Source organism: Globicephala melas, chromosome 17, assembly GCF_963455315.2.
Source record: "Globicephala melas chromosome 17, mGloMel1.2, whole genome shotgun sequence".
Lineage (NCBI taxonomy): Eukaryota > Metazoa > Chordata > Mammalia > Artiodactyla > Delphinidae > Globicephala > Globicephala melas.
Window position 1 is genome coordinate 22496599 of NC_083330.1, and position 144179 is coordinate 22640777.

Below are 144179 nucleotides of genomic sequence, written 5' to 3' on the forward strand. Positions count from 1 at the left end.
TTTTTACAGATTTTTTCCTGTAATTGATATCTAGTCTCATAGCCTTGTGGTTGGAAAAGATACTTGACATGATTTCAGTTTTCTTAAATTTACCAAGGCTTGATTTTTGACCCAAGATATGATCTATCCTGAAGAATGTTCCATGAGCACTTGAGAAGAAAGTGTATTCTGTTTTTTGGGGATGGAATATCTTATAAATATCAATTAAGTTCATCTTGTTTAATGTGTCATTTAAAGCTTGTGTTTCCTTATTTATTTCATTTTGGATAATCTATCCATTGGTGAAAGTGGGTGTTAAAGTCCCCTACTATGATTGTGTTACTGTCAATTTCCCCAAATATGGCATTTGCCTTATGTATTGAGGTGCTCCTATGATGGGTGCCTAAATGTTTACAATTGTTATATCTTCTTCTTGGATTGATCCCTTGATCATCAATCATGTAGTGTCCTTCTGTGTCTCTTGTAATAATCTTTATTTTAAAGTCTACTTTGTCTGATATGAGAATTGCTACTCCAGCTTGTTTTGATTTCCTTTTGCATGGAATATCTTTTGCCATCCCCTCACTTTCAGTCTGTATGTGTCCCTAGGTCTGAAGTGGGTATCTTTTAGATAGCATATATATGGGTCTTGTTTTTGTATCCATTCAGCCAGTCTATGTCTTTTAGTTGGAGCATTTAATCCATTTACATTTAAGGTACTTATAGATATGTATGTTCATGTTACCATTTTCTTAATTGTTTTGGTTTTGTTATTGTAGGTCTTTTCCTTCTCTTATGTTTCCTGCCTAGAGTAGTTCCTTTAGCATTTGTTGTAAAGCTGGTTTGGTGGTGCTGAATTCTCTCAGCTTTTGTTTGTCTGTAAAGGTTTTAATTTCTCCATTGAATCTGAATGAGATCCTTGCTGGGTAGAGTAATCTTGGTTGTAGGTTTTTACCTTTCATCACTTTAAATATGTCCTGCCACTCACATCTGGCTTGCACAGTTTCTGCTGAGAGATCAGCTGTTAACCTTATGGGGATTCCCTTGTAGGTCATTTGTTGTTTTTTCCCTTGCTGCTTTTAATATTTTTTCTTTATATTTAATTTTTGATAGCTTGATTAATATATGTCTTGCCATGTTTCTCTTTGGATTTATCCTGTATGGGACTCTCTGTGCTTCCTGGACTTCACTGCCTATTTCCTTTCCCATATTAGGGAAGTTTTCAACTATAATCTCTTAAAATATTTTCTCAGTCCCTTTCTTTTTCTTTTTTTTTTTCTGGCACCCCCTCCCCTATAATTCAAATGTTGGTGCATTTAACGTTGTCCCAGACATCTCTGAGACTGTCTTCAATTCTTTTTTTTTTGTTTGTTTGTTTCTTGTGGTACACGGGCCTCTCACTGTTGTGGCCTATTCCCGTTGCAGAGCACAGGCTCCAGATGCACAGGCTCAGTGGCCATGGCTCACAGGCCCAGCTGCTCCACGACATGTGGGATCTTCCTGGACCGGGACACAAACCCGTGTCCCCTGCGTCGGCAGGCAAACTCTCAACCGCTGCGCCACCAGGGAAGCCCTGTCTTCAATTCTTTTCATTCTTTTTTCTTTATTCTGATCTGCAGTAGTTATTTTCACTATTTTATGTTCCAGGTCACTTATGCTTTCTTCTGCCTCAGTTATTCTATTATTGATTCCTTCTAGAGAATTTTTCAGTCATTTCTTGTGTTGTTCATCTTTTTTTTTTTTTTTTTTGCTCTTTAGTTCTTCTAGTTCCTTGTTAAACGTTTCTTGTATTTTCTCTATTCTATTTCCAAGATTTTGGATCACCTTTACTCTCATTACTCTGAATTCTTTTTCAGGTAGACTGCCTATTTCCTCTTCATTTGTTTGTTCTGGTGGGTTTTTATCTTGCTCCTTCATCTGCTCTGTGTTTCTCTGTCTTCTAATTTTTCTTAACTAAATGTGTTTGAGGTCTGCTTTTTGCAGGCTGCAAGTTCGTAGGTCCCATTGTTTTTGGTGTCTGCCCGTAGTGCGTTAAGGTTGGTTCAGTCGGTTGTGTAGGCTTCCTGGTGGAGGGGCTGGTGCCTCTGTTCTGGTGGATGAGACTGGATCTTGCCTTTCTGGTGGGCAGGACTGCATCCGGTGGTGTGTTTTTGGGTGTCTGTGACCTTATTATGATTCTAGGCAGCCTCTCTGCTAATAGGTGAGGTTGTGTTCCTGTCTTGCTAGTTGTTTGGCATAGGGTGTCCTGCACTGTAGCTTGCTGGTCGTTGAGTGGAGCTGGGTCTTAGCATTGAGATGGAGTTCTCTGGGAGAGCTTTCGCCATTTGATATTACATGTTGCTGGTAAACCTTTGTTGGACAGATGTCCTGAACTTGGCTCTCCCACCTCAGAGGCCCCGGCCTGATGCGTGGCTGGAACACCAAGACCCTGTCAGACACACAGGTCAGAAGAAAAGGGAGAAAAAAGAAAGAAAGAAAGAATAAAATAAAATAAACTTATTAAAATAACAAAATTTGAAAAATGTAAAAGTAATTAAAAAAAGAAAGAAAGAAGAGAGCAACCAAACCAAAAAACAAATCCACAAATGATAGCATGTGCTAAAAACTATACTAAAAACAAACAAACAAACGAAACAGACAGAATCCTAGAACAAATGGTAAAAGCAAAGCTATACAGACAAAATCACACAAAGAGGCATACACACACACTCACACAAAGAGAAAAAGGAAAAAAGTATCTATCTATCTATCTATCTATATATATATAAAAAGGAAGAGAGCAACCAAATCACTAAACAAATCTACCAATATTGACAAACTAAATACTAAAGTAAGAGAAACATAAAACCAGAAACAAATTAGATGCAGAAAGCAAACCTCAAGGCTCCAGTTTCTTCCAAAGTCCTCTGTCTCAATTTTGGGATGATTTGTTGTGCATTGAGGTATTCCAGAGATACAGGGTGTTGATTGTGGAGATTTAATCCGCTGCTTCTGAGGCTGCTGGGAGAGATCTCCCTTTCTCTTCTTTGTTCGCACATCTCCCGAGGTTCAGCTTTGAATTTGGACCTGTTTCTGCGTGTAGGTCACCTGAGGGCGTCTGTTCTTCGCTCAGACAGGACGGGGTTAAAGGAGCAGCTGATTCGGGGCCTCTGGCTCACTCAGGCCGAGGGGAGGGAGGGGTACGGATGTGGGGCGAGCCTGCAGTGGCAGAGGCCGGCGTGACATTGCAACAGCCTGAGGCATGCCGTGTGTTCTCCAGGGGAAGTTGTCCCTGGATCCCGGGACCCTGACAGTGGCGGGCTACACAGGCTTCCGGGAGGGGAGGTGTAGATAGTGACCTGGGCTCGCACACAGGCTTCTTGGTGGCAGCAGCAGCAGCCTTAGCCTCTCATGCCCGTCTCTGGGGTCCGTGCTGATAGCCACGGCTTATGCCCATCTCTAGAGCTCGTTTAGGTGGCGCTCCTCTCTGGCTGGTGAGTGCTGGTTGGCACCTATCCTCTGTGCGGGAATCTCTCCACTTTGCCCTCTGCACCACTGTTGCTGCACTCTCCTCCGTGGCTCTGAAGCTTTGCCCCTGCCACCCCTGTCTCCGCCAGTGAAGGGGCTTCCTAGTGTGTGGAAACTTTTCCTCCTTCACAGCTCCCTCCCAGAGGTGCAGGTCCTGTCCCTATTCTTTTGTCTGTTTTTCTTTTTTCTTTGCCCTTCCCAAGTATGTGGTGAGTTTCTTGCCTTCTGAAAAGTCTGAGGTCTTCTGCCAGCGTTCAGTAAGTGTTCTGTAGGAGTTGTTCCACATGTAGATGTATTTCTGATGTATTTGTGGGCAGAAAGGTGATCTCGATGTCTTACTCCTCCGCCTACTTGAAGGTTTTACTTTTACAACATTTACTTTGTTGTAAAGAATTTTCTCCTTGACTTGGACTTCCTTAAAAAAGGAATTTACTTGTTTATGTAAAAGTTAAATTAGCATGGGACATGGAATCATATAAATGGAATCAAATTCAAGGAAAGTGTTTTGAGTTTTTCATAATTAATTTTTTCCATTTCATGACAACATTAAGATTATTATGAAAACTGATGTTCTATTTCCTGGAGTTTTGTCCACATTAAGCCTCATGCTAAGATTGTCCACTTATTTCTTGTATTTTATTTTATCAGCATTGTTATGGCACAGATGAGTGAATTAAATACTTGGTGAATATCTGCTTTGTCACTCTGGCAGCTATTTCTGCAATCTTTCAACCCTCCTCTTTCCTTCAACACTCACAGAAGATGCCATGCTTCCCAGAGGCAATAGAATCCATTTGGTAGAAACATTCTCAAGTCTTTGTAGCCCCACCTATTCATATACCTACTTTCCTGCCTATTCTTGCTTGCATCCTTCCCCCTCATAGTGGAAAATGTTATCCTTCTGTGTTCCAGATGCCATCTGCTCACAACTTTTTCAAGGACCTCAGTCTAGAGATTTCTCCTCTATCTGCTTTCTCCCCTCCATCTCTCTCATGTATTGTCAACTTCTTCTTCTCTACATATTTTGTTGTTTATTTTAAGAATAATTATTTTGCAGTATAACAACAAAACATCTTAGTTGTAAAAATTTCACATGAACATTTATAGTAAATTTTTGGATTGCCTGTTCCTTTTTTTGTGTAACAATTTTATTGTGATGTAATTCACTTACCAGCCATTTGAAGTACACAGTTCAATCCTTTTTAGTATATTCACAGAACTCTGCAACAATCTCCACAATTTTAGAAAATTCTTGTCACACCCAAAAGAAACCCTGTTCCCATTAAAAATCACTCTCTATGTTTCCTCAATATCTCACCCCCAGCCTTAGGCAACCATTAATCTTTCAGCCTCCACAGTTTTGCCTATTTTGAACATTTCATATAGTAAAGAGAATTATATTTTTAAAGTTCTTTAAAGAATTCTAATATGGCTTCTTTTATTTCTCATAATGTTTTCTAGATTCATCTATATTATAGTACATATCAGTACTTTTTATTGCTGAATATTCCATTGTATGCATTTTCCACATTTAATTTATTCCATTCGTCAGTTATGGACATTTGAGTTGTTTCTACTTTTTGGCTATTATGACTAATATTGCTAATATGCTATGTGTACATAAATATTTGTGTGGACATATGTTTTTGTTTCCCTTGGGTGAACAAGTAGGATGTCCATTAGGAGCTGGATCATACTGTAATTTCCTTGGCTCAAATTTTTGCCTCTTAAATACATAGTCTTCCTTCAAAATCCAACTGCATTTTCACTTTTCCTCTCTCCCACGAACAGTGAGTAAATCATTCCATCTTATCTGCTTTTATAACGTTTCATACATAAATATGTTGAGTGTTTTATTATTGTTGTTATAATTATGAGTTTATAAATCTATCTCCCCACTCCTTGTGAGAATTTCTGTGGAAGGAAAAAAATTTTATTCATCTTTTTTTCTCCAGCTACTAACTCATAGTTCTCAGTAGATGGTCAACTAAGAAATCAGGCATGAATGAACAATTTGTGGCTTATTCCAGTTTAATAATTCAATTCAACAGTATTACATACTGTGGGTCAGGCATTGTACTGTGCCTTGAAGATGAGTAAAAAGAGGCTCCTGGTCATGAGGGCAAAAATAGAGAAAAATGCACAGGAAGGTTTCCTGCAGACACCCTGCACACGTTGGCTCAAAAGCCCATGCCCTTTCTCCTGATTGCTCAGCCTCACATTGCCTGTGCTCTGCTGGAAAGGAGATGGGGAGAAAGCCAGGGAACCAGGCAGGAATGTTGGAGCAGGAGCTTGCCTGCTGAGTGGAAACTGAAAGGTGATAACAGTCAGAGGCCCAAAGTAGACAGATGAGCAGGAACCTAGGTTTTAGAATAGATACTATTTCAAATGTGATGAGAGTTGTATTTATTTCAAAGGCAAAGGCAGCCCAGTATTATATCTAAAAGCAAACCACTAGCCAAAAGTGTTTTTAGCTAGACTGAAATATGGGGGAGAGGGCAGTGGGAAAAGGGGAGGCCAGTTTAAATCTGGAGATGTTGTTAAGTTATTTATTTATAGTGTAACACATGTTGATTGAGCAAATATCAATACAAAGGCCCACAGTGTGCTGGCCCTTGGGAAACAGAGGTGAGTAAGGAAATGTTCTGACTGATATACGCATACATATATATATGACATACATATGTGTATTATTTCCTCATTTGTAAGATACCATCACAAATTTAATATTAGTTTTTTGGGGGAAAAGCACTATGTTAAACATAAAAGTCAATTGTAAGATACATTCCAATATTTGAAATGTAATAATATGAAAAAAAAGTTGTGTTCTAAAATTGAGGAAATGTTATACAATATACTAAATGTTATACCTATCTATAACATATTTATGTTATATAATATTCAAATAAATGAATCTGAATGATACTGAGTGCTAAGTGTTTTTCACATGTGATCTCATCCATTCCTCCCCACAACCAAACTACAGTAGGGAACACAGATGGAGCACACACAATGTGCTCTTATATTTTCTATGCAATCTTACCAACAACTCTACCAGGTAGGTACTATACTGTTAGAAAACAAAGGCAAAGTTATTCCCCAAGGTCACTGAATAACTAGCCCACAGACATGGAGTGAATGGGTGAGCCAAAATTTCAACCCACGCAATATGTGTGTTGTGCTTTAATTATAAGACAATACCACTTCCTACATAAGGCGGATTTTATCCTTATTTTACAAATGAAGAAATTGGAGGTCAGAGAGAGTGATATGATATTCATAAGTAGTTCATAAGAATTTTAAAAGAAATTAAACCTTTTTTTTTACTATTTTATTGAGATATAATTGACTTACAATATAACTTACCATATAAGTTTAAGGTATACAGCATAATGATTTGACTTATCATGAAATAATTGTCACAATGTTTAGTGAACATCCATCATATATAGATGCAACATTAGAGAAATAAATTTTTTTTCCTTGTGATGAAAACTCAGGATTAACTCTCTTAACAACATTCATATATAATGTACAACAGTGTTAATTATATTTATCATGTTGTATATTACTTTCCTGGAAACAATTTATCTTATAACTGGAAGACTGTACCCTTTGGCTACCTTCATCCTATTCCGCTTTTCCCTACCCTACCCCCACCTCTGGTAGCCACAAATCTGATCTCTTTTTCTATGAGTTTCTTTGCTTGTTTTTGAAGTATAATTGATCTACAACACAATGTTAGTTCCTTGTACACAACATAGTGATTCAATATTTCTGCACATTTCAAAATGATCACCATGATAAATCTAGTTACCGTAAGCTAAACTTGATTTTAACCCAAACTCGTGGGTTCTAATATCTGTAATTTTTTACTATATTTTTGCCATACCATCAAGCTTTTCTAAATGAGTAGATTAGTAAATATGCTCATATAAAAATTAGTTTTGTTTTAAATGTCTCTTGGCAACATATATTCTTAAGTAAATATCTGTTGTGTATCTTCAAGGTTAGGCTCTGTTGCTCTGGGGATATATTTAGGAATAAGAATTTTGCATGACACCCCTCACATCACACTTGCAGGAATTTGGGGACAACCTCTGTCCTGAAACACATTGCCCTTTAATGCTAAGCTATGTGTCATTAGTACAGACTAGCATGTTAGGCTTATATAAATGAATAGGTAACATTTTAGTCCTTAGCCCATACTGCATTTTAAAGTGCTTCATATATTTATTATTTATCACAACACTTATTTTTAAAAATTACAAAATATTTATTATTATCACAAAAGCACACGATTTGTTGATTTGAATGGGTTGCAAGAAGAGTTTGAGAATATTTACTAGTGACCATCCTTTTGTGTATAGAAATTCATGTGAAACACCCTCACTCTTGAGCTTCCAAACACTCCCAAGCTATAAAAATAAAAACAGAGAAAAAGTTCTTTTTAAATGTGACATGAAGTCATTATTTAGAAAATGTTCTGACCTTGGACATTTAAACTCTTTGCTTCCTTTATTCTCTTTTGCTCACTATTGGAATAACATGCTTTGTCTTGAGAGTGTTAGTTTCTAGCTTTCACAGAAACTTTTCTTGAAGTCATGAAGAAAAATGTACATTTTACAGACAATCAAAGGGAAAATGTCTCAATACCATAACAGCATACTGAAGGGAAATAGAAAAAATAATCCAGGATATTTTTAAGAGATTCATTTTTGGGTTCAGGTAAAGGATTACATAGAATTAATGCCTTCTTGTTTTCTTTTCTCTGGAATGTATAAAAAAGATGTATTAGTTTCCCATTGTTGCTGTTAACTACACCTTACAGTTCTTTCCTTCCATTCCATTATGAAACCCTCTGCTATGTTTAAAACCCTCCACCTCTGGCTTTAATTTATGTTCAATTTACTAAAAAATATATATTTTTTTATGAAATATCTTTTTTTTTCAAATCTGATATGTTTTCCTTGTATCAAAAGACATGGGGAGGGAACTAAGAAAAACATTGTTATCCTTTGGTACATTAGTTATCTGTTGCTGAGGAATATACTACCATAAATTTAGCATCTTACAACAACACACATTTAAGTATCTCACAGTTTCCATGGATCAGGAGTCTGACACAGTTTTCTGCTTCAGGGCCTCACAGGTAGCAATCAAGTTGTCAGGAGGGTTGGAATCTCATCTGAGGCTCAGGGTTCTCTTTCAAGCTCATATGATTGTGGCTGTTGGCAGAATTCAGTTCCTTGGAGCTGAAGACCTGAAACGCTAGGTTCCTATAGATTGCCCACAGTTCCCTGCCATGTGACCCTCTCTATAGGTGGTTTACAACACAGCAGTGTGCTTCCTCAAGGTCAGCAGGAGAGCAGACTGAGTCTGCTTGGAGTCATAATGTGTATAGATAATGTGCTATAATCATGGGAGTACTATCCTTACCTTTACAGTATAATATAATCACAAGAGTGACAGCCCATCCCAGTTTCTATATTCTATTGGTTCAAAACAAGTCACATGTCCCACTCACACCCAAGGGGAATGGATTACACAAAAGAACGGTAATAAATAGCCTGACTCCATTTTTGATGTTTTATTGCATACAACTTTTATGCTTCACCCTTCCTTCTTCCCCTTCTGCTCACATCTGAGCAAGTGATAGCAAAGTCCTTCCTCTTTGGGGCCTGTGGGAAAGTCACATCACACAAGCCCTGTCTACATGTAAGTACACTGACCTCAGTACCCACTCTAACTACCATAACAACCCCAAATCAAATTCCTTTCCCTGCTCTGTGAGGCCATTGTCAGACCAGGCCAAGACACCTGTCTTGCTCTCCTACAAAGCCTCGTTATGTGAGTGATACACCTTTTCATACCCTCTGGTGTAAGTATGACATCATCATTCTTGACTTCTGAACCAGATTTCAGGTGCAGGGTCCAACCGTTTCTGCAGAGTGTTTACAACAAGCATAAACACCAGGGAGTGGGGATCACTGACAGTCACCCTGGGGTCTATGTACCGCACCAACTTTTGATGTCGCAGGAGGAAAAATGCATAGTCCCTCTAATTTGAAGCTTTTTTAGAGCTTCTGTTATGGGAGATATAGAAACCATGTTACAGGAGATTCTGCCTTGCCATTATAAAAATAGGTTGGATAACTATAGATATAAGAAAAACAACACTTCTGATATTCCATATTTTCAGATGTCAGTAGGCATAATCACAAACTTGATTATATGTGCAATTGACAAAGAATATTTTGAAAATTAAAAGGTGAGAAATGTTTAAATATTGAATGAGCATGAAATATGTGTGTATGTATACATATATACATGTCCCCAGCTGTACCTGGTCATAGGGAAAGTCCAAATGGTCATAGGGAAAGTCCAAATGGATCCTGATTAGTTCTGCATTGGTCAGGAAGTGAAGTGTTTTTTAAACTCCCATCTCCTCACAGGTTTCGAAGACCTCCAATTTTCATTCAGTTAAACTTCCAGTATGTTTTCCATTTGTCTATAGACAATGGGTCAGTAAGGAGGAGGGGGAACACATATTGGAGAATAACGAGTAATGAACTCTTTCAGTTTTGCTCCCCAGTACTTGTAATAGAAAAGTCCAACCTTGTCCTCTCCTTGGTGGAATCAGACCCCTCTACTCTTCCTCTCTAGATATAGTCCTCCTTTCCCACTGTCCTTGCTTTACTAATCTTTGACTACCAAAAATATACCTCCATTAGTACATAGGTGTGTCATTCTGACTTGTACTTGTACACGTATCTTTTTGAGTCTTTTTTTATTTCAGTGTAGGGTTAGGGAAGTAAAAATAGCTCCCAGCTTAATAATAGAGAGTAGAAGAGAGGGGCAAAAACTCAGAAGAAGCAGAAATTAATATTTTGAGCTATAACTCTGCCTCCAGAAATAGATTTGTTTGTTTTAAGTTAGATGCTCTTCCTCAACCAATAATAAGGTGCATTAGTTAAATATACATAAACACAGTATTTTTAATATATCAACTTTGTGGGGAGCTTATTGTGACAGGGAATATGTTTCTTTCTTCTGTATAATTACAGTGTTCATAATGATGCCTGGCAATGAAGGCACTCAATAAATACAGATTTAATTGAGTTTTATATGCTATACTTAATAACAAATAGTTTAATTAGAACAGAGGTTCTCACTTATGCTAACATACTATTATTCTTTATCCTTTGACTTGTGAAATAAATTTATTGTACAAATCTTAAAACTGCTTTTAGTTTCCCCTTAAAATAAAAAATATGTGCTTTTGGTAGGGTATAGGAGCTGCAATAGGTTAATTTTTATCCTTTCGTTACTAATTGATTAACATGGCATACTGACTTGTGACTCTGCCACTCAATATTCAGCTTTTCTTTCTTTGTTGCAAAGTTGTATCATTTAGCTATTGCTGCATAACAAACCATCTCAAGACTTGGTTACTTAAAATAATAATTATTAAATCTCTTATGTCACAAGGCTGTGTGTTGGTTGATCTTGACTAGGCTTGCTCATATTTCTACAAGTTAATTCTACTTCCTGTGTCTCTCATCTTCCTCTTAAGCCCTGAGGATCAGTCCAAGCACGTTCTTCTTGCATTATGACAGAGTCTATAAAGAGCAAGATTTCTCAAATTCAACTGTATTTCTATTTTAGATTGAATAATTCCTTCTTTTGGGAAGTTGTCATGTCCATTACAGGATGTTTACCAGCATCACTGGCCTCTACTCACTAGATGCCAGTAGAATCCCCCAAATCGTGACAACTAATAATGTTTCCAGAAATTGCCAAATTCCCCTGGGAGAAAAATTTCCCCAGGTGAGAACTACTTCTCTAGCAGCAGAAATGTGCAAGGCTTCGTGAGTCCTGTGCTTGGAGCTGCACACCATCACTTCTACTTCATTCTATTGGCCAAAACAAGTTAGATGGAGAATGAAGCAAGAGGAAGCGCAGACCAACTTGCTCATGGCAAAGTTACATGGGAAGGGGTATGAATACAGGTAGATTGGAAGAACTGGGCTGTTAAAACAGTAAATGTACCTTAGCAGTTATAAGTTCAGGAATTTTGCTCTAGTATAGACTCTCTTCCAAGCCCATAATGTTTTCCATAATTTTCAATCTTATTAGAACAAATTTCCAGGACTTGGATCCTGTGCTATGACTAATTCTCTTTTGGTCTGATTGTTTGCAATATCTACAAGACATAATAAGTAGAACATAAATAAAATAACATTACCTCTTTTATACTTTACATATTAGGTTTTTCCAATATAACACACAAAGCAGTCCAATCTAAAAATTATTTTTTTTTAATTGAGGTATAGTTGATCTACAATGTTGTGTTAGTTTCTGGTATACAGCAAAGTGATTCATTATGTATATATTCATATATATTCTTTTTCATATTATATTCCATTGTGGTTTATTAGAGGATATTGAATATAGTTCCCTGTGCTATACAGGAGGACCTTGTTGTTTATCTATTTTATATATAGTCGCTTGTATCTGCTAATCCCAAACTCCTAGTTTATCCCTCCCCCACCCCCTTTCCCCTTTGGTAACCATAAGTTTGTTTTCTATGTCTGTGAATCTATTTCTATTTTATAAATAAGTTCATTTGTTTCTTTTTAAAAAGATTCCACATACAAGCAATATCATATGATATTTGTCTTTGCCTGACTTACTTCACTTAGTATGATAATCTCTAGGTCCATCCATGTTGCTGCAAATGGCATTATTTCATTCTTTTTTATGGCTGAGCAGTATTCCATTGTTTATATATACCACAACTTTATCCATTCATCTGTCACTGGACATTTAAATTGCTTCCATGTCTTGGGTATTGTAAATAGTGCTGCTATGAACATTGGGGCACATGTATCTTTTCGAATTAGCATTTTCTCCACATATATGCCCAGGAGTAGGATTGCTGGTAACTCTATTTTTAGTTTTTTAAGGAACCTCCATACTGTTTTCCATAGTGGCTGCAGCAATTTACATTCCCACCAACAGTGTAAGAGGGCTCCCTTTTCTCCACACCCTCTCCAGCATTTTTATCTGTAGAATTTTTAATGATGGCCATTCTGACTGGTGTGGATTTTTTGTTTTGTTTTGTTTTGTTTTGTTTTGTTTATTTTGTTTATTTTTGGCTGTGTTGGGTCTTCATTGCTTCACACAGGCTTTCTCTAGTTGCAGGGAGCAGGGGCTACTCTTCGTTGTGGTGCGCAGGCTTCTCATTGCAGAGCACAGGCTCTAGGTGAGGGTACAGGTGCTCAGTAGGTGTGGTTCACGGGCTCTAGAGCTCAGGCTCAGTAGTTGTGGTGCATGGGCTTAGTTGTTCCGCAGCATGTGGGATCTTCCCAGACCAGGGCTCAAACCCATGTGCCCTGCATTGGCAGGCAGATTCTTAACCACCACACCGCCAGGAAAGTACCTCAGTGTAGTTTTGATCAATCTAAAAATTATTTATACTGCAATATTAAGTTCTATAAATGATAATAGTTATTCCTCACTTTAAAAAGGTATATTCAGGGACTCCCTGAAATTCAGCTTATTCAGCCAACAAGTATATTAGACTGGATCATATGAAATTGCCAATACTGAATTGAGTTTTTTAACCTTCAAACATAGCAATTTTATATGAGTCAATATGACATATAATAATATCAGTCCCACAATGGTTTTTAGAGTATTAAAAGAGTCGATATTAGTTGATTGTGAATCAAACCAAGACATACAGTGGTAAATAAAAGAGAAATACAGAAATCCATGATATTCATACAGAACAATCTCTAAATCAAGGCACAACAGTATTTTTCAGGAAACATCTGCTCTTTTTTAATAGCTTTGATCAAATTCCAAATTTTAAAAAATAAGATCACAAAAGTTAGAGTTATGACAATGGTTGGAGGTGGTGAGGAGAGGGAAAAAGGATAAAAGAGAGAAAAGAAAATTTTCTTCAGAAAGAGAAAAAAGTAGAACAAAAGAGATTAAAAATGAATTCAAGGTCTGTTATTCTGAAATATTCCTGTGGAGGAAAAATGAATCTATTGTGTTTTGTTTTGTTTTATTTTAATTCTCTAAAGCAATCAAACCTTACCCTGGAAATTAACACAAAGACTAAAATGTTTTCTTTTGAAGCTGGATAAAAGGTGAGTCATCCTTCGAGACCAGTTTCCTAAAAAGAGAATTTGAAAAGAATGAAGTGATAAAAATACAGAGTGAGCACAAGTTTTTATTAAATTTTTGTTAATTATAAGAGAAGACTGTTTAGTAGTGAAACAGTTGGCCACTGTGTTGTTATACTCACTTTGTGATGAATATAAAATAAACGATATCTTTCTTTAAAAAGCAGTAAAAAGTAAACACTGTAATTCTTAGATTAGAGGTTCCAAAACCAAATTAATCATCAGAATTACTAGGGATGCTTTCTTAAAATAAAAAATAAAGCACAGAGACCCCACCCAACTGACAAACTTAGAATCTGGGCTTGAGGTTCAAGAATATGGTTGTTTAAGAAGCTCCACAATTCATTTTTATCACTTAAGTTTGAAAAATCTCAGTTAAAACTAGTGTTCTTTTTTATTTATTTAAATTGATTGTATTTCCACACATGAGAGTCCAAGTCTTTTTTCAGATTCTTATGCCTAGTTGCTCTTTAGTGTTCAACAAGTGACACTTTGTCTTCTCTGTGCTCCGAGGTTCTGTCTGACATTAGGTTAGTAACTATTAATCTTCTAGGTTGCCATAACAAAATACAACGGAGTGAGTGGCTTAAACAGAAATTTATTTTCTCACAGCTCCGGAGGCAGGAAGTCAGGTCAGTGTGGCAGCATGGTTGGTTTCTGGTGAGAGGTCTCTTCCTGCTGGTAGATAGCCAGTTTCTCACTATATCCTCACATGACTCTTTCTCTGTGCAGGTGGAGAGAGAGAGAGAGAGTCTGAGCTCTTTGGTGTCTTTTTTTCTATAAGAACACTAATCCTATGGGATCTCATCTCACCTGATCTCATATAAACTTAATTACTTCCCTAGAGGCCCCATCTACTAATACAACCACACTGGGAGTTAACACTTCAACATATGAACTTGTAGGGAGATACAAATATTCAGGCCATAATAATAACCAATTACTTTACTCAAAAGAATCAAACTTAGCTGGTTTCAAGATGTGTCTAATAGTATCACCTATGATGAAGGAAAAAACCTTAAATGAAATGGGCTGTGTTTACATCTTTTTTCTAAAATGCACAGATATCCAGAACATTGTATAATCCCTAAAACATTCAATAAGTTGTTGTGTGTTACATAATTTTATTCTCTTTAAAGGACCAAGGAGAATACTTGCAATGTCCTCCCTTAAACATTGGCTTTGTTCTCTGGCTTCATCTGCTGCAGAACCCTAAACATCTTTCAAAGGCAGGAGCTGGGAGGAGTTATTGTGTTCCTGATGGAAGAATCTGAAGAAAGGGTGTGTGGAGAGATATATGCTTCTGGAGCAGTCGCCAATTTACAAAGACAAGTTTTTTACAAGTAGTTTACAAAGACAAGTTATTGATTTTTTTCCCTTGGAGAAAGAAAAGCTATAGTAAAAAAAATCAGGAACATTCATGCTATGCTACTGATTAATTCCAAATCAGACTGAATAAGAAAGATTGGATCTTGGTTAGTTAGTTGAGGCAAAGAAAAAAAAATCCTAACTTTAGTCCTAGCAATTTCTAGGATTAATTTAAGGAAAATAATCAGACATGAGATCAAAGATATAGGTAAAGCATGTTCATCAAAGAGCTATCTCCTCCATCATTTCATTTTCCTTTCTCAGCTTCTTTCTGAGTTTTGTCAGTTCTCAGAGTTGGGTTTTTTGCCCTCTCCTCTTGACTTATGGGTTTTAAAAATAGAAAAATAAAAATTGAAATATCTAAAGTACCAATAAAGGGAGAATAATGAGATAAATAATAGTATATTCAGACCATGGGACACATTACAGTCAATAAAAGTGGGAATTACAAGAAATTTTAATGACATAAAAATATTCCCTATATAATAATAGTGAAAACAGCAAATACAGAACTGTACTTAGTATTGTGGTAATTTTACCTCAAAATAAATAGATAAATAAACAACATTCTATTAAGTAGATTAAATATATACTCATACAAAAAAGATCAGAATGAAATATAATTTTAAACTTTACCTGTTCTAATTTCTGGATGGTGAACTTAAGAGTCATTTTTATTTTTCTCCTTTTGTTTTTTTAAATTTTTATTCTAATTATTTGGTAATAAATTTTATTACATTTATGATCAGGACAAAAATGTTTTTAAGGAATAAAAATGAAACAGAACATAAATGAAAGAATCATAGTGTTGCTCCTTCCAAAACTTGGGTAGATGGGATGAATTTTTAAACCTACATGCATCTATTGACTTTTCTCTATGGTAAATTAACATCTAACACTCATAAATCTGAACTTCCTACATTCTAAATTCTTCATCATTCTTGAAGATTTCTTCATCTTGAGACAACAGAACTGGCTTAAAGTGTTAAGAATATAAGAACAGCAGCTTTCTTTCCCCCATTTCTTTAAGATCAGCTTTGAACATCTGCAGTCAGCAGAGCCTGCAGAAGAGATAAATGGCTCCATTAAAGAAATGACCTGCTTCAAGAGAAATGTTGGGAGTGGAGATGCAGCCGTGGGAGCCATTAGCTAGAGATAGTAGTTAAGAACAAGGGACAGGTACAATAAGCCAAAGAAAGCCCACAAGACAAGAGGAGAGGACAAAGAAACAAACCCTGAGAGCTGCCAATGCTCAGAAGGGCTGAGAAAGAAAAATAAAATGATGGAGGAGATTGCAAAATTAATCAAGTAGGGGGCAAAACAGGCAAGAAAGGTGAAGAGGAGAAGCCAGAAATAGTTTTCTTCAGGAGGGAATTGTGAGCAGATGAGAGTGAAGAGAGAAGGGCATTTCAGTTTGGGTAAGTGGTCTAAGCAGAAATAAAGCTATGAGTCCTTTTGGAGACAGAGACTTTAAAAACAGAAAGATATGTTGGCAATCGAATTGTGAAAGATATTGATTCCAGATTAAAAATATAAGACTTTATTCTGCATGCTGTAAGAGCTGAAATGTTTCATTTTAGTGAGTCTTGAAAGCCTGGATTTGAGGAGAGAACAAAAGGTTTCCTTAATTCCACAACTCCCTTGTACGTATTAAGAATAAAGCTGAGAGGTCTAAGAATACAATTACTATAAGTAATACTCTACAGAGATATTGAGAAATGCCTTTCTGGTTTTTATGCTGAATCCAGCCTCTCTACACCAACACCGAATTAAATATTGGAGACAGAGTTTTGAGTGAAGTAGAAAAGAATAGCTTTATTGCTTTGCCAGGCAAAGGGGGCCACAGCGGGCTAATGCACTCAAAACTGTGTGTCCCGACCTGGAGGGGGTAGTGAGAAGTTTTATAGTATTGGTTCAAAGAGGGTGTGATCAGCTCGTGGGCATTCTTCTGATTGGTTGGTGGTGAGGTAATTGGGAGTCAGCATCATCTACCTTCTGGCTCCAGTCTGTCTGGGGTCTACATGCTTGTGGGCAGCATACAGTTCACCTCTCCACCTAGTGGGGATTTCAGTATCTGCAAAACAGCTCAAAGATATTGTTTTATTTATCCCTTGAGGGGGAACCAGGACCCTGTCCCAAGGCTGCACTATTGCTTCTTGACTGCTCCTCCTTTGTCTCTGCTTCCTCTCCCTTCCCTGATTAGCAACTATTTGAACTTGCCTGTTGGAACTCAGGGAAGGTCATGGAGGCTGAATGAAGCCTATTTCCTGTAATCAAGAAACGGGGGCCACAGAAATATTTTTGTGTCCAGGAGCCCCACCAAGTCCTGCTGGGTTTCAGTTTGGCAGGAGCTTGAGAGAGATTTTGAAGCGATGCATTCATGTAAAGATATTGCCTGAATCCCTGCAAAAGGGAGGAGAAAGCATGACAGAAAACTAACAGAGACTCCAAATAAGTTTAGAGAGAATCTAAGAACATTTTGGCAGTTTCCTTGCATCCCCACCTCTTCCAATATGGCACAAGAAGATGGTCTCTAGGGGAAGCTACCTGCACCAGTGCATCCTGGCCCACTGACTGTGTGCAGGTGTCCAAATGGAGCTCCCATGACACCAAGTGGAGTGCAGGGGTGTGAGGGGACTGGTAAATGCCAGGATGCCAGGGAGTGGGGACATCAACTAGATGGTTGAGGCAGGGACCACAAATGTCAGCAACAAGTGCCAGTACACTGTCCAGAATGAAAGAAGATGGGACTACATCTCAGCAGACCATAGCAGAAGATGCAGGAACAGGAGGAATGGAGGCATTCTCTTCCCCTGTGGTTGATGCAGACCCAAAGGACAGCAGGAGGACAAGAGGCTCTTTCCCCACCATTGTAAGGATAGCTGACTTTCCACCCAAGCCTGGTTGCAATCATGGAGAAAGGGAGCGATGAAATCCTAGAGGAAAAAAACAGTCCTGAAAGGGAGTTTAAATTGACTAAATACTTATCACAAAGAGAACTTTTAAATGAGACCGATTTCTTTTTAAAGGGCAAAGTTGAAATTTTCCTGCTTTGGGAAGGAAAGAAGCCTTAAGAATAAGATGAGATGAGATCAGTTATAGAACATACAGAAAGTGGCAATTTCAATGGTCTTGATGTGAAATTATCATGACATGCACCAGACCAGGGTCAAAGGGAAGTATATTTTTTTTAAAAAAAGAATGGTTTTGAAGACCAAGGAAATGATACTTGGAATTAGGGAGTCCAATTTGAGAAGAACAATATTTTCTACTAAATATTATACTTAGTCTCAAACAGCCCAGTCTCTTTTAGCCATGTTACCTTTCCAAAGTTCATTGTAGATTTCTTGGAAGGATGAAATTACATTATGTAAAGCATTTGGAATAATAACTATAATATAGTAAGCACTCAATAAAAATAAGCTTCCATTAATATTACAGTTATCTCTTAATCACATGTTGATGAAAGTACAATTTAGTCAAAACATTGGACTTGAATGAAGGAAAACTGAAGCTATCTACACAAGTGTATAGCCTGCTACCAGGCATTTAACTTCTCTGTTCCTCAGTTTCATAATGAGTAGAAAGTAGTGGAGTAAATGCCATCACCAAGGAGCTGAAATACCCGTATATATCCCTAGGGCAGTAGCCTGAGTGACAAGGCCATTAAATAAAACCAATCTTCATATTTAAGCATCATGTATATGAAACCTTCTAACTGCATCCATTTGCACATAACTGGGAGCAAATTAGAACTCTTCTGAGGAGCTTACTTTGCCAACAAAATCTCAGGCTTGGCTGCAACAGCTTTTTTGAACCCCTAAATCTATGCAACAGCTTTTTTGAGCCCCTAAATCTATCTCTAGGTCCCCAAAATTATACCCATGGGAGAGGTTTTAGAAAGGTGATTCACCAAGACATCCTCCCTCCTTTAAGCCCTCCTCAGAAGAATCAGTGGAAGGAAGGAGTAAACAGGAATCCTCCCCACAACTTCCTCCCAAAACATATAGAGTAGAAGAAGCCAAAGAAAACAAACTACAGACATTTCCTAGAGAGAACCAGGAGTTGCCAGATTACCTTTCTGATGTTGTTTGGTACCTGCCCAGATGTCCTTTACCAGGCCCAGTTGTTGTGCTGTTGGCTGCTAATGGCTGACAGCTGCATCCTCCTCCAGAGATTTGCTCCTTGCCAATCAGAGCCGCCTGACTCAGAGATGTCTGGGTAGTTACCCAAAACCCTGTAGCTGAGTGGTGGCCAGCAGCTAAGAACTCACTGATACAAGTGTAAAAGCCCAACACCATTGCTTCAAGGAGGGACAACTCCCTGGTGCCATTCCTACTTGCAAACTCCCCATGGGATGAACTTGAGTCTCAAGTTAAACGCATCCCTTTGCCTAGCTTCTTCCGCCTTCCCCTCACACTTCCCTCATTTCCTTACAAGATTCTCTTGAGGATACTGTCTCAATAAATGACGTGCATAAGAATCAACATCTCAGGCTCTGCTTCTAGTGAAACATACCTGATGTATTGCCAAGGAGCTTACATCACAACTGCAGCCAGTGAGACTTTACTATAGCTGCCCTGAAGGGTTTGGCATTTGCTGAGAAAAGTAGTCAATGTGTAGTTCCCATTGTTCCTTTTCTGAATTGGAATTTTAACTGTAATTATGAAAGAACCATAAAATTATTACTTTATGGTGTGTATTGAATATATCAGAGGCAGATGACTAGTCTTTTAGCTTATAAGTCACCAGACCATGAGATGCCTTTCTTGGAATACTTCCTTGGGATGATGGTAAATAGATCCTACGTATGAGAAGATATCTATTGGTGTTGGGGAGCCAGACCGGTATAGAGTGAAAGATTTTCTGTTGCCTACCCAATCCATTCTTCCATACTTTCTGACAAACAGCCCCTGATTCTTTTTGAAGTGACAATTCCTCTGTCCATAGAGAGGTATGTTCCCTGCTTCAGAGTAGCTAGGGGTCACAACATGACTTAGTTCTGGATAATAAGATAGAAGCAGAAGTTACAGGACAAAGCTTCTGGGAAAACTTTAGAATTTGGAGAAACATAAATGATATAAGCCTTTACCCCATCTCCTTCTTGCTCCTGGAGAAACAGTGAGAATATCCATCTTATACCAGAAGGTGACAATTATGAGATGAAAACCACATGTTAAGAGTGTGAAAAAAAAATTGTGGAGTCTACAATATCCACCTTTACTATTTAAGACACTCTATGGTAGATTTCTTCTACATCAAATACAACTTAATTCACAAGGTGTGTCAGAAGAAATATGTTCAAAAGATATAATAAGGCAATTTACAAAAAAAATTTCAGTGCAGATTTTCAATAATCGATACAAATTTTAAAGTCTTATTTTGGGATAAGAGATTGGCAAAAGTTAATACAGAAAAGTACACAGTATCAGAAAACCTATGACAAAGCAGCTATTCGTACATTCAGGAAGACACACTGATACATTTCTGAAGGAAGTTTTAGTAAATTGTCTATATGTAAAATGTGTACATGTCTGGTCAAGAAGTCAGTCTAAGTAAGTGCATCTATATTTTCTCCCACCCAACAGCTTCATAAAGGCATTGTAAAGTCAGTATTCACAAATGAATTGTGTAGGTAGAAAATTCAAAAGAATGATAAGCTACTAGAATTACTAAATTGTAGGGTCACTATTGATAAAAGCCAAAAAATGCAAAAAGTAAATTAACAATAAAAACGCCAAATTAAATTATGACATTTCATACAATGTAATAATATAACAAGGTGAATGAAACAACATATATTACAGTGTGATTGGCTCCCACAAACATAGCATCTAGTAGAAAGAGCTACATTCAGAGTACATACTCTGTGATTCCATTAAAATTAACCCAAAAGCAAGCAAAATTAATCAATGGATTTGAAATTAGGATAGAGGAGAGGGGTTCTAGAAGAGACACTGGGATTGGGGACTTTTGTGATGCTGGTAATGTTCTACATATTGATCTAGGTACAATTCCATGGATATGTTCACTTTATGAAAATTCATTGAGTTAAAAAAATCTGTGCACATTTTTGTAACTATGTCATGCGTCCTTAAAATATTGATGTTAAAAAACATAGTAACAAAGGGATATCCAAAAGACATAACACAAAACCACCACATGATGAAGTGAGGGTCATCAGAAGCTTAGGGAATTCAACAAATTTCTGCAGAAAGAAATCAAGTGGTGTCCAAGCCACATGAAGAAGTCACGTGCATCCGCTCCAGTTGACAGCTGCCCCTGAGCTTTCAGCTGACAGCCTGCATCAATTACCACCTTATGAATGATTTATTTTGAATTTCCAGCCCAACAGAGTCTTCAGATAACTACAATCCCAGCTGAGTCTGCTGCAACTCCATTAGAATCCCCAAGTGGGACCCACCTAACAAAAAGTGTTTCCAAAAATCTCAATTTACAAAGTCATGAGTAAAATTAAAAGGTTCTTTTGAAGAACTAAGTTCCGGAGTAATTTGTTACATAATTATAGTAACTTAAAAAAGAAGAGCACCCTCAGTCCTAGTAATAGGAATCTCATATAGAGAGAAGAAAGAAAACTAGAGATGAAATTATTTTTAAAATAAAAACAATGATATGATAACTTTCCCCAGTTTTCAAAGGAAACAACAGTTGTTAAATTGAAAGGACATGATTGATAAGCAAATTAAATGAAAACAGATGTGAAATTTATGTATATACTTGTGAAATTTCAGGCATCAGTGTTTCCACCCCTGGAGCAATCAATTAAGCCAAGGGCCAGAGGGCAGAGCAAAGTCAGGTAGTTACCCCAATTCCCCTCTACTGAAAAGTAACTGGTTAATTTTTTTAAATATTTTATGGTGTAGACACACACATTCACATATCAGGTTACTATGTATTCATTTAAAATTATGATTTAGCCCTATATTTCTTGACCTAGAAAAATGGTCAAAATTTTTACTGAGAGAAAAAAGCAGATTACAGAAGAGGCTATGAAAATAATTGTCAGGGAGTTTGCAAAAGAAAAGTCAACATTTGCTAGATAAGGTGATAAAACAAGGAGCAAATAGGCTTAGTGGTGAAAGAAAACAGTAGTGGTTAGGTGTGTGATAATTTTCTAGACTTGAATTGACAAGAAAGCATAGTGATAAGAAAAATGGACCAGATGGGTAAGTCAAGCCACTCCCCTATAACTACTTGTTGGAAACAAACATTAATTGGCTTAATTCTTCACACTCCTCAGGTATACATTAAGAATTCTAAATTTATTTTTAAAACATGCAAATTATTTTATAACTATATACTATCTTGAGTCAGAGATTAAACTGTTAATAATACAAAAAGTTTCCTATTTTCTCATTTGTGCTGTTGAGTCTTTCTCTTGATAATAAGTTTCTGGGACACTCCATAATTTAAGTGAAACAAAGGAAAACAGAACAGAAATTAAAGGTTAAAAAAGCAAACAGATCAGGTGTTGTAATTTAAAATACTGTCTGATGTTTATAGTTTGTGAACTATATCAAAGTATGAGTATTGACCTCCCAACCTTATCTTTTTAATTGATTACTGCAGAAGCTCTCCTAACTGACCACCATTTAATTTGTCTTATAAACTAACATTTTCCATTTCTTATGTAAAACCTAAATACAGATGCTCACAGAACACAAAATACTCTCCAACCCTAAACTACCCTTTTGTATGCCTGAATACTTCCTCTTGCAGTTTAATTGTATGCCTAATAAGAGTTTATCATATGCAGTTCCAAACCAGTTTGTCTGTTGTATTTGTATTATGATTACATTACTCAAGGAAATATTACACATACACATGAAATACAAGTACAAAAATAAGGGAGGAAATCTAGAAGGATCCTGCTCTGAGATTGATTGTGCTCAACTTTCAGAGAAATAATAATTGGATACTAGATAGTGAGTTATGGGATTGATTTATTCAAGAAAGATGCCACAGACCTATCACCACTGAGTCCATACTCATAGAAAATGCCTTTCAAAATATAGGCAAATAAATTTGCCCTTCTGTGTTTCAAATTTAAGCCAAAGGATTTTTTTGTATGTTCATCAGCTAGATGTCTAGGTTACACTGGAATTACAATGTACAAATTTCAGTCATTTCAAACAACAGTTTATCACACATTCTATATATATATTACAATATGCCTAGAAGAAATAGACTTTAAATATTTATGGATATCTCTGATGAACACCTGTGTTGAGTTTAGCCAACTGCAAAATTACAGTGCACACAAGACTACGCTCACTTCTAAAACTGATTGAAATTCAGTAAGATGGAGAGTCCCCCAACCACCTTCAGGTTAAATAACTCACTAGAAGGACTCAAGTAATTTACTAAATGCTGTTATATTCAGTTATCGTTTACAGCAGGGAAAGGGTACAAGTTAATATAAGCCAAGGAAGAAGCACAGTGAAGAGTCCAAGAAAGGTAGCAAATGTGGAGTTTCTTCTATCCTCTCCCCAAGGAATCTTGAATGTAGTACTTTCCCAGCATTGATGCATGACAGTATGTACAGAGTATTGCCAACCAGGAAGTATTTCCAACTCTGGACACCCAAGCCTTTAGTGTCCAGAGTTTTTATTGGGGCTCTATCACATACCACCCATGTGGCTGTCCTTTGGTCTCCAGTCTCTCCTAGAGGCTCAGGCTGATACCTTTAGTCTTCAGTCCCTTCCTCCAGGAAAAAAGACACTTCTATTAGGTAGGACGTCCCAGGAGACTAAAGATCACCTCCCAGCAGCCAAAGGGAAAGGCCAGACCTGTGTTTAAGTTAACTTAATTCTTCACTGCACAAAACCATATTATACTTTCACATTTGACTGGGTTAATTGACCAAATATATGACCCAATTTCTTTGGATAAGATAAGAGGATTCCTGCTAAAATTAATTCATCCTAACTGACCTTTTAATATCAGCTGCTTATTAATTATCTCAACCATTTATGATCCACACAAAGTACACACAAAACATGCTTCTCTATCCTAGATGGGGAGGGTTGTTTGATAAAGGTAACTTCTGCACAGAAAGGAAAACTTTTCCAGGTAGCATCCTATCTGGTTGATGTCTCTTAACCCTAAAAGCTGTGATTATCTTTGTTACAATTCTTACTTCTTGACTACAATTCAGAGAGCACATTACAGGGAAAGTAAAGTGATTCCTGAGTAAAAGTTATTTTAAAGATAATGCATTGAAAGAAGGAAGCTTTTAAATTGAGCATTGCATGAATCTGTGAAGAAGTAAATTAGGAGCCATAAAGAATTATGGTGGCTGGAAGCTCAGCATTCAAAATGTGAGCAATTACAGAGAGAAAAACTGAGACCTCTTTGCAATTCAAATAAAATCCTTGATAAAAGCATAGCCAGATTGTCCACATGCCAATGAGTATATAGCTGTCATTTCTGTAGCAGTTCATAGGAATTAGGATTGGGGCATTTGGAGAAAACTTCATAAACCATGTGTGACATGAGTATAGATTTTGAAAGAGATTTATAATTAAACGTACAGAAAGGAGGGAAAAAGACATTCCAGACGAGGAGAGTGTTACGATCCAAGACAAAGAGGTAAGTCGTGTCCAGGTATCTGTAAGAAATCTAATAGGCTTGGGTAAAAGGGAGAATCTTGCCTGGGTTTGGAGGGAGAAATAGCAGTTAGAGTTGGAAACAGTTACACAGGAACCCAATTGTGTAAGGTTAGCATAAAGTCTAGATTTTATCTATAAACTAAGGGAAACCCTGAAATTTGGGAAGCTTAGGTGATGTGTGCAAAGAAGTATTTTTTAAATATTCTTTAAGCAGTAGTATAAGGGATAGATTGAAGTAGAGAAAGATTGCAAACCAGAAGGTCACACGTTTTTTTCTTGGAAATGTTATTAGCTTCCACTTCTTATTTGCATGTTGCATAGATACATGTAGGAGAATTGAATTTCAAAGACATGATACTCTGGAATTCAAAAATGTAAATTTATTTTCTTCACCAAACTATTTTTATCATGTCTCCATCACACTGTTGGAGGCATATTTAATCCCAATTAGTGTTATTCAGTCATTTCCATTGCAAAACTCAAAATCAGGATTCTCCTGTTCCCTTCATCTCCACAGAGCTAAGGCAGCCTGAAATATTAGCATAACATGCTGGGAGAAGAGAAGGTGTATGTTTCATATTTAACCAGTGTCAGCTTTGATCCTTATAGGATGTAATCTTTGCTCATTGACATCTATCTTTACTGCCATCTACTGCTGAAGTCCCAGCTTCTTCATGGAGCCTGGCTGCTAGGGTCCACACACCACATTTATAGATGGTATCACCTCACCATTACCATGATGTCTTCTAGTTTTTAGAGCTTTCTCAGTCTGAGCAATTGGCAACTTCTGCATCCTCTCCCATGCCATTTTGAGATGAAGGTGACACAGTTTGCGGGGTGGAGAAGTGGAGATAGCAGGTGTTGTCTCAACATTACCCCCTGATAAACATTCCCTGACTTGGGCATAATCTCAGCCTGGATTCTCCATCCTGACATACCAAGCTGGTGTGCAAATTTCTGTGTAAGGCTACTCCCTAGCAGGTGAAATACAGGCTCACTCTGTTCTCAAATACCTCCTAAACCCAACGAGGGTCTCTATCTCCTTTCCTCTAATTGGACTTAGGGAGTCCAATTGTCTTTTTCTAGCTGTTCACTTTATTGTTTTCCCTGAGCCATCAAAAATTATCTCCTTTATGATTATAAAATAGGCTCTTACAATATCATTCTATCTGTCCAACCATTTTTTTTGATAGTATAAACTTTATTTTCTGAGAACTTCAGGCCTTTTGCAAATTCCCTTCAAACACTTTTCTCTATTGGTGAGACTCTTGCAGCTGAAAGTCTTGGAAGCAGACCAGAATGGTCAGGTAAGTAAATTCTGTAATTGGATCTCCAAGGGTTGAAAACTGGCTCCACAACTTACTAGCAGTATGAAGTGATGCAAATTACTTTAACTTGTCATTATAAAATGTAAGTTATAATTACCTACATTTGCTGGAATTTTCTGAAGATTAACTCATTTAAGCATGTAAAAATCTTAAACCAGCATGTGGCACATACTATGTATTCAATAAAATTGGGTCATCTTTTTTCTTTTTTCAGAGTATTGTATCAACTGTGGGTTTTTCAAAACTCTCTACATCAGAGCTTCTCAACCTCAGCACTACTGTCATTTAGGGTCAGATAGTTATTTGTTGTAGGAAGCTGCACTGTGCATTGTAGGGTGTTTAAAATCCTCCCTGGTCTTGACCCAGTAGGTTTCCTAGTGTGACAACCAAATAAATCTTTAGACCTTCCCAAACATCCCCATAGGTGGGCAAAATCACCCTAGACTGAGAACCACTGCATTAAATGGAAGTCAAAAGCCAGAACTATGAATCACGCAAATGTGAAGGCTAGCATAGGTGCCACAAGAGATACAATGCACATTTATAAACCTGTGTTTTAGAATTCAAGAAGAAGTCAGAGGATCTGAAGACTAAAAGATGAAGCTTATATATTTCTTATGAATTATCCCCTTCAGATTACAGTTACCTGAAAACTGAGATTTGAAAATTGGAAACTTGATGTTCTTTATTACAATTTTATACTATTTATTTGTCAAGAATATTATAATCATGTAGGCAAACAAAATAACTAGGCTATACAACATTTTAATTCTGAGGTGGAGTTAAAAAGATGGCCCAACCATAATTGGAGAAGTGAAATGGTCACATGATGAATTATCCACTACAAACAAATCCCATATAGAAACAAAAACTATAAATTAGATAGTAACCAAAACCCAACCCTGGAGTGTCACTGCACAATGTTAAGTTTCCAATCTTACTTGGTGCTGATTATCGTTAAACCAGGTGATATATGTACATTTTGAGTAGAGATCCTGTGAGGAAGCCAGTTGCAGGTGCCAGAAAATATGTCCGCATATTTCAATGAATAGGAATGTTTTTAAAAATTAGATGCAAAGCTATGTTGTGCCCTTTTTTCACCAAAAGGATGGACAAAAAGCAAATGAGGAGGAATAAGAACATGCCCATATTTACTAAGGAGGTAGAGAGAGAAGTCACAAAGAAATTCTCCTCCTCAATCTTCCAAAAAAGGAGATTAATTAGGAAAAGATAAAGAATTTCTGTTTGTTTTACTTCACTGAATTTCAGAGGCTTTTTACAATTCATTGTACAATAAATCTAGAAAGACAGTAGAGAGAAGCTGGATCCAGAGATAATCCGTATATTGGAGAAAGTTCAAACAAGTCTCTTCAGTCATCAGACATATGATGTATGAGTGAGTGTCTCGTATAAGAGACTACAAGCTGTGGTATAGACTGTGGTAAGCTAAAGGATGCATGTACATCTAAAGGAGGCAGCCACTACTCAGCTCCAACACTTTGCTGCTTTGTTGCAATACTTTATGAGTAGCTCTAGATACTCAAAGTGTCTTAAGGGAAGCTGGAAATCTAGATTTCCATTTAAATTCTCCAACATTTTTTAATGATAGCAACATGTATATATTTTAGCAATATCTTAAGGATCAGGACTTCCCTGGTGGTTCAGTGGTTAAGAATCTGCCTTCCAATGAAGGGGACATGGTTCAAGCCCTGGCTGGGGAATTAAGATCCCACATGCCACAGGACAACTAAGCCCATGCACTCTAGAACCCAGGCACCACAGCTAGAGAGAAGCCCGCACACTGCAGCAAAATATCCCGCATGCCACAACAAAGACCTGACGCAGCCAAATAAATAAATAAGATATTTAAAAAAAAAAGATATCATAAGAACCAAGATAGCGAGAGCCAAATAAAACATGCCTGCAGACCACAGAGGCCTTTGGGTCATGAGTTCACAACCTCTGCTGCATGTGCTAAATAACCTCAAAGTCAACTAGCATTTTCTTATAAAGAATCAGTTATAAAATTCTACTTCTTTTCCTCCTTTCAAATGTAACATAAAAACTTCTAGATATGTTTAAATATAACAATTTTTACTAATAAACTGGGATGTGCCCCTACCCTTCAATTATGAGTAAGGAATAGACATGTAAGAAAGTTATATAAATAAATAAACAAGTAGATTTTCTTGCCAAATAAATAATTTTCAAAAGTTTCATCTATTTCTTCAAGTCAGAATATATAAGATTGTTTTTAGCTGCAAATAAAAATAACTAAGCAAAACAAAATTAGTTTATATGAGACTTTCTCCTGGCCAAGATGGGGTAACAGGAACGGCATTTTCCACCTTGCCTGAAAAAATTTTAAAAATAGACAAATTATATGAAAGAGTGCCTTTTCAAGACACTGGACCACAGGCAATGTCAAAGACAGGTACACAGGAAACTTCTGGGGTAGTAGATATGTCCATTATATTGATTGTGTGATTTCATAAGTATGTAGAGATGTCAAAACTTGTCAAACTGCACACCTTAAAGTACAATTTATTGTATGTCAATTATACCTTAGTAAAACTGGTGTAACATTTTTATACATAATAAGGCAAATTTATTATCTCATGTAATAAGATGTCCCAAAATAGATCATCAGTTAAATCAGTATTCTAATATAAAGATTGCTCTTGACAACGGTAGGCTTCACTTCTCATTGTATTAGAATGACCACAGTATCTCCAAGCATTGTGTCCCTATACCACAAAGTCCAATGCAAAGAAAAAAGGGGACATATGCTGTCCTAAGTATCTTTTTAAAAGTAAAGATTACTTTCCTAAGAAACTTACCCTCACCTGTGATGGGTCAGGATTTTATGACATGAAATTCTAACAAAGACAATGGAAATATATATTGGTTTAGCATATATACTTCACTCCCTAAAATATATGGATCCCCCCATATCTGAATAAAATCGGAGTTCTTATAACAAGGAAGATGAATGTAAATGTCTTTGAGGAGACCCGTCCCATCAGTGACTGCCTTAGTCATTAAGTGGCTCTTCAGTTAGGATTATTTCATCAGCTCCTTGGTGGGACTAAAAGAATTCCTTGTTGCTAATGAAAGATATATTTATTTTGAAACTCTGGGGGGAAATCTTGGGGTGGAACAGCCTTTGAAAACTCTTATTTATTCAAAATTATTTTAGTGGGATATAATGAATTTTAAGTAGCTTTTTTTCACACTTAAAGATGAATCAGTGCTTATACTATTTGCATATCCCCTGATGTCTAAAATTAATTAGAATTGTGTGATGCTTTAAAATATAAACAGACAATTACCTGAGGTACGTGAAAAAGGAGCCAATGAAAATTCACTTTTGGAATATTCTTTTAGGCATTGGATGCATCTGTCAGGCCAAAGTTCATAGTCAGGACAGATACAAAGAGGGTTAAGGTATGTTTTGGAGGGGATACATAAAACTACAAAAATTCCCCATTGAGAAAACTTGAAGAAAAAAAACAAGAAGGTTTGTCAGACAAATTTTTAGAAAGCAAATAAATTCCAAAAATGGAAGATCTGAGAATTATTAACAATAATGATGGATGCCCTATCAAATCTGGGAACATTTCCCAGTTTTGGCACAAATCCTAGATTAGAAGCTGAGCAAATCTTTAATCCAGCTCATATGTCTGACATCAACAGAGCAGAAGACTAATACTACAAAGTCTCTGTGCTAAACCAAGTGGGCAGAGCCAGGAAGTTGGTATGTCACCAACTTCTGAAGACTAGGGTCATATCCATCACGTTAACTCATTCATTCCCTGTATGGAACAAATAACATGGAAGATCCAGAAACCATCAGGTGACAAAAGGATCTAAAAAGACAGTACAAACTTCCAGTTATAAAATAAATAACAGAGATGAATTTTACAGCACAGGGAATATAGTCGATAATTTTATAATAACTTTATATGGTGTTGGTTGGTAACTAAATTTATCATGGTGATCATTTCCTAACGTATAAGAATATCAAATCACTATGTTGTACACCAGAAACTAATATAATATTGTAAGTCAATTAACTTCAATAAAAAGTAGCTTACCTAAAATAAATAAATAAATAAATAAAATCTAAAAATAGAATAAAAAGAACAATGTCAACACCTCTTCCCATGTTAACAGATATGAAAACTTGACCAGGCCCCCCTGACTCCCTCTTCCTAAAGTAATAAATACTGAGGTATGGGGCTGGAGAACAAGATGACATACTACATGTCATTTTGACCACAGTAACCCCAACAAATGGGTTTCTCTCTTTTGTACTCTTTTACTGTATAAAATATAAACTGCTCTTTTAATTCCCAAAACGAAGATGTTGAATTCGAAAAGATATATCTGGATGAATGCTTTGATTCTGTACCTCTTTTTGCACTGCATTCTTCTTCATGCTATGTGATTGAGTGTCTATCTTTTCAGGGCATGGTGATTGGCCTGACAGATGAGGCTGCAGGTGGAGGTGAGTGGGTAATACACAGTTTGGATGGAGATCCATTGATTTAATATGTCCTTCAAAAGTTTAAGTACTTTAATTTGCTTATTAGTCACTATACAGCACTCTGAAAACACCATGAGGACAGGAACCAGTAACTCTTGGCTGATTAGAGCATGAAATTATTTGCATTCCTAGATTCCCCATGTTCCTATCCTCAAGACACTTTCTAGTTTCCTGGTCAGAGGGTACAAATTCTTCTTTATATTCCAATATTTCTCCTGCACAATTCTCATGTCTTCAAAATGCCTTCTGTCAAATGCAGACGTTATTGAAATGACTTATCAAATGGGGCAGGAAAGGGGAGCTAGCATCTCAATGCTCATGCCTGGCTAACAAGAGTGTGCACATCAATTCCATCCACCTCTATAATAATAGAATTCACAATATCCCCTCTCCTCATGCTTTACCCCATGCTCTCCATCTTGAGTTCACTGTTTCCGAAGAGAAGTCTATGTATCTCTCATCCATTCATCCTTCATCCTCTTCAAACGTCTTCCCTCCCTTTCATATATGTGTTTGTGACAATATGCCCTCAAATCATTCCTTGAATCGCATTCTTTATTTAAATGTTTATTGGAGTATAGTTGCTTTACAAGGTTGTGTTAGTTTCTACTGTACAGCAAAGTGAATCAGCTATACGTATACATATATCCCCTCTCTTTTGGATTTCCTTCTCATTTAGGTCACCACAGAGCATTGAGTAGAGTTCCCTGTGCTATACAGTAGGTGCTCAATTTTTATCTATTTTATACATAGTATCAATAGTATATATACATCAATCCCAATCTCCCGATTCATCCCACTCCCACCCCTTGGTATCCATGTGTTTTTTCCCTATGTCTGTGTCTCTATTTCTGCTTTGTACATAAGATCGTTTATACCAATTTTTTCAGATTCCACATATATGCGTTAATATACGATATTTGTTTTTCTCTTTCTGACTTACTTCACTCTGTATGACAGTCTCTAGGTCCATCCATGTCTCTACAAAAGACCTAATTTTGTTTCTTTTTATGGCTGAGTAATATTCCACTGTATATATGTACCACATCTTCTTTATCTATTCATCTTTCAATGGACATTTAGGTTACTTCCATGTCCTGGCTATTGTAAATAGTACTGCAATGAATATTGTGATACATGACTCTTTTTGAATTATGGTTTTCTCAGGGTATAGGCCAGTAGTGGGATTGCTGGGTCATATGGTAGTTCTATTTTTAGTTTTTTAAGGAACCTCCATACTGTTCTCCATAGTGACTGTATCAATTTACATTCCCACCAACAGTGCAAGAGGGTTCCCTTTTCTCCACACTCTCTCCAGCATTTGTTGTTTGTAGATTTTCTGATGGTACCTCTTCTAACTGGTGTGAGGTGATACCTCATTGTAGTTATGAGTTGCATTTCTCTAACAATTAGTGATGTTGAACATCTTTTCATGTGCCTCTTGGCCATCTGTATGTCTTCTTATAAGAAATGTCTATTTAGGCCTTCCACCCGTTTTTTGATTGGTTTGTTTGTTTTTTGATATTGCGCTGCCTGAGCTGTTTGTATATTTTGGAGATTAATCCTTACCCATTGAGTTGTTTGCAAATATTTTCTCCCAATCTGAGGGTTGTCTTTTTGTCTTGTTTGTGGGTTCCTTTGCTGTTCAAAAGCTTTTAAGTTTCATTAGGTCCCATTTGTTTATTTTTGTTTTTATTTCCATTTCTCTAGGAGGTGGGTCAAAAAAGACCTTGCTGTGGTTTATGTCAAAGTGTGTTCTGCCTATGTTTTCCTCTAAGAGTTTTATAGTGTCTGGCCTTACATTTAGGTCTCTAATCCATTTTGAGTTTATTTTTGTGTATGGTGTTAGAGAGTGTTCTAATTTCATTCTTTTACATGTAGCTGTCCAGTTTTCCCAGCACCACTTATTGAAGTGGCTGCCTTTTCTCCATTGTATATTCTGGCCTCCTTTGTCATAGATTAGGTGATGATAGGAGTGTGGGTTTATCTCTGGGCTTTCTATGCTGTTCCACTGATCTATATTTCTGGTTTTGTGCCAGTAGCATACTGTCTTGATTACTGTAGCTTTGTAAGAAGATGCCATAGAGTATAATGCATGGATATTTATTATTAAAAAAGAAACATTTAAGAAATTCTAAGTATTCTACAAGACTACATGTAACTCTGTGTAATTAAAAATTTAACTAGTAACTTGTTTGGGAATTCACTGTTAAATCAGCTGGAACTGACATTTATTCTCCAGATATCCTCATCCCCATTGTTCATTGCTCATTATAAATGACCATCAATATAACTTTCAGTGGAATACTCATCAAGCCAGCTCTGCTCCAGTTGTGTAAAAATTGCAAATAATAAATTAAATTAAAAATAAATAATGAAGGCAAAAAACTGAAATATTTCAGTTGCACACATCTTCAGCATTAAATTCATCCTAAAGATAAGTGTGATGATATAAATCAATCCACAGTGCTAATCAAGCTCTAACTACTCCTAGAAACTACAACATTACAATTTTTTTTACACTTATTCTATCAAGAGAGCAGGAGTAGATGAGAGCTCACTCTTTATTTGTGCATAAGATAGTTTCTATAAAGTTATGTAAGATACTTTTTGTTACTATTCTTATGAAAGCATAGGAAAATGAAAAAGAAGAACCTTCTCCTGAAGACAATATACATTTGAGGTCCTACTGTGTATCATAAATAATGTTTTACATATATTTTATATATGTATATGTATATATATATATGTACATACATATATATGTATACGTGTATTACATTGCATATATTTTACTTATGGTAATCTTTTTTTTTTTTTGAAAGTAATCTACCTTTTTTTTTTTAATTAATTAATTTATTTATTTATTTTTGGCTGTGTTGGGTCTTCATCTCCGTGTGAGGGCCTTCTCTAGTTGTGGCAAGTGGGGGCCACTCTTCATGGCGGTGCGCGGGCCTCTCACTATCTCGGCCTCTCTCGTTGCAGAGCACAGTTTCCAGACGCGCAGGCTCAGCAGTTGTGGCTCACGGGCCTAGTTGCTCCGCAACATGTGGGATCTTCCCAGACCAGGGCTCGAACCCGCGTCCCCTGCATTAGCAGGCAGACTCTCAACCACTGCGCCACCAGGGAAGCCCTATGGTAATCTTTAATCTTCATAAGAAGACGGAAAGATAAGTAATATGCTCATTTTACAACTAGCAACCTGAAGCTCGGTAAGCTTAAGTAACCTACTCAAGTTCACATAAGCAGGAGTAGTAGAAGGATGCTTTCTGACTCCGGTCTGTCTCTTTCAAAGCCTACATGCTTTGTACTATATCATGGAAAAAGATATGATCTCTGGTGAAATTTATCAAGTGAAGATCATTTAAACATCTGCTCTACTAAAGTCATTTCACTGGAATTTGCCCAAATCCTGAGGTGACTCAGACCCTGGGGGTACTCAAAAGATTTTAGCTTTCTGCCAAATACATCTGAGTTAGAAACAACAAGCAAACAAAGGAAGAAACATCCTCAAGTATAGGGACTGAAATAATATCTAACAGCTTTAAGAATGGGTTAACCTGACTACACATCAGACTGTATGATACAAGTTATTTACAAAAAGAAGTAACCTAAACTTCAAATAAAAGGAGGAACATTGCCATTATTAGATGCAAGTAGATATGATCCAAAATGATGTTTTTCCTTGTGAAAGAGAAGCTTAGCAACCTCTGCAGCCTCCTGGGTGTTTACCCACAATATGTTGGGGGAGGTAGGAAATTAACTAAATGTAAAACTCTATAAATCATCTTTCCCCAAATGACAAGCAGGAAAGCTAATTTACTCTATTTTTCTGCCAACGTAGAATGACCATCAACAACAAAATATCAAGTAGTACAAAAATACTCTGAAAGAAAGATATCGTACAACATAGTTGCACTAAAGCCATAAGAAAAGCAACCACGATCAATGCAAAGAGATAATTAAAGCACTCTTTCAAATCATCATTAGTGACAGCTAAAACAACCTAGCCTCATTAGTAAACCACGAGGTGTAGTCCAACTAATGGAACCCACTGGCAGTCTCAATAAATATTCCATTTCTGGGATCTTCTGGAAAGAAAACAGCTTAAGGGCAGAGGAGGGGGAGAAATGCTTAATCAATGTCCTTTAAAGACCCTTGTTACTTATAAAATTATAGATCAGTCTCTCATGTGTTGCTTAGGAGTCTAAGACAATGGAAGTAAACGGGAGAAAATATTCTTTCAAAGACACATCACTATTGTTGATTTTAAGCAACAGATCATAAAAGCAATCTGAACCACTGCAATTTTTTCCAAATGCATAAAAAACATCAGAGCTAATCAACTATCATATTGTCAAGCTCAGTCATACACAGTCCTATATTCACTACTTTAGCACTTCTCTTGTTATTTCAAACATTTACTTTGAAGTTAAACAAGGGATAACATCCTTTTAAAGGGTGCTGAATGTATGGGTCTTTTAACAGAAGGACACTTGCAAAAGGAGAAAAAGCATGCGGCATGATGAAGGTGAAATAACTGACTCTTATCAAGTAGAGTTTTTAGTAGAATAAAAGTTTTAAATTAAAGTTACAGTGACATAGTTCAGATTAGAAGGGCCTCCCTTACATCTCAAGTTCATTTCTCTTCTGAATCATCCAAAAAGATTTAAATCTAGTGTATATTCATCTTATGTTATGGTCTTCCAGAAAAGACATAAAATAAAGCACTGCAATTAGTCTGAAAAATATGACAATCTCAATATCATTACATATAAATGAGAATGAAAACCAGGCAGCATATGGCAAAACAAAAAGCTTTTCTAAAGTCAAAAAGTCAACAAAAAGGTAGGAATTCATTTTCTCACATGGCCAGACATTAATTAATTTACTGATTTTAATACCTCTGGGAATATCCATTGTCTAGATTGAAATAGATCTGTGCTATTCACCCATCAAGAATAGACGTACATCTTATTCTTTTTAGGTTTCCATTGATTCTGATTTACACAGGTTTAGTGAATAAAAAGTGTTGCAAAAGAATTTTTTCTAATACATAAAATATTCTGAAATCCCTGATATCTAGCAAGCTAGATAGCTCAGAAATCTGCTCCTGTATTTAGCAAACATAAAACATATGATCTGTGATTTTTCTTCTACATACTTTGGAACAAAAGATTTTAAAGAACGTACCTTAAATAAATTCTCTAAAATCACATTTTAAGTGATTCAGAGATTTGTGAAAAATAACCCAAATCTAACTGGTTTCAGATTTAATTTTAAATTAAAGAGTTTCATTAGACATAGAATAATCTCACATTAAACTTTTCAATCCTGATTAAAGTTGGCCAAACCTACGGACATAAAACCAAGAATTTACATTCAGTTTTAGTTGGCTTCCAGTACTATTAGATTTAAAATTCATAGTAAGGTTGTGCAGTAGACGTATTCTTTTTCTGTTGCTGTGTGACAAATTACCACAAATTCAGTATCCTACAATAATCTGCTTATTTTCTCACAGTTTGAGAAGACTGGGAATGTTTATAATTAGATTCTTTGCTCAGGGTCTTGCCAGCCTGAAACCACGTGATGAGTGGAGCCGTGGGCTCATCCAGACCTCAGGATCCTCTTCCAAACTTATTTAAGTTTTGTCCAGCCTTTGGTTCCATACAGTTGTAGGACCAAGGTTCCTGCTACCTTGCTGGATGTCAACTTGGGACTGCTCTCAACTCCTGGAGACTACTCGCTATTACCTACCACATGGCCTTTTCCAAAACATAGAAATTTGCTCCTTCAAGGGTAGCATAAGAATCTCCCTCACTTTGAATCTCTTTACCTCTTTTAAGGGTTCACCTGATTAGCTCAGGTTCATCCCAATAATCTCTCTTTTCGTTAACTCAAAGTCAACTGATTAGGGAGCTTAATTATATCTGCAAATCTCCTTCAGCCTTATAACGTAACATAATCATGGGAGTGATATGCCATCATATCCACAAGTCTTACCAATAGCAAAGGAGAAAAATTTTACAGAATGTGTGCACAGGGGTGGGAACATTAGAATTCTGTTACCATAGATGCTTGTAAGAATAACACTACCATAAAATGCTACTTTATATTTTAAAAAGTTAGACATTTTGTTTTTTTGAAGTAATAGGGTTATTTCAATAGGATTTATTTATATACACAAGCAGTGTAAAATGTTACAATCCATTACCACAAGGCTCTAGATGTCTTATAATGTGATGAAGCTCTGAGGTATTCCTGCTATGGAAATACGGTCATTCTCTCCCAAATGTAAGCATACTACTCAACCAGGAAAAAAGAAATCAATTTTGATTAGGTTAGCCTCTCCACAGTGTAGCTCAACCACAGATTCTAAAGCTGTACACTCAAAATATCTCGATCTTGTGGTAGTCTGAAACAGATTATGGAAACTATCAACAGGCTTAGTGCATTATGAAGTGGAAACTGGAATTCATAACACTCCTATAGATATGGTATCTGGTATGTGGGCCATTGCATCCTGAGCACTGCAATGGCTACTCATTTCCATGACTCCTTTACACTTGCCTAGTCCATATAACTGGGTTTCTGGCACACTTCTTCAGTAGGACCTATGTCCTGCCTTTGAACAAGCTTGTTGGTGTGAACCTCTGACCACATGTCTCAGATTCTGCCAGGCCCTGCCATGGAGAACTGGGCATTCTCCTCCATGTCTTTGGTTGCTGGCCACAGACTGCTCCCTGGAGGTAGAATAAATAGGATCTAACTTCAAGTATCACCTCTTCTCTGGATTTCTGTTAACTTGTCCTCTTGGAATTGAACTTTCTTAGATGAAAATACCAATCAGAATAGCAAAAGTAGTTGTGACTGATTTAGTGTCTACCATATGCCAGGCCTCAGATGGATATTTTACATTTATATAAGTCTTTCAACAATTCTTGCAGAATTATTAACTCCATTTTACTTATAAAAAGACTGCAGCTCAAAGAGATTTTGTAACTTACACTATGCCACCTACTTGGTAGACATCAAAACTGGGATTAAAACCAAGGTCTAGCTACTACTAAACCCCATGTTTTTTCCTCTTTAATTAGAAGAAATATTTTTTGCTTCAGCTAAGCTACTTGTGAGACTAAAAGAAAGTCTTATTAATAACTACAATTAATAAAGATTAGTTCAATTAATAACTATTACAATAATAATCAAAATCAAAAACATAGTTGTAAGACAGGCCTGTGCCAGGCCCATCAAAAGTACAATTTCTTTAACTTTAACTAGAATACCCTATCCATTTTAGACCCTGATTCTACAGTTAGTTGCCACTTAGTAGCCAATCTAACAACTGGGGTGACTTCCCAAAGTGGGTTTCAGCTTCCTCTCCTTCCCCATTGATCAGTGATACGTGGGTCACTGATGAATATAGATGCAAAAATCCTCAACAAAACACTAGCAAACAGAATGCAATAGCACATTAAAAGGATCATATACCATGATCAAGTGGCATTTATCCCAGGAATGCAAAGATTCTTCAATATATGCAAATCAACCAATGTGATACACCATATTAACAAATTAAGGAACAAAAAACATATTATCATCTCAATAATGCAGAAGAAGCTTTTGACAAAATTCAACACCCATTTATGATAAAAATTCTCCAGAAAGTGGGTATAGAGTGAACCTACCTCAACATACTATAGACCATATACAACAAACACACAGCAAGCATCATTCTCAATGGTGAAAAACTGAAAGCATTTCCTCTAAGATAAGGAACAAAATAAGGATGTCCACTCTAACCACTATTATTCAACATAATTTTGGAAGTCCTGGCCATGGCAATCAGAGGAGAAAAAGAAATGAAAAGAATACAAATTGGAAAAGAAGTAAAACTGTCACTGTTCACAGATCACATGATACTATACATAGAAAATCCTAAAGATGCCACCAGAAAACTATTAGAGTTAATAAATGAATTTGGTAAAGTTGCAGGATACAAAATTAATGCAAGGAAATCTCTTGCATTCCTATACACTAACAACAAAATTTCAGAAAGAGAAATTAGGGAAACAATACCATTCACCACTGCAACAGAAAGAATAAAATATCTAGGAATAAACCTCAAGACCTATACTCAGAAAACTATGACACTGATGAAAGAAATCAAAGATGACACAAACAGATAGAGAGATATACCATGATCCTGGATTGGAAGAATCAATATTGTGAAAATGACTATACTACCCAAAGCAATCTACAGATTCAACGCAATCCCTACCAAATTACCAATGTCATTTTTCACAGAACTAGAACAAAAAATCTTAAAATTTGTATGGAGATACAAAAGACCCTGAATACTCAAAGCAATCTTGAGAAAAGAAAAGCAGAGCTGGAGGAATCAGGCTCCTTTGCTTTAGACTGTACTACAAAGCTACAGTAATCAAGACAATATGGTACTGGTACAAAAACAGAAATATAGATCAATGGAACAGCATAGAAAGCCCAGAGATTAAAAAAAAAACATGCATCTGTGGTCACCTAATCTTTGACAAAGGAGGCTAGAATATACAATGGAGAAAAGACAGCCTCTTCAATAAGTGGTGTTGGGAAAACTGGACAGCTATATGTAAAAGAACGAAATTAGAACAATCCCTAATACCATAAACAAAAATAAACTCAAAATGGACTAAAGACCTAAATGTAAGATTGGACACTATAAAACTCTTAGAGGAAAACATAGGAAGAACTTTGACATAAACCACAGCAAAGTCTTTTTTAACCCACCTCCTACAGTAATGAGAATAAAAACAAAAATAAACAAATGGGACCTAATGAAACTTAAAAGCTCTTGCACAGAAAAGGAAACCATAAACAAGATGAAAAAACAACCCTCAAAATGGGAGAAAACATTTGCAAACAAATTAACAGACAAGGGATTAATCTCCAAAGTATACAAACCGCTCATGCAGCTCAGTATCAAAAAAACAAACAAACCCAATCAAGAAACTGGTGAAAGACCTAAAGAGACATTTCTCCAAAGAAGACATACAGATGACCAAGAGCTCATGAAAAGATGTTCATCATTAATTATTAGAGAAATGCAAATCAAAACTACAATGAGGCATCACCTCGCACTGGTCAGAATGGCCATCATCAAAAAATCTACAAACAATAAATGCTGGAGAGGGTGTGGAGAAAAGGGAACCCTCTTGCACTGTTGGTGGGAATGTAAATTGATACAGCCACTATGGAGAACAGTATGGAGGTTCCTTAAAAAACTAAGAATAGAATTACCATATGACCCAACAATCCCACTACTGGGCATATAACCAGAGAAAACCATAATTCAGAAAGAGTCATGTACCACAATGTTCATTGCAGCCAGGACATGGAAGCAACCTAAGTGTACATCAACAGATGAATGGATAAAGAAGATGTGGCACATATATATAATGGAATATTATTCAGCCATAAAAAGAAACGAAATTGAGTTATTTGTAGTGAGGTGGATGGACCTAGAGACTGTCATACAGAGTGAAGTAAGTCAGAAAGAGAAAAACAAATACCATATGCTAACACATATATATGGAATCTTAAAAAAAAAATGGTCATGAACAACCTAGGGGCAAGACGGGAATAAAGACATAGACATACTAGAGAATGGACTTGAGGATATGGGGAGGGGGAAGGGTAAGCTGTGACTAAGTGAAAGAGTGGCATGGACATATATACACTACGTAACATAAAATAGATAGCTAGTGAGAAGCAGCCTCATAGCACAGGGAGATCAGCTCGGTGCTTTGTGACCACCTAGAGAGGTGGGATAGGGAGTGTGGGAGGGAGACGCAAGAGGGAAGAGATATGGGAACATATGTATATGTATAACTGATTCACTTTGTTATAAAGCAGAAACTAACACACCATTGTAAAGCAATTATACTCCAATAATGATGTTAAAAAAGAAAAAGAAGTTATAGGTGAATAAGTAGGACTATAGAACTTTATCAATATCTAGAACCTTATTCTGTCTCCATTTGGTTTCAAACAAAGATGTGATACATATATACAATGGAATATTATTCAGCCATAAAAAGGAATGAAATTGGGTCTTTGTAGAGATATGGATGGACCTAGAGACTGTCATACAGAGTGAAGTTAGTCATGAAGAAAAAAACAAATATCATATATTAACACATACATGTGGAATCTAGAAAAGTGGTACAGATGAACCTGTTTGCAAGGCAGAAATAGAAACACAGACCTAGAGAACAAATGTATGGACACCAAGGAGGGAAGGGAGTGGGGGTGGGATGAATTGTGAGATTGGGCTTGACATATATACACTAATATGTATAAAATAGATAACTAATGAGAACCTGCTATATAGCACAGGGAACTCTACTCAATGCTCTGTGGTTACCTAAAAGGGAAGGAAACCCAAAAAAGAGGGGATATATGTATTAAAAAAAATGATAAATGAGTCAGAGCATACCTCAAGGGTATGCTTACCAAGCTATTTCATGTGAGTCCAACAAAAAGACACAAGTTTGAACTTCCTTGTTGAAAAGCCTGGCAAATCAGTTTCACATTTGTTAATATGTTTACATGTAGCTCCTCTTCTCTAATCATTAGCAATATTTCTCAACTGCATCTTAGAGACCAAGGAAGCTACAGAGTAACTGATATTTTCTCAGTGAAATCTAATGACTAGTTTCTAGCACAGTGATTAACACAAAAGTGGTCTCTAAAATGTCTATGGAATGACAAGCATAGACATATACACAAATGTAATATTTTTGAATATACAGATGAAGGCACACACATGTAGATGTGTTTTATTTCTCACGCATTTTTAAATAATTTTTATATTTTTTATTGAAGTATAGTTAATTTACAATGTTGTGTTATTTTCTGGTATACAGCAAAGTGATTCAGTTATACTTACATATATTCTTTTTCATATTCTTTTCCATTATAGTTTATTAGAAGATATTGAGTAGAGTTCCCTGTGCTATACAGTAGGACCTTGTTGTTTATCTATTTTATATATAGTAGTTTGTATCTGCTAATTCCAGACTCCTAATTATCCCTCCATTCACCCTTTCCCCTTTGGTAACTGTAAGTTTGTTTTCTATGTCTGTGAGTCTGCTTCTGTTTTGTAAGTAAGCTCATTTGTATCATTTTTAGATTCCACATATAAGTGATATAATTTGTTTTCCTTTGTCTGACTTACTTTACTTAGTATGATAATCTCTAGGTCCATCCATGTTGCTGCAAATGGCACTATTTCATTCTTTTTTATGGCTGAGTAATATTCCATTGTATATATGTACCACATCTTCTTTCTCCATTCATCTGTCGATGGACATTTAGGTTGCATCCATGTCTTGACTACTGTGATTAGTGCTGCTGTGAACATTGGGGTGCATGTATTTTTCTGAATTAGAGTTTTCTTTGGATATAGGCCAGGGAGTAGGAATTGCTGGATCATATGGTAACTCTATTTTTAGTTTTTTAAGGAACCTTCATACTGTTCTCCATAATGGCTGCACCAATTTACATTCCAACCAACAGTGTAAGAGGGTTCCCTTTTCTCCACACCCTCTCCAGCATTTATTATTTATTTTAATGATGGCCATTCTGACCAGTGTGAAGTGATACCTCATTGTGGTTTTGATTTTCATTTCTCTAATAATTAGAGATGTTGAGCATCTTTACCTGTGCCTGTTAGCTGTCTGTGTGTCTTCTTTGGAGAAATGTCTATTTAGTCTTCTACCCATTTTTTAATTGGATTGTTTACATGTAGATGGTTTTTACACAGGACCTCTTATATCTGAATACATATGTAACATATATCTCTCTATATTTCATTTTAAGAATTCTGTTCTAAATTTATTTTTTTATTGAAGTATAGTTGATTTACAGTGTTGTGTTAGGAGAATCCTGCATTATTTAATAAAAGCCTCATGAGTTGAGGCTATGATATAATAGTACACAATGTTCAGTGTGTAGTAAGAACACAATAAAGAATACAAATAAACTGATTTCAACTAACATGACATCCCAGAGTCTACAGGTTTCTTCAAAGCCCATAATAATATCCACAATTAATTTTCACTTTCTTTTCTATTAAATAATTTTCCAAAGGTATTCTATGGATACCTAATCCTTTGAGATTCCTTCAAAAGAAGTGTTATGTTTAATTTAGGGAATTCTCATTCAATTCTTTAAACTTTTCAAACTTATGTTGAGGATAAATACAAATGACCCTGGAATACTGCTTATTGATCTGGCCTTACCTTCCACAGAAAGCAAGAATAAGGCAATCAAGTTGTCTTTATAAACTCTGCCCTGAAAATATAAATTTCCATATAATTTCCCACCATATTATTACAGTAAAGGCTTGGTTAATATTCTCCTATGAAAAGATAATCTATATTCAAATAAATTTGGGATACACTTATACTTTATACTTTCCATTTCCTTTGCAATTTTTTTTAAAACGATGATGACAGCTTTTTTTTAATTTATTTTATTTATTTATTTGGTTGCGCTGGGTCTTAGTTGTAGCATGTGTGCTCCTTAGTTGTAGCATGCATGTGGGATCTAGTTTCCTGACCACGGATCAATCCCAGCCCCCCTGCATTGGGAGCGCTGAGTCTTAACCACTGCACCACCAGGGAAGTCCCTTATACTTTCCATTTCCTATCTCAATACACGTTATCATCTTAAAGGTTAGAGTGTGTAGCCATGTCTTTCACTGTGAACAAGGAAAGCTACAGACAAAGAAATGCACAGATACGTACAAAAATAAAAGAGCTCCTCCTAGCTAACCCCCTAATGAGGGAGGGTGGGCCATAGACTCATAGATTGAGTGAGGAGCAAGGTACTATACCAAAGACTCCCTTATGGTGAAGTGTGGGTAATACCATAAATTAGAGATATTTCCCAGCTCCCCTGGGGACTGACATCCTCAAGTAGACCACTTTAATATGGATCCTCACTTTCTGGAAGTAAAGATAGAACCAGAAACCCTGCATGGATCTTTCCAGTTCTCTAAAAGGATAACGGGAACAATCTAGCAGAGTGGCCAGGGTAAGATAAATAGTCAACATCAGAGCTGGGACAATGTGGAGAAGTGTACTTTTTAGCATAACGCTGAAGGAGAAATTTTGTGTCAACCAGTAGTGACAGTGATGAAGCAAACATACGTTGGTAAAGGACAAATTGACTGGGCCAGAGCTTCTAGGTGTTCATTGGCATGCACGTTGCAGAAGCTCAAGAAGAACTTCGGCCAGCAAACCCAGCAGCCAGGAGGTAAAAATTTCCAAGGCAAAGTGGTAATGAGAAGTCATCAGAAAGATAAATAAGAAGCTCACACTGGAAACTTTTGGGCTTAACCACAATTTGTCATTTGAGAAAAACATATACCCATGGTACTGAAACTATTTAGAACAGAAAGAGATCAATATTCTTCTCTCTTTATTTTTCTCCAGCATCCACCTAAAGGAAGGACTTATTAAAAGCATAAGATATGCTTTCCATGCCTGACACTGGGACTCACTTACATAAGACATGAATTGGCTTTCCAAAAGTGGAACCACTTATTTAAAATGGAAAGGCATCAGAGCAGGATTTCTGATCCTCAGCAGCACATTGGTCATTTGGGGCCAGATAATTCTTTGCTTTAGATGGATATTCTGTACATGACAGGATGTTTAGCAATATTCCTGGTTCTACCAACTAGATACTAGTAGCACCTCATAATGACAAATTAAAGACATATACATATATATTTCCAGACATTGCAAATGTCCCTAAAATTTCTGGTCACCAATTCCACCAATTCCAATGTGTGTGTATGGGAGGCGCGGTCTCCACTTCAACAAGCAATTCTCGAACACCAGTAGGATGTCTGAAAATTCAACTCAATTCTGACACCACCTACCCAGGAAAAGCATCAAATTCCTACAAGACAACCCCTTACCCCATTTTAGACAACAGTCACAAGCCTAGGTTGTTAATTGTACTTCTGGCCCAACTGGCTATAAAATCAGAGATTCAAACAACCCCCTCCTTGGAATCATTTAATTTGCTAGAGTGACTCACAAAACTCAGAGAAACATTTTACTTATTAGATCACCAGTTTATTATAAGTGAATGACACTCAGGCACAGCCAGATGGAAGAGATGAAGAGAGCAAGGCATGAAGAAAGGGCAGGAAGCTTCCATGCCCTCTCCAGGAAAGCCACTCTCCCAGCACCTCCACGTGTTCACCAACCCAGAAGCTCTTCAAGTCCAGTCCTTTTGGGTTTTTATGGTGGCTTCATTACATAGGCATAATTGATTAAATAATTAGCCATTGGCAATTGATTCAACTTCTCCCCTTCTCTGGAGATCAGGGGTGTGGGACTGAAAATTCCAACTCTCATCCCATGATCTGTTCCACTGGCAACCAACCCCCATCCTTAGGTGCTTCCCAAAAGTCACCTCATTAACATAAAAAAGACACCTTTCCCACTCTCAGTTCCAAGGGGTTTGAAAGCTGTGAGCCAAGAACCCTGAACGAAGACCAAATATATATGAGAAATATATTTTGGCCATCTGAATAACCAAATATATATTTTTCTCATAAATCACAATATCACAGTCCCCTAAGGTGCAAATTTCCCCTGACTGAGACTAAATAAAGGAGCTGAAGGAAAACTCAGTTACTACATGAAAGTAAAGAATGGACTGTATTTATATCAGTAAGCATTAGCAGGAGGCTGAGGTTGAGGTTAATGGAGTAGTGATGGGATTTTGAAATCCTCTTCCATATTCACCAGCTGTATCCCAAAAGTCGGCTACATTTGGGAAAGTTTAGCCAAAAGCTTATTATAGTTGATATTGGTCCTTGTGTGTTCCTTTCCACATCTCATTTATCTATTTGCCTAGGGTTTTTTTTGTTCTTTTGTTTTGTTTTGTTTTGTATTGTTTTTCCTTGTTGAGGTTGCCAAATTCTGTGTGACTGGTGCTAGGTGAGTAATTTGGCCTGTCACAGACTGAGTTAGTGACAAATCATTTCAGTTCAATAGGAAAAAAGACTTTTTCTTTTCCTAATATTCTAGAGCCCATTAATGCCTATAGTTGAGGTAGGAATGGGGAGACATACACATTGTTCACAGTCATCTGTTCTGGAGAATAAACCTATGGAGATAGGTGTGAACTAACCATATTGCAGAGTGTAATAAGGTTTTTTGCTTTTGGGGTGTTTTTGTTTTTGTTTTTAGTAAATGTGTAGGGAGGGAGAATTCTGAAAGTTATTCTTTGAAATGGACTCAGTAGACCCAAATTTGTTGAAGTTGGAGGAAAGGTTTTATATCTGCCACTGCAGAGAGCACAGATTTAGGGCAGGATCAAAAGAGAGACCAGAAACTACCACTCCATGACAGGAATTCAAGGAGGATTGATGGCTATCCCAAGATGTAAGCTGCACATATAGGAACCAGACTTTAAGTCACCTTTTCTGGTTATTTGTTCTCTATACCATATATATATATTATATATATATATATATATATCATATATAATATATATTATATATATTATATATGATATATATCATATATATACAAAATCTGCAAGTATGCCTGATTCACAGCAATAAAAAAATGATCTGAGATTTATAGTGTTTTACTCTTGAAATTTCTGACCTCCTGAATGTCTGGAATCATTGGAGCTTGATGATTATATATATATATATATATATTTGGGCTTCTATAAACTTTTCTGTTACCTTGAAATTTTCCATAATAACAAAATATTTTCCAAGAAAATTAATTAATACTTTTCTACAATACTAGGTATTTTATTTTGGTAACATCTAGTGTTTATACTGTTTAAGCAGAAAAGGAATGTACCATTTGTAAAGTCACATTCCTAATTGGACCTTTTAAAAGCAATGAGGAGTTTCTATAACGTTGTAACTACCTAGTTATTCAAATTGTATTTTGATCATAGTTATGAACTTTCTGAAGAAATTTTATTTCCCTTGCATGCAATGTATTAGAGATTTGAACCCTTCATTTTACTAAAATGCAAAGTAACTATGCCATCTTGTTCTTTTGGAAAATTTAATTACAATGAAAATCACCTAGAGAATATTGTCCCTGAGTTAAGGTGATTCAGTGAGCTATGAATGTAGTCAGATTATCATGGAAGAAAATAGACAAAATAATAATGGCAGCTGCAATTTGCTCATCACTTAGGATTTACAAATCGCTTTCATGAACGTAATATTTTTTTCCACACATTGTTCTATATCCCCCCTCACTCCTGACCTCTCAACCTCCCAAATAAGATGAATTCACCAATCTATTACCAGAATCAGGAAAAACTATTTAAAAGTTGTTTATTGGTATATTTACCAGTTTATATATTTTTGTCCCTATACTATATGATTTATATGAAGAATGTGTGTGTGACATAGATTTCCTGCCCCATGAACTCTTCTATCACACCATTCAAACAATTAAGTCAAAGTTCACAGTTCAAAAGACTGGTGTTTGGGTTCCATATAATAGCAGAGGCAGTGCTATCTTAACCTCTGTCATATGGGACTCTTGCATTACTTCACTAACACACAGTTAGACCACAGAAGGCAGGTCTGTAGGCTCCTTGTCTAGCTTCTCACATTGAAAGGCATTTGGAGGAGCTGCAGGAAGCCAAATTATAATGAGCAAACATATGTCTGCAGGATGTGAATTCCATTATCACATTCTCTCTTCACGTTCGTAAGAAGACCCTTCGAGTTCCCTAATGCTGCTTCTTGGCCTGTGAGTTGTAGTCAATTACCAGGCATTTTAATATTGCAAAAAAAAAAAAACTTAAATGAAAAACATTATGCATTTCACTGACTGACTAAATGACTAAATCTGCTAAATGATACTTTATCAGATTAAATTTGTTTTTATTGAGGTAACATTGGTTTACAACATTATATAAGTTTCATGTGTACAACATTATATTTCTATTTTGTATACGCTACAGCATGCTCATCACCAAAAGTGTAGTTTCCATCCATCACTATACAGTTGACACCTTTTATGCATTTCACCCTCCCTCCATCCCCTTTCCCCTCTGGTAACCACTACTCTGTTCTCCATATTGATCAGTGTGTTTGTTTCTATTTGATTTCATTTGTTCATTTATTTTGTTTTGTTTTATATTCCACAAATGAGTGAAATCATACTGGATTTGTCTTTCTCCATCTGACTTATTTCCCATGGCATAATACCCTCAAGGTCCATCCATCCATGTCACAAATGGCAAAATTTTACCTTCTTTTTATTGACTAAGTAGTATTCTATTATATATATATATATATTACATATATATGTAATATATATATATTACATTTTTTAACTTTTCTTTTTAATTTTTTTAATTTAATTTTATTTATTTTTTTGTACAACACGGTCTCATTAGTAATCCATTTTATACATATTAGTGTATATATGTCAATCCCAATTGTCCAATTCATCACACCACCACCACCCTGCCCCGCCTCTTTCCCCACTTGGTGTCCATACATTTGTTCTCTACAACTGTGTCTCAAATTCTGCCCTGCAAACCGGTTCATTTGTACCATTTTTCTAGGTTCCACATATATGCGTTAAAATACGATATTTGTTTTGCTCTTTCTAACTTACTTCATTCTGTATGACAGTCTCTATATCCAACCATGTCTCTACAAATGACCCAATTTCGTTCCTTTTTATGGCTGAATAATATTCCATTGTATATATGTACCACACCTCCTTTATCCATTCATCTGTCGATGGACATTTAGGTTGCTTCCATGTCCTGGCCATTGTAAATAGTTCTGCAATGAACATTGGGGTGCATGTGTCTTTTTGAATTATGGTTTTCTCAGGGTATATGCCCAGTGGTGGGATTGCTGGGTCATATAGTAATTCTATTTTTAGTTTTTTAAGGAACCTCCATACTGTTCTCCAGAGTGGCTGTATCAATTTACTTTCTCACCAACACTGCAAGAGGGTTCTCTTTTCTCCATACCCTCTCCAGTATTTGTTGTTTGTAGATTTTCTGATGATGCCCATTCTAACTGGTGTGAGGTGATACCTCATTGTAGTTTTGATTTGCATTTCTCTAATAATTAGTGATGTTGAGCAGCTTTTCATGTGCTACTTGGCCATCTGTATGTCTTCTTTGGATAAATGTCTATTTAGGTCTTCAGCTCATTTTTTGATTGGGTTGTTTGTTTTTTAAATATTGAGCTGCTTGTGCTGTTTATATATTTTGGAGATTAATCCTTTGTCCATTGATTCATTTGCAAATATTTTCCCCCATTCTGAGGGTTGTCTTTTCATCTTGTTTGTAGTTACCTTTGCTGTCTTTTAAGTTTAATTAGGTCCCATTTGTTTATTTTTGTTTTTATTTCCATTAGTCTAGGAGGTGGATCAAAAAAGATTTTGCTGTGATTTATGTCAAAGAGTGTTCTTCCTGTGTTTTCTTCTAAGAGTTTTATAGTGTCCAGTCTTATGTTTAGGTCTCTAAACCATTTTGAGTTTATTTTTGTGTATGGTGTTAGGGAATGTTCTAATTTCATTCTTTTACATGAAGCTGTCCAGTTTTCCCAACACCACTTATTGAACAGACTGTCTTTTCTCCATTGTATATGCTTGTCTCCTTTGTCATACATTAGTTGACCATATGTGCATGGGTTTATCTCTGGGCTTTCTATCCTGTTCCATTGATCTATATTTCTGTTTTTGTGCCAGTACCATATTGTCTTGATTACTGTAGCTTTGTAGTGTAGTCTGAAGTCAGGGAGTCTGATTCCTCCAGCTCCGTTTTTTTCCCTCAAGACCGCTTTGTCTATTCGGGGTCTTTTGTGTCTCCATACATATTTTAAGATTTTTTGTTCTAGTTCTGTAAAACATGCCATTGGTAATTTGATAGGGATTGCATTGAATCAGTGGATTGCTTTGGGTATATAGTCATTTTCACAATATTGATTCTTCCAATACAAGAACATGGTATATCTCTCCAACTGTTTGTATCATCTTTAATTTCTTTCATCAGTGTCTTATAGTTTTCTGCATACAGGTCTTTTGTCTCCCTAGGTAGGTTTATCCTAGGTATTTTATTCTTTTTGTTGCAATGGTAAATGGGAGTGTTTCCTTAATTTCTCTTTCAGATTTTTCATCATTAGTTTATAGGAATGCAAGAGATTCCTGTGCATTAATTTTGAATCCTTCAATTTTAGCAAATTCATTGATTAGCTCTAGGAGTTTTCTGGTAGCATCTTTAGGGTTCTCTATGCATAGTATCATGTCATCTGCAAACAGTGACAGTTTTACTTCTTCTTTTCCAATTTGTATTCCCTTTATTTCTTTTTCTTCTCTGATTGCTGTGGCTAGGACTTCCAAAACTGTGTTGAATAGTAGTGGCAAGAGTGGAGATCTTTGTCTTGTTCTTGATCTTAGAGGAAATGCGTTCATTTTTTCACCATTAAGAATGATGTTTGCTGTGAGTTTGTGGTACATGGCCTTTATTATGTTGAGGTAGGTTCCCTGTATGCCCACTTTCTGGAGAGTTTACATCAGAAATGGGTGTTGAATTTTGTCAAAAGCTTTTTCTGCATCTATTGAGATGATCATATGTTTTTTCTTCTTCAGTTTGTTAATATGGTGTATCACATTGATTGACTTGTGTATATTGAAGAATCCTTGCATCTCTGGGATAAATCCCACTTGATCATGGTGTATGATCCTTTTAATGTGTTGTTGGATTCTGTTTGCTAGTATTTTGTTGAGGATTTTTGCATCTATATTCATCAGTGATATTGGTCTGTAATTTTCATTTTTTGTATTATCTTTGTCTGGTTTTGGTATCAGGGTGATGGTGGACTTATAGAATGAGTTTGGGAGTGTTCCTTCCTCTGCAATTTTTTGCAAGAGTTTGAGAAGGATGGGTGTTGCCTCTTCTCTAAACGTTTGATAGAATTCACCTGTGAAGCCATCTGGTCCTGGACTTGTGTTTGTTGGAAGGTTTTTAATCACAGTTTCAATTTCATTACTTGTGATTTTCTGTTCATATTTTCTATTTCTTCCTGGTTCAGTCTTGGAAGGTTATACCTTTCTAAGAATTTGTCCATTTCTTCCAGGTTGTCCATTTTATTGGCATAGAGTTGCTTGTAGTAGTCTCTTAGGATGCTTTGTATTTCTGTGGTATTTGTTGTAACTTCTCCTTTTTCATTTCTAATATTATTGATTTGAGTCCTCTCCCTCTTTTTCTTCATGAGTCTGGCTAATGGTTTATCAATTTTGTTTATCTTCTCAAAGAACCTGCTTTTAGATGTATTGATATTTGCCATTGTTTTCTTTGTTTCTATTTCATTTATTTCTGCTCTGATCTTTATGATTTCTTTCCTTCTTCTAATTCTGGGTTTTGTTTATTATTCTTTCTGTATTTCCTTTAGGTGTAAGATTAGGTTGTTTATTTGAGATTGTTCTTGTTTCTTGAGATACGATTGTATTGCTATAAATTTCCCTCTTCGAACTGCCTTTGCTGCATCCCATAGGTTTTGCATTGTCATGTTTTCATTGTCATTTGTCTCTAGGTATTTTTTGATTTCCTCTTTGATTTCTTCAGTGATCTCTTGGTTATTTAGTAACATATTGTTTAGCCTCCATGTGTTTGTGTTTTTTACATTTCTTTCCTGTAATTGATTTCTAATCTCATAGCATTGTGGTCAGAAAAGATGCTTGATATGATTTCAATTTTTCTAAATTTACTGAGGCTTGATTTGTGACTCAAGATGTTATGTAACTGGGAGAATGTTCTGTGTGCACTTGAGAAGAAAGTGTAATCTGCTGTTTTTGGATGGAATGTCCTATAAATATCAATTAAATCTCTCTGGTCTATTGTGTCATTTAAAGCTTCTGTTTACTTATTAATTTTCTGTTTGGATGATTTGTCCATTGGTGTAAGTGAGGTGTTAAAGTCCCCCACTATTATTGTCTTATTGTCAATTTCCCCTTTTATAGCTGTTAGCAGTTGCCTTATGTATTGAGGTGTTCTTACGTTGTGTGCATATATATTTATAATTGTTATATCTTCTTCTTGGATTGATCTCTTGATCATTATGTAGTGTCCTTTCCTGTCTCTTGTGACATTTATTTTAAAGTCTATTTTATCTGATATATGTATTGGTACTCTAGCTTTCTTTTGATTTCCATTTGCATGGAATATCTTTTTCGATCCCCTCATTTTCAGTCTGTATGTGTCCCTGGGTCTGAAGTTGGTCTCTTGTGAACAGCATATATATATGGGTCTTGTTTTTGTATCTATTCAGTGAGTCTTTGTCTTTTGGTTGGAGCATTTAATCCATTCAAATGTAAGGTAATATCGATATGTATGTTCCTATTACCATTTTCTTAATTGTTTTGGGTTTGTTTTTGTAGGTCCTTTTCTTCTCTTGTGTTTCCCACTTAGAGCGGTTCCTTTAGCATTTGTTGTAGAGCTGGTTTGGTGGTGCTGAATTATCTTAGGTTTTGCTTGTCTGTAAAGCTTTTGATACCTCCATCTAATCTGAATGTGATCCTTGCTGGGTAGAGTAAGCTTGGTTGTAGGTTCTTCCCTTTCATCACTTTAAATATGTCATGGCACTCGCTTCTGGATTGTAGAGTTTCAGCTGAGAAATCAGCTGTTAACCTTGTGGGAGTTCCCTTGTATGTTATTTGTCATTTTTTCCTTGCTGCTTTCAGTAATTTTTCTTTGTCTTTAATTTTTGCCAATTTGATTACTATGTGTCTTGGCATGTTTCTCCTTGGGTTTATCCTGTATGGGACTCTCTGCGCTTCCTGGACTTGGGTGGCTATTTCCTTTCCCATGTTAGGGAAGTTTTTGACTATAACCTCTTCAAATATTTTCTCAGGTCCCTTCTCTCTCTCTTATCCTTCTTGGACCCCTATAATGCGAATGTTGTTGCATTTAATGTTGTCCCAGAGGTCTCTTAGGCTGTCTTCATTTCTTTTCATTCTTTTTTCTTTATTCTGTTCCACAGCAGTGAATTCCACCATTCTGTCTTCCAGGTCACTTATCCATTCTTCTGCCTCAGTTATTCTGCTATTGATTCCTTCTAGTGTATTTTTCATTTCAGTCATTGTATAGTTCATTTCTGTTTGTTTGTTCTTTAATTCTTCTAGGTCTTTGTTAAACATTTCTTACATCTTCTCGATCTTTGCCTCCATTCTTTTTCCGAGGTCCTGGATCATCTTCACTATCATTATTCTGAATTCTTTTTCTGGAAGGTTGCCTATCTCCATTTCATTTAGTTGCTTTTCTGTGGTTTCATCTTGTTCCTTCATCTGGTACATAGCCCTCTGCCTTTTCATCTTGTCTATCTTTCTGTGAATGTGGTTTTATTTCCACAGGCTGCAGGGTTTTAGTACTTCTTGCTTCTGCTGTCTGCCCTCTCTACATGTTCTGTATAATTCATTCATCGATGGGCACTTAGGTTGCTGCCATATCTTTGTTAATTGTACATAATGCTGCTCTGAACAGAGGGTTATATGTAAATTTTTGAGTTAGTGTTTTTGTTTTCTTTGGATAAATATCCAGAAGTGGAATAGCTGGATCATATTGTAGTTCTATTTTTAATTTTTTGAGGAATCTCCATAGTGTTTTTTCCATAGTGGCTGCACCAATTTACATTCCCGCCAACAATGTATGAGTTCTCTTTTCTCCACATCTTCTTCAACACTTTCTATTTCTTGGCTTATTGATATAGCCATTCTAACAGGTATGAAGTGATATCTCATTGTGGTTTTGATTTTTATTTCCTTAATAGTGATGTTGAACATCTTTGCATGTGCCTGTTGGTCATCTCTATGTCTTCTTTGGAAAAATATCTATTCAGGTCCTCTGCCCATTTTTTGATTGGGTTGTTTGTTGTTGTTCTGTTGTATGAGTTCTGTATTTATTTTGGATATTAACCCTTTTTAGGATATATAATTTGCATATATTTTCTCCCACTCAGTATATTGTCTTTTAATTTTGTTGATGGCTTTTCAGGGGAATTTTTGTTTTTCTCTCTTTTTTTTTTTTCTGTGCAGACACTTTTTAGTTTGATGTAGTTCCATTTGTTTATTTTTGTTTTGTTTCCTTTGAGTGAGAAGACATTTACAGAATGTTATTGCTAAGACTGATGTCAAAGAGCATACTGCCTATGTTTTCTTCTAGGAGTTTTATGGTTTCAGGTCTTATGTTCAAGTCTTTAATTCATTATGAGTTTATTTTTCTCTATGGCAAGATAGTGGTCTAAATTCATTCATTTGCATGTAGCTATTTAGTTTTCCCAACACTATTTATTGAAAAGATTATCCTTTCTCCTATCAGATTAATTTTAAGAAACAACAATTTATTAATATACAAAAAAAAATTTGTCCCCAGTATTCTACTTAAGTACTTCCCAAGCTAAATTCAAGATGGTTGGTATTAATAATTCGATTTTCAAATATTGGGGTCTTTTCCATATAATTAAAAGGCATACTTAATAGTACCATGAAAAGTGTCCCCTCCATGAGCCAGCTGACCACATGACATGCACTAGGTGAAATTCCAGAGGTTTAACAATTGATTTCCCTGCAAATTGTGAAGGTGAGCGCAACACTATAAACAACTAGTACTTTAAGGTAAGAACCATAATTAACAAAGCAAGCTTATGAAAATAATTTTAAAAAGATGAAAATGAATACAGTCCTAGAAGAAAGATCCTGAGTAACTATTTAACTTAATATTGTTGCTAAGGTAACATCAATTGCTTACAAAAGAGGATAATGGTAAGAAGGACCTAGATTCAAATAACAGACGGATCTCATGTTTTCATTCTACAGGCAGGATAACAAATTGATGAGGGCTTGTCAATTGAATCTGCAATATCCAAGTGCCACATGTAATTATAAAATACATATAATAGATGTGGCTTCCCACTAAAAGCACCAAGTACATGTAAAGATACATACTGACTTAAATGTACACAAAATGCAAGCTAAAATGATCTGGAAAATAAGGTCACATATCCAATATATATGAAATGAAGAACAAGTCTAAAGTAAACAGAAGTTTGCCTAATGAAATTTTAACAGCTTGCAAAAATAGTTTTTTTAATAATTTTTCTAATTTTATCCTCTTATATTTTAGGATAATTGAAATTCTCATTTAAGAATGTCATTTAAGTGTGTAATTTAGATGGGAAAAGAAAGAGTAATGCTCTCTTCAAATTTCAGCTTCCTTAAAACCACAAGCAACAAAAATTCTGATTTGCAGGATCATATTGGCCCATAAGATACCTCAGTCTTTGGCAGAGAGTGGGAGATGGGTTTCTATGTACTAGAATGCAGAGAACCCTCTTTTTACCTTGAAGGATGGATCAATGTGCATCATCAGTGTGTCTCAAGAGGAGAAGGTTATAGAATGGGTTTTACCAGCTCTCTGGGGTTATTTGCTGGTCAGCATCCTCTGCCTGGTAACACACGATGTGAGAGGGCCAAGAAGCCCCTGTCCCTGAGATCCAACAGAAGTCTGAATAATCTTTTACAGAAATATCAAGTAAGTATCTGAAAGGATTACAACATAGGACCAGTTGTAACCTAATTTAATTAACACATTTCCTTGAAAATAGAGCTTCTCCATCCAGGCCCTTAGAGAAACCCCCCTACATGGGAATGCCCTTGTTCCCTAAGCCCTTCTCCCTAGCAATCCCATTCCATTCCCACAGTGACCCTTTGATTCCCTCTTCCCTTGGAAAAATCCCCTTTCACCAGAACCCACTCCACTTCCAGGAAAATTCTACGTCTCCCACAGAACAAAAGTCTATTGATGTCTTTACTTCATTTTGCATTTTGCAAACTCAGACTTTAGCAAAGTGTTATTAGGAGTTTTCTCTTTCCCAGGCTCCTGCTGATTCTAAGGGGGCAACCATGTGCTGTGCACCCATGAGTAGAAGCTCTTTCCCAGTGATGGCTGCAGTCATGCTCCTCTAGAATCACCAAAGAAAAGAGAGTATAATCTCCTAAGAGGAAAGTACATTCTTCCCATTTGCAGGGTTTTTCTTCTACTCTTTGAGAATAAGACCTCGACATTAGTGCATCCAAGGATTGCTGCTTCCTTCCTGCCCTACTTTCATTGCAAAGCCCTCTCCTCTCACATAAAGGAATATTGGCTGCGTCTGAGCCATCAGATCATAAATACTGCAGTCACCGAATGAATTCTCTCAAACTCCAAATGCTTCCCTTTGGAGGAGAGGGAGTGTCAGTTAATGTCACCATGTATGCAGATTCCCTTTTCTGGGGCCTAAGACCATGTTTTCAGAAATACAAAAACATCCACAGAGTTATTGGACCCATAGTTATTTTTATCAATGATGTTTCTGTCTGACCATCACGGCTGAGTTATTAGTAAGATTGTTAGAAAATTTGGTCATAAAAATAACAGAACTGCAGATAACAAAAAAAAATAGACAAAATATTTATAGACTCATTATTAATAATCACTTAATTATTAAAGTAACTATAGTGGAATCAACCATTTCACCCCAAAATATTTATTTATTCTTTCAACAAATATGTAGTGGACACGAATTACATGCTAAGGGTGGGGTGGCAGAAAGAAAAGCAAACAGACAAAGATAGAGCAGCATCTCCCAGGTCGATGGAGCCTCTCCTCTTCTCTCCCACCTCCACCCAAGCTCTCTGCTCAGCTGTGTAGATTTATTGCTCCCTAAAGTGAGAAACTCGACACTGGAGCTTGAGATAACACTGAGCTGGCTTCTCCACACAGGTTAGAGCCACAACCAGAGATCCCCGGAACACACACCTCTCCTCCTTCCTCACAGTCTCCCCAGGGCTTGCCACTGACCACTCTAAATTGTTCTAAGTGATGCTGTGGTTTTGGTTCCTAGACAAGCATTGGTCTTAGACACAAACAAATCAAGGATGATTTCCCCTGTGAATGTGACTGGTGTGGACAGCTGTCCACAGGTCTCCATGACCCATGGCCCCACCACACCAAGCACCTCATTAAATTCAGTGGGGGAATGGCAGCCAGTTCCCATGGGGAACACACATGGCAAACTTCACTGGAGGGGAAACAAGGGGGTTCCCACTGTCATCACAATAATGGCTTCTGTTGCTCACAGTATAGAAATGGTGCCCTTGTTCTGCTCTCTGGTTACCGTCTGACAAAGAGTGGCCAAGCAGCCAGCCATGCAGAAACAGAGCAGCAAGAGCAAGTGTCCTTGTGACAGCATCTATCTCAACAAAGGAAAAAGGTTCTAAAAAGGCAAATACAATCCCCAGCTCCCCAGAGAATTAGACATTGCTCCCAAGTGCTCCCATGTTCACACCAAAGTCTCTGCATATGGCATATACTTTACTCAGCATGATCACACCAAAAATATATTCCTCCTAGCAGGGAAAATGACTCATCAGCAAACTGGTTTACATTCTCAACAAGAAAATGAGTGCTCATATTTCCACTGTCTCCTTTTTCGCCAGGTCAATTCTTCCATCTTTTTTCATGTTTGCCTATATTTTGTCCATCCTTTTCCTACATATACATGTTTGGTATTTGTTCACTAAGCTAAAAAGGCTTTGTGTCTTTGCCTCCAGAATAACTTGGGCCTCAGAAAGGAAGGTAAGTGGGTTTGGGAGCTGATAGAACCTCTGATACCTGCATGATTCTGTAAGAAATGGCGTTATATGAGGGTGAGGGTGTCCTTGGACATATTTCTGGACAGTGACCAGCAATGGAGAAATGAGGTATTGATGGACAAATTTGGAAAAGATGGCAGTGTACTGGAGGAACAGAAATGCTTTCATTGTAGATAACCCAATGCCCTAAGTTAAGAAGGAAAGAAAAGAGAGATGACAACCCCCTTCTCCCCTAAATATATCTCATCCCCAACCTCAATCGTACACAAATGTTGAGAAAGCTACTGCAATAAGCGCAAATTTTAGGCAAAATTTTGATCATGGAGAAATGTACCATTTTTCTTCAACTCGATTTATACTTTGGGTCTTCATTCTACTGAGTGAAGAAAACTACATTTTAAGCAATTTAGTCTCCTCCCTATATTGAGGTTACAGGTAAATTCTAGAGGGTTTACATAGTACCAAGGGTGAATGTACGGCCTGGGAACACATACATCTGGCATCAGATGAAAGAGTCTATTCCTATCAGATCACTGGCCATCAGTCCACCAGGTGGGTCAGTGTCTTCCATGCTTCCTGCCTGCAGGTGCCCTTAGGTCCAGCTCGGCCGTAGCTATCTAGGAGTGCTTGTGGTTTCATACACTCATCCTATAGCTTCCATATTAGTTGGACCATGGAAACTGAACTACGTACAGCACCATCTAACTTCTCTGCCACTTTGGACTATCAGAATTATTCTTTTGTACTAATCACACAGGGGAAGTGAAAGTCCCCCGGGGTTAATTCAGGCCCCTCTGCCTAAACTCATCATGAAGTCATTCCCTATCTGGGGTTCTGCCACCTCCCCAACTCTGCCCAAGAATCAAGGTCCAGGCTGTCTTTGCTCTTGGTCCCCCAAACATATCTGGGATTTTTATTATCCCCCTAAAGCATGGCCTTGTAGGAAGCATGGGAAATAGCCTCTCACCCTCCACATTGTCCAGGGCCCAGTACACTTTTCATTTTCCTTCTGACTCTTCCTCACACCAAGGACCTTCATTGAATTTGATCATCAGGGAAGATGGGTGTGTTTCCTTTATTGAGGTCTCTTAATGTTCATGCCTTTTCTCTCTGAAGGCTGGGCTAGACTTTTGAAATTCAAAACCCAGAGGAAAACCCTGAGTTTTTGTTTTTGTTTTCTCTTTCTGTTGTCTGCTCTTTCTCCCAGGAGGTGATAAAGTTGGAATGGCAGAAGGACCACTGAGTAAAAGGAAATATCAGAAGAACACACACACACACACACACACACAATTTATACACATATGTGTTATTATATATAATATATTATTTATAATATATACATTATATATTATATAGCAATATATTATATGGCATATTGTATATAGTCATATATAATATATGTATATATTATAATATTTTCCTGAAACCATTGCGCTATTAATCAAAACCTAAATTACTGGACAGGGCAGCCTGTATTCTCCCCTTGTCTCTTCTTGCCTCTCTGTCACAGTGGCAGTCTGCAAAAATAGCATTAGTAGGTAGAAGATAATACATTTAAGGAAAAGAAACTAGCTTAGTGTCCTCATTTTTTCAAATTAAAGAAATTTGGGAATCCCCTGTGAGACCCTTGAGAAAGAAAGAGAGAGTGAGCTTCCAGCTCCATGCGCCTGGGAAGAAGTCTAGGGTTCAATTTGCAATTAAACTATAAGTGCTTCTGAAAGCCTCAGAAACTAAGTAAGTGCTTCTGAAAGACTCAAAAACTAAGTCTTGAGAAATCTGAATAATATTTGAATCAAGGTTTCCAAATGCCATTTCACAAATAACCTACTGCCCTACTAGATAGTTATATCTAATCATAGTAAATAACATTTTTTAAAAAATCTGATATGTCTGGTTATATTTAAAGCAAATGCCCCAAAGTTCTGTTGTCCTGTTTCTCTTTGAATCTGTATGTTCTAAGAATTCCACATATTCTGTTTAAATCAGACATTTCTCTTCTCTCTAATTTTTCAAATGCTTCTAATCTCTGGATCTGACACACAGACTCCAATAGGTACCTCTGCTATATGTTCTCATTCTCTCTGTCTCTGTGTATCATCTTTCTATTTATCTATCAACTATCTATCATCTCTCTATCATCTATCTGTTATCTACCATCTATCATCTAGCTAGCTAGCTAGTTAGGTTCATAAGATTCAGGCTCCTCTTCCCCTAAGATTCACTGACCAATCTCTTGTTAAATATCTGCCTCCCCTGAGAAACTGTCAGGCAGGCACTGTGTCTTTGGTGTTCACCACTGTTCCCTGTCTAGCAGAGGAGGTAGCTTGTATAAGGGATGAGTAAATATTTGTTCACTGAGTGAATGATCATCTCTGAGAGCAGATACTCACTGGGTTATATATTCTGTGTGATGATAACTCTACTACAGTCACCAACTTACCCTCCAATAGCCACAGCATCTCAACACAATCACTCAGATATGTGCAATGTATGTAGTGGTTCATATATTTATCTCTAAAGACCGATCTCAATACTTAGTCTCCCACTCAGGAAATGCACATGAGTTTGAGTGAGGGTACTGTTTGAAGTACTTCAAATTTGTTCTATTTTAAAGTCTTTCCCAAAAAGTGTGTCTTTATTTATTCTCAGTAACAGTATATTTGTATTCACCTCACAACTCATCATGACCCATCAGCCTGCTGAGACACAGAAATTCAGAGTAGCTGCTCTAGACCTGTGCTTCCATATTTTAGTACATATATAAATCACCTGGCATTTTTGTTAAAATGCAGATTCTAATCCAGTAAACCTGGAGTGGAACCTGAGACTCAGCATTTCTAACACACACTCTCCCAGGAGAGGCCCTTGCTCTGGTCCATGGACCACACTTTGAATAAGAAGGGTGTGATTACTGCTCACTAAACCAATGGGAATAAAGCCTTAAAAATGCATAGTCTAACAAAATGTTTATATCTATCTTAAAGATATTATTTTTCTTTTCTTGCTCTACTCAAAGGTTTATCAATTTATAAACCTGATGACAGCATGAATAGGATTCTCTTTGCTCATAAAGTTCCTTCATGGGAGCCTTAAACATTAAATTCAGGAGAATTGGCTTTATCATTGGGGAGACAGGAGATGGGATCACAGAAGTGTATCCAGGAGTGTTAAACTTCTCTGAAATATGTGATTTCATTAAAAGAAAAGAGAAAATATGACAAAATGTTAATATTTGAAAGTACTGGGTGATAGTTAAATGTGAGTTTGTACTTATATTAATCTCTGTACTTTTCTGTAAGTTTCAAACATTTCATAACTTTAACAGCTTTATTGAGCTATTAATATACAAAAAAACTGCACATATTTAATGTGCACAATTGATGCCCCTGGACATATGCAAACATCCATGATACCCTCATCACAATCAAGGTAACAGACATATCCATCACCTCTTAAAGTTTCTTGTGTCCCTTTGCTTTGGTGGGGTTTATTTGTTTTTGTTTTTATGATAAGAACATTTAATGTGAGATCTATCCACATAACAAAGTTTGAAGTGTGCAAATACCATATTGTTCCCTTTAGGTACTATGTTGTAAAGCAGATCTCTAGAATGTATTCATCTTGCATAACTGAAACTTTATAACCATCAAGCAACTCCCTGTTTCTCCCACCCTCTAAACTCTGGCAACCATTATTGTGTTCTCTGCTTCTATGAGTTTGACTATTTTAAATACTTCATATAAGTAGAATAGTGTATGTGTCCTTCTATTACTGGCTTATTTCACTTAGCATAATGTCTCCAGGTTCAGCTATGTTGTCACAAATAGCAAGATGTCCTTCTTTCTTAAGGCTGAATAATATTCCATTGTACCCATATACCACATTTTCTTTATCCATTCATCTGTCAGTGGACACTTGAGTAGTTTCCATATCTTGCCTGTTATGAATAATGCTGCAGTGAATGAGAATGCAGATATTTCTCTAAGATTCTGATTTCAATTATTTTGGATGTATACCCAGAAGTGAGATTGCTGGATCATATGGTAGTTCTAGTTTTAATTTTTTGAGGAAACTCCATCTTGTTTTCCAAAGCTGCTGAACCATTCTTCTTGGATATGTTACCCAAAGCACAGGCAACAAAAACAAAAATAAACAAGTGAGACTGCATCATACTAAAAAGCTTCTGCACAGAAAAGAAAAGTCAACAGAATGAAAAGGCAACCTACAGAATGGAAGAAAATGTTTGCCAATCATATATCTAATAAGTGATTAATTTCCAAAATATATAAGGAACTCTGACAACTCACTAGCAAAATAAATAAATAAATAACCCAATCAAATATTTCATAATTTTTAAAGCCTAAGACCACTACTATACTGTAAATGAGAACTTTTTGTTTTTTTTATTTTCCATTTCTCTTATTGAATGCCCTCAGTGAGGTGAGAAACAAAGGAAGGAAGAAATCACAGAAAAACAAGAAATTTATAAGCAAAAGAAAATCTATTATCTTTCATATTTTTACATGTGTATTCAGAATTTGCAGGGGAGGAATTACCTCACATATTTTAGATTTTCTTTTCCTCCAGAATTCAGAAGTTCTCTTCTCCAGAATGAAAAAAAACAAAAACCAAAAACCAAACAAACAAACAAAAAAACTGAGAGGGTGGATCCTTTCACAAAATGCCTTAATCTGGATATTTTTTCAGAAGGAAATTAGATTGAGCCCAAGGGAGAAAAGTCTTCTGGCAAACACTAAATTTAAAGCCCATTCTTATTGCTAAACTCTAATTATGTTGTCACTGTCTTGCTTTTGGTACTATGGGGAAAACAGATTTAATTTTAAGAGTCCTTGAAGCTCAGTACCAACTGACTCATCATTCTTAATTCCTCCTCCATATCTCCCTGTTTTTACTTCCTATCTCTATATTTAGAAAACTCTGGTTATTTTATCTATTTTCAGGAAACTAGAACAAAATCTGCTCTAGAATATGTTGAACATCTAGAAGTCACACTATATTTTCTTGCACTGAACTAAAAGATATATAAATAAAAGGGAACTGAAATAGCTCCTATTTAGAGGCAATGAGTCACTTTTCAAGTTTTCACTGCTTCATCCAGCATAGGAATATCCTTTCTTTTGCGTTGTCTGACATTTTCCAATAATCTATGAGCAGAGATTATTTAGCAAGGGAACACATGGAGAATCTTTCTGCTAAACCCATGTTATGTCACTTTATCTTTTCCACATTTCTATTTAATTTAAAAATTTGAATGCAAGTTTCCAAGTATTAGGAATCCAATTATGTCTCAGTTTAATCTTTGGGAAATTGTTGTCTTGAAATTTTGTAATTTGAAGTCATCTGAAGACTCAAGGAGGTCATCAGTGAGTATAATCAGAATCTATTAAACCATAAATAAATATTTTAATGCAAAAATAATTTTAATAATTGCCTATGATAATCAAATTAGATGTTTACTTTCCAGCTAATCTCATATTTCCAATGATATTTCCTTCTTGATCCAATTTCACACCCTTTCCTTTGCCCTTTCCAGAGGCACTAGTTTGGTTTGCTTTTCATGTAGTTTATTATGCATATCCATCCTTCTTTTCCTATCTACTCATTTATCCATGTGAAAAGTGTGTTGACATAAAGTATTTTATTATAGAAGAAAAATCTTTGAATGATTCATTATCCTCGAGGAGCTATGAAAGGTAAGTGTTCTATTGTTATATTGCATTCCTCTTATTTTTACTCATTGCCTAGGAAACTCCCAAATTATGTATCTTAAGTCTAAAGCATCAGAGCCTCTGTTTTCATGAAAAATTTACAAATACAGACTGAGTTATAGCATTAATATAGTAGACTTGAGAAAATTAATAAATTAATCATGAAGTCATAAATTGGTCTAAAAAAATGCTGAAACTTGCCACTCCCTTTTCTTTTCCACTTGTTTTGGCAGCTATATAAGTCCCTCTCTTCTGCACAGACTTCTTCCAACAGTTGCCGGCATTCTGGCCAGACCTCTGGAGCCTGAATTGCTCCTTTCCTAATACGAGAAACACTCCTTGGCTGTCAAGGTCTGTCATTGTCTTCCACATTACCTCAAATCACTATACCTCACACCCTGTTCATTGCTAAATAAAATCTGCATTCTTCCCCCATATTCTCGACTGACCCCTGATCACTACATCTAAAAATAAGCCATGCATCAGGCATCCAGAATAAGAAAACATTACTAATTCTGCAGCCCTCCAAGTATGTTTATTTTATTTTTTTAACTTCTTTATTGGAGTATAATTGCTTTACAGTGGTGTGTTAGTTTCTGCTTTATAACAAAGTGAATCAGCTATACATATATCCCCATATCCCCTCCCTCTTGCATCTCCCTCCTGCCCTCCCTATCCCACCCCTCTAGGTGGTCACAAAGCACCGACATGATCTCCCTGTGCTATGAGGCTGCTTCTCACTAGCTATCTATTTTACATCTGGTAGTGTACATATGTCAGTGCTACTCTCTCACTTCGTCCCAGCTTATCATTCTGCCTCTCATGTCCACGAGTCCATTCTCTACGTCTGCGTCTTTATTCCTGTCCTTCCCCTAGGTTCTTTGGAACACTTTTTGTTTTCTTTTGATACCATATATATGTGTTAGCATATGGTATTTGTTTTTCCCTTTCCGACTTGCTTCACTCTGTATGACAGACTCTAGGTCTATCCACCTCACTACAAATAACTCAATTTCGTTTCTTTTTATGGCTGAGTAATATTCCATTGTATATATGTGCCACATCTTCTTTATCCATTCATCTGTCAATGGACACTTAGGTTGCTTCCATGTCCTGGCTATTGTAAAGAGTGCTGCAATGAACATTGTGGTACATGACTCTTTTTGAATTATGGTTTTCTCAGGGTATATGCCCAGTAGTGGGATTGCTGGGTTGTATGGTAGTTCTATTTTTAGTTTTTTAAGGAACCTCCATACTGTTCTCCATAGTGGCTGTATCAATTCACATTTCCACCAACAGTGCAAGAGCATTCCCTTTTCTCCACACCCTCTCCAGCATTTATTGTTTGTAGATTTTCTGATGATGTCCCTTCTGACTGGTGTGAGGTGATACCTCATTGTAGTTTTAATTTGCATTTCTCTAACGATTAGTGGTGTTGAGCATCCTTTCATGTGTTTGTTGGCAATCTGTATATCTTCTTTGGAGAAATGTCTATTTAGGTCTTCTGCCCATTTTTGGATTGGGTTATTTGTTTTTTTGATATTGAGCTACATGAGCTGCTTGTATATTTTGGAGATTAATCCTTTGTCAGTTGTTTCATTTGCAAATATTTTCTCCCATTCTGAGGGTTTTCTTTTTGTCCTGTTTATGTTTTCCTTTGCTATGCAAAAGCTTTTAAGTTTCCTTAGGTCCCATTTGTTTATTTTTGTTTTTATTTCCATTTCTCTAGGAGGTGGGTCCAAAAGGATCTTGCTGTGATTTAGGTCATGGTGTTCTGCCTATGTTTTCCTCTAAGAATTTGATAGTGTTTAGATCCATTCTTTTATTCAGAACTTGAGATCTTTTAGAAAAGGAGAATTCATGTAGTGGTGAGAACATGGGTGATGGAATAAGAAGGACCTGATTCAAATCCAGCCTACACCTAGTTGTGTGACCTTAAGCAAGTTATCTTTTTGTATCTCACCTGTATACTGAGGATGATTGAATGAGATAGCATAGAAAAAATCACCCAGCATGTACTAGATACATAATCCACATTCTGGTGTTTTAAGTCTTCTTTATAATTTCATAATATTCTTTATAAGAATGTTTAACTAGTGTTTTGCTCCCTTTTTTCTCATTACCCACAAACCACACCACCCTACCCACACAATGAGGATGAGGGGACTTCCCTTCACTGTGCAAGTACAATTTAAAAATCCTTCAATGTACCTTTCAGCATGGGTCCTAAATTTACCTTCTGGCAAGGATACATGTTCAGCATAATTGAAATGTAAAATAACTGACACAAAGAAGCAGACAGGTGTCTCATTTTTACTCATGGGATTTTAATTTATGGAGGTGACTGAGTGACAACACAGAGATGTCATTGCTATTGAAAGAAGAATTTATTATTTAAATCTCTTGAGACAAGGGAACACACCATGCTATGCAGGGCCACATGGGAAGCATCAAGTTTGGTCAGGACACAGAAGAAGGAGTGAGGGTAAAGCCTAGGCCAGAGCACTTATTGGGGTTTCCATGGAAAAGGCAAGACAGAGCAGGGGAAACAATTTAGGATTGGCTAGTTTGAATATTTTGGCAGATTTTGATCTCTAGGAGTCTGTAGCTGCCTGGTACCTAACCCTGGGATGATTTAGGGCAGAAGAGTTGGTATGTAAGGTAATAAAGCGGGTTGTTGGGGGTATAAACTCAAGATTGGTTGATTTTGATAAGAAAGGCATACTCCCTGACAAGCCCTTTTTTCTCTAAGAATTGGCTGGCCCTGGGAGGGGCAGTCCCTCCCCAGCCAGCAAGATTTTTAAGATGTCAAAACATCGTAAGATAATGAAAATTAATAACATGATTAATACAATAAGGAAAAGAGAAAGAAAATCAGTTGTATGGTGTTAAAAAGAAGCATTTTTAAAATGGGGAACAATTGATGCCATTTTTAATAGAAAAAAATGCATTTCAGCCATGATGCTTTTTTTTAGCACTAAATATTTTTAATGAATCTCTCATCAGTGCCTCCAAACAACTTTATCATACCAACTCCTTGTCTGTGAGTACTTCTTATAAATATGGGAATGAAAGAAATACCCCTCACTTTTCTCAGCCACATTTGCTTCGGTGGGGGAAGGGGAAAGGTACAGTTTCCTAAGTCAGGGCTGAGTTAGGCTAAGAAGTATAAACCTTCCCTTTTATCCCCACACCTACATCCATATCTCTACCTCCAAATATAATATCAGGCCCAAAATCAGCATTCTCTGCTCCACCTATATAGCAATCATTCTGGGAGGACTTAACTTCTGTTAGAAACCCTGTCATGCCTTAGAGCTTTAAACATCAGTAAAAACAGGCCACACTTCTAGAAGCTCAATGTCACTGAAACAAATTAATATGACACAATGGGATAAGTAGATTAGTAGAGTTTATCCAAGTAACAGTAGATTAGCAAAAGTAGATTAGTAGTAAGTAGATAAGTAAAAGTTTATCCACTAGCTAGCAAATATCTTTAGGGAGCACTTGAAATACGGTTCATCCAAACTGAGATGTGCTCTTAAGTACTAAGCACATACTGGATCCCATAGATTTGCTAAGAAAAAAATGAATGAAAATATCTCATTAATAATTGTTATATCGATTACATGTTGAAATGGTAATATTTTTTATATTTGAGTTAACAATTATTAAAATTAAAGTTACATGTTTCTTTTTTCCTTTTTTTTAATGCAGCTCTTAAATATTTTTATTACATATATTTTACATTTATGACTTTGATTATATTCCTATTGAATAGTGGTGATCCAACATTCTACAAAGGTACTTTTATACACCAACATCCAAAAAAAAAAGAAAAGAAAAGAAACACCTGAGGGTTCCAGTCATCCCCAAAAGTCACCAAGATTGATCTCATCTTTCCATTTTCATGATTATTGCCCTAGAGAAAGCTTCTGTTATGTCCAACATGAATGAAGAAGCAGATCCCGAATGAACTCTCTGTCCACAAAATCCATGCACTCTACTGCTTCCTGAGTTGGTTTCCTTAAACAACAAACTTATGACTGCATCCTCTGTATATGAATACTGTATTGGCCACACAATAATGTCAACAATGTCCAATTCCCTTATTTCTAGACACTAACACTAATATAAATGTCCCGTGTCCTGCTACAGCCTCAAAAATCCAAATCCAGCCAGTTCAGATTACTCATCATTTTCCATAAACTTCTCCCCTACTATCATCCTTTTACTCTCCATCTTATTTGCTTGGAAAGCCCTCTCCACAAATTTACCTGTGACCCTCCTACTCAGACTAAAATAAATCACTCCAATTCTACCACCTTCCCCATGATCTCTGGGTCAGAAACTTTCTCAGCTCTAGGTCCCTATCAGTCTTTGTTAGCAACTTTTTGATGGTATTTACCACAGGATGCCTTGTGCTACAGCTGATAGTGTGTATTTTCTGTCCCTTCCCAAACTATACGAACCTTGCAAGAAGAATAATTTATACAGCCTTCAAGACAAAACCTTACACTCAGTAAATATTTGAAAGTAGAATGCAATTTGAAGTTTGAAAGGCTATCAGAACAGAGAAATTCAGTTCTGTGATACTCACAGTTTGACCCAGAGTTCATAGCAATCTCAAATGACCTTCTACACAACCAACTTTTCTGTAGCTAACCCACTTGCACGTGATGTGTGGTAAAGCATTAGGGAACTCCACAGAGCAGTCAATTTTCATCTCAGTTTTTTAGGTAAAATGATTCACAGGCTGGTCATGAGCAACACAGAAGCCAATAAAAAGATCCTGACTGGCAGTGCAATCCCAACATCTCTCAAGGCCTGCTTGCTTATAGAGACTAGAATATGTCAAGTTGAAGAAGTGACCTATTTGGTACATACAACAGAGCAAATTGGAGCAAAGAAGTTATGGATTAGAAAACTAACCACCCCCCCAAAAAAAAAATTCTGGAAAAGCTAACTATAAAGAAGCTATCTTGAGGTCATGAATCACAGCTAATTTTATCACAGAGCCAGGATGAATTGTGTGTTTGTTTGTGCCTGTTGTGTCCTCAGTCAGATTATATACCCCAAGAGGACTGTAACTGTATAAGAGATGTCTTATACATCTCTTTGCTTACACATCACATTGATGGGTACATAGTAGGGTATATAATTATATTTCCATCCAGCTAGTGAGCATCTGAAATTACTTGAGACTTCACATCCGGGATGGGGGTGGGGGCTAAGTAAATTTAGTTTAAATAAATTTTGGTTAGTTTAAATACATTTTTGCCTTAATGAAGTGTGGAGAATGAACCACCATAACCCTAGAAATCTAAAAAAAAAAAAAAAGGCAAAGATATTCTTTTCCTTGTTGCTCCTTTATGAGATAGGATGAGATGTCAAAGGCCAACTATGAGGAGGTAGAAAATATGCAAATATCAAGACAGATTAATTTCTAAAAAGAGAGTCAACTCATCCAAATTACTGTCTCTATTGAGGAAATATGGTTTAGTTTACCTTTCCAAGGTCTCAATCTTACAGTGGAGGCAATGCTTCAAGAATCTGGTAGGCATGATAGGTAGATGAGAAAAATGGTCTTGGTTTCAGGGGAGTTATTTTCACCTGTTTTTTATGATATAAGCCAGTGGTTTCATCGATAAGGGAAAGGGAATAAAAAGGGCTTAACAAGGTATATGGGCTCAGTCAAGGAAAGTGAGATTTAAGGCAAGCTCCTGTCTCAGCAGGAGTTTGAAAACAAACAAGTAATGACACATAACCCTTTCTTATGACCTCAGTGAAAAGAGTGAGGGTTAGAACAGAATTATCCACCTCAATAGGCAAAGATAGAGAGAGGAAGGACATAATAAAATGCTCTCAAAAGGGCATCTTTTTGTGGGAACTCACAAAAGATGGAATAATTCTGAATGTGAGGATCAGAGAAATTTTCATAAAAGAAGCTCAGCAAGTATCCAGTACAGCAAAGCAGTCTTAATCTCAGCTCTAGACATTCATCTGAGGGTAGCCTGGCACTCATTAGTGAAGGACAAATTCAGAGATTGGGTGAAGTCTTCAGAGCCTGCAGCCAGGGTAGGCCAGTACTCATGGTGGAGCTCCTCTTTGAAGGAGTAAGAAATCTGCATTCACAAATATGTGAGAAGAAGCAAATGACATGTGTCTTTCAATTCAAGTTGTTCATAGAAATTGCTTTTTCTCTTAAAGCAGTAAAAAAAAAAAAAAAAAAAAAAAGGTTGAATTTCTTTCCAATCAACCAAGCTATATGAATAATGTCTAGATAGACATTGTCTTCCAGGAGTAGCCATTATGAAAAGGGTCTCGAATAGATTGTTTTGCCTTATGGAGCAAAATTACTCTTTCCCAAATAAAAGGCCTAAAGATTGGAAAAGAAGAAATACAATGGTCGCAGTCTCTGCCCTCCCACTCTGGAGCCCACAGCCTTCCACAGCCCATGCCAGTGACTCGGACCCCGCACACTGAGAGTCTTTGTTAGTGGATGTGGTGGCCCAAGGCACTACAGGGGCAGGTTGAAAAGATCCGACGGTAGCACCACTTCGACCAGTTTCATCCTCAGACAGGAAGAAGATAAAATGTAAAAAGCTGGCATCTCTCCAGGTCAGCTGAGGGCTGGACACTGGGAAGGAGGTGCACCAGCCCCGAGTGACAGGCGGAACCCTGACAACATTGAAACAGCCCCGGGCTGAGTGGAGGTGAGAAACAGGCTCAGGGAGATTTGGGCTGTGCCTGGGTTCCCCAACCAGCAAGAGACTGAGGCATCACTTCATCCAGTTCTTCTGACTTTAAACCCTTCTGCTCTCTCAAGTGTTAGGTGCATGCCACACCCATGTGGCTGACAGGATCTTGGTGTTCTGGCTGGGTGTCAGGCCTAAGTCTCTGAGGTAGGAGAGCTGAGTTCAGGACATTGGACCACCAGAGACCTCCAGGCCCCACGTAACATCAATTAGCAAGAGCTCTCCCAGAGATCTCCATCTCAACACTAAGACCCAGCTCCACTCAATGACCAGCAAGCTCCAGTGCTGGAAACCCCATGTCAAACAACTAGCAAGACAGGAACATAACCCCACCCATTAGCAGAGAGGCTGCCTAAAATCATAATAAGTTCACATACACACCAAAACACGCTACTGGATATGGTCCTGCCAACCAGAAAGACCAGATTCAGTCTCATCCACCAGAACACAGACACCAGTCCCCTCCAAAAGGAAGCCTACACAACCTACTGAACAAACCTTACCCACTGGGAGCAGACACCAAAAACAATGGGAACTATGAACCTGCAGCCTGTGAAAAGGAGACCCCAAACACAGTAAGTTAAGCAAAATGAGAAGACAGGGAAATACACAGCAGATGAAGGTAAAAACCCACCAGACCAAATAAATGAAGAGGAACTAGCAGTCTACCTGAAAAAGAATTCAGAGTAATGATAGTAAAGATGATCCAGAATCTTGGAAATAGAATGGAGAAAACAGAAGAAACATTTAAAAAGGACCTAGAAGAACTAAAGAGAAAACAAATAAAGATGAACAACAAAATAAATTAAATTAAAAATTCTCTACAAGAAATCAATAGCAGAATAACTGAGGCAGAAGAACGGGTAAGTGACCTGGAAGATAAATACTAGAAATAGCTACTGTGAGCAGAATAAAGAAAAAAGAATGAAAAGAATTGAGGACAGTCTCAGAGACCTGTGGGACAACATTAAACACACCAACATTTGAATTATAGGGGATTTTAGATCAATATTTTAGATCAAGTATAGATCAATGGAACAGTATTTACACAATCATAGTAGGGGACTTTAACACCCCACTTTCACCAATGGACAGATCATCTAAAATGAAAATAAAAAAGGAAACACAAGCTTTAAATGACACATTAAACAAGATGGACTTAATTGATATTTATAGGACATTCCATCCAAAAACAACAGAATACACTTTCTTCTCAAGTGCTTATGGAACTTTCTCCAGGACAGATCATATCTTGGGTCACAAATCAAGCCTTGGTAAATTTAAGAAAACTGAAATTGTATCAAGTATCTTTTCCGACCACAACGCTATGAGACTAGATATCAATTACAGGAAAAATTCTGTAAAAAATACAAACACATAGGTTAATAATACACTACTAATAACCAAGAGATCACTGAAGAAATCAAAGAGGAAATCAAAACAAAAACCTAGAAACAAATGAAAATGAAAACACGATGACCCAAAACCTATGGAATGCAGCAAAAGCAGTTCTAAGAGGGAAGTTTATAGCAGTACAATCCTACATCAAGAAACAAGAAAAATCTAAAATAAACAACCTAACCTTACACTTAAAGCAATTAGAGAAAGAAGAACAAAAAAACCCCAAAATTATCAGAAGTAAAGAAATCATAAAGATCAGAGCAGAAAGAAATGAAAAACAAGTGAAGGAAATGATAGCAAAGATCAATAAAACTAAAAGCTGGTTCTTTGAGAAGATAAACAAAATTGATAAACCATTAGCCAGACTCATCAAGAAAAAAAGGGAGAAGATTCAAATCAACAGAATTAGAAATGAAAAAGAAGTAACAACTGACACTGCAGAAATAAAAAGGATCATGAGAGATTACTACAAGCAACTATATGCCAATAAAATGGAAAACTTGGAAGAAATGGACAATTTCTGAGAGAAGCACAACTTTCTGAGACTGAACCAGAAAGAAATAGAAAATATAAGCAGACCAATCACAAGCACTGAAATTGAGACTGTGATCAAAATCTTCCAACAAACAAAAGCCCAGGACCAGATGGCTTCACGGGTAAATTCCATTAAATATTTAGAGAAAAGCTAAGGCCTATCCTTCTCAAACTCTTCCAAAATATAGCAGAGGGAGGAACATCCCAAACTCATTCTACAAGGCCACCATCACCCTGATACGAAAACCAGACAAAGATGTCACAAAAAAGAAAACCACAGACCAACATCACTGATGAACATACAGGCAAAAATTCTCAACAAAATACTAGCAAACAGAATCCAGCAGCACATTAAAAGGATCATACACCATAATCAAGTGGGGTTTATCCCAGGAATGCAAGGATTCATCAATATATGAAAATCAATCAATGTTATACACCATATTAACAAACTGAAGGATAAAAACCATATGATCAACTCAGCAGATGCAAAAAAAGCTTTTGACAAAATTCAACACACATTTCTGGTAAAAACTCTCCAGAAAGTAGGCATAGAGGGAACTTACCTCAAGATAATAAAGGACATATATGACAAACCCACAGCCAACATCTTTTCAATGGTGCAAAACTGAAACCATTTCCTCTAATATCAGGAACAAGACAAGTGTGTGCACTCTCATCACTATTATTCAACATAGTTTTGGAAGTTTTAGCCACAGCAATCAGAGAAGAAAAAGAAATAAAAGGAATCCAAATTGGAAAAGAAGAAGTAAAGCCGTCACTGTTTGCAGATGACAAAGTTTGATGATATTATACATAGAGAATAGTAAAGATGCTACCAGAAAATTACTAGAGCTAATCAATGAATCTGGTAAAGTAGCAGGGGTACAAATTTAACACACAGAAATCTCTTGAATTACTATACACTAATGAAAAATCTGAAAGAGAAATTAAGGAAACACTCCCATTTACCATTGCAACAAAAAGAATAAAATACCTAGGAATAAACCTACCTAAGGAGACAAAAGACCTGTATGCAGAAAACTATAAGATACTGATGAAAGAAATTAAAGAGGATACAAACAGATGGAGAGATATACCATGTTCTTGGATTTGAAGAATCAACATGTGAAAATGACTCTACAACCCAAAGCAATGTGCAGGTTCAATGCAATACCTATCAAACTACCCATGGCATTTTTTACAGAACTAGAACAAAATATCTTAAAATTTATATGGAGACACGAAAGACCCTGAATAGCCAAAGAAGTCTTGAGGGAAAAAAACGGAGCTGGAGAAATCAGACTCCCTGACTTCTGTACAAAGCTTACAGTAATCTGTAAGCTTACTGTACAAAGCTGTACAAAGCTTACTGTACAAAGCTGTACTGTACAAAACTTACTGTACAAAGTTTCAGTAATCAAGACAATAAAGTACAGGCACAAAAACAGAATTATAGATCAATGGAACAGAATAGAAAGCCCAGAGATAAACCCATGCACCTATGGTCAACTATTCTATGACAAAGGAGGCAAGGATATACAATGGAGAAAAGACAGTCTCTTCAACAAGTGGTGCTGGGAAAACTGGACAGCTACATTTAAAAGAATGAAATTAGAACACTCCCTAACACCATACACAAAAATAAACTCAAAATGGATTAAAGACATAAATGTAAGGCCAGACACTATAAAACTCTTATATGAAAACATAGACAAAACACTCTATGACATAAATCACAGCAAGATCCTTTTTGACCCACCTCCTAGAGAAATGGAAATAAAAACAAATGGGGCCTAATTAAACTTAAGAGCTTTTGCACAGAAAAGGAAAGCATAAACAGGACAAAAAGACAACCCTCAGAATGAGAAAATATATTTGCAAATGAAGCAACTGACAAAGGATTAATCTCCAAAATTTACAAACAGCCATGTAGCTCAATATCAAAATAACAAACAACCCAATCCAAAACTGGGCAGAAGACCTAAATAGACATTTCTCCAAAGAAGATATGCAGATTGCCAACAAACACATGATAGGATGTTCAACATCACTAATCATTAGAGAAATGCAAATCAAAACTACAGTGAGGTATCACCACAATCCAATCATAATGGCCATCATACAAAAATCTACAAACAATAAATGCTGGGGGGGGGGGAGAAAAGGGAACCCTCTTGCCCTATTGGTGGGAATGTAATTTGATACAGCCGCTATGGAGAACAGTATGGAGGTTCCTTAAAAAACTAAAAATAGAACTACCATATGACCCAGCAATCCCACTACTGGGCATATACCCTGAGAAAACCATAATTCAAAAAGGGTCATGTACCACAACGTTCAGTGCAGCTCTATTTACAATTGCCAGGACATGGAAGCAACCTAAGTGTCCATCGATGGATGAATGGATAAAGAAGATGTGGCCCATATATACAATGGAATATTACTCAGCCATAAAAAGAAACAAAATTGAGTTATTTGTAGTGAGGTGGATGGACCTAGAGTCTTTCATACAGAGTGAAGTAAGTCAGAAAGAGAAAAACAAATACCTATGCTAACACATATATATGGGACAGGACATAAAAAAAAAATTGTTCTGAAGAACCTAGGGGCAGGACAGAAATAAAGACACAGATGTAGAGAATGGACTTGAGGACACGGGGAGAGGGAAGGAAAGCTGGGACGAAGTGAGAGAGTGGCATGGACATATATACACTACCAGATGTAAAATAGGTAGTGGGAAGCAGCCACATAGCACAGGGAGATCAGCTCTGTGCTTTGTGTTCACCTAGAGGGGTGGGATAGGGAGGGTGGGAGGGATACGCAAGAGGAAGGGGATATGAGGATGTATGTATACCTCTAGCTGATTCATTTTGTTAAACAGCAGAAACTAACACAACAATGTAAAGCAATTATGCTCCAATAAAGATGTTTTAAAAAAAGAAAAGAAGAAAGAAAGAAAGAAAGAAAGAAAGAAAGAGAAAGAAAGAAAGAAAGAAAAAAAAGAAAGAAAGAAAGAAGGAAAGAAAGAAGGAAAGAAAGAAGGAAGGAAGGAAGGAAGGGGGAAATAAAAATGTCTTTGGCAGATGACATGATTGTCTATGTAGAAAATACTTATGTATCTACAAAAAAAGGGAAAATAGCTCCTAAAATTAAGTAAGTTCATCAGGGTCACAGAATGCAAAATCAACACGCACATATCAATCATATGTCTATATGCAAGCAACAAATTTGTGGAGACCAAAATTTAAAATATAATGCCATTTACAATAATTCCCCCAAATGAAATTCTTAAGTAAAGCCTAAAAACAAGAAAAATGTACCAGATCTGCAGGCTGAAAATTATAATATACTGATGCAAGAAATCAAAGATGATCTAAATAAATGGACATATTGTGTTCATAGGTTGGAAGATGTAAATTCTCCCCAAATTGATATATAGGTTTAATGCAAATTCTATAAAATCCCAAGATCTTTGCATGTATAAAAAAAATTACTATAAAATTTATATGGAAAGGCAAAGGGACTAGAATAACTAAAACACTTTTGAAAAAGAATGAAGTTGGTGAAATCATTCTACCAGATGACTGACTTACATAGCTACAGTAGCCAAGACAGTGTGAAGAGGTGTAGATCAATGGAACAGAGCAGAAAACCCAGAAATAGACCCACACAAATATACCTAATTGAATTTGGACACAACTTCAAGTAAATTCAGTGTAGGAAGGATACACCTTTTAGCAAATGGATGTGTAAAAAGAACTATGTTAGGAATGACTGAGACATGACCTGAGGACCTCCATGTTATGCTGCCCATACTGGACTTTTGCTGGACATTCTAAATTAAAACTGCAATTTAACAGTTGCTGAGTTGCTAAAAAGAAAGAACAAGGTTGACAACTGGAATTTTTCTGGACTAAAGAAAACATACCTTTCCCTAGCAGTAAATGAGATGTGTTCCATAAGCCAATCATATGGATAGAATAATTTTACCCTCCAATCCAATTCTTGGTAAACACTTGGTATAAGCCTGCATTAACTCCTCACTTTTTCCTATAAAAACCCCTGCCCATTTTCCTCCAGTGGAATACTATTCTGGGTTCCTCCAGAATCTGTGATCTTCGAATTGCAATTCAAAGATGAAATACACTGCCTATTTTCCTCTTTACAGTTAGTGGTCCTTTTGGTTGACAGATGTTAAGAGGATGAGAAGATAAGCTACAGACTAGAAGAAAACATTTGCAATCCACATATCTGACAAAAAAAAAAAAAAAAACCCCTTGTGTCTAGATTACATAAATGACTCTTAAAACTCAACATCAAAAAGATTTTTCAATTAGAAAAATGGGCAAAAGACATGAACAGACATTTCATCAAAAATGACAAGACGAATGGCAAATAAGCATGCAAAAAGATGTTCATCATCATTAGCCATTAGGAAAATGCAAAAATTAAAACCATAGTGAGAAATGACTATACACAAATTAGGATGACTGAAATAAATGGTGGGGGTGGAGTGACATCAACAAGATGGAATTATAGGGATTTCTAGTGTGCATCTCCTCGCAGAAACATCAGTTTGAACAACTATCCACTCACAAAAATAACTTTATAAGAGCTAAGAATTTCAGCTGAAGGATTAGAACACCAGGGTGAAGCATAGAAGTAAGAAAAGACGCATTGAAGACGGTAGGAAAGGCAATTGCACAGTACTCCCCTGTCACTCCTCTCCCAACACCAGGCAGCCCACAGAAACCCTCCCTGTGGAAGGAAGGAAAGTGAAGGGAGTACCAACCTTCATCAGGGACCCAGCACCAGGCCCACACCAGCCCTGACTGTCTCCCCCAGGGAGCCATTCCTGTGGTCCCAAGCTCAGGGCAGCTCCCACGAACCCAGGGTCCCCATCCCAGTATCACCAGGCTCCAGGCAGGCTCCCAAGGACCCAGGCTCCCGCCCCACCCCAGTGCCAGGTGGTCCCTGCAGCCTCAGCCTCCAGGCCCATCTCAGTAGTCCCTGGCGACTGGCTAACTCCTGCTGACCCAGGATTCAGGCTTGCCACGCCCACCATTCGGATTTCAGGTGAATGTCCCACCTAACGATTTATTGTTATGCTGACTTCCTTTGCCAAGTATTTCTCTCAGAGACCTGGTGAGGTGGCATCACTATATCCTGGGAAGAATTCATATACTTTGGGCTTCCCTGGTCATAACACCACCATAATAGCATTTTTATTTCAATGTTAACACAATCATGTGTCTTGTTTAAACCAATCTATTGTGAATTGTTCAAAACAGCAGTTTGGGGGTGGAACTTTCCCCTGAAATCCAAGAGAAGAGAACTCTGGCAAACTGGGCTGGGTACAGGCAGCAGCCAGTTTTCCTAAGTCATCTGGGTTCTATTTCAGGGATTCCATCTTCTATATGACTCTCAAACTAGTATCTCTCCTCCTTGGAAAGAGCAATGAAAATAACAGAAGGAGGAGCTTGATAGTATTTTTGCACTCAAGAAACTACAGAATTTTCTATTTGAGATTTTATTTTAAAAAGAGAGGAAAGTACTTACTTGAGTAGAATTAAGCTGCATTATGGATTGAACTGTCTTCATTTATTCTCTGTTCATCCATTGTAACTAGTCACCATCCACTACTGAATCTGAGCCTATTTGTATTCTGGTTCCTTCTCACCACTCTTGTTCTGAGTCATTGTTTTGATCTGCTTTCCAGTCCTGTGCTGATCTATGTCCCAAGCTGACCCATGCTGGGTCCATTTAAGTGAATCAGAGCTGCTGTGCTTACTGCAAACACTTCTTGTTTCTTCTTCCCCAGTTGCTCAGCATGCAATCCTTAAATTGTCATGTCTTGATCTTCATTATTCTGGCTATATTTGTTAGGATCTATGCAATGCTGAATTGATAGAGGTACATCTGCATCACTTCATGTCCCCCTCTGGTAATGTCTACTACAAAATGCTATATAAGGGCGGGGTGGGGAGATTAAAGATTGCTAAGAGTAAGCGTATTTTGTGTGGAATTAAGAGGTCAGTCTTGTTAAATATGAGAATTCTTCTTGATGAAAATGAAGGGGCTGGAAGATGGGTGGAGGTAGAACTCCATGAATAGAGAGGTTACCATGAATTTAGAAGAAGGAGAGCCAAAAGATGAGGCTCCTGATTTTCTCAGTAAGGGGCAGGCAGGGCTGTATTTAGAGGTTTCTGGGTGTTGAGAACACCTGGAACATACATACCAGAACAGTTCCCTCCAATGAACTTTCTGCAAGGATGGAAATTTTCTGTATCTGAAAAGTACAATTTGGTAGCCACTAGTCACGTGTGGCTGTTGAACACTTAAAGTGTTTTGTGTGACTGGGGTATTGAATTTTTAATTTAATTTTAATTAGTGGAAAGAGCCACATGTGACCAGTGGCAACCATATCCAATTGCACAGTTCTAGAGAATATAAACATTGTATGATTAATTGGGGCACTAGAAATTGCAGTTTATTTGATTTATATAGGCACCCAAGCCAGAGATTAAGACAGAATATTTACTTCTGTGGCTGGGAATTTTGTTTGGCAGGTAGTATGGTAAAAATATGTCTTCTAAAGCAGTTAATTTAAATACATTTCACTTCTTTTATCAGTACAATCCTGTCATCATTAAGAACACAAAAGACTACCTTCTCTGCATTATTTTATGAAAGTTGTTCTGTGGTATCAGTTCTATTGATATTTAAAATACCACCTACTCAGTAAAACACAAAGTTCTGTGTGGGCAGGAAAAAAAAGTGCTATATATACTGCTGGAGGGAAGAGTGGGGGATGGTTATGAGTTTCTAGATACGGGGAAAGTAAAATTACTTTGGATTCTACTTAGAAAACTTTCCATGGTCTTTGGAGGCAACTCCTTCCTTCCACTGACCCATTCTCCAGGTAGAAGCAAGGGAACAAAATTAACCAAAATAACTGGTACCCATTTTTTTTTATTTGAGACCGTCTTAGTTCTGTGTACTCCTTATGGTGTTAAGGACTGACTTCACCTTTTCTCATTTTCACCTTAGAAACTCTGGAGAAATATGAGCTGCTCTTAAGGCATCAGGTAACTGCACACATCCTCTGTTTACTCTGGCCCTGTGGTTGGCTAATGGTTGAAATTTACTAATAAGCTAAAGATATTATTAGTGATATTGAGAAAAAACTGAGATCCTGAATTTAACAAGGATAGAGGTCAAGTGAAAGGCAAAGACACTGCATACAAGACAGAGATGAATGACAACTATAGTCTTAATAAGAGTTTCAGAAAAGATTTTGTGTGACTTCTGACTCAGTCAACAGGAAATATGACAGTTTGCATTTCATATCTGAGACAGAACAATCTGTCACTTGGAAATATTTGGGTCAATAATATTAGCTGAGAATAAAATCATGATGTGAACGTGAGAGTGATTCTAAATAAACTAGATAAACAGAAAGATTCCAAGGGCAGAAATTTTCCTTCTTTTTCTTCAAATTTATGTATAAATATGCTGCCACAATGAGACTGCTAGATAATATGTGGTTTATGAATTTCATCTGGATTAGAAAATCATTAGATTCTCTGCATCGTTACAATGTGATGACTTTTACTTTCAAACATTTAGAGCTGTTAGCAGGAACAAAAAAATGATCTCTTAAGGAAGCATATTGTGAGATGGAAAAAAGATGATTTGGGCATATACTGGTATAAAGAAAAAGAGAATAAACTGAAATATTTAATTTTTCAACAAAATGACTAAGGACTTAGATTCAAGCAATTTTCTATTTAAACTTATCTTTTAAAAAATAACATACTTTATAGATCTTTGGGCTCAGAAACAAAGGTTGTGGCTATGTACAAATATTCTGCGATAAAATAATTAAAGTCACATACGTGTAAATATTTAAGGCAGAGTTGTCTCTGTTTACCATAAATCTTGGACCAAATTCATTTGTTCTAAAACGGATGTCACATTTCAATTTATTGTATACTCACAGTGTGGCTGACAGAGGTTTTTGCCCACGCCCAAAACTCTGCTGCACTGTCTAGGCAATGCTTTATTGTATCTTAAAGGGTTCCTTCTGCAGAAAAAAAACTGAGCTGCCTCGTTCTGGTTCCTCCTGCAACCGTTCAGCTATCCTGCAGTTTTCTATTTGCACTCTCCAGCCTGGGAGGTTGCAATGCAGCAAACAGTGCTACCCTGCTCAGAGATCTGCTATGTTTAAAGCTCCTTGCTCTGGATTTCCTGTTTAAAGATTAAGAGATTTGATAAAGATATATTAGTCAAGCTTTCATTTTAAATCTGTCCAAGGTCCTTGACAGAGTGGCCATTTTACTAACAGCACTCCATTTGTCTTAGGATAACATATGTTAGATTTCCAGTGTTATTCAATGATTATCCAGTCCAGCACCCGCAGTTTACAGATGAAGAAATTGACGCTCAGAGAGCTGAAATGAAATGTTTAATTTCTGGGAAAATAAATTTCTTATATTCCTGAGAACCCAAACTCCAAGTATAAATTCTGCTGTCAAAAAAATCATCAGGGAGAGTGAGTTGCTGAGAGCGTGTCGCCATTGGATAAAGGACTCTCTTGGGAATAAAAGTTCTTCTAAATAATCCTTCCTTTTTTTCTTGGTCTCAGATCAAGGAATGGATGAATGTTGGGGAAAAAATGCACATAACACATATGTATTTAAATTCAGAGTACCAAGTTTCTCTGAAGTTCACTGATAAATACTCTAGGTTAAGAATCCCTATTCTAAACTGTCTAGATGAATGTCAAGAACATTCATTATATTCTGAACTAATTATTGCTTTTTTCCTATTGATATTCATTGAGTTCTTACTATGTTCTAGGAGCTTTACATATATTTAGGTATTCAATCCTCTTAAAAATTCCACAGACCATTACTATTATAATACTCATTTTACAGATGATGACATTGAAACACAGAGACATTAAGTAACTTGACTAAGACCACAGAGCCAATAAGTGGTAGTATCAACATATCAATTTGCTAATTTACGTTGTCTGGCTCCATAATTGAAACATGCTTTTAACCACTAGGTAATATGATTTATGGAGTATAACATGTCAATCACTTTTGCTAACTATTTTAAGTTTTCCAAACCCTCTGAGGAGGTTGTCATTATTATTTCCATTTTTTAGATCAGGATATTGAGGTTTATAGATATGAAGTCCAATGTTGATAAATCTAGTAAGTTATAGAACAGAGAACTGGGCACAGATCTTCTACCATATAGTGCAGTGCTATTTTCTCTATAGCAATCCTGTCCAGTAGAACTTTCCACATTGATGGAAATGTCCAGTATGATAGACACTACTCACATGTGGCTATTGAGCACTTGCACTGTAACTAATGTCAACTGAAGAATTTATTTTAAATTGTATTTAATTTTAGTTTAAGTAGTCATACCTGGCTAAGGGCTGCCATACTGAACATCGGGGCTCCAGAGCCTTACTCCTCAGTGTGGTCCATGGGCCGGGACCACCAGCACCACCTGAGTGTTGTTAGAGATGCAGACTGCAAGCTTCATCCCAGACTTATGGAATCAGAGTCTGAATTTTAATAAGACTTCCAGGTATTTTATACACACTTTAACATTTAAAAATCGTGGTTCTAGATCACTCCACCACTCATATTATTTGTCAAGACCAAGAAAATAAACTATTTCATCTCAAGAGTCTTTTGCTCTCCAATTACTTTCCAAATTAAGGGTTTGTCACCTCTCTCCGCTGCAATATGAATAAAAGCTTTAAAAGGAAAAAGAACATAGCAGATTAGGAGACTTCAGGCAAATTCATACCACCAAAGAGAAATCATAACAAGGAAATTAGTAATATTTGTAGCTGGAGATGTAGGTAAAAGTCAGATCACAAGAAGTCAAAAGTCAGATCATGAAGAGATGTATCATGTAGGAAAGTTGGACATTATCCTATTGGTAATGATCCCCTTTAAGGAGCATTAAGCTGAAGAGCTACATGTTACATGTGGGTGATCCCAATGGCAGTGTGGAGAATAGATTGGTTTAAAGACCATCTCAAACCAGGTCAGAGGTGATGAGTGATAAGTGTTAAGAGTAATAAGAGATAAATAAGGTAGTGGTAGCTGGAATAGAGCATAGGGAACAAATTCAAGAAATATTTAGGAGAAAAAAATGGACAGGATTACATAATTGAATGTGAAAGATAAGAAAGAGAGAAGATAAAAACAAGGGTTTTAGCTTAGGTGACTACCTAGGTGATTGCCTCCAGGTGACATAGAGGATACAGAAGGTGGCCACAGATATAAGTTCAGTTCAGGAATACTGAAGTTTAAGTGACTTTTGGACAGGTAGGAGGATATATATACATGCAGCAATTAGATAGGCAAGTTTAAATTTCATTAGACATATTTGGGGTATAAGATATAAATTTGGCGATCAACAAAGTTTAGGAGGAAATTGCAATGGATTAGTCAGGAAGAATATGCAAAGTGGAAGGAGTCTCCACAACATTTCTGAGGGACTGTGGAGGAGGAAGAGAAGTCTGCAAAGAGTAGCTACATTATAAGGAGCACGTGGGATTTTACAAGCCAAGAGAGTAGTTTACAAGACAGTGTCAGTTGAAACAAAGATGCAGAGTAACAAAACACCAAAAATACCACTTTAGTTTGGTAATTACTTGGTCATTGGTGACCTTATGAGAACAGTTTCAATGGAGTGGCTGTGATGGAAACCAGATGCGAAAGAGTACAAAGTAAATGGGAGGTCAGGAAATCAGGGCAGTGAGTAGAGACTCTTCTTTGAAAACTTTTATGCAATTCTACACCAAGTATTACAGATCAAGGAGATTAAAGGAGACATGTAAAGAGTCTAATTAACCAACTTGTGTTATCTCCAAAGGGAAAACATTTTATTTGCCTGTGAATGGCCCTTGTACTGGCACTGCATAGAAAGGGAGATCAAAATGAAACCAAACCAAAAGCAGCATGTTTTGAACAATGAAAAACAAAACTCTGTTCTGAGCGATGGATATAAAGAGATGCAAGATGCACTTTGTGGTCCCCGAGGCTCATCATAATGTATAGGAATAACACCCCAAAAAATCAAGAATTAAGTGATCAGAGAGCAGCTGAGAGTCAGAGCTTAAACATGAATTAGGCACCAGTGAATGTTAACCACTTTGTTCATGCAACCTAACTATTCCCACTTATCTCTCTGTTGGAGGAGGTCATCAAGAGGGTGTGACACCGGTTGAACCTCGAACTGGACCTGAACGATCAAAGGCTCCTTACTCCTTCCCCTGTACTTAGAATGTACGACTGGCCCACTGTCCCCCTGTTAGGAGCCACTTAAGGACGCAGCCTTGAGAGAATGATATGTTGAGGCCACCTGAATTGGACAGTGACTGAACCCTGTTAATGGTCTCCATATAAACTATTACAGTTCTGGTGGGTAGGTGCAGAGATCTACTCACCTCATGATTGTCCCAGACAAGCCTCGAACTTCAGTTCCCTTGCTTATTAAAACTACCTCCTACCCATCTGGAGTGGCTTACCTCTTTCTTCAGTCTCTCTTGCCCTCCGTTAGGGAGCCAGTGTCGGATTTCACCCAGGGAGCTCAGGTAGTGAGCCAACACTCTCCCTGTGAAAACCTGCCCCTCAACAACTAAACCTCCAGACACATTCCCTTTCAGTCCCTAAACTACCAGGTAGAGTCTATACCATAACCCCTGGCTCCAGGGCTTTGAAGTCTCCCAGCTAAAGCCACTTAGCACTCCTCCAAGACCAGTTCATTCCCACTGCTGGGAACGTAAAGAACCTGAGGGCAATAGGATGGCACGTAGGTGATGAGGCTGCTCACCTGCTCTGACCTTATGCTCACATTTCACTATGTTGATTTCTATCTCCAGTAAATTATTTTTATTAAAAGTAAACTTCTGGTGGCCTATATGGGAAAAAAATCTTAAAAAGAGTGGATATATGTATATGTATGGCTGATTCACTTTGCTGTACACCTGAAACTAACACATTATAAATCAACTATACCCCAATAAAAATTAATTTAAAAAAATAAACTTTTATTATGTAGCAAGTATCTGTATGCAGAGTAGAAAGTTAAAGATAACAGATACCACAGTAAGAAGATCAGATGACTTTATTCCTACAGTCAGGGATAACCACTAATACCTTATTGTAAGTTCTTCCACATTTTTTTAATTCACAAATATAAATATATGCATGTTTACTGAGACAAGATCAAGCTGTAATGTTATTTTTCCCATAGATGATTAACTCTTTAAGAGACCAAATTTTACAATTCTATCGCGGGACTGTCTGGCTTGGTATCTGACTTAGAATAAGACCCACATGAAAGAAATTTAAAAGTGGGTTCTGTTTCTTGAAATTTACTGAAAAGATTTGCACCTCAAGAGCCATCTACGAGGTCCAAGACTCATGGGTCCCTCTTTACTAAAGAATTAATGCTCACTATGCAGACCTGTATCAAGATAATGTGATTGAGTTCAAACAAAACAGAGAGATGGGTGATGGTCGAAGTTGGGACCAGGAGTTGGAGTAGCCATGAGTGTGCTCTTGCATCCTTTCCTGTAGATAAAATGACCACACCAAGAATGTCCACAAGCATGGGGGCATGGGTGATATGGCCTAGCTGACCTTGAAGCCGATACCTAGCTTCAAGACCTTGCATATGTCAGAGATTCAAATTCTCTTCTGCTTCATGAAGAATATGGAATTATATCTCTTTCCATAAATCAAAACAATATGCATTGTAATCGTTCCATAAATCAAGAGATCAGTAGTGTGCATCCTTACTTTCCTAATGCTCAGTGATCCTTATCCTTTCTGCAGAGATATCTGTGCCTAAAAAGGTCTTCAGAAGAAGAATCTATACATTATGGAAAAGTAAAAGTACAAGAAAGTTTTAGATTCTATTACTGCTCAACATCACTAATTATTAAAGAAATGCAAATCAAAACTACAATGAGGGCTTCCCTGGTGGCGCAGTGGTTGAGAGTCTGCCTGCCGATGCAGGGGACACGGGTTTGTGCCCTGGTCTGGGAAGATCCCACATGCCGCGGAGCGGCTGGGCCCGTGAGCCATGGCCGCTGAGCCTGCACGTCCGGAGCCTGTGCTCTGCAATGGGAGAGGTCACAACAGTGAGAGGCCCACGTACCAAAAAAAAAAAAAAACTACAATGAGATATCATCTCACACCAGTCACAATGGCCATCATCAAAAAGTTTGCAAATAATAAATACTAGAGAGGGTGTGGAGAAAAGGGAACTCTCCTACACCATTGGTGGGAATGTAAATTGGTGCAGCCACTATGGAGAACAGTATGGAGGGTCCTTAAAAAGCTAAAAATAGATTTATCATATGATCCAGCAATCCCACTCCTGGGCATATATCCAGAAAAAATGGAAACTCTAACTTGAAAAGATACATGCACCCCAATGTTCACAGCAGCACAATTTACATAAATCCATTGTGGTCACAATGTTTCCATAATAAGGAAAACTCTCTTTAAATTAAGAAACTATCATAGCAACACTGTTTCCAATAGCCAAGACATGGAAGCAACCTAAATGTTTATTGACATATGAATGGATAAAGAAGATGTGGTATATATATACAATGGACTATTACTCAGCCATTAAAAATAATAATAATGCCATTTGCAGCAACATGGGTGGACCTAGAGATTATCACAGTAAGTGAAGTAAGTCAGACAGAGAAAGACAAATATCATATATCACTTATATGAGGTATCTTAAAAAATGATACAAATGAGTTTATTTACAAAACAGAAATAGACTTGCAGACATTGAAAACAAACTTATGGTTACCAAAGGGGAAAGGAGGGGAGAGGGATAAATTAGGAGTTTGGGATTAACAAATACACACTACTATATATAAAAGATAGATAATCAACAAGGACTTACTGTATAGCACAAGGAACTGTGTTCAATATCTTGTAATAACCTATAATGGAAAAGAATCTGAAAAAGAATATATAAATATATGTATAACTGAAAAAATGATAATATATTATTTAACTTCTCTGTGCCTCAGGTTTTTACCTAAAAAGCAGAAATAATAAAAGCATCTACCTCATAGAGTTGTGGTAAAAATTAGTTGAGCATATGAAATACTGAAATATGTTTCATGCACAAAGATATTTTTCTGAAGAAGATATACAAATGCCATCAAGCATATGAAAATATTCTCAACATCACTAATCATCAGAAAAATGCAAATCAAAATCACAATGAGATATCAGCTCATACCTGTCAGGATGACTATTATGAAAAAAGAAGGATTATAAATGGTGGCAATAATGTGGAGAAACTGGAACCCTTGTTCACTGTTGGTGGGAATGTCAAATGGTGCAGCCATTATGGAAAGTAATATGGAGGGTCCTAAAAAAATTAAAAATAGAATTACTGTATGATTCATCAATTTCACTTTGAGGTACATATCCAAAAGAATTGAAAACAGGATCTCAGAGATGTTTGCACACATACGGTTATTAAAGCATTATTCACAAAAAGCAAAATGTAGAAGAACCTAAATGTCCATCAATGGATGAATGAAGAAAACATAGTGTATGCCTGCAATGGGTTATTATTCAACCTTAAAAAAGAAGGAAATCCTGTCATACGCTATGTGGACAAACCTGGAGGACATTATGCTAAGTGAAATAAGCCAGTCACAGAAGGACAAATACTGCATGATTCCACTTACATGAGGTATTTAAAGTAATCAAACTTGTAGAAACAGAAAGCAGAAGGTGTACCAGGGACTGGGGGGAGGGGGCAGATAAGGAGTAGCTGTGTGGTGGGTGTAGAGTTTCAGTCATGCAGGATGGTGGGCAGGGTGGCGCCCAGGGCTCTGTTACACAACAATGTGCATATGGTTGACAGTATTGATCTGTACTCTTGGAAATTGTTGGAAAGGTGGATTTTATGCTTTTTTCAGCCACACTAAAAATAAATGGAAGAAACAAACTCTGTGGCAGATTGACACTTGATTATATCTAAATCCCCAGAGCCTAGCCTGAGATTTGGCAAAGAGTAAGGGTTTAAAAAATTGTTTCTCAGAGGAGGAAAGCCTGAATGAATGCAAGAGTGAACTTGAGATTAAATTTTTAAAGGCATTCAGCTACTGAATATTCACTGGGGACCCTTGCCTCTCTCACCCTTGGGCTTGGTGTCTGTAGTGGTGATTGGAAGATTAATGGTCACCAGGGAATATCCTTGAGATGGTCAAAAAGATTCAAAAGTGTCATTTTCACATAAGGAGCTCTTTGAGAAAAGTAGAAAATTCCAGGGTCACTGAATGCCCTTTTCTTCTAAGAAACTTTCTCTAAATTGTCCTACTTTCTGAGCCGTTATTGTCAGCAACTTTGCTTCTTCAATTCTTCATTTTTATTATCTTGGACTTCTGAAAAGTGATGTTTCCCTACACTAGGACAAGTTCCCCTCCTATTACATATTTAAGCTTAATTCTTAAGTTAAGAATTATAGGATTGGGAGATTGGGGTTGACATATATACACCAAATATGCATAAAATAGATAACTAATAAGAACCTGCTATATAAAAATAAAATAAAATTTTATAAAATATTTTTTTAAAAGAATTATAAAGTCTGCATATAGGTCACGCCTCTCATGTACTGCAGAAGCTAGAAGGATCTGAAGCAAAGGTGATCAGACGCTGAGTCATGCAAAGCTGGCCTCCTCGATGCAGGAAAACCTCCCCAGCAAGTTCACCCAGTGTTCCTGGACCAAGGGCTCAGGGGGCTGCCCTCTTTTAAACCCATTCTAAGGAGAGCAAAAGGCAAAATATATTCATTCATTCAAAGACCTCGGCATTAGGCACTCGAGTGCTAGGACAGGATTCTCGCCCTAAATCAATCTAAGGTCTGGTCAGAGAGACAGACAAGAAAATCAGTGATTAATCCCAGAGGGATAAGTACAGGAGGGTAGATACAGGCTCTGAGATAACAGGAGAATTACCACTGTCTTAGCTAAAGATGGCTGAGGATAGCTCAGTTAATGCTCTCAATAACAGAACTAATTTTTAAAAGATTAACAGGGTTAGCCACTGACAGGGCTGGAGGTTGATTGGGGACCAGGAAAGGAAGCAAGTATACTATAGAGGGAGGCAGCAGCTTGCTTATATCATTTATGCTCTAGGAGGATTGATACGGCTAGAGACAAGTGTCAAGATGGAGAGTGGCGGGAGATAGAAAGCAAGGGACTAATGCAAAACTCAGGTGCTCAAGTGCTTTCTGATATATTTGAACTTTATCTCGAAGATTAGTGGAAATGGAGTCGTGAAGAGATGGGCTCTTCAGAAAGACAACTTAGTAAGAGTGTGCAGCATGGATTAGAGAGAAGGAGATAGAAATGGGGAGCCTAGTTACATGGCTATTGTTACTCTTCAGGAGAGACGTTATTAAATTCTGAACTCTGGAGGAGGTGGTAGGAATGAAAAAGATAGAAAAGATTCAGAAGTCTTTCATCAAGGAGATTGTAAAAGGCATCATTTAAGATTATCCTGGTGAGATATTATCCTGTTAATATCTGGTGCAGAATTTTTATCATAATGGTTTATAGAAAAGTCAAGTCCCTGATATTATACATAAACTTGTGGATGTATTTAGGTAAATTTTTTGCTATGAAAAGTCTCTTTAATTTTCATCAGACTCTCAAACAGCCAATAGGTTAAAAGTTAAATTATTAAGCTAAGTATTGACAGTGGCCCACTGTACTACTAGGAAGAACCAAAGCTCTTAATTTCACAGCATATGTTGACAAGACATAGCCCACAAGGCCAGGCTAGAAAAGCAAGTTGGTTTTTTAATGACGTTTATCACCTTGGATTTTATGCAAGGCTACTCTTGCACTTCAGAATTCTTTATTGCTCTGAACTACACAGAATTTTGTCAGGTAACAGGGAAACAATCTCTTATATTCTCAAAAATCTTTTTTAAAAGTAAAATCCACGACTTTCCTGCAAAACTTGAGTGAAACTTAGTCCATCTAAGGAGCCCAGAAGGGGCAGCTCAGTTACATATGGCCGTACACCCACCTAGAGAATATTTGGGGCACCTTTTCTATAAGCATTCATACCTTTATCTATGTATCCTTGTAGTTTAAGAAATGGAAGCAAAGATGAATAAGATATAGTCTTTGTTACAAAATTATCAGTCACTTAATTTAATAAATGGACTCCATAATAGTCATCCAAAGCAGGCAGTAATAAACTTTGTTATGAGATCAAGGAGTGGGAATATGGCCAAAGAGAGATGCCAAAGCAGCATCTCAAATACAGTGTAGGAGTTTGCCAGGCTGCAGGAGCATACGAGGCCAACTGCAGGAGCGCTATCCCAAACTTAACGTGTTACCTTTGGCTTTATTTTGACCACGTCATATAAGTTTGTGTCTTTTTAACTGTAGGTCATGAAATCACTTTAGGGGGAAATATGTGGATATGCCACAGTATGTTTATCCCTTCACATATTGGCGGACATTAGGATGGTGTCCACTTTTTGTCTATTACAAATAAAGCTGCTATGAATAGTTAGGTACAAGTTTTGAATGGTTGTATGAATTTCTCTCAGGTAAATACATAGGTATAGAATGGCTGAGTGTATGTTTACTTTTAAAAAAACTGCCAACCTGTTTTCCAAAACAGTTGTATCATTTTGTATTCCCACCAACATTGTATGAGAGTTCAAGTTGTTCCATATCCACCTCAACACTTGGTATTGTCAATCTTTTTAATTTTTAGATATTTTAATCAAAGTGTACTTGTAATTCCTTATGGTTTTAATCTGCATTTCCCTAATGAGTAAAGTTGAGCATTTTTAAGTGTTTATTATTATTTTTTATATATATATATACATCTCAGAGAATTTATATATATTTATTTATTTATATATATATTTATATATAATATATATAAATATATATTTATAAATTTATATATATATAAATACATATATTTATAATTTATTTATATATATATACTACAGAATAGATGTATATATTTATCATATATATAACATGTACACATATTCTATAGCAAAATGTTCAAATCTTTTTCTTTTTGTTTATCAAATCCTTCTGTTTATCAGGATGTTGATACTCATTAATAAGCAGTTATGTGTTCTTTGTATATTCTAAATAAGAGTCTTTGTTCCATTCTGTGGTTTACCTTTTTATTTTCTTAACAGTGTCTTTTGAGAAGAAAACGTTTTAAATGTTGATGAAATCTAATTTGTGTGTGTGTGTGTGCGCACGCGCGTGTGTGTGTGAGCGTATGTGTATGTAAGTGTGTGGGTTCTTTAGAGGTGAGTGGGAATGAGGCAAGTTAGATAATCCCTTCCCCAACTCAGGAGAGAAAGTTGCGAAATAGAAGGTAATAATGTATGATTCCATATAAGTATAAGGAAGAGAACTAAAAATCATGAATTGTCCCTGTGCAATAGTGTAATAGGATATGAAATTGTGCTGCTATATAGGGGAGAGGGATGTGGGACAAAATTATAGCTATCTTAAGAATAGTGATAACTGGCATTTATGTACATTTATATGTATATATATACATATATATTCCCTTGAAACTACTCTTCTGAGAAAATCAATCATTTTCAACAAATTATGTCTTTATAAGTTGGCAAGTAAAAATACTACCAAAAGTGCAAATCAAGGAACCAGAAAAGTCTAGGTTAAAAATCTAGGCCTCCCTGTGACCTTGAGAATTTTATTTCATATCTGATTGATTACAAAATGGTGAACTGAGCAATTGAAATGGAGTCTATAACAAAAAGTATTTCTTAAAAGTTTTTTGTTTTATTGAGGTATAACTGACATATGACATTATATTAGTTTCAGGTGTACAATATAATGATCCGATGTTTGTATATATTGTGAAATAATCACCACAATAAGTCTAGTTAATATCTGTCACCATACATTAGGGCTTTTTTAAAAACATCTATGGATGCATACTTCCCCAGTCAAAATTCTGCAACGATTTTTTTTAGAAATTGAAAAGTTGATTCTAAAATTTACATAAAAATGCAAAAGACTCGAAAAGCCAAACAACCTTAAAAAAAATTTTGAGGGCTTCCCTGGTGGTGCAGTGGTTGAGAATCTGCCTATTAATGCAGGGGACACGGGTTCGAGCCCTGGTCTGGGAACATCCCACATGCCGCAGAGCAACTACTGAGCCTGCACGTCTGGAGCCTGTGCTCCGCAACAAGAGAGGCCACGACAGTGAGAGGCCCGCGCACCGCGACAAAGAGTGGCCCCCGCTTGCCACAACTAGAGAAAGCCCTTGCACAGAAACGAAGACCCAACACAGCCAAAAATAAAAATAAATAAATTAAAAGAAGGCTCAACATTAAAAAAAAAAATTTTGATGAACTTAATACTACTAGATTCTAAGACATAGATATAAACCTACAGTAATCAAGTCAACGTTATATTTGAGTATAAAGACAGACAAATAAATCAATGGAACAGAATAGAGGGTTTAGAAATAGATTGATATGTAGAGAGTCAATTGTTTTTGGTAATGCAATTCAATGATAGTAGAACATTGAGTAAACAAATGAAGAGAAAAATGATTTTCTGCCACTATCTCAAATAATGAAATTAACAATATAATAATTTGAGATGAATTGTAGATATAAATATAAAAGTTAAAACTTTAAAGCTTTAGGGACTTCCCTGGTGGTCCAGTGGTTAAGACTCTGCACTTCCAATGCAGGGGGGTACAGGTTCGGTCCCTGGTCAGGGAACTAAGATCCCACATGCCACATGGTGCTATTGTACAATACAATAGCCATTAACCACATGTGACCATATATAATTAAATTCAACTGCTTAAGATTAAGTGAAATTTAAAGTTTGATTTCTCAACCACAGCAGCCATATTTCAAATGCTTAACAACCAAGGTAGCTAAAGGTTATGATATTGAAAAAGGCAAATAGAAGTTCTAATGGAAAGTGTTATTCTAGAAGACAATATAGGAGAATGTCTTCACAAGCAGGAAAAGATTTCTTAAATAGGGCACAGAAGTTGCCAACAAAAAAACGTAAACGTCGATAAATTGGACTTTCTCAAAACTTAATCACACATTCATTAAAAGACACTGTCAAGAAAATGAGTAGACAAAACACAGACTGGAAGAAAGTATTCACAACATATATATATGAAAAAGTGTTCTGTGGCTTCCCTGGTGGCGCAGTGGTTGAGAGTCCTCCTGTCAATGCAGGGGACACGGGTTCGTGCCCCAGTCCGGGAAGATCCCACATGCCGCGGAGCGGCTGGGCCCGTGAGCCATGGCCGCTGAGCCTGCGCGTCCGGAGCCTGTGCTCCGCCACGGGAGAGGCCACAACAGTGACAGGCCCGTGTACCGCAAAAAAAAAAAAAAAAAAAAAAAAGTGTTCTGTATGCAGGATACGTAAAGAACCCCTACAATTTTATTTTTAAAAGAGCAAACAAAAAGCCAATTAAATGGAGCAAAAAATTGAACAAAAATTGTAAATCAACAGATGATTCACAAAGGAAAGCATGCAGATGACCAATAAGTACTCAAAAAAGTACTCAATATCATTGGTCATCAGAAAAATGCAAATGAAAACCACAAAGACATCACTAGACACCTGTAATTGCGGCTAAATTTAAAAGGAATGACACACTTGATATTGACGAGGATGTGAAGCATTCAGAAGCCTCAAATATTGCCATTGAGAATGTAACATAGTACAGTCATTTTGGAAAACTGTTTGGCAGTATCTTATGAAGTTAAACATGTAGTATAACATTTCTATGGCTTGGCAACTGCACTTGGGTGAAGGAGAAACCAAAGCACATTTCCACACAAATATCAGCACACAAATGCCACTTAGCAACCTTATTAATGTTAACCTCGAACTTGAAACAACCCAAATGTCCTTCATCAGAAGAGTAAGTCATCAAATTTTGGTAGATCCATACAATGAAATACTACTCAGCAATTAAATGGGGCAAACTGCTCACACACAGAACAGCATAGATGAAACTCAAAACTTTTTGCTAAGATTAAAAAAAGGACTTCTAAAAAATAAACACTATATGAGTTCACTTAGATGGAGTTCTAGAAGAGGTAAAACTAATCTATGCCTCTGGAAGGAGGTCATTTACTGGAAAGGAGCATGAGCGAATTTTCTGGAACAAGGGAAAAGTTCTATATCTTGTTTGAGGTGATGAGTTCATGGGTAGAGGCATTTGTCAAAAATCCCCGAACTACACTTATCACATGTGCCTATCACTGTATGTATATTATCCCTTGATTAAAAATAAAAAGCTCTGGAGGGATTAAAGGAATTCTTGTATCAATGTGTAAATGTGTGTAGATGTGTATAAAGGTATATTCTAAATGGGCCTTTCCTCTCAGTATCTGCAGTGACTCCAGCTCTAGGTACGAGTGCCCTCTGCTCACCCAAACCAAAGTGCCCTCCGAAGATCTTCCTTATGGAATACCCCATTATCAAGTACCAGTGCAGAAATAGAGACTTTACCTCTTGTGGTCTCCAAAGCCTCAGGTAACAGAGCTCAGCCTCGTTCTTCATCCCTCTGCCTTTTGGTTTATTGATCATAACTCATCACAAAGAGTCTGACAAACTCAATATGTCATGGACAACTAGAGCTTTTCTTATTCCATCAGCAGCTGACTCAACTATTAGTCATCTCCGAGATCAAAAATCTATTTTCTCATTCTAGGCTTGTAAACCTGAGCCCAGACCTCTGCAGACATCTTAAAGCCTGCTGTCAATTGATTATTTTTCTTTTATATTCTGTAAATCTAACAATAAATAAATAATAATGTTCAAACATCCACTTTGCATTTGCTTTATTTATCACATTTTTAGGCACATCTTTTGGTTTTCAAGTGACCTGAATATGCTCAAACATATATTGACATCAAGTAGGTTGCCATGGGAACTGAATGCAGCTGCACAAAGAGGTTTACGGGCAGGTAATTTAAAAAGCCCTGGAGCAAAGAATGAGTGCTTGATAGTGTCCTAGAACACCCCAGGGCATATCAAAATTAAATAAAGCACTAAGTCTTGAAGTAAGGGGTGGTTATTATACAGTAAACAGTAGCTGAAAGAAAAAAAGCATTTTCCCCTAAATATCTGGTTTTCAGAATATGCATTATGATATTAACTTATTTGATGGGAAAAATCAGGTCTGGGTTCTCTATATTTACTCACTAGATAAAAAAACATAATAGTTTGAAAATCTTTGAATATATGCTTTATTGATAATATTAGTGTCCTCAAAAATGGATCAATAGTGAACATAGAGAGAGAGAACCACAGACTCAGAATTAAAAGAATTCTTAAAAGCAACTCACAATTTAGGCTCCAGTGACCTCTTAATTCTGCGGAAGGGCCAAATCATGTATATTGTTAAGAGCCCCAGTTTGGAGACCACTGATATTGTCATTCACCCTAAACAGCACAAGGCATCCATACCAAATCATGAAAAAGTGGTTTTCTGACCTCTTTATAAACACATGCCATTGGCGGCATGAAGTTCACAGCCTCAAAAAGAATAGTTGTAAACTGTGACTTTTGTAAGAGACCTAAACATTGAGAGATTTGATCATCATTGTCATCTCTTCTGCAGATGAACAAAACTGAGGGAAAGTTGAATTTTATCCTCTCAACCTTCCTACCTACTTATCAGCATGGCCATTTTCATAGTATTAGCTTAAAACACCCTCATTGTCAAAGTCAAAATTCTTTATGACGGTGTAGCTTCTCATACTCTATGAAACGCTTCCTATAAGTTGTCCGATTTTCAAGCAAAATAGTGTTCAATTTTAAAATGTTCCATTAGAACCCTGGTTCTATGAAAAATTTAATACCTTCTACAAGTAAATCCATAATTGCATAGTATCTCAGAAAGAACACAGGATTTAGAGTAAAAAGAACTCACCTTTACTACTGAGTTCATTACATACCAACTGTGTGATATTAGACAAGACATTTAATTTCTCTAACTCTAAATTTCTTTCTTTGTAAAGTGATGATGATAATCATGCCGAGCTCCCAGAGTTGTTGGTTAGATTTTAAATGATAATGTGTGTAAAAACATTTTAAAATCATAAAATAATAGACAATTACAATGTTCAATAATTTAAAGCTGAAAATTTGTCACATGTTCCCCCTCTTTCTTCACTAACAATGGACAGTTATTTTGGATAACATAACAGTTAGGTGGGATTATAGAAATAAGGATGGCTATTCAGTGATGAGAGAACGTTGCACAGTTAACACAGCTCAAATGATAATAATGGCTATCATTTATTGAGTGCCAATCAAATGCCAAGAAATCAACATAGTATCATTTATCAACACTATGAGGTAGAATTTAGCTCCGTTTTGGAGATATTAAAACCAGGTGTCGTGAGCATATTGTTTTTATTCTAAAGCATCACGTCCTTACAGGAACAACCAGTCCCCATTTCATGATACCTTAGTGAAACCTTCCATCACAGTTTCCTGACTTCCTCTGGCCATAGGAGTGAAAATATGCAAAATTGGACCAATAAGACATCTTTTTATGGACTTCCACATGAACTTGGGGAAGAAATCCCTTTCTGAGTTGCTAAGAAAAGACTAGAGTCTGAAGCTGCTGGCGGTCACCTCGCCTACTCTGCGTGACCAACCTCCGCGCAGAATAAAGTGGAGCAGAAAGGACAGGTACTAGGTGAGATGAAACCCCAGTAACATCATTGGAACCTGATCCAATCAAACCCAAGCCTGGATGGACCATTCTCTCACACCCAAGTTATAAGAGCAACGAATTCCTTTTTGATTACACTTATTTGAATTACTGTGAAAGGGTCACAGAAGGAAGTAGAATTTCCTGTGACAGATTAACAGAGTTACTCATGCCTGAAGTTCTGCACAACTGATGAAGTAGCCACTGATCTCTGCTATCTAATACTTTACTGGCCTTTGCGATGTTCTATCATTCTGACGTCACCTTTGAAATGACACCAGGCAGCTAATTGCTGTAGTGAGTCAGTCTCCTGACAACACTTGATACAAGTGACAATTATATCATTCAATTTCACATTCCTTTGAGAGTGAAATGAAGGACCACTAAGTCCCCAAGTAGCTTGACATCTTTTGGGGACAAAAAGAGGAATGTATATGCAATGTGGGCTGAAGAAACCTTTAAAGAGCTCATTGAATATCAGAATAAGATGGGAAATACAATTATTAGAGGCTCAAACTGAATCATGTGGCTGTTAAAATACATTTGAGTTTAAGATTGCTGGTGTAGAGCTTTAAAGTAAAGGATGCCTATTTTTGAGCTGAAGCATTACAATGTCAACTTACAGGCAGGTGTAGGCTCTGTGGCTTCAGAGAAATAAAGTATGGTCATAGTCATTCGTTTAATTCATACAACAAATATTTATTGAGCAAACATTATGTGCTAGGCTCTGTTCCAGGCAAATCTCAGACTTCATGAAGTTTACATTCTAGTGGGGAAGGCAGAACATAAACAAGATAAAGGTGCAAACTATATAGTATGTTAGATGCTGATACATGCTAAGGAGAAAATTAAAGCAAGGAGAAAATAATTAAAGAAAATTAAAGCAAGGGAAGAGGTGGGAAAATCACCTCAATTTTAGAAACAATGACCAAGGAAGGTGTCACTAAAATGGTGACATTTAAACGAGATGTAGGTGAGAGAGTAAATTATGTGAATATTAGCAGGGAAAACACTTCAAACAAAGCAACAATTGCAAACATTCAGAGCCAAGAAAAGATCCTTTCAGGCAACTTTTAGAAAAATCTTATGACTAAGTATATCCACAAAGTAGCAAATAATCTCACACAATTTTATACCGATACACACAGAATTCTGTATGTAATTTATTTGGAGAGGCTAAACAGTATTAATACCACCACCACCACCACCACCACACACACACACACACACACACACACACACATAAATACTACTTGGAAATTGCACAAATGTATTTGGTTTTCATCCAGTAGGCAAGAAAAGCTCTATACGTATCAAATGGTAAAATTCATGGGTAAAAGGAGACCAAAGATTAATATATGACATGTGCTTCTGTCCTCATTATGGCACTTTGCAATTCAAAACAGTATAAACTAAGATACATCTTCTGAGGATTTGTGAGTCTTCATTCAAACCCTGTACAGACATCCACATGGGAATTCCATTTTCAGCAAGATGTCCTAGATGCACAGAGTGACAATAGTATAGAACACCAAAAAGTGCTGGATAACATGCTTTTTAAAAAAATCTTTAAATCACAGTTGAGCTAGTAGTTGAGAAAAAAATTTGGGTTTAGAATGAGAAAGCAATTCTATAAGTATAAGCTAGTCCTGGAAACTGCGTTTGCCCTGGGGACATTGGATAACTGGAGAAAGAAAAACAGAGCTGGAGGAATCAGGCTTCCAGACTTCAGACACTACAAAGTTACAGTAATCAAGACAGTATGGTACTGGCACAGAAACAGAAATATAGATCAGTGGAACAGGAGAGAAAGCCCAGAGATAAACCCACACACACATGGTCACCTTAACTTTGATAAAGGAGGCAAGAATATACAGTGGAGAAAAGACAGCCTCTTCAATAAGTGGTGCTGGGAAAACTGGACAGCTACATATAAAAGAATGAAATTAGAACATTTCCTAACACCATACACAAAAATAAACTCAAAATGGATTAAAGACCTAAATGTAAGGCCAGACACCATCAAACTCTTAGAGGAAAACATAGGCAGAACACCCTATGACATAAATCACAGCAAGATCCTTTTTGACCCACTTCCTAGAGAAATGGAAATAAAAACAAAAATAAACAAATGGGACCTAATGAAACTTAAAAGCTTTTGCACAGCAAAGGAAACCATAAACAAGACCAAAAGACAACCCTCAGAAGGGTAGAAAATATTTGCAAATGAAGCAACTGACAAAGGATTAATCTCCAAAATTTACAAGCAGCTCATGCAGCTCAATATCAAAAAAAGGCAAACAACCCAATCCAAAAATGGGCAGAAGACCTAAATAGACATTTCTCCAAAGAAGATATACAGATTGCCAACACACACATTAAAGAATGCTCAACATCATTAATCATTAGAGAAATGCAAATCAAAACTACAATGAGATATCATCTCACACGGGTCAGAATGGCCATCATCAAAAAATCTAGAAACAATAAATGCTGGAGAGGGTGTGGAGAAAAGGGAACACTCTTGCACTGTTGGTGGGAATGTAAATTGATATAGCCACTATGGAGAACAGTATGGAGGTTCCTTAAAAAACTAAAAATCGAACTGCCATATGACCAAACAATCCCACTACTGGGCATATACCCTGAGAAAACCATAATTCAAAAAGAGTCATGTACCACAATGTTCATTGCAGCTCTATTTACAATAGCCAGGACATGGAAGCAACCTAAGTGTCCATCGACAGATGAATGGATAATGATGTGGCACATATATACAATGGAATATTACTCAGCCATAAAAAGAAATGAAACTGAGTCATTTGTACTGAGGTGGATGGACCTAGAGTCTGTCATACAGAGTGAACTAAGTCAGAAAGAGAAAAACAAATACCGTATGCTAACACATATATATGGAATCTAAAAAACAAACAAAAATATGGTCTTGAAGAACCTAGGGGCAAGACGGGAAAAAGACATAGACCTACTAGAGAATGGACTTGAGGATACGGGGCGGGGGAAGGGTAAGCTGTTATAAAGTGAGAGAGTGGCATGGACATATATACACTACCAAATGTAAAATAGATAGCTAGTGGGAAGCAGCCGCATAGCACAGGGAGATCAGCTCGGTGCTTTGTGACCACCTAGAGGGGTGCGATAGGGAGGGTGGGAGGGAGGGAGACACAAGAGGGAAGAGATATGGGGATATATGTATATGTATAACTGATTCACTTTGTTATAAAGCAGAAACTAACACACCATTGTAAAGTAATTATCCTCCAATAAAGATGTTAAAAAGAAAAAAAGAAATGGAGTTTTAAAAATAGGAAATGTGGGACATAAAGTACAAAATATGATTTCTGACATTAATCCAAATATTTCAGTAATTCCATTAAATGAAAATAGATTAAATTTTCTCTTTCTAAAGATTATCAGGATTTTTAAACACAATCCAGTTATATGCCAATTAGAAGAGATATAGCTAAAACATAAGAATATAGAAAATTTGAAAGAAAAGGGATAGAAAAAAAATTGAAAATAAAGCTGGTTTAGCTATATAGCTAGTAGAAATGGACTCTTTCAAAGAAGATTAAGATGCCTAATTCACAGGGAATATATAAGAATATAAATCTGTAAGTTAACATCTAACCCTACAAAGCAAAAACTCAGAGAATGACAAGAAAGAAATAAATCCATCAAAATAGTGAAGATTTTAATCCAGCCCTGCCAGTATTTGATATACCATACAAACAAATAGCGGCAAAGATAATGAGGTTAAAAAACTGAAAAAAAGGGCTTCCCTGGTGGTGCAGTGGTTGAGAGTCCGCCTGCTGATGCAGGGGACACGGGTTCGTGCCCCGGTCTGGGAGGATCCCACATGCCGCGGAGCGGCTGGGCCTGTGAGCCATGGCCGCTGAGCCTGCGCGTCCGGAGCCTGTGCTCCGCAACGGGAGAGGCCGCAGCAGTGAGAGGCCCGCGTACCGCAAAAACTGAAAAAAAGTATGCTATATAAGCATACTTCATTTTATTGCACTTTACTTAATTGCACTTCGCAGGTAATGCAGTTTTTACAAGTTGAAGGTTTGTGGCAACCCTGTGTCAAAGAATTATATCAGTTTTTTTTCAATAGCATTCAATTTCAATTTTTTCAATTTTTTCAATAGCATTACTTTTAATTAAGAGGTGTACATTGTTTTTTTTTAAGTATAATGCTATTCTACACTTAATAGACTACAGTATAGTGTAAACATAACTTTAATATGCACTAGGAACCCAAAATGTTCATGTGACTAGCTTTATTGCAGTGGTCTGGAACCAAACCCACAATGTATCTGAGGTATGCCTATATAAAATAATAGATTGGGTCATAGATTGCATAATATTTATACAACAAAATAATATATAGCCATGAAAAATTAATCATAACAATAATCTAAAGAAGAAAAAAGTATAATACATAATTTAAAGAAAGCAAATTCCAGGAGAATAGACATATTATGATGCAATGTATATAAAGTGTAAAAATGGACAAACTTATTTAGAAACATAAATACATGTGGTAAAATAAAAGAGAAAATGAATAGCATGTTTAACACAACTTCAGGAGAATGGCTCATTCTGGATGGGACAGACATGTATTCAGAAGGGAAACTGAAGAGCCTCAAAGGAACTGGTAATTTCCTTTTTTAAAATAAATGTGTCCAAATATTCATTTTTTGTTATTATTGCTGTTGCTGTTTAAACTGTGGTTTCATGTTATATATGTTCTTATGTCTAATATACAGCACATTAAGATATTGAAAAATATGTACATATAGAGTCTAATGGAAAAACTTTACTGAAAAGCATTAAGTGACTTTCCAGAAGCTACAAGCAAGTCTGTAGGACAGTTCTCACATCCAAATCAATGATTTTCTTGACTGTGCACAAATCAGCCTTATCCTAGAGAAGATTACTCTTATCATGTCAGCCTTACATAAAATGAGGTCATTTTTGAAAGAGTTTGCTGATAAAATGAGAGAATCAAAAACTCTAACGACTTTAAATGACTTTAAATTATTTCTCAAGTTTGAGACAGGTCATATTTCATGAATTTTATAAGCAGTTCTTACAACAGGCCATGCTTTGTCCTTATGTGGCAACATGTACCTAGACAAAAAGACTAGAAATGGAAACCCCATTGGAAAACCAGATTATACAAATGTTGGCATCTTCAAGAATTCTAGAAAAGACTTTCTTAAAAAAGACAAATTGGGAGATGTTCAAAGAGCATTAGAACCATGGCTGATCTGAGTGACCAAGGGGAGAATCCATGAATAAACTTCAGAGCTTAAGCAGGAACTTGGTGGGGGAAGGGAGAGTAGGCAGTAATTATTAAAATACATAAGACTGTTCCAGTTTAAAAAACATTTTGATCCTCAAGTCTTCGCAAATCAGTATAAATTTAGCCTTATTTTACAGAAGAGAAAATTTGTATTGAAATATATTGAAAAATTCTTAAAGCTGCTTCAATGTTTATGTTCAATGTTTATGTTCAATGTTCCTTCAATGTTTATCAGCACTAACATGGATAAGAGTCACTGAACTACAAACAGCTAGGTTTCAAGCATTAAACATTTACTATCCTATTTTTATGCACACAATTTTTGCCCTAATTTCTAGGTATAGTTGAGAAATTCATTTTAATTATCTCTGTTCTCCTTTCTGTTGTTCTCAGCCCCATGCTCCTCTGCGGTGTGAAACTGATAATGAGCAGAAAGCTGATAAAACATGTGGGAGCAGAAGCTGAAGATGGTGAACTCAAGATGGTGAACTCTTTCTGCAGACAAAATAACAATATAAATTTTAGCAAATTTGGGTTTATTTTTAAGATTTTTTTAAAATAAATTTCTGTTCACGTTAGAACCAAAACACAGAACCATAATGAGATAACAGTCAAATCTGAACCAACAAGAGCTGCAGTTCAATGGGAGTCAATAAATACGGCATCTTGCTGGTCCTACCTGGTTACCATGGCAGGTTGTGCCTAAAATTGCCTGGAAAGATGTGCTGTCTTACACAAATTTGAAACAAAATCTTCTACACAACTTAACCCCCAAATATAAGCATCATCTTTACGTCAAGTTCACGATTTCTCTTGGGCACATTTTTTTTCAGTTTTTGTTTAAGCCCAGACCCTAGAAATTGACGAAACTAAGGGCTGGATTCCACCCCTGAGGCATATGATAAAAAGCTCTCCTGGAAGAGGAGAAAGGGTTAACATGAATTATTCTGGGGGTCCTCCAGAGTCTGCCACAGTTCAACAGTCCAGATATGTGTGTGGCAGGATCTTTTTTTTTTATATTAACATATCTTCCCAAGTATACTTCCCCTATTTGGCTTTCAAACTATCCCACACACTCCACACACTTCCGTATGACGGTCTTAGTCCGTCCAGGCTACTATAATAGAATACCGTAGACTGGGGGTGGCTTGTAAACAGCAGTCCAGTATTTCATAACTCTGGAGGCTGAGAAGTTCAAGATCAAGGCACCAGCAGATTTGGTGTCTTGGGAAGGCCTGCTTCCTGGCTTACAGGTGGTCATCTTCTCACTGTGTGCTCAAAGAGCAGAAGAGATGAGGGAACGCTTTGGGGTCCCTTTAATAAGGGCACTAATGCTATTCGTGACGCCTCCATCTTCATGAGCTAATCACCTCCTAACAGCCCCACCTCTTAATACCATCACACTGGGGATTAGGATTTCAACATATGAACTTTGGAGGGAGATAAACATTCAGTCCATTGTAATGATTGTCTCAGAAGCAAAGTATGTCAAGGCAGAAAGTCTGAGCAAGTCTTCCTGGTTTTGATTTCCAAAAGGAAAATGGAGAGAACTTGGGACTTAGGCCAAACTTTTGAGAAAAATTGAAGATTAGAGACAGTGAAACTTACCTTTAAGTCTCCACAATATTCACCCAGGCTGGGAAGGGAATTGGGAGAAAGCAACAGGAAGAGAGGTAATGGAACTAAATATATTAGAGAGACTGGAGGATGGAGAAATCACTAAAGCAAAGGAGTACTCAGAAAGGCATATTCAAGCAACCAGGAGTTGTGCAGGACAAGTAAGTCATCATATCCATACCTTCAGTTGCTACATGACTGAGTGTGAATGTAACAGATAACTGACCTTCTCATCGGCCTTCTGATGGGAAGTCCCTCTGGTAACAGCCAGTATTTCACCAGCAGGAGCAACACCATCCATGCCTTGAGAGTCGCCCAGTTTCTATCCAACTTATTCTACATGAACTAAACACTAAATATGTGCTTTGGTATAGACCAGAACAGAGTAACTCAGAGAGAGAGGAGGGTGGTGTCCTAGATACATAATGATCTGGTGAAGGGACTGTTATAGAAAATACCATTAGATACTTGTCTGGTAGGAACAGGGTCTAGAAAGAATAAGCTCCATTCTCCATAGACTAGGATCCCTGACAACACTACTTGTCCTCTCAAACCATTCCTATCCCCTCTCCCCTCCCTGCCTTTGCTTACCTGTTGTGCAAGAAAAAATGTTATAACAACCAACATTTATTATGCTTTACAGTATACAAAAGGCTGTCTCACATGTAACTTCATTCATCTTCAAACAATTCTGTGAGATTGGCAGGTCAATTCCCATTGTTATCCCCAATTTACTGATGAGTGAGATTGAGGCTCTGAGAGGTTATGTAAGTTACCCAAGAGCACACAGGAACTAGAAGGTGGCAATAGTCCCAGTCTGTTCATTATCTGTGGTTCTATTGTTCCTTCACTACCATTTTGGCCCTGCTCCGAGGTAGAGCAAGCTGCTCCCTACAGTTTAAGGGGCCCTGAAGCCCTTCCCTCATGAAATGTTTCTTCCCGGACCTTCTTAAGTTCCAGAATACCCTGCCTTAGAGACATTACTCTAAGTTTAGGCAAGGTCTCCAGGAGGCCGTTGGTAAAATGAGACATTCAACCTGGGCTCCCTTAACTGAGACGTCTATGGGCCAGAACTACTGTTTAAGAAACTTAAATGAAAGAACAGCCAAGTGACTATCATGGAGTAAAGGCTCAATAAATAGTGGGTTTCTTTTTTCTAGTTAAAAAAATTTTCGGGAACTTTTTAACACCCATGACATAATTCCTCTGCTTTCCAAGTAAACAAATAAATAACATAGCCATGAATAATATAACTTCATGTAATTCCAATGGTAAAATAAAATCTCAGAAAGTTTTTTTTTTAAATCTCAACGAATCTTTCTGAAAATAATGAGCCCCCAAAATCATCATCCCGAAGGAAAACAGTTTGCTTACCTTAACTCTACTCTGAGTCGTAAAATACTCAAAATTATTTTCACAAAAATTACTGAATTTATCAGTTCCCCTAGCTCTGTGGCATACGAGCATAAAGAATAATACACCCTGGGACTATGTAAAAGCCTAGATTAATATTGAATGAACAGCTAAGGATAAACAGGACTCTCTGCTCTGCTCTCACTGAAGACAAACACAAACAGTGAGCAGAGAATCAGGCACGGATCAAGCCCATGAACGCACGCATTGGTTACTGCAATACCAACAGGGCTTTTAAAATGTCAAAGGAAAAATATACTTTAATAAAAATACATGAAAACTGTGTTGAAAAATTAATGTAGCACACTGTGTGCGAATAAACCCCTACATGAATAGAAAGTTGAGATTATCTCCATGCATCAGTAAACCTCAGGTGAAAAATCACTGGTGACAATTTCTCCCCCCCTTTCAAATACGGTTAGGGGTCTTTGGGGGATTGTCGACGCATAACTGGGGTCAAAGATTTTAACTCAAACAACCTGGATATGCAGAGAAAATGTTTTGTTGTTGTTGTTTACGGTTTTCCACATGAGCCCCCATCCTCTGGTTAGAGCTAAAATTTTTAAATGAATATCTAACCCAGTTTAGACCTAGACTGATTTGACAGCTTAAATGGTCCTTTCAGGCAATATTCTCCCTAGGAGTGGGGAGGGAAGTCACTCAGATTTCTTCTGCCTCTCTCTACTCATCTCTGAAAGAAGGCAGTTGGGTGTATACGTGGGGAGAGAAGGAGAGGAGTGTGAAATGGGGAGATGAGTGACCTTGAGGGTGGTGTTCTGGTCTTCTAGTTGGTGTTGTCTTAATGCTGTCTTGGCATTCATGGCTGGAGTCTGTAACTGATCTCATTCTCCCAATTTGGTCATAACCCAGTTCATTCTCTGGCCAATTCGGTCTCACTTGGGCACCTCCTGGCTCCAAAACCCCGAGACTTCCTGCCAGCCTCCAAGGCCAACTCTGAGGTCAGCCCCCCATCTCCTTGGGAACTGATGGTGGTTCAGGAAAGCTAACCCTAGGAGGTTCTGGCTCCCCAACAACACCACACAACCAAAGGGATGGAGGTGTGTTCAGGGCTGGAAAAGTTAGAAAAGGTCTCTCTTCACAGAGCCCAAAAAGGGAGTCAGGGCCTATAGCCTTCTCCCTTCACCTCCTCGCAGCCCACACCCTGAATCTACCCTCACCGTCCGCCGAGGGGAAGCGGGGGCACACATCCAGTCAATGTGCTCCTTCCTTCTCTTCCTCTCTGGCCTCTCCCCATCCTCTTCCTCCAGAGTTGGGAATGAGGTGGGCTTTGCACTTTCTTCTACATTCTGTATCCATTAGGCACAGGGCTTTGCTATCATGGATGGAGGGGTACCTTCTCTGCGGGGGATCTTCCCGGTTTAGTACCTGATATGTTAGATATGTTAGACGGAAAAATAAAGAGATCTGGAAAAGGGTCTCTCAAGATCATAGTCTGGGTTATAATGCTTTTATTTCACTTTGTCCCTGTTTTTCATGTCAGAAGCTCTATATTATTCAATTTTCCTCTTCATCATTTTTACAGTAAATTCACTTCCCCTATCAGGCAGATGGTTGCTCAGATTGACTTGGGCAAAATCATGGACATTAGTAATTTCTAAAATCTTACCACTCACTCCCTTGTGCATATATATATGGTCCACTGTTCCTATACATTATATGTTTAAATCAGTGTAGATGAGTGTGCAAAGCTATCCCTTCACATAAACATTCTGTTACATGGCACTTATCAAAACACATTTATTTTTGTTATTTGTTTGTTTGTCTCTAACATAAAATATCTACTGGGGATTATTTCGATGACTATTATTTCTGTGGCATTACCACATAGAAAGATAAATTCCTAACTTTATGGCAAACGTGATAAATCCTGTGTTAACAAACATTTGTTTTACAGATAATTGGAGTAAATAGAATCATTTATCCTGATGTAGCAAACGTTGGGGCTGGAAGAATATGTATGAGGGAACAACATAGCTGCTGCCTTCAGATACATAGTGGTTTAGAAGTGGAAACCAAGTCTGATCCATGTGACTCCAAGGGGCAAAATTAAGATTATGGAAAGAGTTAATGGGAAAGGAAATTTGGTTTAGCTTTCTAATAATCAAAGCTGTCTAAATATGGAGTGGGTTGACACCTCGAGATTCAATGATTATTTCCTAACTGGGTTTATTCAAGCTGGGCCACGTGACCACTTAATAAGGATGTCATGTTGATTATTTAAAGGTGTTAAGCATGCTGAGTTTCTATATTTCTTAAAGTCTTTAAGCTGAAGGTTTCAGATATTCAAGTACCTGATAAAAGATAAAGAACCATAGTAACATAGTAGTGCTGGCAGGAAAATCGTCCATGGCCATTTTTTGATGTTAATCACTGAGCTATTAAATAGGAAAAATTCAAATTACCTATCTGTGGTATAATCAGAGTTGAAAGCACAGTTTATGACAAAACTGGTGAAAATAAGGCCATAGGAGGGAGACCAGAAAGTTCTGGCAAAGGATGCTTCAAAGAATTAGAGGGAAATAAAGACCACTCTGGTTTGGTTAAGTAAGAGAGAAAAGCATCATTACAGTGATTCTATAAATAGGGGAAAAAAAGATATAAGGTATAAATGCTGAACTGGTGGTGGTGGTGGTGTTAAACTTAAGATGATGACATTTTTGAAGATTTAAATTATTTAATGAGTCCCAAGCAACCTCAGATTACATCTTTATTGATTCTTTCCTTCCCTTCTTTAGCATTTTGCCAAGAGTGGTAACAGGAGACAGTATGGCTGGGTACTGATTAACTGTTAACAGGCAATTAATAACAGGTATAGGAAAGAAAGGAGGAAGCAGAGAACACTTAGAAGGATGCAGATAGGGGCTGCATCACTGGTCATCCTTGTCATAATGTCATGACCCACAAACCCATATTCATTAAGGAGATGGCAGGGAAAGTGATAGAGTCAAACTAGACAAAAGGGGGTCTGCAGTGCCTGGAAAGTCAGTGCAGGATGAAGCAGACATGTCTCTGGGAGTGGAAGTCAGAAGAAAGGAGGTATATAGGCATTAAATGTGTACTAGGTGCCAGCCACTGCCATACGCACTTCATATCCTGTTAACTCATTCATTCTTCACTTCTACCCTCATAGGAAAGTATTCATAATCTCTTTTCACATTTAATGAAAATGAAAATGAGACTCAAATAGATTGCATACCCCAGGTCACACAGCCAGTTACGGGTTGCTGGGATTTAAAATCCCAAAGCTTATGGTCTTTCCACTACATCACACTAGCAAAATGTGCTCAGGCATGAGCAGATAAAGATAAGTGACAAGTGATGCCAGAGACTGGAGCCAGGTGGCAAAAATAAATCAAGCAGGAATGGATACATCAAGCAGATGGGGGGAGGGGCTTGGGGAATGCATGGGGAAGGCTGGGGGTGTCTAAGATTCACAGCCAGACTGTCCATTTGAATAAGCCAGAAATCCAGGAGCTAGAAAGATATCAAACACAGAAGAGGACAAGGGCATTCTCAAGAAAACACCCCAGACAAAATACTCCAAAACTTTTGGGTACCCTTACTACAATCTTGTCTTTTATTCTTCTTTCTTCTTTATTAGGGTTTTCCATCCCCTGAACAGAGGGGAAGAGGGAACTTTTGCTTTCCTCATTTCATTCTTCATTCTTACTTCACCAATGCTGTAACCTGTGATTATGAGCCAGCCAAGGTAAAGCTGCGTCAAGAGGTAAAGACTGAACTGAAAAGACTCAAGAGAGATTTTAGAAAGAAGTCACCACTCTGTTTCTTGTTGTCAAATTTTGGGGGATTCATTTTTCCAAAGAATCCATGAATCTCCTTACCGTGTGTGATCCACGAGTCATCAGTATCATCAGAACAAGTATAAAGGGAGAAAGAAGACAAAGTGAGCAAGGGGAATAAGCCTGCCACTTTACAGACTGCAGCTTGCATGGTCAGATTTAGCAATTTTTAATCAACTGAAAGCCCATTTTGCATTTGGACAAAAGCCCTATTTTGTAATTTTCCAAGTGAAAGCATGAAAAAAAATGTCTTGCAACTAAACAAGTGAAAGGATATACTATGTAAGACACTCTCAAAGAATACAGTAATTACCACAAATATAATGTATAGAAATATAATTGTGTCTCAGAAATAGATCTATTCAAAGAAGGCTTTCATATGTGTGATTATGCATGAGAGCCTAATGAAGCAGACATTAGCAAGGTTTGTCAATATGCAAATACTATTTCTACCAGTCCATTCTGATATGGTTTATCAAATGGCATTAAATATCTCAAAAGAAATGGACTTCTCGGGGCTTCCCTAGTGGCGCAGTGGTTGAGAGTCCGCCTGCCGATGCAGGGAACATGGGTTCGTGCCCCGGTCTGGGAAGATCCCACATGCCACGGAGCGGCTGGGCCCATGAGCCATGGCTGCTGACCCTGCGCGTCCAGAGCCTGTGCTCCGCAACGGGAGAGGCCACAACAGTGAGAGGCCTGCATACCGAAAAAAAAAACCAGAAAGACACAGACATCTTTTATTTCCCTAACACATAGCAAACACCTCTTTTTCCATACATGTGAAGTAGTCTCTTCATCTATTGTAACACATTGCTCCCAATAATTAGACTTAATGTTCTTTGGATTCTGTTAAGGGTGAAATTTTTCACAGTTACTGTATGTTATTATAATCTAGGTAAAACTCATTTAAATGATTTGTGTTACTGAGAGAATAATAACACCCATTAGAAACTGTTTTGCTTGCCCAGGGAGTTAAAATACAATATAGTCTCAGACGTGCGATCAACATACTCCTTGCCTTTTTAAGGCCACATTAACTCCTGAAATGAAAACATCTAGGTAAATGTGTATGTGCAAATACACACATACATCCACACCCACACATTTTCTCTCTCAGGAAATCCAGAGCATCTTTTACTAGGTTTCATTATAACTGAATGGCATATGATTGAAATATAAAGTTACCATTGCAAAGACCTCTCACAGACATCCTTCTAAGCTCCAGGATAAGGGTCTTGTGGCATATTTGTGCAGATCTACTCTGCTGGCTTTTCACAAATGGCTCTGTCAAAGCATAACATGTGACTTCCATAATCGAATGTTATTTACATCAGAATGAAAACAGACTGAGTAACTATTAGTGTGAGGTTCATGATTTTGGCGCTACAGACTGGAGAAATATCTTCTGTTTCCAGGAAAATCGTTTCCTAATTTGTCCTACATTTGGTTAGTAATCTTACTCAGAGGCAGAGAGAGTCAGAGAGCCTTCGCTGCGCCCAGGCACGTTCAGCACTTAGCAAGCCCGGGAAGAAAAAAGACTGGGGCTTGGGCCTTGGCGACTTCAGCAACCCACTCTCAACACGGAGGGGCAGGGACCGCACTGAGAGAGCTCTCAAGGTGAGACCCCCTGCACAGGGCCAGGAATAGGAGAATAGGATCTTTGAAGTAGCATGGCGTCATATAGTGACTGCTTGTCAATGGGCACAAAAGAAAATTTCATCTGGAGCCTGTAGACTCCCACCTCCCAGATTTCCAGACTCAACTTGAGCACACAGGGCCAACACAAGAGGAAATCTCATTTAAAAAAAAAAAAAAAAGAAAGAAAACCAACCTGAAGAATCTTAAAGGAACAACTCCCTCAAGTTCACAGGGGACCTCAAGATCTTCTAGGGGGAGCTCAAGTTGCCCAGAATTTGGAATATTACTCAAAGACAGGAACTGCAGCTTCTTAGTAGTCGTTAGTATGCCGCAGCAAATTAGAAAGTGTGTGTTTGTTTCAGAACCTCCCTGGAGCATCCTCCTTTGCATTATCCACTATACCTCTCTCTGTCTGCCTCCCAGTTTAACTCAACAAGTGTTTGTGAAACACCTACTATGTTCATGTCTCTGTGCTTGTTATTACAAGAACATGCCAGATGAAAAAAAAAAAATCTAGTCTCTGGCTTCGAAGAGTAGGTGGCCTGGTAAGAGAGACAGTCCTGCAAAGAACCTGTCTATCCAGTCTAGTAAAGGAGAGAGAGATTGTACAACTACTTATAGTAGAATAAGAAGCAGCTTGATTGACAGGCAATAGACAATGGAAATAGACCTCAGATTCCTGGCTCCATCACTGATGTGTTATTAGGGAAAATCACTAATATTTCTGGATTGTTTCTTTTTCTCTGAAATAGGAATGATCACACCTACCTTCCCCTTCCCAGTGTTGCCTTTGGAATCAAATGAAATGTATGGACAGAGTCTTTAGAGACTGGATGGTGATTCGTAGGTCTAACAGCTAGTAAGAGCTAATATTAATTAAATAGTCTGTGCCAAGCACTGTGTTAAGTCATGTAAATATTTTCTTTTTTAATCCTCATAACAACCCTGGAAGGTTAGGGGACATGCCTGAGATCACAGACTGACTCCTCACTACACTGTCATACTGTTAATTCTCTGCCACTTACAAGCTCAGTGACTTTGGACAAGTCCTTTAATCCCTTTTGATCCTCCATGTTTTCATCAGTAAAATTAAGGTGGTCTCAATGAAATTTGTTTTAATTGTGGTAACATACAACACGAGATCTATTCCCTTGACACAATTTTAAGTGCAAGGTACAGAATTGTTCACTAAAGACACAATGTGGTACAGCAGGTCTCTAGAACTTTTTCATCTGCCCGTTGATCATCAGCTCCCCATTGTCCTCTCTCTGCAGCCCCTGGCCGCCATCATTCCACCCTGATTCTATGAATTTGACTATTTTAGAGACCTCATATAAGTGGAATCATGCAGTATTTGTCCTTCTGTGACTGGTTAACTTCACTTAGCATAAGGTTCACTCTTGTTATGCATAGGGCAGGATTTCCTTTCTTAAGCCTGAATAATATTCCATTGTGTATATATAGCACACTTTCAATGAAATGTCTTGGACCAAACAGTCCAAAATGCTATAACAGAAGTATGAACACTTTCGAGAGCACAGAGGAGAAGTCATTAATCCCCAGTAGTCAGGAATTTATTGATGTGGAATAAGCTCCAACACATTACCCAACTTCCGGTGTGCCTGCTTCATCAGGTCAACTTTTTGTATTTTTATTCATACAAACTCTTAGTCCTACTGGCAACTGAGGCTTATTCATTTTTATCATCTTTCTGAGACCCTTACAAATGTTTGTAGAAATGACTGGATGGATGAGTGGATGGACGGCTCTTATCTGATAAGCTGGGCCAATATTGGTCTTCATTATCTTCCATCTTCTGATCACTTTCTTAGGTCCCCAAACTTCTGGACCAGGTCAAATCTCAATCCTATGTATCCCCATAACTTCCTCTACATGATTGTGATTGTCTGTGGATGTCTGCCTTCCCCATCAGGTTTTCAGTTTACTGCAATGAACACTATTTGTCTTGTTCACCACTGTGCCTCCAATTCCTAGCTCATAGCAGGTGACCATTAAATATTTAAAGAAGGGTGAATGACTGAATGAGTTTACTAAAGCCTCTGTTTGTCAATGACCTAGTTTTGGACCATCCAAAGATAAATTCTGCTCCTGAGAAACCTTACTGACCTGGCATTGCTGCTCTATTTAAGTTAAAACACTCAGTGTATTTGATTCAATAGTTGTAAATAGCAAAACACTATGTATGTATTATCCTTTTAATATATATTCATAAGATAACAGACAAGCATACACATGCGCACACACACAGCCTGATAAAAGGATGGTTTTTAAAAACTGCCTCAAAGCTCCCTCCAGAATAGGAATCATATTTAGTTATTCCATCTATAAATTCCATTTTAATATCAAGGTCCTAGATACCCTGAGAAATACTACAAGAATCTAAAACATCAAAAAGAGTAAACAAATGTAGTCTTACTAATGTAGGAGAAGAGAAAGAGATATTTCAGAAAGATTTCTAAAGATTTGAGTGTTTTCTGGTTACCCTTGAGTTATGCAGAATGAATCTGAACTTACTTCAGTATTCATCAAGCTTTATGCTTTGACTAAAGAAACCCAAGTAGCATTAAATATTTGAATCATACAACCAACTTCCCTTTATCTCATTCCCTGCCTGCTCTAGCATTCAAGATTCATCCAGGAAAACAGAAGACAGTACAAAGTACTTCATGGAGAAAATTGGTTATACAGATGTTGATGAGGAAAATACAGGGATTAGCAACATCAGGAAGCTACAAACACCATTGGGCTAGAAGGACAAGGGGAAGAGGGAGTGTTACTGGAGCCTACGCGTCCAGCGCACTTGATGGAGAGCTAGGCAGGAGACTCAGCCACCACCAAAGAAGTCACCTAAGGCAGAGATGGATGAGAAAACATACACCACATTTCTTTCCTTCTGTCCTCAAATCTGAGGGGCACAGATGACAGGAATTAGCTCCCTGTGATACAGAGAAGATGAAGGGAAGGCAAGGAACCGATGTGAAGTGTGAGAGCACACAGGCCCAGCATCAGTATACCTACCTACCAGCCTACTGATCTGCCTACCCACGTAGCTTCGGGGTCACTGAAGCAAGTATCTGACTGTTTCGAAAGAGTCACAGATGTAGAAAACAAACTTATGGTAACGGGGGGGAGTAAGGGGAGGGGAGGGATAAATTGGGAGATTGGGATTGACATATGCACACTACTATATATAAAATAGATAACTGATAAGGACCTACTGTATATATAGCACAGGGAACTCTACTCAATACTCTGTAGTGACCTATATGGGAAAAGAATCTAGAAAAGAGTAGTTATATGTGTATGTATAACTGACTCACTTTGCTGTACACCTGAAACTAACACAATATTGTAAATCAACTCTACTCCAATAAAAATATTTTTTAAAGTATCTGACTGTTTTGAAAGCTTATTTCTTATTGGATGTTAATAAATTGATGTTCTGATTTAAAATATTTTATTGTTTTAAAAAACCTCTTCTAAAGTTGCTGTTCTTAGGTTCTACTATTTTATATTCATTTCACATTTAAAGTTTCTGTTTCAAAAGATAACACTAACCAGTATGTTATTATTATGTAAAAGACATGTTATAAAAAAATAAATACTCAGTGTTAAGGATTATTCAAAATAATAGTTAACAGCCAAGGAATTAGTGTTGCTTGTCATTTTGCTTCTTCAAAGTGAGAAGTGTGGGCAAAACTAAGATCTAAGGGAAGAATAAACAAAGGAGATGCATAATAAGACTCAAATGGTAGAATGCTAAAAAATTTTCAGATGAATCTCTGATGTCAAATAAGAATCCTTTTGGAAAACAATTTTTTTAAAAGCATGCCTAAAATCACTGTTGTCAGAAAAGTCTTACAGGAATTTAAATCCCTTGATTTTTCAGAAAATATATCTTGGAATCTACAACATGCACAGAACCTGCCCAGCTCTCATGAAATATTCATTTTCATTGACCAACTCAGTCACTCCACTACAAAGCCCTGACTTGCCCACGGCGTTATTTCTTTGGTCCGTGACCTCATCAGATGGTGCAGGCCAAATAACCTCCAGGTGTGACCATTATTGTTTGGATGGAGCCTTTTCTACCTGTGGTAAATAATGGTATAGGAATTTGATACTACAGTAAGTGTGAGACAAACAGATGTGGTTTTCATGCTTTGTCCTTCCCCACTACAGCTGATCCTTCCAATATCAGGGGTCATTTTCTTTTCAAAACATCAGACAGCCTATGTTGTCATTAAAATCACCAAGAAGCCCTCTTAGGCATGCCTGGTACTGACTCTCTGCTGAGACAAGCCCAGTCTTGTGAGACATGTGAAATTCAGAGTTCTAACCACTAGTGCCCATTAAGGATCCTCCAGCAATTTTCATATGATTAGAAACAGCCAAAGTGTAATGGGGAAAAGTACATTCCTACGGCCTCCACACCCCCTGCAGTTTTAAATACATTTGATCTCTCCTGCTTTTCCTGCTTTAAAAAGGTAAATTAAGTAGTGCAGTTGGGCACTACTAACCAGCTACCGTGTTCCTTCCCAGGAGGGCAGACTTGAGGGGGAAGAGTCTCATTAATACAGCACAATCTTTAGACATGAATTGTCCCTAAACTAACCCAACAAACCAAGGAACAATGTTTACCTCCTTAGGAATATTTAACTCATTCTCCAGAAATTTTGAATACATAGATGAGGTCAGGGACAAATCAATTTTTCTCTAAGGTGTCTTATAATGCCTCTCACAGTCTTGCTACTTAGTATATTTTTAAACAGAAGAAGTGAGAAATAGATACTGTGGGATGGAAAGTACTCAAGTATAATAAAATTTCAACCTTGAGACTAATTTTAAAATGCCAACCCGGGCAGATGAGGAAGAGAAAATAGAATTGGAAGGAAGAATGAAATACTTTACTCTAGAAGTAAATATAGATGTGCCTATCACATGTCTTTATCTCTACTAGTTTCTGAATAATCCCTAAAATTTTCCACAAAACTGCTCCCATTTTTCTACTTTGGAAAAAAAAAGACTTAAAATTTGTACTTACTTCATGGTTACAAATGATATCTCATTTGTGGTATCAAACAACATTAAATTGCTTGAAACTAAGGTAGTTTCAAAAGAGCCAAAACTCAGGGTATAAAATGGAGAAACCCTCAGATCTCATACATTTTTAGTTCTTATGCTACCTGAAATGTCATTGACCAACAATTCTTTGCCCTAATTTCTCGATTAGAAATGTCCCAAATTGCATCATCGTACATTTTTCTCTATTTTAAGTGTCAATTCTAACATTTCCTGACTTAGCTATATACATTTATAACTATGTCCTTAGACACATAAACATTTTTTAAATATTACATTGATGCCATCCTTTGTATAAACCAAGCCATAGCACAATACAGACTTATTTTTAATTGTTTAAAATCTAAATGTACATTTATTAAAGGTTCCATTTCTCCTTAGGATGTAGAAAACCACAAGACAGCATCACTCCTGACCTAAAACATAAAAAAGATCTACAAGATTATAACTTTTCCTAAACCCATCAGATGGTTGAGGTTGAAAGGCAAATATAGTAAATTTATTCGATGGACTACATTAATAATTACAAAGAGGGGGAAAACACTGATATACATAACATGGAAAAATCTAAAAATCATTATGCTGAGTGAAAAAAGTCAGACATAGAAGAATACATGCAGTATTTTTTTTTTTAACATTTACATAGCCTTCTAGAAAGTTGTGGACTAATCTAGAGAGACAAAAATAGATCAGTGTTTGCCTGGGGTCTGTGTGAAGGGAAAGACGGACTGCAAAGGGGCACAGAAATCTAGAGTGATGGAAATGTTCTGTGTCATAATTGCAACAATTACCTCACATGTGTGTACATCTGTAAAAGCTCATCAAATTATAAATTTTAAATGGATTTATTTTACATAAATTGTACCTCAATAAAAATGACTTTTATGAAACCTCATTTTCATGGGAGGCTTAAGTCAATGCAATTAACTCAAAGTCTCCCAAGAAGTTTCTAAGCTTTCATTCTAATCAGATTTATCTTTCCTCAGTAGGGAGGACATCACAGGATCAACACCCCAAAAGCTAATAATCCAACTGCTATTTACATAAAGGATTCACTAACAAAGAGCAATAGCTCTTAATGAAAGCAATAGTCACTTCTGCTGGAGCAGGAGAACAAAAGCAGCAGGAAAGTCTAGTAGCATATCTTCTGATGGTCCTGACAGGGCAGCAACCCTCAAGAACTCCCAGGAGCACCTGAAATTGTCCCTGAGTCCCTCAGCTCAACATTGCTACTATATATATATATATATATATATATATATATATATATATATATATATATATATATGTATGTGTGTATATATATATATACATATATATATATACACACGCATATATATATTCTTCTTCAGATTCTCTTCCCTTGTAAGGTTATTACAAAATATTGAGTATAGTTCCCTACTGTGCTATACAATACGTCCTTATTGGTTATCTATTTTATATATAGTCGTGTGTATATGTTAATCTCAAGCTCCTAATTTATCCCTCCCCTCACTCTTTTTTGATACAGGACTATCTCTCAAACATACAAACAGGCCAGCCTAGAATTGCAGTATACTGCCATCATTTCACTTTGGAATGGTTTAAATAGAAGAACTGGAAAAAGTCCAAAATTTATCTTCTAAAATACCCACCAAGTCAATTCCTAGATATTTTCTTGGGCCTCACAGATTCACCATACTTATATTCAAATTAACTAATCTCTTTTTAGATGAAAAATCACAAAAGAAAATTTAGTGCAGAGGTATCCTCAAAGTTTTCTTTTTCACTGAAATTAGGATGACATTTTTTTAAAAACAGCTTTTTTATTTTTATTTTTTTAAATCATTTCATGTTTTATTTTTTTAATGAAACTGTTGGATTATATTGAAGTCTGTGTGTGTGTTGGGGGGTGTGGATATATGTGGAGAGGGTGGTATTTAAGTACACTGTTGTTTTATGGCTACCCATTTGTGATATAATTTGCTGATAGACTATAAAAAAGACCAAAAGAAATTCAACCTCACCTTGAAGACAGTGCATGCTTCTTTTTTGCTAGAGAATTTATGTTAGTATTATTTTGCTGTATCTGTTTGTCATTTAAAACATGAGATTCATGTAAAGTTTTATTGCTAGTGGCCTACTGTCAGCTCTCACAAAACTGGATGTACTGTGCTATTGCAAGCCTTGTATAGGTGAGAACTTTACAAAAGTAATTAACAAAGCACATTGAGTATAATAATCAATGCTAACAACAGTCATGTAAATAAAATTGTTTGCATAAACAAAATATCTTAATTAGTATGAATTCTTTCTTGATGAAGCATGAGAACTATAGATGATAACCTTTTCAATATCTTTAATTCTCTGAAGCACTTCTAGTTCTGGTAATAGTTTCAGAAATGTCATAGCAACTACTTCGGGAGATTAACATCTCTAATGCCTTCTTTGTACTGGTAATGTTAAGTTTTCAATAACCATCTTTTGGATGGTTGCCACTTAACTCTATACTGCATGGAAATTTTTGTCAGTGTCTTTTAGATTGCTAATTCATTCAAAAAATATGAATGCATACTATATGTATCTACACATCAGAGATATAGCAGTGTTTTTTTTGTTTTGTTTTTCTTACTGTGCATAGTTTATTTTTATATATGCATTAGCAATATTTTAAAAACTGCTTTTAAAAGTGAACTGCCTACCTTTGGAGAAGAAACTATGAAATTTAGCTTTTTCATCTTCATGGTCTTTACAGAACCAAAACACCCTGATAGGGAATGAAGGAATTAGTTATTCAACTACTGACACAAAGCTTCTAGAATTTTTTCCAAATATCCCAAATTCTGTTATCCTAAAAGAGGAAGAATCTTTTAAATGATTTATTTTCACTTTAAGAAAAAAGTGATTTATTTTCCCTTTAAAAGCAGCTTTAGGATATTATGGATATCATCATGGAGCAGGATATGGCCTTAGTGAAATGCTCCATGTTTTAGAGCGTCTTCCTCCAGGATGTAACATACAGTGTGATTGGTTTTTCTAATTGCTCTGTCTGTCATAGTGATAACTCTCTCCTTCACTGCTTCCAAATGTGACCACCAGCATGGCTGAAATAACAATGGGTTTGAAACAGTCTATTGTATGCAGGAGCCCATGTTGAAAATTTCATAATTCATCTAAATTTTAGGTTAAATAAAAATGATTTCAGGGCTTCCCTGGTGGCGCAGTGGTTGAGAATCCGCCTGCCAACGCAGGGGACACGGGTTTGAGCCCTGGTCTAGGAAGTTCCCACATGTCGCCGAGCAACGAAGCCCGTGCACTACAACTACTGAGCCTGCGCTCTAGAGCCCGTGAGCCACAACTACTGAGCCCATGAACCACAACTACTGAAGCCTGAGCACCTAGAGCCCATGCTCCACAACAAGAGAAGCCACCGCAATGAGAGAAGCCCACACACAGCAAAGAAGAGTAGCCCCTGCTCACCACAACTAGGGAAAGCCCGCGCGCAGCAACAAAGACCCAACACAGCCAAAAATAAATAAATAAATAAAATTGATTCTTAAAAAAAAAAAAAAGAAATGACTTAAACCTTCAAATGGTTTTCTTCATAACTGTTTGAGGCTCAAACTCTAATAGACTATAAAATAAATAAGGGGAAAAATGCTAAAGGAAGCACACATTTTCTAAGAGGGAGAAAGGTGGAGAGATTGGATTGTACACACCAACAGGATCAAGGAAGGATGCTAAGTGATGGTAATGAATCTGCGTGCCTTATTCCTGCTTCCAAAGAAATTAAGTGTAAAAGGAAAGGGTTTCAATTAGAAATTCACATGATATCACCTAAGTAGACTTAAGACAAGGTATCCTTATCATACCAAAAAAATGGAAAAAAGAATATAAAAGTCTATTAAATGAAAATGTTTTGACAGACAGAGAGCAAGAAATGGTGCTTTTGCAATTCCAGAATGTTTGAATTATTCATCTTCTCCTTGAAAATGTGTCAATTGTAATAAAGTTTGCCAGAGCTTTCCACACGAAAATAATTTATGGGGCATTACACTGAGAACAAAAAGCAAAATAATATCCTTTATACAAAAGTATTTTTCCTTTAAATTGCTTTAAAAAACCAAAAATTATGCTTTTTAAATTAATAATTCTAACTTCTTTAACAACTTAGGCGCCAATATAGCTAAGAATTATCACTCTATCAGCAGTTTTTTTAATAAAACATGGAAGTGAACATGCTGTCTAATAACAAACTGATAAGAATCTAAGTGGAAACGCATCAACTAGACTGCAAATGAATAGCATAAATCTAAACATGTCCCCCTGAAAAATTCAGAAACTGGCAAAACATCTGTTGGGCTGGCTGGCAGTCATCCTAAGTGATGATGCATGCCTTTTACTTCCTGGAGAAATAATTAAGCAGTAAGTTTAACAGTTTCTTCCAGCTCCTTCAAGAATTGGAAGTGCCAAGGACTCAGAAGTTTATTACCAAAAAAATTTTAACCTGGGACCTTGGGTATCCATGCTGCTCACACCAAAACAAGGCAGAAATGTGGGTGTGGTATAGAGCCCTGCTCAGTGAGTTAGGGCTCCCATTTTGGTGTTTTGGTTGTCACAAAGCCCTGAGTCCTGCAAAGATGACCCAGCATGCCAGGCTTCTCTCCAGCCTCTCAACTTCTCTCCTCCAAAGGGACCTGGAGGAAGCAGAGACCTGGATGGACCAGTCCTGACTCTGTGAGGTCCAGTTCCCTCTATGAATACATGTATTAGGAATACATGTATTCCTCTATGAATACAAAACATGTATTCAAACTACATGAGCTGAAGAAGTAAGAAGAGAACATTTGTCTCTTTTGCTTAGATTGCCCTAATTGACAAGACAAAACACACCTAAATAGCTCTAGTTCATGAGGAAGGCAAAGGAAAGGAATGGCACTTTTCTATGGTACCAAATCAAGTTTTTTAGTGGATAAATAGATAAAGTATCCTATCTCTGCTAGGCGCTAATATATTGGGCAGGGGGACACTCCATTAATGCACAATGTAAAAACAGAATTAAACCTATTAGGTGAAGGATTTATTCTACATTATCATTTAATTACCAACATGTCTCTATATTAAATTATAGTGCTATGGTTTCATTAGGCACTTTCACTGAGATTTTCTAATTAAAACCCTCCCAGGTAACTGATGCTCAGTAGATTTGATTAGCATTTTTATCTTTCTTTTTCTCATTGAAAGTAAAATAATCTATCTTTGCACTTACGTCAAAAACAGCAGCTTCTTCCCTAGGTCTCCTTTGCACAGACACTAGTCACAATTTCCTGCCAGATGCCTCAGGGGAGAATTTCACCTTGCACAATTCTACTGGAAGATGCTATGGCTTCCTATTGAACAGAATATTGAGTCTCCCTGCACTGATACAGTTTAGGAATTAAAAGACTTTGGAGTCATTAACCTGGTTTCAAACTTCGGCTCCTCTACTAACTAGTTGCACCTCTGGCAAATTACTTGACCTCTGTGACTATTTCGCATTCGCAAAACGGGGACTGTTATGAGGCATAAATGACAAAATGAGTGAAGTGTTTAACACAGCATCTGGCACGTAGTAAGTGGTAATTGTTACTGTCACTATTGTCATCTTTGCTGTTGCTGTTACAGGGTGTGGATAAGGAAGATATTTAATTAAGGTATGTGTTCCCAGGCAAGTTAGTTACTGGAGGCTGTGTCATAAGCATAGTTCTCCAGAGACTGGTCGGCATCCATCATTTAATATTAAGGTTTGAGAACGTTTCTAATTCTGCTTATTCTCTGATTGTACTGCCCATTCTGTTCTCTGCCCTTCCAAGTTCAGTTTTGTGTCATGACGGACTGTCCCACGCAGACTATCATCTGTGCTCTCCTGTTCTCTGGCTTCTGGTTGGACTTAGCCAATGGGAGGCATCACCAGGAAATCTGAGCATGAGAGAAGACAGGTCAGGAATATCTCCCTCACTGCCACTTGCTTTGGGGCCATAATTCTGGCAGTGGTCAGATGTCTCTGCAGCTACCCTGGAAGTCCCTTCACACCTCCAGCTTTCACTGGACTCTGTTAAAAAGTCTATTTTCTCCCCTCATCCCTTCAGGCCTAGGAGTGGCATTAGCTTCTTTTGCTGGTAGCTAGAGCCTGAACAACCTTCATTGGTTTGCTTAACCATACTTTGTAAATAGTCCCTTCTCTAACTACTCATCAGAATTTCGTCTAAGTGCATCTCTGTTTCCCATTGGGACCATGAGTAATGTACCCCTTCAGATCAATATGTTTCCCTGTAGCCACCTGGGTTAATGTTTGTTTTACAATTTTTATTGAGTCCTTACTATGCACTAAACACTGGACTAAGTGCAAAGTGCAAGGGAAAAAAATTATATATGTATGTATTTAAATACGTATACATGCCCTTCTCTTCAAAGATGTCAGTCTTTCAGTGTGACCTCAAATAAGAGGAGAAATTTAAGAGGCAGAAATGTAAGGAAGTGGCATTTCAAGCATAGAAGAGAATGTTTAAAAGTCATGATGACCTGAAGATACCCAGTATATTTAGTGAACAGCAAAGTCATTCGGGGTAAGGAGACCATAACGCTAAGATTAGAATGGTGATGAGATGGGAGGATGCCATCATGAGGTATCGTTAAGTGGCTGGAGATTGGCCAGGTTTGGAAGGACATTACTGGAACTTGTGTAAAAGGGTTCATGCTGTGGAATGATTTTATACTAACTCAATTTTGACAGGTATTTATGGCAGCAACAATATTAGGGTGACCAGTTCAATGGATTGCAAGAATACAGAAGAAATACAAAAACAGTTGTTATTGGAGTTGAAAGCAGGGGACATACTCAACAAATATTTCACAGAGAATTATCAAGACTTCAAGACTTTTGAATATAGGAGTTGGAGGAGTATTAGCTATGGGTTCAATTTGAGGTGTCTGTTTAGACTACATCATAAGTGGTGACTCTGTTAACTGAAACACGAAATAGAGGGAAGGGAGCAGATCGGGTAGGGGTAGATGAATTCCTTTTTGAAAAAAAACATCTGACCTGTTGATGTTACAATAATTGGCTTAAAAAAGAGACCTGATCATCATTTTGAGAAAAGAGGAAATAATCTCATGATTAAAAAAAAATAAAATTCATGCTAGAACAGCACCAGATGATTAAAATTAGTGAGGCCCCTTAAATGTAAGAAATTTCAAAAGTAAATGCTTCAGAAGTTTCAAGTTGGACATTCGTATCTACTTTTGTGTCCTCCCTATATCACCAAGCACAGTTAGTGTCTGCCTATACTGCATTTCCACAGCATCACCTCTCTATTGTCTTGTTCATTACCTGTCTCTGTCTCCCTAACTTACTTTGACATATATCCATAATGACCTATACAGTGCTTGGCATGTGATAAGTGTACTTAATAATCAGTTTTTAGTATCATAAATTGGTGAAATGCCAAAATTATGAGACCACTTCTCTGCTTCAATATTCGATTCCAAAATAACAGGAGATGTGTTACTTTTTTTCTCATCAACTGTTTTAGTCATTGTTTTTTTTAACCTGCAAGGATGCTTCCTCTCACTCATCACAAAAATAATTCAGATATCAGACAGATACTGTACTCAAGTACAATCAAGCTTTTATTTTTTACATCATTATTGTAGTATAACTGCTTTACAATGGTGTGTTAGTTTCTGCTTTACAACAAAGTGAATCAGTTATACATATACATATATATATATATATGTATATGTATATGTATATGTATTCTCTTCCCTCTTGGGTCTCCCTCCCTCCCACCCTCCCTATCCCACCCCTCTAGGTGGTCACAAAGGACTGAGCTGAACTCCCTGTGCTATGCGGCTGCTTCCTACTAGCTATTTATTTTACGCTTGGTAGTGTATATATGTCCATGCCACTCTCTCACTTCGTCCCAGCTTACCCTTCCCCCTCCTCGTGTCCTCAAGCCCCTTAATTTTCTACATCTGCATCTTTATTCCTGTCCTGCCCCTAGGTTCTTCAGAACCTTTTTTTTTTTTTTTTTTAGATTCCATATATACGTGTTAGCGTACGGTATTTGTTTTTCTCTTTCTGACTTACTTCACTCTGTATGACAGACTCTAGGTCCATCCACCTTACTACAAATAATGCAATTTCGTTTCTTTTTATGACTGAGTAATATTCCATTGTATATATGTGCCACATCTTCTTTATCCATTCATCTGTCAATGGACACTTAGGTTGCTTCCATGTCCTGGTTATTGTAAATAGTGCTGCAATGAACATTGTGTTACATGACTCTTTTTGAATTATGGTTTTCTCAGGGTATATGCCCAGTAGGGGATTGCTGGGTTGTATGGTAGTTCTATTTTTAGTTTTCTGAGGAACCTTCATACTGTTCTCTTTAGTGGCTGTATCAATTTACATTCCCACCAACAGTGCAAGAGGGCTCCCTTTACTCTTCACTCTCTCCTCCATTTATTGTTTGTAGATTTTCTGGTGATGCTCCTTCTGACTGGTGTGAGGTGATACCTCATTGTAGTTTTGATTTGCATTTCTCTAATGATTAGTGATGTTGAGCATCCTTTCATGTGTTTGTTGGCAATCTGTATATCTTCCTTGGAGAAATGTCTATTTAGGTCTTCTGCCCATTTTTGGGTTGGGTTGTTTGTTTTTTTGATATGGAGGTGCAAGGGCTGCTTGTGTATTTTGGAGATTAATCCTTTGTCAGTTGCTTCATTTGCAAATATTTTCTCCCATTCTGAAGGTTGTCTTTTGGTCTTGTTTATGGTTTCCTTTGCTATGCAAAAGCATTTAAGTTTCCTTAGGTCCCGTTTGTTTATTTTTGTTTTTATTTCCAATTCTCTAGGAGATGGGTCAAAAAGGATCTTGCTGTGATTTATGTCATAGAATGTTCTGCCTATGTTTTCCTCTAAGAGTTTTATAGTGTCTGGTCTTACATTTAGGTCTTTAATCCATTTTGAGTTTATTTTTGTGTATGGTGTTAGGGAGTGTTCTCATTTCATGCTTTTACATTTCCCAGCACCACTTATTGAAGAGGCTGCCTTTTCTTGATTGTATATTCTTGCCTCCTTTATCAAAGTTAAGGTTACCATATGTGCGTGGGTTTATTTCTGGGCTTTCTATCCATTGATCTATATTTCTGTTTTTGTGCCAGTACCATACTGTCTTGATTACTGTAGCTTTGTAGTGTCTGAAGTCCGGAAGCCTGATTCTTCCAGCTCCGTTTTTCTTTCTCAAGATTGCTTTGGCTATTCAGGGTCTTTTGTGTTTCCATACAAATTGTGAAATTTTTTGTTCTAGTTCTGTGAAAAATGCCCGTGGTAGCTTGATAGGGATTGCATTGAATCTGTAGATTGCTTTGGGTAGTATAGTCATTTTCACGATGTTGATTCTTCCAAACCAAGAACATGGTATATCTCTCCATCTGTTTGTATCATCTTTAATTACTTTCAACAGTGTCTTATAGTTTTCTTCATATACATCTTTTGTCTCCTTAGGTAGGTTTATTCCTAGGTATTTTATTCTTTTTTTTGCAATGGTAAATGGGAGTGGTTCTTTAATTTCTATTCCAGATTTCTTATATTTAGTGTACAGGAATGCAAGAGATTTCTATGCATCAATTTTGTATCCTGCTACTTTACCAAATTCATTGATTAGCTCTAGTAGTTTTCTGGGAGCATCTTTAGGATTCTCTATGTATAGTATCATGTCATCTGCAAACAGTGACAGATTTACTTCTTCTTTTCTGAGTTGGATTCCTTTTATTTCTTTTTCTTCTCTGGTTGATGTGGCTAAAACTTCCAAAACTATGTTGAATAACAATGGTGAGAATGGACAACCTTGTCTTCTACCTGATCTTAGAGGAAATGGTTTCAGTCTTTCACCATTGAGAACAATGTTGGCTGTGGGTTTGTCATATATGGCCTTTATTATGTTGAGGTAAGTTCCCTCTATGCCTACTTTCTGGAGAGTTTTTATCGTAAATAGGTGTTGAATTTTATTGAAAGCTTTTTCTGCATCTATTGAGATGATCATATGGTTTTTATCCTTCAGTGTGTTAATATGGTTTATCACATTGATTGATTTGCATATATTAAAGAATCCTTGCATTCCTGGGATAAACCCCACTGATCATGGTGTATGAACCTTTTAATGTGCTGTTGGATTCTGTTTGTTAGTATCTTGTTGAGGATTTTGTTTTGTTTTGTTTTTGGTTTTTTTTTTTTGCAGTACGCGGGCCTCTCACTGTTGTGGCCTCTCCCGTTGCGGAACACAGGCTCCAGACGCGCAGGCTCAGCAGCCATGGCTCACGGGCCCAGCCACTCCGCTGCATGTGGGATCTTCCCGGACCGGGGCACGAACCCGTGTCCCCTGCTTCGGCAGGCGAACTCTCAACAACTGCGCCACCAGGGAAGCACTTTTGCATCTATGTTCATCAGTGATATTGGCCTGTAGTTTTCTTTCTTTGTGACATCTTTGTCTGGTTTTGGTATCAGGGTGATGGTGGCCTCGTAGAATGGGTTTTGGAGTGTTCCTCCCTCTGCTATATTTTGGAAGAGTTTGAGAAGGATAGGTGTTAACTCTTTCTAAATATTTGATAGAATTCACCTGTGACCCATCTGGTCCTGGGCTTTTGTTTGTTGGAAGATTTTTAATCACAGTTTCAATTTCAGTGCTTGTGATTGGTCTGTATATATTTTCTATTTTTACCTTGTTCAATCTCAGAAGGTTGTGCTTTTCTAAGAATTTGTCCATTTCTTCCAGGTTGTCCATTTTATTGGCATAGAGTTTCTTCTAGTAATCTCTCATGATCCTTTGTATTTCTGCAGTATCAGCTTTTACTTTTCCTTTTCAATTTCTAATTCTCTTGATTTGCATCTTCTCCCTTTTTTTCTTAATGAGTCTGGCTAGTGGTTTATCAATTTTGTTTATCTTCTCAAAGAACCAGCTATTGGTCTTATTGATCTTTGCTTTTGTTTCCTTCATCTCTTTTTCATTTATTTCTGATCTGATCTTTATGATTTCTTTCTTTCTGCTAACTTTGGGGTTTTTTTGTTCTTCTTTCTCTAATTGCTTTAGATGTAAGGTTAGGTTGTTTATTTGAGAGGTTTCTTGTTTCTTGAGGTAGGATCATATTGCTATAAACTTCCCTCTTAGAACTGCTTTTGCTGCATCCAATAGATTTTGGGTCATCGTGTTTTCATTGTCATTTGTTTCTAGGTATTTTTTGATTTTCTCTTTGATTTCTTCAGTGATCACTTCGTTATTAAGTAGTGTATTGTTTAGCCTCCATGTGTTTGTATTTTTTACAGATTTTTTCCTCCAATTGACATCTAGTCTCATAGCACTGTTGTCAGAAAAGATACTTGATACAGTTTCAATTTTCTTAAATTTCTTCAGGCTTGATTTGTGACCCAAGATATGATCTATCCTGGAGAATGTTCCATGCGCACTTGAGAAGAAAGTGTATTTTGTTGTTTTGGGATGGAATGTCCTGTAAATAACAATTAAGTCCATCTTGTTTAATGTAGCATTTAAAGCTTGTGTTTCCTTGTTTGTTTTCAATTTGGATGATCTATCTATTGGTGCAAATGGGGTTTAAAGTCCTCTACTATGATTGTGTTACTGTGAATTTCCCCTTTTATAAGTGTTAACATTTGTGTTATGTATTGAGGTGCTCCTATGTTGAGTGCATAAATATTTACAATTGTTATATCTTCTTCTTAGATTGATCCCTTGATCATTATGTAGTGTCCTTCTCTGTCTCTTATAATAGTCTTTATTTTAAAGTCTATTTTGTCTGATATGAGAATTGCTACTCCTGCTTTCTTCTGATATCCATTTGCATGGAATATATTTTTCTATCCCATCACTTTCAGTCTGTATATGTACATAGGTCTGAAGTGAGTCTCTTGTAGACAGTATATATACAGGTCTTGTTTTTGTATCCATTTAGCCAGTCTATATCTTTTGGTTGGAGCATTTAATCCATTTACATTTAAGGTAGTTATCGATATGTATGTTCCTTTTACCATTTTCTTAATTGTTTTGGGTTTGCTTTTGTAGGTCTTTTCCTTCTCTTGTGTTTTTCCTACTTAGAGAAGTTCCTTTAGCACTTGTTGTAAAGCTGGTTTGGTGGTGCTGAATTGTCTTAGCTTTTGCTTGTCTGTAAAGTTTTAATTTCTCCGTCAAATCTGAATGAGATCCTTGCTGGGTACAGTAATCTTGGTTTTAGGTTTTTCCCCTTCATCACTTTAAATATGTCCTGCCACTCCCTTCTGGCTTGCAGAGTTTCTGCTGAAAGATCAGCTGTTAACCTTATGGGGATTCCCTTGTATGTTATTTGTTGTTTTTCCCTTGCAGCTTTTAATATTTTTTCTTTGTATTTAATTTTTGATAGTTTGATTAATATGTGTCTTGGCATGTTTCTCCTTGGATTTATCTTGTATGGGACTCCCTGTGCTTCATGGAGTTGATTAACTATTTCCTTTCTCATATTAGGGAAGTTTTCAACTATAATCTCTTCAAATATTTTCTCCATCCCTTTCTTTTTCTCTTCTTCTTCTGGGACCCCTATAATTCGAATGTTGGTGCATTTAATGTTGTCCCAGAGGTCTCTGAGACTGCCCTCAACTATTTTCATTCTTTTTTCTTTATTTTGCTCTGTGGTAATTATTTCCACTATTTATCTTCCAGGTCACTTACTCGTTCTTCTGCCTCAGTTATTCTGCTATTTATTCCTTCTAGAGAATTTTTAATTTCATTTATTGTGTTGTTCATCATTGTTTGTTTGCTCTTTAGTTCTTCTAGGTCCTTTTTAAACATTTCTTGTATTTTCTCCATTCTATATCCAAGATTATTTTAGATCATCTTTTCTATCATTCTTTTTCAGGTAGACTGCCTATTTCCTCTTCATTTATTTGGTCTGGTGGGCTTTTACCTTGCTCTTTCATCTGCTGTTTCTTCAGCAGCTTGTAGTTCTGCTTGTTGTGTTTGCCCTGCAGGACCAGCTTCTCAAAGTACACATAGGCCATGGGTACTGTCACAGGGTCCAAAACACACTCCTGGGACAAGTTCTGCCTCTCTCATTTTCAACTCCTAATCTTGCTCAGCATCAGATTGATGTGCGGGAACTTCTCCCAGAAGGTCTCCTTCATGTCCTTCTTGAGGTGGGAGAGCTTCACATACTCTATCACTGTGGTCATGTAGGATGCGAAGATGAGGACGTACTTGTGCTTGCCACAGGGTCACTGAGGGTCAGCCAGGAGGTTGGGATTGTACTACAGGGAATCCCCTGCATCGGCCACTAGTTCTGAGCCAGCTAGCACCACCCTGGGCAGGACAGGTTTGCATCTGGACCCCAGCAGAGCACAGGGCACTCTGAGTCATGGCTGAGGCAGTGGGCCAGCTTGAGCATGACCAGAGTGTTGGTGGGGTACAGGATCTTGGTAAGACACAACCTTTCCATCCTCCCCCAGCTCAACGTCTTCCAACTGGAAGACCATCTCAGAAGATATGGAAACATCGCCAGATGGATGCCTCTGCTTCTGACTGTCCACCCTCAGGTCACTCACGCACAGGCCTTCTCCACAGGGCAAGACAGAGAAGGCCACACACACGGATTGCTTGGCTCAGATGAGCATGATCCTGCTGTTCCTGGAGTCGTACTGCCTCATATTATTGATGAAGTGAGTCTTCTTCAGGCCTCTGTGTCTTGGGGATCCAGATGTATGTTTGGTTCTTTGAAGGGAGGCACATCCCACCGTGTCTTCCAGAAACTCGAAGGAAGTCCATCCAGGGAGATGTTGTTGAGGAAGAAGAGCACGGCCTGGCGGCGCTGCGAGTCCCCTCACCTCTGCAGTGGCTGCGATGCAGCCCAGACAGCAGGGCCAGGGGACTGGCCCAGGGATCCACCCGCCATGGCCGCGGCCATCCTCTGACTGAGCCCTACGACCACCAGCCACCCACAATCAAGCTTTTAAAAACAGGATCACTTATGACAAAAATGCTCAACCTGAAAACCCAACATTTTGCTCAAATAGTTCCTTAGTAAAATTCTTTGCAGCTACAACTGTCAGACATTAGGATCTCCACACATTATAATTATTGTTTTCTCCCCTCAGATTACCATGTTAAGAAATATCTTTGAATTTTTGAGACTGACAACATGAACGTTAAACCTCACTGTATTCTAGTGAATAGTGGTGAAGAATGTGTACACACACACACACACACACACACACAGATACACACATTCTCCAATATATTCCAACATAGCAACCACATCACCATGCTTTGGATCTTACACAGATATCCAGGGCTTTACTGCCAGGTGTCAGAAGGGTGTTATCACTAATAAATCTTAATTCTTCTAGTGTTTTCAAACACAATCAGACCTAATCAAGGGATCTACACGATGGAAATTTTGATTGCTAAATCAGGATAATACATCACTTCTCTAAGGGGATCTATAGAAGACAAAAAAAGCTAAGTGGACTCAGTAGGCTTGGTTCTTCTTAGTCTTTTAATTAAAACAAATACCAAAAACAAAATTATTCTTGACTCATTTTTGCCATCAAATTCCTTCACAGGTTTACTTTCTTATTTTCCTATTTAAAAGAGTCTAAACATTCTGTTTTTGTGACATCTTACTGAAGGAATTGAATTTGGTGTTCAAAAACCTACATTCACTTGAAAAAGAAGAGCAACAGTGAGGCAAGGGGATTGCTGGCCCAATTAGATATATAAGCATATCCTAAGGTCTCTATAATCAACACAGTGTGATCTTGGCATATGAGTAGCCAGGCAGGTCAATAAGAAAGAATAGAGAATCCAGAAATATATGCAATTGCTGGTAGTATTCAACAAAGGTGAAGTCACAAATCAAGTGGGAAATATGGGCATTTTAATAAATGGTGCTGGGATAACTGGATAAGTACATGAAAATAATAGATATTGAATTCATTTCTGACACCAGAAATCAGTGAAAATTCTAAAGGAATTAGAAATTTAAATATAAAAAATGAATTTACACAAGTACAAACATTTGTGAATACCCTTATAACTGAGAGGCAAGGAAAATTCTCTTCCTGCTCAAAATATTGAAGCAGTAGGGAAAATCATTAGTAAATTTGACTACATAAAGATTAAACATGCATGGCAGGGACTTCCCTGGTGGTCCAGTGGTTAGGACTCTGCACTTACACTGTGGGGGGCAAGGGTTCGACCCCTGGTAGAGGAACTAAGATCCCACATGCTGCATGGTGGCACAGCCAAAGAAAAAAAAGCATGGCAAATACAACTTCATAAGCAAAATTAAAATAACAACAATGCTATTTATAAAACAGGCCAGACAGGGCATGGAAGCAACCTAAGTGTCCATCGACAGATGAATGGATAAAGAAGATGTGGCACATATATACAATGGGATATTACTCAGCCATAAAAAAAAATGAAATTGAGTTATCTGTAGTGAGGTGGATGGACCTAGAGTCTGTCATACAGAGTGTAGTCAGAAAGAGAAAAACAAATACCGTATGCTAACACGTATATATGGAATCTAAAAAAAAAAGGTTCTGAAGAACCTAGGGGCAGGACAGGAATAAAGATGCAGATGTAGAGAATGGACTTGAGGACACAGAGAGGGGGAAGGGTAAGCTGGGACGAAGTGAGAGAGTGGCATGGACATATATACACTACCAAATGTAAAATAGATAGCTAGTGGGAAGCAGCCGCATAGCACAGGGAGATCAGCTCAGTGCTTTGTGGCCACCTAGAGGGGTGGGATAGGGAGGGAGACGCAAGAAGGGGGAGATATGGGGATATATGTATATGTATAGCTGATTCACTTTGTTATAAAGCAGAAACTAACACACCATTGTAAAGCAATTATACTCCAATAAAGATGTTAAAAAAAAAAAAGAAAAACAGGCTAGAGATGTGAGTAGAAAAGGCAATACAGGCAATGCAGTTTCTCATACGTTTAGGACTCTATATGTCTCATAATTTAAAAAATAGTTCATAATAAGAGAAATACAAATTAATATTACACAGATATATCTTATTTATCACACTGACAAAAAATCAAGAGTGTGATCACACATTTAGTTGGTAAGACTAAGAGGAAACAGGCACATATGTGTTTCTAAAAAGAATGCAAAATGTTATGAACTCAATGGAGGGCAATTTGGCATTATTTAATGATTTTACATATGTTTTTATGTTTTGCCCTTCTCTAGGAATCTATCTAAAAGATAAACATGAAAATATGTATACACATGGATATTTACTGCATGATTTAAAAAGGTAAAAACCAGAAACAACCTAAATGTCCATTAATACATGATGAATTGAATTAACTTTGAGATACTTACTATGGAGCACCATACAGCTGGTTAAAAAAAAAAAAAAAAGAGTGCTTTCTAATATGTGATCTCCAGGATATATTGTTAAATGAAAACAACAAGTAGTATAAGCAACATGTATACTATATATTGTATTACCATTTATCTGAAAAAGGGAGTCTGTGTGTGTATATGTGTGTGTGTATATATGCACATACAATGGGAGATTAAGCTATATTTAAATAAAATTATTACTTATATGTGATGAGAGGTAACATGTAAAGGAGACAGATATAAAAGTCGGGGCAGGCAATTTACAAGATGAATCTTAGTATTTTGTCATTCCAGAAAACAAGGAAGTTATCAAAAATTATTGGAATAGTGTCAAAAGGACTCATGAAACATCTTAAAGTGGCTCCCACTGCACAAAGATGAGTCATCCTCAGCACCAATAAGAGTAAAACCATCAGTGGGTTGAAATCAATAAAATACGTAAAAAATCCAGGAATTCCAATGATCATGTTTTAAAAAAAGATCACCTTTGGAGGATGCTAGGAAACCAACTCCTTGTTCTAAAAACTGATAAATAAAGGGAAAGAATCATACAGATTACTTGTTTTTATAGTAAAAACTATACCTCAGGGTATTCAAAAGTTGATGAGAAAAAATTCTTTCTATGGAGGTATTCCAACTACCATATAAAGATGTAATTACATAATTGGAATATTACCATTTTGCAAACCCCAAAGTAAACTCTGGACCTGGGAAATGATCCTCAGTGGCACCTAACGCCACAGCAGTAGATAACTGGACATTATGCCTCTCGATGGAAGTTTAGAACACCATTTATGAAGTAGTCTTGCCAAAAATGTAACCTAAATATGGATCCAGCCTCTTGATCTAACCACCAGTACAGGAAATACACGGGGAATAGAGAAAGAGGTTTTCTTTAAAAAATGAGAGTACAATCAGCGATATCCAGAAAGCAGGAAAGGTCACAAGACAAATTACTCAATTTTTTCAACAGATCAATCTCAAAATTTTTTTAATATAAGTTAAGGTAGCCTATGAAATTAAAATATCCATGAGACGTACTAACAGAATGCATTGGTGCACCCTGTTGGAATCCCAATTAGAACAAACCAGCAACATAATGTCTATAAACAAACAAAAATGAAATAAAACATGTATGAGAAAATACTGACTAGATATTTGATGATGTAAGACATAACTAGGTAAAGAAGATGTGGCACATATATACAATGGAATATTACTCAGCCATAAAAAGAAACGAAATTGAGCTATTTGTAATGAGGTGGATAGACCTAGAGTCTGTCATACAGAGTGAAGTAAGTCAGAAAGAAAAAGACAAATACCGTATGCTAACACATATATATGGAATTTAAGAAAAAAAATGTCATGAAGAACCTAGGGGTAAGGCAGGAATAAAGACGCAGACCTACTAGAGAACGGACTTGAGGTTATGGGGAGGGGGAAGGGTGAGCTGTGACAGGGCGAGAGAGAGTCATGGACATATACACACTAACAAACGTAGTAAGGTAGATAGCTAGTGGGAAGCAGCCGCATGGCACAGGGATATTGGCTCGGTGCTTTGTGACTGCCTGGAGGGGTGGGATAGGGAAGGTGGGAGGGAGGGAGACGCAAGAGGGAAGACATATGGGAACATATGTATATGTATAACTGATTCACTTTGTTATAAAGCAGAAACTAACACACCATTGTAAAGCAATTATACCCCAATAAAGATGTTTAAAAAAAAAAGACATAACTAGGTTTTCTTATGTATGAAAATGGCACCATGACTGGGTTCATTAACAAGAGTTTTTTTCTTTCAGAGACACATACTCAAATGTTTATGCGTGAAATATTATGTACGGGATTTGCTTCAAAACAATTCGGTATGCAGAGTTGTAAAGGAAGTTTGATTAAATGCAAGTGTGGCTGTGAGCTAACGAGTGTTGGGGCTGAATAATGGGTACATGCAGATGCACTGTACTTTTCTGTCTACAATGAGTGCTTAAAATTACCCACAATACACAACTGGTGGGAATGTAAAATGATGCAGCTGCTATGGAAAATAGTATGAAGTTTCCTCAAAAAAATTTAAAAATAGAACTACCATATGATCCAGCAATCCCATTTCTGGGATTTAACCAAAATAATTAAAATCAAGATCTCAAAGATATATATGCGCTCCCATGTTCATTGCAGCATTATTCATAATAGCCAAAATGTGGAAATAACCTAAAGGTCTATCTATGGATAAACGGATAAAGAAAATGTGGCATATACATACAATGGAATATTATTCAACCTTAAAGGAGAAGGAAATCCTGCTATATGCAGCAATATGGATGAAACTGGAGGACATCGTGCTAATTGAAACAAGCTAGTCACAGAAGGACATGCATGATCCCCCTCATATGAGGTCTCTAAAATTGTCAAATTCCTGGAATCAAAGTGGAATTGTGGTGACCAGGGACTGCAGAGAGGGGGCAGTGGGGAACTGATCATCAACATGCATAAAATTTCAGTTAAGCAAGATATAAAAGTTCTAGATACCTGCTGTACAACATTGTGCCCATAGTTAACAATACTGTATTATGCACTTAAAAATTTGTTAACAGTGTAGATCTCATGTTAAGTGTTTATAACACAACCTTTTAAAAAAGAAAAGCAAAACTATATATATATATATATATCCATAATAAAGAGGTTAAAAAAGACCCACATACAAATTCTGGATCCATTTGTTTGCTTAATAACAAGCAAGTCACTTAACACATTTTAAGTCCCCATTTTCTCATATGTGAAATGGATATAATAATAACAATTTTATAGGTTGGTTTGCCATCTCTGTTTTTGGACCCTGATAATGGTTAGTTGAAAAGAGAAAGAGGTTTTGGAATTATTCTTACCAGCAGTGTATATGTATAATTATGTATAATTTTAAACACACATGGCAGAGAGAAAAGTACAATGCATCTGTTTGTACTCGTTATTTAGCCTCAACTCCCTTTTAAATACCTGGCTTAATTTTATGATACTAGGCAAGTACTTAACTTTTCTAGGTTCATTTTCTTTCATGTAAAATGGGGATCATACCATTGTTATGTGGACTACGTAAAGTTGGAACTTTATAAACAACACTTTCTCTCCTCCGTGAAGCCATTTGATTGCTAGTTGGAAATAGTCACTCTTCTGTTAGATTTACTTTGATTACTATTATACTAATAATCTCCCTTGAATTATTATTTAAATTTTTTTTATGAAAAGACTCTGGGTCCTTTGAAAACAGATTATTCATATCCTCTACCTCATGGAAGGCGTATGGCACATAGTTGGAGATCAATAAATTTTGATGAATTAAATCCCTTGAATAGATTAGATTAATCTAAAACTGATTAATCTTCTGCAACTACTGACACTGAATGCTCTGGCCATATATTACTTAAATCTTTTAAAATGCACGTAAGATTCCTGGGAAAATGTCAGATTGTTTCCTGGACAGACAGTAAATGAGTTTGTCATATGTCAAGAAATCACCCAGTTCATTGTGTTGATAAACCTGGGCTGCAAATCTGACTCTGCTTTTTACCTATCACATTTATGGTTTGTCCAGGTTTGGTCCTACAAACATGTCACAGATTCTTCAATAGAAAATTGTTTCTAGCATAAGGTTTCAGTTTTATTCCAAAAAGTGTGTCCCTATGAGGAACCACCTAGCACATATCCATGATGCTCCAAAGATAAGCAGTGATAATGGAAGGGTAGATTTCCATATATTGCCATTCCCCTTAAATCAGGTCAAAAACTAGCAGGAAAAATGAATGGAGTCTCCAAAAGATAGTGGTTCCGGAAAACTATTTGAAGCGACAAACAAACCAACCTTAAATGTAGTTCAAAATATTTCCACTTGAGATAAAACTCAGTTTCTGCATTCTGAACATGGTGACAGCATAGTTTTTACTTCTGAGTATTGTAAGGCCCTTTTCTCATAAAACCTGGAGAAAGCCAAAAGCAGTTCAATTAAAGTGTCTAAATGTGGTCATCTTTTATCTATAGCTCAGTGGGACAGCTCAGCTAGAGCCTATAGAGTTCAGCTATGCACTCTTCCCAGAATATTCCCTAATGCTTCTCTGAAGCTATTCATAGTACAGGTCACTGTAGTAAAAATCACACCTCAGCACTCTCCCTGGACGCCAACAAGCAAACACTAGAGTGCAGTGCAGAGTAAAGAAAGGGTTTGCCTCTGAGTAAAAGGAAGATCATGATCTGTAATTTCAAAGTCCATCAAACAGAGTCCTATAAGAAAACATATGAGTTATGCATGAAGTTATAGGATCTATATCCAAAAATAAAGAGAGACAAAAAGTTAAGTCAAGCTCCTTCCAAAGTGAGACATTTGAAAGGAGATCATTGCAACATCATAAGTTCACCGTAAAGTGATGCATTCATATTTTACAAGACAAGAACTGTACTAAAATCTTTAAAGTCTCTACACAATTGTGTTTGTCAAAACATATTTGGTGCCATAACTCACAAGTTTATTGACATTCTTAGTTTACATCAAATATTTTACTTATTGTGATACTGGAATTTTATTTCACTTCTTAGAAAATTTTATGCTTAAAAAGGGAGCAATCATAATATATTCCATAGAGTTTTCTCCAATTTACATCATCATATTCGAAAGTAAACTGAAATAAGCCAAGGCTTTATGTAACTAAATCTTTCTATTATTTTCATGGCTCGGAATGAGAAGGGGAATGAAGAATAAATCTGTAAGAGAACAAAATGTAAATTCATTGTGCTCACAATGTTGCATTAATCAGGAAAACTCTCTGTAAAATTGATTAAGAGGGAATCTGAACAAACGGCTGCATACATTCAAAAGAGGCTGCACTCACTAAAATAAACTAGAGTTTCATTTGTCCTTTAAAAAAAATCTATTAAAAGTCTAGATCAGGTTCTTCATCTGTGAAACAGATATCATAATTAATTCCTACCATATCTATCATAGAAAAATTGTGTGAGGTTTAAAAATGAGCTAATGTATGTGGGGGGGGGGAGCTTTGTAAAAAGCAAAGGAGCTTAAAAATGTGAGTGATAATCAAGATGATTATTACCTGCTTATAGATAAAAATAGATAGCATTACACCCAGCATGCAACAAAGCACTTAGTACATACTAAGTGTTTACTATATGTTTTAACTAAAATATTAATAGGTATTAGACAGTCACATTGTCAAAAGTACTGATTTAAGCAAAATTAAACACAAAATAAACCCGGAGCATCTTGTAATGCCAGAATGTAAGGAAGTACTGTACTCAAACAAACAAACAAAACACAGTGATGAGGGAATGTCAAAGGAACAAAGGACCCAAATGAAAGAACTCCCAGGGGCCAAAAATGGAAAAATCTAAGCATCAAGATCAATGAAATAGAATTGGCTTACAACCCATAGTACAGAATAAATAGCTATAAGTCCACAGTGAAATTATTTAATTAATCAATTTGAGAATCAGTGGGGGAGGGACTTCCCTGGTGGCGCAGTGGTTAAGAATCTGCCTACCAATGCAGGGGACACGGATTTGAGCCCCGGTCTGGGAAGATCTTGCATGCCGCAGAACAACTAAACCCGTGTGCAACAACTACTGAGCCTGCTCTCTAGAGCCCACGATCTACAACTACTGAGCCCACGTGCCACAACTACTGACGCCCGTGCACCTGGAGCCTGTGCTCCGCAACGGAGAGTAGCCCCCGCTCACCGCAACTACAGAAATCCTGCGCACAGCATAGAAGGATTCCAAATAATTTATGTAGCTATTTCATCCTCAAGGAGGATGCTGTGCACGGCAACTTCATTTCGAGGAGTACAAGCAGGAAAGCAATAGGAGGAACTTTACAGTGGAGAAATCTGATCAGCCAGGTGATCAAGGTCAACAGCAACAGCAATAAGTCATGTTGATAGTGTAAATCCTTGATATGATGTGATGAGAATGGCATTTTACCTCTGCGGTTTTCCTCTGCAAAATCCATAGCCCCAGTCTAATTATGAGAAAATTACCAGACAAATCCCAATTAAGGGATATAATGCAAAATATCTAAACAGTACTCAACAAAATTGTCAAAGTCATTGGAAACAAAGAAAATATGAGAAACTATCACAATCAAGAGAAGCCTGAGGAGACATAACAATGAAATGTAATGTGTTATACTGATCCTGAAACAGAAAAAGGACATTAGGTTAATACTAAGGAAATTTGAATAAATGATGGATGTTAGTTAATAATAATATATCGAGGTTGGTTCGTTAACTGTAGCAAGTGTACCACACTAATGCAAGTCATTAATAGCAAGGAGAACAAGATGTGGGGATGGAGGGGCAGGGAGTATTGGGGAATCCTCTGTTCTATCTGCTCATGTTTTCTGTAAATCTAAAATTTAAATTGAAAAAGAAAGAGGCTTACCAAATATGCCTTTTCTTTTCTTCTTTATAGGTAGTGCAAGGTACAGCAACTTGTCCTCCACCTTCGAGGAGATGTCTCAACACACTCCTGCCCATTGGGTTTCTAAATCTTCACTAAGATGGCAGTCTTCTGAAATTCTGTGGGGCTTATCTCCCACCCTCTGGTTCACATAGGTCTTACTCAGGCATGAAAAATACCCACTACTCTGTGCATATTATATTCAGTCAGCATAATGTCCTCAATGTAGTGGATTATTATAACATTTTGTCAAATATCAGTGCAATCATGGCCTCTGGAGACCATACTGTGGCAGAGAAAGCAGGAGGGTTGACACAGGCAGGCAACTTGGTGATGGTATATTGTTGTCTCTGCCAGGTAAAAGCAAACAGCTTCTGGTGGTCCTTAAGATACAGAGAAAAAGTCTTGACCAGGTCATAAATGTATATCAAGTGCCAGGAGATATGCTAATTTTCTTCAGTAAAAATACTACATACTGCAGATCTCCACCTGGTAAGGTTTACAAGGATCCACAGCCATTCTCCAAAATCCATTCAACCTCTGCATAGGACAAGCAGGCAAGTTAAGGAACGATATGATATGATACATATCACCACCTCTCATTTTTTAAGTCTTTGACAGTGTCACTAATATCTGAAAATCCCCCTAGAGATGTGACATTGCTACTGGTTTACTACCTTGGTAAGGAGCAGAAAAATTCAGAAGTTTCCATTTGCCCCTCCCACCATAATGGCTCTTACCCCATGACCCCAAGGCAAGTGTGGAGATTCTTCCAGGTGCCAAGTATTTCTAATCCAATTATACATCGAGATACTAGTGAAACAACACAGTGTGCCTATGAACTAACTGGGTACTCTGTGAGTCACATCTGCATTGTGAGGTACATCCATGTATATCACCTGACCACAGCCACCATGGTATTTTGGGTCATCGAAATTAGCAACAATCCAGAAGCAGTATTTAATAATTCCCAAAGGTCTGGGTATTTTTCCCTAGTGCACTTTCACTCTGCTAAATTTATGCAGGCTTGAAGATAGATTCACAGTGTATACTTATGACAATACTGCAGGTTTCTTCCTCAGGTGAACTTGACCTTCCCTTTAAGGATACCTGACCTTTCCTTTTCCTTCAATAAACCCAAGATACTCTGGGACTATGAACATGCTTAGTTTCAAGCAGTGTTCTTACAGACTTCCCATCTATTTTATTCCTAGGGACACTGTGATCAATTAGCTACAGTCAGTGGTCCCTATGGACCAAAGTGTTCGGATTACTATTATGTCCCTACTGGCCTTTCTAGGAAATGTGCCTACTTTGTCCTTGTCAGTTGGCCACTTGGTCTCTGATACTCTGGCATCCCATCATCTCTGTTAAAATCAGGGAACTCATATAAAGAGTGGTGTTAGCCACAGTCATACCTGGCTACAAAGGAGAGCAACCCCAGACCTTTTCAAGGATGCAGGTGGTCCCCTCAGTGTATGCATTAATATCTTCTCCAGTGAAGGGATTGAATTCTGAGCCTTTTAATTCTTTCTCCACATCATGCCACACGAGCACTGGATCTCAGCCTCATTAAAATAGGCCACTACTGACTTCAAGGTTTGGTTAACCAACCAAATAACTTGTTAGAGTCACCACCAACTCCATGAGCTAGCACATTAAATCCAGAATGTTCAGTAACTGCACCCATATCAATGCATTTGGCCCAGTTTTTCTAGTGTTATTTCCATGCTCCTTGGTCTAACTTCCTTAGAATCCACTTCCACATACATTATGGATAATATATATCAGCAAATTTTGCAATTCTATTTCCCCTTGAGTCATTCTCCATACCTGATTCCTGAAGCATACTGAGATTTGGCCCTAAGAAGATCGACCGAACTTCAGAGGTATGTGTCTTCATTTCAAAAGGTATGAAACCCAGACCTATGGACTTTCTGGATTCTGTTACTTTTCTCAGAAAAAAAATAGAATAAAATAAAATTAAAATAATAATAATGGTTTGTTGGTTGGTTTATTTGTTTTAGCAGATAGCTTAATTGGACTAAAACCCCCAAATTTGTCTTTCCTTTAAAGGGTGGAAGCTGAAATATTTGTTTAGGTTTTTTAGCCTTAGCTGGGCTGCTTGGCAGCCACATGCATAGTTCAGAGGTGAGCCAGAGATCAGAAAAGGGTTCATATGCAGAATGTAGGTCTTTAGCTCTCCAGCTCTCCTCCTTTTGGGGTTGAAATCCCCACTCTATCTGCTGTGGTCAATACAAATTCTATCCTCTGGTTTTTCAAGCCAGTAAGACCACATATTTCTATCAGAGTGTCAGTCATCCTGCATGGTGATAACAGGAGTCTGCACTCAGGCAAAGGGCCAACCAGTGTCATTCCCTTCTTGAAATGGTTGCGTTTTTTTTACTTTTAACTATTTAACTTTTATAACTGTTACCTGTAGGAAGGTTGGGGCAATAGGAATTGGTTTGCCATTCCTGGATATAAAACTTTTTCCAAACTGAGATTTTAAAAGGCTCAGCAAAAAATAATATATGTCAAATCTGTTTCTCATAGCATTATGTGGCAGATTGTGTTTTCCTAAGTGACCACAACAACATCACCCCCATCCCTTTGGTTCTTTCCAAATTGGCTTTAGCACTTCTCCATCAAGAGTTGTCATTTATGTTTCTTATCCTCTTGAGTCTAGGTGAGGCTTGTGCCCTCTCTGACCAATAAAGTGCAGTGGATGTGATGTCATATGACTTCAAGGCTAGGTCAACAAGAGGGTATGCATCCACAAGGCTTCTCTTCTTGGATGGTAGCTCTTGGGGATTGAGCCAGCCAAAAACCAGCACCTACCACCAAACAAGTGGGTGAAAGAGCATTTTGATGATACCAGATTCCAACCTTCAAGTCTTCCAGCTGAGACCTCAGACATCATGCAGCAAAGAGGAGCTGGTCTCATTGTGCCTTCTCCAAATTACTGACACAGAGAATCTATGGTTGGCTTTTGCTACTGAGCTTTGGCGTAATTTGTTAAACAACAATAAATGGCCACAACAAGTTAGATGTTAGGATTATCCAGCTATGACATCTGTAACAATAATGGTTTCCAGTTTATTTGGGTTGATATAGATGCTTAAAGAGATGCTCCCTTTCTCTCTCACAATTCCCTCCTAAATTGACAAGTTAAAAAAGGAAGTCAAATTTCCCATATAGAAGAGGACAGTTAAATGTGTTCCCTCATTAGGACCTTGTGTCCCTTGGAAATCTGAAGAGACTAGTAGTTATTTAAACCTGAATTCTTTGTTTCCAAGAATCAATAATTTAATTTTTATTTGGAGTATTTATGAGTTAATTATATTGCTTCCTGGAGTCACATATATGTAAGGTCAACTCTTCACTATACACAGAATTTCTTGAATTTTAAACAGGAGACTAATGCTCTTAGTACAGATTCAATAAAGGGAGAGTTAAGCAAATTCTCTCTACCTTTTTCAAATAATAAATAAAGCATGTATTAGGTAAACAGCTGCAAATAATAATAAAGGATAAGTGCACAGCTCCATACCCAGGAGTGGGAGGAGGGAGGGGAAGCTAAGTTATAGCTATAAACTTCCTTCTGAAGAAGACAATTTGAGAAGGGATTCAACATCAAGGGGAATTACATAGGACCTGTTATATAAAGGTAGACATGTATTTAAAGATAAAACTTCCATGCTATATTTCTTTTGAGTTGTTTGTATTTTCTTCAAAAGTCATTGATACACATTAGCTTTTCAAAGACAAATATGATCTAAAATCTATCACTTATGATTACAGAAGAAAACAAGGGAGGTAGATAAAGATAATGGCAAATTAATGCCGGTGTAGTTAAGGTCAAACTCATTCATCACTAATGGCAATATAAATTGGTACAACGCTTTTGGAGAGCCACTTGGCAATGCCTATCAAGAGAAATAAAAATGTTCATATCCGATCACTCAGTGATCCCATTGTTGGGAATTTTTCCTAAGAATTACATTAAAAGCATAAAAGAGCTGTAAGTATGAAGGTTTTTATTTCATAAATTTTTAAAATCACTAAAAAACTGGAAACAATCTAAAGGATGAACAATTAGAGAATGATTTTGAAAAGCCAATGAACTCTTATGTAGTTATTAAAAATAATAATTTTAAAGGCTATGTAACATCCTGAAAAATATGCTAGTTTTTTGATATAATATTAAATGCTAATAGAACAATACAAATAGAAAATGCTACTATACTAAGTAAAAAAATAAATATAAAATGTGTGCAAGTACTGGATGGGAACACATAAAAATGTGTCGTTTTTAGGAGTTGTGAGCATCTTCAATTAATTTTACCTTTTTAACTGTTGATATCCTTTAATTTGTAAACAATGCTGATTGTACAAAAAATGATAATAGACCCATAATCCTTAAGACATTGTTGCTATTTATTTAGATGTCTGTCATCTCTTAGCGCATTAGTAAAAATTTACGCTAGCCATTCTAACAGGTGTGAGGTGATATCTCATTATGGTTTTAATTTCCATTTCCCTGATGATTAGTGATATTGAGCATATTTTCATGTACCTGCTGGCCATTTGTATGTCTTCTTTGGAAAAACATCTATTCAGTTCCTTTGCCCCATTTTTAACTGGATTTTTTGGGGGTAGGACAGGGGTTGTCAATGAGTTCTTCATATATTTTGGATATTAACCCATTATCAGATATGATTTGCAAACATTTCTCCCATTCTGTAACTTAACTTCTCATTCTGTTTATTGTTTCTTTTGCCGTGCAGAGGCTTTTTAGTTCCATGTAGTCCCTGTTAGAATAGCTATCATCAAAAAGATAAAGGATAACAAGTGTTGGTGAAGATGTGGAGAATAGGAAACCCTTGTGCACCATCGGTGGGAATGTAAATTAGTAAAGCCACTATGGAAAACAGTATGGAGCTTCCTCAAAAAATTAAAAGTACAACTGCCATATTATCCAGCAATCCCACCTTGGGGTATATATCCAAAGGATATCGAAAAGGTATTTGCATTTCCATGTTTTTTGCAACAATATTCACAATAACTGAGATTTGGAAACAAACTAAGCATCTGTCAATGGATAAATGGACAAAGAAGATGTGGTATATATACACAGTGGAATATTTAACTGGGCTGGGGTAGCTGGGGAAATGTTGGTCAAAGGGACAAACTTCCAAATAGAAAATGAATATGTTTTGGGAAACTTGTATATAAAATTTAAATAGATAGGTCTGGCTCTTCTTCCCAAATAGTCCTCATCTGGTCAAAAAAGGGGAAAAATATATACATAGGACTCCATAATATTCCTTTTTGTTTAATTTCATTCTTTCATCCCAAATGCAGACACACACATACACATACACATAAACATTTTAAGAGAGAAAGATATCCAATTGGCTGTTACATTTGCAAAATATTCTATATAACTGACTAAACACATACCAAAATTATCTATGGAAAATAGTGGGAGTTTACCTGGTAAGTCCCGGGGGCTGTTATGTTACTCCCCAGATCTTCTCTCTGTCCTAGGTTATCAGGATTCCCAGCTGGATCAGAGTGAAGTCAGCAGCACCGTCACCTGCCCTTCATCTCGCTCTCTCACCTCTTCTGATCATGCTTTTCCAGTCAATTGGCTTTTTGATATCTCAAATTTTATATGTCTTAAAAATAAGGCTTCCGGGGAATTCCCTGGTTGTCCAGTGGTTAGGACTCCACGCTTTCACTTCTGAGGGTCCAGGTTGGGGAACTAACCCCACAAGCCACTGCAGGGCCAAAAAAATAAATAAGGCTTCAGAAAGAAAAAAACTGAGGGTTGACAGTTCTGACTAAAAAAAAAACAACTTAGTCAAAGTAATCTATTTTTAAAATTTCATAATTACCAAGCAAAACCAACCAAACTAACTTGGGGAAGCCTTGGAGACTTATGTTTTTCCTGGTCCCCCATTCTCTCCATGGGTCTTTTATGTTGAGAACTCTGAATATTCTCATTCCTAAAGAAAATTTTAGAAAACTCAAAACACATAATGGGTTTAGCTTTGAAGAAATATAGAAAGGTTGGTGTCACTTTATCAGACAATGGGGAGCTACGTGCACCTTGAAACCTAAAATAGGAAAATTTTGAAAGATCAATAAAACATTGATTCAAACATATTTTATAACATTGAGAGTCATAAAGGAGACGTCATTACATTTTTTGTAGATTCTGAGTTTAAATGAGCTCATCAGCACAACCCTGCAATGAAGTTAAACTAGTTCAAAACATTCTTTTTTCTGTCTCAGTAAAAATATCAGTCTGGCCAAAGTTGTCCCAAAACTGCTAAATATGTGTTGCAGATGATACTCATAATGGCAGTGGAGTGTGGTATACATTTGGAGTAAAAAAAGTATTTGGCCATTTAAATTATAACCTTCCACATTCCTAAGGTGTCACTTGGAGAATCAAAGAAATAGATTAAGGATTGGGAAGTATAGAGAATAATTACTTTTGCTGACTCTCGGTAACAAATTTCAAGAGACTCTCTGTGTTTGGGTCTTTATTTGGAAAACATTTAGAAAAAAATTTTAAAGCATGAAAATGGAGTCACCAGCAAAGAATTTTCCATACCGAATTCCTCACAAATATTTCTGGCATTGGTGTGACAACTCTAGAGTATATTATAAATTCTAGTCAAGAAAAAGACTTGAAAAGTTAAATGCATTTTTAACATTAGAGTTATATAAAATTACCTCAATTATTTTTAACATCGTTATTGGAGTATAATTTCTTTACAATGGTGTGTTAGTTTCTGCTTTATAACAAAGTGAATCAGTTATAC

The 144179-nt window shown here is 37.0% G+C and overlaps 1 long non-coding RNA gene and 1 pseudogene across 1 annotated transcript; both read right to left on the reverse strand.

The window, feature by feature from the left end:
* Positions 1 to 13538: 13538 nt before the first annotated feature.
* On the reverse strand, positions 13539 to 77405 carry LOC138842405 (uncharacterized). Its single transcript, XR_011376885.1, has 3 exons — positions 77273 to 77405; positions 14296 to 14409; positions 13539 to 13675 (listed from the first exon to the last, which is right to left on the reverse strand). It is a non-coding gene; the product is annotated as an uncharacterized lncRNA (long non-coding RNA).
* A 23814-nt stretch (positions 77406 to 101219) lies between these two features.
* LOC115843350 (CDK5 and ABL1 enzyme substrate 2-like) lies at positions 101220 to 138085 on the reverse strand (annotated as a pseudogene).
* Between the last annotated feature and the right edge of the window lie 6094 nt (positions 138086 to 144179).